This window comes from Capricornis sumatraensis, chromosome 3 (assembly GCF_032405125.1).
Source record: "Capricornis sumatraensis isolate serow.1 chromosome 3, serow.2, whole genome shotgun sequence".
Taxonomy (NCBI): Eukaryota; Metazoa; Chordata; class Mammalia; order Artiodactyla; family Bovidae; genus Capricornis; species Capricornis sumatraensis.
The window spans coordinates 74,396,117-74,540,295 of record NC_091071.1 but is presented as its reverse complement, the minus strand read 5'-3'; the positions used below and the strand labels follow the sequence as shown (position 1 = coordinate 74,540,295).

At 36.8% G+C, this 144,179-nt stretch overlaps 1 protein-coding gene across 3 annotated transcripts; it reads right to left on the bottom strand.

Moving 5' to 3' along the window:
* Positions 1-41,181: 41,181 nt before the first annotated feature.
* On the bottom strand, positions 41,182-131,002 carry SCN9A (sodium voltage-gated channel alpha subunit 9). Of its 3 annotated transcripts, XM_068966861.1 has the most exons (29): positions 130,745-131,002; positions 124,861-124,979; positions 124,158-124,247; positions 123,395-123,523; positions 121,538-121,629; positions 120,546-120,783; positions 118,781-118,797; positions 118,493-118,506; positions 117,319-117,331; positions 114,409-114,472; positions 113,021-113,162; positions 110,574-110,780; positions 108,688-108,975; positions 106,144-106,482; positions 103,140-103,269; positions 101,691-101,929; positions 98,980-99,153; positions 97,859-98,215; positions 94,775-95,251; positions 76,664-76,784; positions 68,364-68,518; positions 65,904-66,077; positions 61,156-61,278; positions 56,600-56,881; positions 55,751-55,804; positions 54,757-54,894; positions 46,813-46,917; positions 45,126-45,396; positions 41,182-42,374 (listed from the first exon to the last, which is right to left on the bottom strand). In XM_068966861.1, the coding sequence occupies exons 1-29, from the start codon at positions 131,000-131,002 to the stop codon at positions 41,182-41,184; spliced, it is 6,003 nt and encodes a 2,000-aa protein (XP_068822962.1). The 3 variants fall into 3 exon arrangements, with proteins under 3 accessions (XP_068822962.1, XP_068822963.1, XP_068822964.1); XM_068966862.1 differs by lacking the exons at positions 117,319-117,331; positions 118,493-118,506; positions 118,781-118,797; positions 121,538-121,629 and adding an exon at positions 121,757-121,848 and having other exon boundaries at positions 106,111-106,482; positions 120,574-120,783; XM_068966863.1 differs by lacking the exons at positions 117,319-117,331; positions 118,493-118,506; positions 118,781-118,797; positions 121,538-121,629 and adding an exon at positions 121,757-121,848 and having other exon boundaries at positions 120,574-120,783.
* Positions 131,003-144,179: the final 13,177 nt, after the last annotated feature.

Below are 144,179 nucleotides of genomic sequence, written 5' to 3'. Positions count from 1 at the left end.
TACCTGGCAGGTATAAGTTTGATAGGTTGTAAACTCAATGGAGAACAAAATTGTAATTTTCTTCATTTCCCTATACATTAATTTAATTTCTATTTTAATGTCCCATTTTTGCCTAATGGCAGAAAATGTAATTATTTCTATGTTAGCTCAATCACTTTAATGCTTTCTCAGTTATCTCAGGCTTAGCTCAGTAAAGTTTGAGATTTCAATTTTTTGCCTTTTATATTAATTAGAGTAACACTAGTTTTGGCAGCAAATACTCCCCAAAGTCTTGGTAGATTAGTACAATGAAACTGTGTTTCTTACTCATGCAAAGATCTCTGTGGTTGTTCCTAGTTGGCAAGTGACCTTCCACATGATCGTTCATGAGTCCTTCTTGTGGCTCCTCTTGCCTCGAGGTACCCAAAGTCAGCTAACAGACCAAAAAAAAAAAAAAAAAAAAAGACATAATGAAGAGTTACACCTACCTCTTCAGCCCAGAAGAGGCACACATGACTAGTTTGTTTTTATATTTATTTATATTTAGATGGTGAGGAAGAGTCATATAGCTCCACCTAGATGCAATGAAAGGCTGAGAAATGTTCCTGGCTCAGCAGCCATTTCTCAGACGGGAGCATAAGTTATTGTGGTCATCACGCTCTCTCGGCCCACTTTTCATCTTTGCAGTTTAAGCGTCTTTTGAACATATATCATCTTTTGCCAGTTATTTTTTATTGAGATTAGAGAATGGAGAGGATTCAATGGCGAGATGGGGGTCTCTCCTGGTGCTGGTGGCATGACTGATGATATTTTGCACCTGGAGATGTGATAGTGTCCTTTGTCTTCTACCTTCAGAGATCGCAGATATTTTGGTATAAATTTTTGAATGTTTGCATTGTAGTACCTAGAATTCAGGCCTATAATTTTACATTTTAAGTAAAAGTTCACCAAGCTGGAACAGTTCCCCATGCTCTAAGAAACATTGCTTGTATATATGAATTTTGAAAGAACAGTTTCTAATCCATTCTGATCATAGCATTTAGTTAAGGATATCATTTTGGCATTTCAGGCAGGATGTAAGAAAATACAAGGAGGAAGGGTTAGAGCCCGTGTCAGGACAGCGAATTTCTCAGAAATCCTCAGCTAACTTTTTCATGGCCTCATTGGCCAAAATTGTTATTTGGTCACTTATGGGTTGCAAGAGAGGAAGCTGGGAAAGATAGCTTTCAAGTTGGATTATTAGATGTTTCAAACTAAATTGGGGTTCTCTTAATAACAAAGAAGGAGGAAAAGAATAACTGTCTAATAGCACACTAATAGCGCAGATAATCAGCCTGAGGTGATTATAAACTTCTTTTAAACTTCCCAGGGAGCTAAGCATTAGTGGTCCTACTGCTAAGTCACTTCAGTCGTGTCCGACTCTGTGCGACCCTATAGACGGCAGCCCACCAGGCTCCCCTGTCCCTGGGATTCTCCAAGCAAGAACACTGGAGTGGGCTGCCATTTCCTTCTCCAATGTATGAAAGTGAAAAGTGAAAGTGAAGTTGCTCAGTCGTGTCCAACTCTTGGCGACCCCATGGACTGCAGCCTACCAGGCTCCTCTGTCCATGGGATTTTTCAGGCAAGAGTACTGGAGTGGGGTGCCATTGCCTTCTCCATCAGTGGTCCTAAGGGGGTGGGTAGGGGGAGGGGGATGGAGGAGAGAAAGAGGGGTGAGGAGAGAAAAAAGAGAAAGGGACACAGAGACAGAGAAACACGTAACTGAATGAAAGCAACCTAGTTTCTATTATAAGAAAATTGGGCTAATGAAGACAAAAATTTAGCTCTAGAAAAAAATTTCTAGAAAGCTCTGAGATGAACCATAAATAGTTAAAATATGAAGGCTATTCTATAAAAATGAAGAAGGAGATTGCATATCAGGAGAAACAGAGAAGAGGCCTGAAAAATATATTACCTACCTGGTGTAGGTATGTTTAAATTTAGTGCCCTTGAGTCTGTGTTGGACTTTACTAGGATGAGGCTCACGCAATTCATGTGATAATGGCCTGAGGAATCTGGTTATTTCAAGTGATCTCTTTCCTTAAGGAGCTGGGGAAAAGCAACTGTACTTAAGTGATGCCACAATCCAAAGTTCATGAACAATAAGTAAAATGATCAAAGCAGATGTTTTATTAGATAGTCCAGTTACTGTGTTGACTAATGTGAATGGTGGCCAGAGCTGACAAGGTTTTCTTAAGCTCATTGTTGGGGTTTTGTATCTATTGCTATTCTGCAGTGCATCTGTTGCTCTGAATCAGACTTCCAGCAGGAGAAAAGGAGAAGAAGGAGACAGAGACAAAGAAAGGTTGGAAGAGAGAGAGAGGAAGTAAATGACTGTTGCTAACGATGAATCCCTAGGCAGTCTAGAGACTTCTTTCACTTAAATCTGTTCTGTAATCCATGGATAATGAACCAGGGTGTTTGTGGATTTGTAATTTTGCCTTTCCATATTTTCCAGTATTGAATTCGCCTCTTAACATGCTAGAATATATTCAAAGCAGGTGCCCTACTTCAACTAGAAAGGGGCATTCTTCAAAAAAAAAGCTTTCTTGTCTCCTTCAGAGCTGCCATTCTTCATTAAACATACACACACACACACCAGAATATCTAAGCTTTTAGACAAAAAGGAGAATCATCCAGATTGGAGTATATGTGGATGGGAGGATGTTAAGATGGGTCCCTGGGAAGAAGAGAGAGATGTGTTCAATTTTTTAAGAAGAACAAACATACACAAATACAGACTTATTAAATATAAAAACTTAGGAATAATGATATATCCTTTAAAAAGATGTTTTACTTTGTAAAAGGACATCAAATTTTCATTGAAAAATGTCATTTAATAGCTGCCGTTATCATTTATTTTTTCCAGAACAGGCAGTGGCTTGATTAGGGCCTCTGGAGAAGGAAATGGAAAAACACTCCAGTATTCTTGCCTAGAGAATCCCATGGACAGAGGAGTCTGGCGAGCTACAGTCCATGGGGTCACAAAGAGTCAGACATGACTGAGAGACCTAACACAGCACACAGGATGGACCTCAGTTCAATAAAAAATTTTAGTGTATCAGCAAATCAGTCAATATACATTTTTTGTGTGCCATCCTTTATTACTTCTGCAAAGTCCTCAAAGGCACTTTTAGACAGAATTCCAAATTAAGCTATTGTATTTGGAACACAGTTTTAGAAGTATTGTCTTCAAATTGCCAGACTTGACTCTCTCATTTTGATGTGAACATCTGCGAGTACATAGAACTCTAAATCGGCAGAGCTCCCTTTGTTTAAGGCCAATGTTCCTCTGGGGGTGGAAAATTAAGACTGTAAATGTTGACCTGGGTAACACAGACCCATTTGTTCCTTTTGCCTCATTTCTTTCCTACTTTGCAACTTTTCCGTTAGAAAAAGATGTGAAAAAAGTAGATAACTTGCCTGAGGCCACATAGATATTTGTCCCTAATGAATGAAAGTTGCTCAGCTATGTCAGACTCTTTGGGATCCCATGGACTATAGATCACCAAGCTTTGCTGTCCATGGAATTCTCCAGGCAAGAATACTGGAATGGGTTGCAATGCCCTCCAGGGGATCTTCTCAATCCAGGGATCAAAGCAGGGTTTCTGGCATTGTGGACAGATTCTTTACTGTCTGAATCACCTAAGGCTTGCCAACATATAGGATTTCTTGACTAGGGTCAAATAAATGAAAAAAATAAATTGTTGAAATGAAAAATAGGCAACCTAGACTTTTTTTGTAGATATAGCTGGATTATGAAATGTTTTAAATGTATTCCGTTCCATTTAGCAAAACCTCTAAACATGTTCTTCACAGTGACCTCATATAGACTGAATCACCCTCCTCTTGCCACCCCCCACCCCCCTCCTTTTTTGGTAACTGAAGAAGCTGATGAGAATGTTGTGCTAATGACAGTTAAATCTTTATCATAATTTATAGTTAGTGTAAACATGACTGATACTTTACAAGGCATGTTCATAACTTTATTCCCTAGAGACCTAGATGCTGACCAGATCCGCATGAGGTCTTTAAGGCAGTCACTTATCTGATTCTTTGCTTCTATTACAATGGAGCCCAGATGCATCAAGACCGTAGAACTCTGCATGCAGCGCTCTTTGCAGCTCATTACACCGCAGGGTACTACTAAGCAAGTACGGGGCCTCCTTGATGTAAGGTGGACAGTGTGAACAAGGAATGTTCAATCCTAACCCCACACCTGCCATGGAGAATCTCTGTTATTCAGGTTTCTACTTGGATTTGGAAAAGAAGCTCAGAATTTCAGAGGCTGGCTCAGAACACTTGTAAAATCCAGTGATTAACAGATGTTCAGAAATGCCAAGCTCTTATTATTCTGAGTAACAAATAGTCTCCAGATGATTTTTATTTTGGGGAAGAAAAACCTCAGAATTGATTAGTCAACTAGCCCAACAGCTGCAAATGTCTTCAGATTAGAAAACATTTCCCTCTTAGCAGGGGATAGGCAAGAGGGCTCCAAATACAGGCAAATTCCACATATACATAGAACTACTCTGTCAGCAAGCTTAATTGGGTGGAAAAAGTTTACTCTAATTCCAGTATTAAAGAACATCATAAATCAACCAGTCATAGGATTTGGAGGTTAGAGGAAACCCCAATTTTGCTATTGTTCCACATGGTTAGCTTGATAAATTCATAATCAGATGAAACTTGACTTTGATTAGTGCTATTTAAAGAAAAGATATTTCTAGAGCACTTTCCAACTCACAATCTTTCTTCACTAATGTAAGATAATTTTTAAATGCAATATGTCAACAGTTTGTTATTTAATTGTTAAGCCCTTATTGTTAACCTTTAATAAGCAATAACATTTTATAAATAATAATGAGTGTTAAAAACACACTATTTCATTTAACATAAATTTATTTTATAAAACAGAGTAGAGGAAATATTACATACATGAAATGCCACATCTTGACCATATTCTTTCTGAATTCCTGGTTCCAGAGCAGCCAGGGCAAATTTTGTAGGGTAGAAAATGGGAATAATAATGCCTCTCTCATAGGACTGTCATAAATTATAGTAGGAAACTTTGTCACTGGGCATGTGATAACTGATCAATAGTTTTCACGTCTACCCCTCTTGCTTCCATTGGGTAAAGACGGGAATTTTAGTCCCTGGTCAGCCAGAGGAAGACTGTTTTTAGTCAACTAAACCTTCAGATTCCATTAAATTGAAAATCTTCTATTTGACCTTTTTTTCTCTTTTTTTAATTCCTTTTTCTTCTCACTTTCCCCTAATAGGAAAGGTGATCAGACTAGAAGTGTCCATGTTTCCTAGGGAAAGTTTACTTTTAGCTTGTGCAGTAACCAATGACCCACTGATTGAATTTTTAAAGTATCTTAGTTTCTGATGTGTTTACTCATTTGTTGTGTATTCACTATATTGGCAAGGAATATCTATTGACTCCTTGCCCACACACCTATCTTCTGGAACATAAAACTCAATCCTTTTGGAATGTTTAAGGTCTGGAGAATACATGCTGATATTATACTGTGTGATCAGTGTTGGGTGCTAGAAGTCTGAATTACATTGGGATTCAACGGAGAACAAGATCATTTCCTCCTTTGGTTATCTGAGATATCTTCTTGGGAGAAGTGGGATTTGGATGGAGGAGTGGAGGTGGGGCTATCACAGAAAGACTATGGAGAGGGTGGAGCACTTAATCATCTTTGAAGAAAAAAGAGAAGACTATTCTGGAAAGAAGCAATAGGCTGTTTATGTGGAGCTGAGCATTTGTGTATTATCATGATTAATCACAGGAACACATGCCAAGCTTTCATCATAAAAATATTATCCAGGAGAATTCATCAAGCGCTATTGCCTATTAATTCCAGTTGATGCATTTTATTTTGCATCTTCGGTGACAGGGGACACTTTTTTTTTTTTTAAGAAATGAAGGCAATAAAATGAAATTCACTAGAGGACTGATTTATGTGTGATATTTTAAAACTGAGCAATGCCATTACCCCAGGCAAATTTTGAGTCTTTAGTTTTGGCACTTTTTTAGTGTCCTTGAAATTTCTAAATGTATGACTTGACATTTTTACCTAGAACATATCAATTGATAGTATTTTATCATCCTACACTTATCAAGAAATTATGAAGCAAAGCACTATAGTGCTGTGACATATATTTTCAACTGGAATAAAACACTTGGTTTTAAGTCTGACTTTTACCATTAAATATTCTTTTCTTGTATGACCTTGAATATATTTCCCATCTGTGAATCTGTATAACCTGTATAACAATGTACAAAATAAATGAGACTAAACATAAGTGCATCTTAATCTCTTCAAGTCTTAAAATTATGTGTTTTTTTAAAAATCGCAATCCTCTTCTATTTTCATCTTTTTAAAAAAAAAAAAAAAGCCACATTCATGATGAATGGGACCTGCACATTTCAAATGTTTTTCTTCTTAGGTAGCAAGATAATTTTTCATGGGCTACATGGCACCTTTTAGCCCAGTTAAATCTTAATGTCAAAACCAGCATCCTAAAGAAATTTAGAAAGATAAAGGATGATTTTAAAACAATGTCTTTCTGCTCCTATTTGGGGCTTGCAGGGAATTCTGAAATATGTGTAACTTAACATTAATTTCAAGACTTTATGAGGTTTTCCAGTTTTAAATGGCATCCACTCATACAATTGCACTTGACCTAAGTGACCTTTCATTAAAGGTAATGTATTCAAGCCTCACCACTGTGGTGGTGATGATAAGTGAATGCTATTTCTATGTGGAGGATGTATCCGCAGGAAGCCTAGAGCTGATGGACGGTGTCACACTTATGACTATAGCACCCAATTCCTACTGGTACCATTACTCTCTCTCCTAGTCCCCCAGCCTGAAGATTAAGCTCCCATTCCCTGTGTTAGAGAAGATGTTTGCACGTTATCAACCAAGACAGAGCATTGATTAAGCATTGCGGATGCATCTCTATCAACAGAAACCATGGGGTGGCTGGCAGTTTTCAGAACCTTTGCCAGAAAGCTTAGAATTGGCCTCTGCATTGTCATAGTTTTCTCCAGCCCTGAGAAACTTTCATTTTTGTAAGCCTGGGTCCTAGATGTGCATGTAATTCTAGCTTACACATAAATAAATAACATCAGTGCTAACAGTACATACACTTTTGTTGTGAGGTAAATTTGTCCTAAATGCTTATTGTTATACATTTTTAATTCCCTTCAGAATAAATAGAAGCTGTTCTTTACAAAGTGGTTAATGAAAGGTAAAGCCCTTTTCTTTTGTTTTTCTATTTGATGAAAATAAATGTCTACATCTTCTTTAAGATTTAAGAATGTAGGAGACCCTATCTTTATTCCCCAAAGCAGACTGAATTTTCTAGCTTTACTTTTTAATGTTTAAATGTTATTATATCAACCAAAATAAGACCATGGCTGTAAAAACTATAATTCACAATAAACCTGCATTATATGATCATTTGAAGTTAGCCTTAGTATAGTGTAAAAATCATAGTAAAACACAGTTAGGCAGACTGAAATTGATATCACTAAGATATCACTTGATATCACATCACTTTACTAATCATATCATTATGACTTCTGGAAGTTGCTTAAGTTTTTTGAGACTTTGCCCTTGTCTGTTTAATGGGGACAATAATCCAAAATCATAGGGTTGTAAAATAAGATACTGAGATATGTTTGCTATAACAAAGATGTCCAAAAAAAAAAATACTATTTTTTCCTCCCCTCTCCTTCTTATGTTGAAAGTACAGAGTAGGAACTTAGTGAATGCTTCATTGAAAAAGAAAATCAAATCTCCATGATTCCTTCCTAGGTATTCTGTTTTCCTTACTTTATACACTATCTTGAGCCATCTTGATCTCTTTTTTGGCCACAATTACCACCTCTATACTGATAGTATTAGTTGCTCATTCATGTCCAACTCTTTGCCACCGCATGGACTATGGCCCGCCAGGCTCCTCTTCCCATAGAATTCTCCAGGCAAGAATGCTGGAGAGGGTAGCCACTCCCTTCACCAGGGGATCTTCCTTGACCCAGGGATTGAACCCAGGTCTCCTGCATTGCAGCCCAGATTTTTATAGTCTGAGCCACCAGGGAAGCCCTAGGTGAAGGCCAACCTATACTGATGGTCCCCATATGTCTGTTTCTGTCCTATATTCCAGACTCTTATCTATATACTTTTTAGTAATCTCACATGCATGCTCCTGTTAAACTTTGTGTTTTCAAAACTGAATTTGTCATCATCCTATCATTAAAAAATGTAATTAACAATTTTAAAAATTACATTCTCTTATTTTGTTTCCTTTCACCGTTACCCAAGCTAAAAATTTGGGTTATAGCCTGATTCCTCTCTCCTCTTCACAACGAATTGCCAGATCTTGCCCTTCTACTTCTAAAGTATCTTTGAGACCTATCAATAACTCTTCATTCTTACTGCCACTACCCTGCTTCAAGCCACCATCTGTTCCCAGGTGGCGCCAGTGGTAAAGAACCCACCTGCCAGTGCAGGTGACTTAAGAGATGTGAGTTCAATCCCTGGGTTGGGAAGATCCCCAGAAGTAGGGCATGGCAACCCACTCCAGTATTCTTGCCTGGAGAATCCCATGGACAGAGGAGCCTGGCAGGTTACAGTCCATAGGGTCACAAAGGGTCAGACATGACTGAAGTGATTTAGCGTGCACACTCCAATTGGTCTCTCTGCTTCCAGTCATGCCTCTCTCCAATTCTTTGCTCATGTTGCAGTCAGAAAAGTCTTTCTAAGTATACATTATATTGTGTCTCTTCTTTTATTGTGCTTAAACCCCCACTTCCCATTTTAACGGTTTATACAGTGCATCCTTAATATACTTTATTACAATGGGATGCACTTCCTAGATCTCCTTGAAAATTCAAGCATTCATTGTAGTGCTGCAGCTAACAGCTCTAAATTCTGTCCTTCCCTGGGACTTTCCCTCAGCTGAAGAGAACCTACATGCACAAGTTCATACCCTCCCCAGGACAGCCGACATCCAATGACACCTTCATTCAGAAGCATAAAATTCTAGTCGTCTGAATACAATCATAGACTACTCTGAAGGTCCATCCCAGTTTCAGAGCTTCTTGTGGGATTGGCTGAATACTTTGTTGTGACCATATTACAGCCCAACTTCCCAGCCCAGGGAGAGAGAGGTTGGGTAGTAGAATGACTTCACTGCCTCACAGATGTTGATATTGAAAGCTGTCCCCAATACACCTCCTATATTAAGACCTCAGCCTCTGAGCCTGTTTTCAAGAATTCGGGGATTGTGTAATTTCCTTGGCTCTGTCTCGTCTCAAGAAAAATTTGAAGCGACGGACCAGCATTACAGCTCTCAGATGGGCCACCGTTACAGCTCTGACAGACCAGTGTCACAGCTCGGTGTTACAGCTCAGTTTTATTTAGAAAATAAAGGAAAATGCATCCTCGAGGCATGAGGGCATGACAACCCAAAAGACTCGAAGAGGAGAGAGCGCGAGCAAGGTAGCAAGAGGGAGCGAGGGAAACTCTGGGTCCTCTGGCTCCTCTTCCTATGTATTTTTCTCCTCTCCCCCGGGCCTGCCCTGTGTAAATTGCGATTAGCCAGGAGTGCTGTTTGTTCTACCTGAGGTCCAAGGACTGGAGTGGACCTTTGTTCTCTTTTCACAGGCATTTCCCTTCTTTGTCTTTTAGCCACTGGCATTCTGGATTCCTTTTTCCTATTCTAACTACCTAACAAAGAGAACCCAATATTTCAGCAAGACTATCTCACGGACTGTTTAGCATTTCACCCTCATACTGTATGACCTCTTCCCTTTGTACTCTTTTTTTTTTTTTTTTTTCAATCCAGCCCAACCTAACTTCAGTTCTTCAAAAAACAGTGCTCTACCTTTGAGCCTTGGCACTTGTCCTTTCCTCTGAGCTCTCTCCTCCCTCATTCTTTTGGTCCTTGCTAAAGCGTCACTCCTTTCAGGAAGGTATTCTGATCCTTATTCTAATCAAGTGCATTTCCCTTGTGTTCTGCGGTTACTTCCTTCCTTGCAGTTCACCACTTTCATGTTGTATTGTTTTAGCCCATGGCCATGTCTAGTCCATATTGTTGACTGGCTGCAGGCTTTGTGCGGAAAGGGAATTATCCGCTGTTGTATCTCAGCTCATTTACTGTGTTTGGTTTACGTTAGTCTCTCAAAAAATACTTGCTAAGTGACTGAAGGAATTAATCGATGCATAAACTGTTATTTAAGACTGGATTTAGAGTGATTCATGGAAGAGGAATTATTTTATTTAAGAATGATCATATGCATTTTGAATGCTTTAGTTTTTCCTGTACATACTCATATGTATGTGTTAATTCTCACACAAATAATCATGACCTCATCTATCACTCAAATGCAGGAATTTTAAAAAATTCTATCAGGCATAGCTCTCCATGGGAGTTATTCAAAAAATGTCAGTTCAGTACCTGCTAAGAATTTGTGTCTAACTATATTATTAAAATCTTTCATGAAAACCCATATTGACAAACTATCAGAACTTACATTAAGTTTCTCCTCCCTACAACCTACTTCTGTTCTTCTATTTCCAACAGTCTGGGAAGTGAACCAAAATCGATCAAATACTTATGGTTTTATTGGGTGACCTAAGACATCAAATGGCCTGACAAAGGTATTTGAATTAGTAAATTCTCAGCCTTATGCCATAAAATGGAAAATTAGGAGGAAATTTGATGTCACTGTCAACCATTCCCCAGATTGACCACCACAAGTTGGGTTCCCTTGAAGCAGGGTGCACTGTCATTCTACTCAGCAGCTAGACTTTGAGGCATCAGATCCTCCCATTGGAAAAAGGGTGGAATTTTCTATGTGTTTCCTAGTGATGAGGTCACTTTTACTGGCCTAGGGCAATTCTTCAGAAAAGAGGGAAGCTCTGGTTATGAAAACTGACAACTGAGGCATCTGCATTCTATCCTAGTAAAGGGAATTTGAGTGAGGACCACGCCTATTACTCAACATTCAAAAAAACTAAGATCATGGCATCAAGTCCCATCACTTCGTGGCAAATAGATGGGGAAAAAATGGAAACAATGACAGACTTTATTTTCTTGGGCTTCAAAATCACTGCAGATGGTGACTGCAGCCATGAAATTCAGACACTTGCTCCTTGGAAGAAAAGTTATGGACCAACCTAGACAGCATATTAAAAAGCAGAGACATTACTTTGCCAACAAAGGTCCATCTAGTCAAAGCTATGGTAGTCATGTATGGATATGAGAGTTGGACCATAAAGAAAGTTGAGTGCTGAAGAATTGATGCTTTTGAACTGTGGTGTTGGAGAAGACTCCTGAGAGTCCCTTGGACAGCAAGGAGATCCAACCAGTCAATCCTAAAGGAAATTAGTCCTGAATATTCATTGGAAGGACTGATGTTGAAGCTGAAATTTCAATACTTTGGCCACCTGATGCAAAGAACTGACTCATTGGAAAAGACGCTGATGCTGAGAAAGATTGAAAGCAGGAGGAGAAAGGGATGACAGAGGATGAGATGGTTGGATGGCATCACTGACTAGATGGACATGAGTTTGAGCAAGCTCCAGGAGTTGGTGATGGACAGGGAAGCCTACAATCCATGGGGTCGAAAAGAATTGGGCACGACTGAGCAACTAAACTGACTGACACCTATTACACTGTTCCCACACTTCTATGGCCGTGTCTTTAGATAGCTACAAGCTCATTCCATGCTGCTTGCTGTCTTCTTTATTTAGACCTCAAGCCCTTCTTTCAGAATGGAGGCAACCTGTGCCAGAATCCTCTCCGCTGTCAGCAGTGATCACTAATTTTTTCTTAGAATTTACAAGTTGTCTATTGCTGACAGTCTCTTATATCTAAATTAAAAATAATTCTAGCTTATAATTTAGCAATAATATCCAATTTACTACAAAGTTTCTCAGATATGAGGAAAGAATATTGAAGTCCAACAATTTCTTACAAAGTGTGTTAGTAAAAACAGAAGTTATTTTCTAAAGCCACAATATTATCCTTGCTTTTTAAATACTTGAGGACATTTTTGGTGTCGGTGGGAAATCTGCCCCTAATTACGTATTCATTTCCCAAAAAACAAGCCAGAGAAGAGAATTAGTAGGAAGACTATTAGGAGGCTCCAGCATGAGGGAAGCCACAGCTTATGTCCCCCTCTCATGTGAGAGCTTTGCTTAAGACATTGTATGCTTGTTCACAAAAAGATGTCAGCCTGCCATCTACACATTTTATATTGAAAGCGTAGGATGACTTGTGGACACAGCAGGGGAAGGTAAGGGTGGGATGAACTGAGAAAGTAGCACTGGCATATATTCACTATCATGGGTAAGATTGATAGTGGGAAGTAGCTAGGTAACACAGGGAGTCCAGCCTGGAGCTCTGAGGACTCAGAGGAGTGGGATGAGGGGAGGAGAGGGAGGCTCAAGAGGAAAAGGAGATAAGTATAGATACACATGTGTGTGCAGCTGTGTGTGTGTGTGTTTGTGTATATACATAGGACTGATTCGCACTGTTGGCATAAACTGACACAACATTATAAAGCAATTTTCCACCAATTAAAAAAGTTTTAATTACAGTTTATAAAAAAAAGAATTTGCCTTTAATCAATATCCCAGGAATACTTGTACTTAAGGCCCTTGTCAGAAACTATAACATCAAACTCTGTTTTGACTCATCAGAAGTCAGAGAAGTAGAGTTGACAAAGGATACTTTGAAGGCATGCAGTTCAGTCTTTTTTGTAGTTTTTACACACTCCATTATTGGATAAGCAGCGAGCCTTATTTGGGATCACATACAAACTCAATAGAAACACACAAAGGTCAAATTCTAGAGAGATCCACTGCAGGTTTGATTTGATCATAATCATGTTGTTTTCAATGATGTTCAATAGAATCATCAGATGCTGCAGCTGAAACAGCTACCAGTTGTTTGTTAACAGGCTGACCAAACAGTTGTAATTTAAAACCAAAGATCATCTAAATATGTATCTTTGGGACAGTAAAGAAGGAAAAATACCTTAAGTGAAAATTGGCTTTAAATCAAATTGAAAAAGCATTTTAAATGCGATCATGTTTTTCAGACTAAAAATACATGGAAATTGCTAAATACTGCCTAGGAAACTTGGCACATATTATAAATTGCTACACTAGAAAGTAGTTGGACAAATACTGTATGCTATCACTTATATGTGTAATCCTAAAAATACAACAAACTAGTGAATATAACACAAAAGAAGTAGGCTTGCAGATACAGAAAACTAGTGGTTACCAGTGGGGAGAGGGAAGAGGAACAATATGGGTGTAGGAGTAAAATGTACAGACTATTATGACAACAACAATATATTGAACAACAAGGAAGATGAAGCCAGTATTTTATAGTAACTATAAATGGAGCATAACCTTTAAAAATTGTGAATCACCTCAACTTATACTGTACACCTATACTGTATACCTGTAACTTATGTAATATTATACAGCATCTATCTGAGTTTAAAAATGATTAAAATAATAGAACAGGATTAATAAGTGGCAGATAATTATACCTAGACTTTGCTTCCAGAGTCCATGGTCAATAAATATTTGTTGAACTGAGGAATAAATAAAAGAATGACAATTTTTTAAAAAAGTTCTTTCATCTTAGAAATGTCACTCTGAAACCTCAGGCAGCTTTAACTTGCATCCAGTGAAGGAAGGACAAGCAAATGAACTCTGTCTTTGATCAAAAGTGCTCCACAATGAACTCAGTATTCAGCTACTAATTTTGAAAAACTGAGTAAAGGGTAGCAAAGTCCTTAGGAAGAACTAACTGTTCCCTGTTTAAAACTCTCAGATTATGTTACCACCTGCTGTCCCTTTTAAAATGTGTATTATAATCTTTCTTGAATTTTTGAATATATTAGTGTTTCCACATTTTTGTAGTAGATGTTTTCTATGTCTAACAGAAGTACCTAAGTCTTCAAGTTGAGGTGATTCTACTTTTGCTTTTATTGCAGGCAAATACTTGAGGCATTTCCCTGTAGAATTTAAGACTGAGATTGCCCAAAGCAACTTCTAGTTAACTGCTCCACTGTGATCTAAAAGATCTTTCTCTCCCACTGCTGTTACCAGAATTTTGACATCATCAGTTAGTGAAGCAAGAGGTACTAACTACTGAGGCTGAGTGACGGCCTCAGTCTCGTCTTGCCACCTTTGTATGAAACAGGCTCTAACCACCAGCTGACAAAGAAATCAGAGAGGCTGCTGCTACCAGAAAGCCCTTCCTGGAGTTAAAAATCTCAGGTCAGTAATTCCCAAGAGCTTTGGAAGCTACGTGGAGATGTCAATTTCTTCTACACTTATTTGCTCATCCCTCAAACACACTTTTATGCACTTTTTTTCAAAATAAGTAATGTGAAAAAGTATATATATATATATAGTGTGTGTCGTTTAGTCATGTCCAACTCGGCAACTCCATGGATTGTAACCTGCCAGGCTCCTCTGTTCATGGAATTCTCCAGGCAAGAATACCAGAGTGGATTGCCATCCTCTTCTCCAGGGTGTCTTCCCAACCCAGGGATTGAACTCAGGTCTCCTGCATTACAGGCAGATTCTTTAATATTTGAGCCTCCAGTCAAGTATGTATGTGTACTGCTGCTGCTAAGTCGCTTCAGTCGTGTCCGACTCTGTGTGACCCCATAGATGGCAGCCCACCAGGCTCTGCCGTCCCTGGGATTCTCCAGGCAAGAACAGTGGAGTGGGTATACACACACACACACACACACACACACACACACACACACACTATGTATGTTATAGAAAATACAACCACATACATCCAGTTCATTGTCCTAGGGATATGGTATAAGAACGTTTTTCTTAGAAAAAAGGACTATATATCGTAAAGGGCATCCCCACAGAACTTTATTTTTATAACATGCTTTATTTTCCTGTGGTAGAAAGGGCTCTATAGAGAACCAATAAAATTGCTAGCTTCCACATTGGTTTAATGTCTGCAGATGGAATTAAAAACACTTTAATGTGCCCTTCAGTGCAATATTACCACTTCCTGGCCATTTTAAAATTGGGTTTAAGTGCTTCGATGTCTGCCAATAGCAATATTCATGTTAAACAGTGATTGTGAGGCACGTAAAATATTTCACCAGTGCTTTTGTCTGAAGTCTCCCACACTGTCTTTACAGATGGGAACTAAACACAAGATACTGGATATTTTCTATGCACACTGGATGAAATATTTAAATATAGTTGTTGGGAAGGTGTAACACTGGGATGTCTTAATTGCTCTGTATTTTTCTCTTTTAGTTGTATACAACTGTGGCGAGCTTCACTTTGCAATAAAACACATCTCTTAGTTTTCTTTTATTCCAGGACTAATTGATAGAAAGGAAAGGGTGGATATGAATCCATCTCCCTACCTAATCCTTACAGAGCCATAAAAATGAAAGCTTTTTACTTTGTAGTTCCTTTGATCCAACAAGTAAAATATTGTATACATTTAATCACATTTCAGTCAGTAATTAAAAGGTATGAGTATCATTTTTTAGAAATCAAGCTCTAAATATTTAATGACAGATTCAGAGGTATCTCATCAGTTTAGTAATGTCTATTCTCTAACTGATGTTCCATGTTTGCTATGAAAATGCAACTTATTTATTGTCTTCTTGCTTCCTGTGCTTTTTGTAAAAAATATCAAGCAACTATTCACTGGTTCATCTCTGCTACAGAAATGAAATGTTGATTTTTTGTCATCTTTACTTGTTTATGTTCTAATTGCCCCTTTTTTATGTCTAAACTCACTAATAAAATATCTTGCTCAGTTTTGATGAGAATGTGCAACTAGAATCATTCTGTAAAGCATTTTCATACTAACATTAGCTCTTTTCATTCTAAATGAATCTTATTTTCTCATGAACATTTTTCTGTTTCCAAGAAGATACAAGAGCTTTGGGACCCTTTGCTTAGAGGAGAATAACTAGAATCTTCTTACATAGAAAGCTTTGTGCTCACTATTCTTTAACTGAAGCAGTTAAAACTAATACAAGTATGAGAAACACATACAATAGAAAAACTGTCCTTTTGAAAAAAATCATAATTAATTTGTGATTAATTCTCAGGTTTAAGGTATTATTTTTTCCAAGATAAAATTACTTGATATATGTTCTGAAAATTTATGAGTATATCCAAACACTAAATGAAAAAGAAAACAGCAGTTTTAATACCTTCGTGTTTGGAGATGCTTGATGAGTAACTGGGCAGCTTATCTCACTGTCTGTGTCCTTAAATACAATTCTGTGCAACCTAGATATCAGTTGGACAATAGGAATCCATCTCAGGTATAGCATTGCTATATTTTTGTTAATTTTTCTCTTTTCCCCTTTACTATAAAACAGTTAACTTTTACACATAAAGTTCCCATTAAATATGAAACAGAATGATTGCCAACATGACCTTAAAGAGTATACAAGCAAACAGTGAGGTCCAGATCCTGAAAGCATCTTCGCATGGCAACTTGCCCACTCTCTGCCCTCTCTGCATTGACCTGATTGTGCTTCCTGTCCAAAAGCCTGGACTCATACTATGGGTCCAAGTCTACCTCAAGGTTAAAGCCTCAGTCCAGTATTCCAATTTTAAATAACCTCTTTGCCCTGTGCTCATTAAGCCTGCTTTATGTCTAAATGGATTATAAAATTCATGCAACAGAAGAACCTTGTTCTATAAAACCTGCCATTATATTCACTGGACTATAATGTACATCAATTCTACCAGCTATTCTTTATTTGGATACCTAGTTTCCATTCTTCTTCTTTTGGTAAGAATGCCAGGATTCACTTTGGGCAAATAACCTCTCCTCATACCTTTGTGCAGTCAAGGTGTTTGCTTTCTGTCAGTCAAGAGGACAGGTTGGGTCAACTGGGTTCTTTCTGTAGACTCGGAAACTTTTTCAAACTGAACACAAGGATAAAAAAGTGGTCAGAGCTTGTTCTTTTTGGAAGGGGTACTCTGATTGGGCCTTAGAGTCTTGGTCACAGTTTTTTCCCTGAGTCCCCTTCTTTAGCCTTATAAATTTTGAACTACAAAATATCTTTATAATACATTATTTTCTCCTTAAGTTACCCAAAGTTGATTTTGTTGCTTGTAACAAAAAAAATTTTAGCTAAAATATGTTGCTCTCTTGAGCGTAGGTCTGAACTGAATCTATATTCCTTACAGAATAATCAACATAATTATTTCTGAATGTATACTTTTGGGAAAATTTTGAGTTTTAGAAATGGTTTCAGTGAGGGTTAGGATATCAGCTTGCATTTTAGGTCAGGTTAAAGAGAAGAGTACTTTAAAATATAAGATTCCTGGTCATGTAATAAGTATTTGTTTAGGCGCCTATAAAGAGCATATTTCTATGTTAGATTAAGAGGAAGATATAAAAGAAAAGATTCACATCTCCATACTGAAGGAAGATTTAACAGTCTAATGAGATTATGTTAGCTATAACACAAAGTTTTTTCTAACAGGTAAAATGTTTTAAATAAAAATTAAATCATAATACAAAAAATGTCATAAGGCAAGCACAGGCTTACTGCCAAGTGAGAGACAGAGATAACAAGTGCTATGATGTCAGAGGAAGGTGAGACAACTATGCTTGAATGATCTAAGAAGGCTTCATAGAGATCTGGAGGAGTTTGGGTTGAACTGGGCCAAAAAGCATGGGGTGTACAGCTGAGTAGCGTTTTTAATTTAAGCATTTCCCTCAACTCTGCAAAGCAGACCAAACCAAAAGAGAGGACAGCAGTAGAAGATACACAGTAATTCCCGAGCTGGCCTCTGGCACACTGATACCTCGCTCCTTTCACATCCTTCAACTCAACTCTCGCTTTCTTTCGGTTTGTTCAGATCATCCGACTTGGTAACTCCTTTGATCAAATCTCAGGACTCTCTCTTCCCCCATTTACTCACAGGTTGAAAACCGCCTCCTTTCCCTAATATTGATTTTGGAGTGTCTTCTTAGTAATGCCCTTCTTCCAACTGGTTCCTCCCCTGATAGAAGACTCGCCTTTTGAGTAGCACCTCTTGGGTACGTGCCAAGCTTCTCTCCTTCACAGTCCTCATAAGTTGTACACAAAAACTGGGAGGTGGAGAGACTGAAGGAAAGAGATTCAAGAGTAATAAAGAACAGGGAAAATAGCATGAAGCCAAGAGCAAAGGTACAAAGTACATGATAGAGTCAGGAAAGCAGCTCTGAGTTGATAAGACTGAAAGGAGGAATTGTAAAAAATTAAAATAATATAACAGGTTGGAGTTGATAAAAGTGTTGGGACCAGAATAATCAGTATAGATAAAATCCAATGGTTTTTAAGTAGCACTATCTATATAAACATTGACTGGATTTTAGAAAGATTAAATTGGGAAGGTTCTGACCAGTAGATTGAAAACAAGAAACTCTTGCAGTAACCTAGATATGAAGGTTGGCTAGACGGTAACAGCAAATAAGTGACTGACATGCCAGGCATAATAATGCTCCTAAGACCCCAGATGGTTTTAGTTGTGCTAAGCTCATGTCGAATAAATTACTAGGGATTATATATTTCAAAGTAAGCCATGATAATAAGAAAAATTATTCTTAATATTTTATCCAGGTTGGTTTTCAAAAATAGACTGATTCTTCAAAATTATTCTGTTTGAGACACACAGACATAGAATCATAAGTACTTTTACCAAAATGGTGACATAGGAGACACCAACCTCCATCCTCCCACGAAGATCAACCACGAAGCAATTATGAACAGAAACAGCTTTGGGAGAGCTCATGAGCCCATTTAAGAAACTTCAGCAAAACAGTGGAAGAAAAAACCTGAGAGCACAAAATTGGAATGAAGAACTGCGTTATTTTGCCTGCATCACCCCAGCATCCAGGCTGGCACTGGTCATCACCAAAAGGGAACTCCCCAGCTGGAAAGATATTCCTTTCCTGGGAAAGGGAGAATGGGTGAGTGACCAGCTTACCCAGAGTTTGGGGGCACTTCAATTGGGCATGAATGAACGAATTCAGTTTCACAGAAGAGAATGATAAAGCTAAGACAGATGGAAAAGGCTGGAAACAAGGAAAGCAGACTCGACCAACATCAGCCCTGAAATGCGAACAACTGTGGATCCCAGTGATCTGCCCTGGACAGAACCCTTAGAACTTTTGCCACTGAAGAAACCAATGGGTACCATGGACTTGAGGACCTCCTGCAGATTTCACTAGTTTTTGTGCCCCAGGTAGTAGGATCTGCAGGCAGCCATCCTGAGTGCTTTCCCGTTTCCTCCTCCCTGCCCCTGCCAGGTCCCAGGATTCTCACACACAGCAGCCATCCCAGCCTTCTATCACTGTGTGAGAGGCCAGCCTAGACCCCCGCAGCTGACCCCCACCCCCATGCCCACACTTGACGCCAGCCTTTCCAGCAGGTCCTGCACACTGCTGGCCTGATGCTTGTCACAGCCCCCACTGCTGTATTTGCCTCCACGGTGAGACCCCATAGCCATGGAAGTGCACCCCAACAGCCAAGGCCACCAGAGCTGTGCATTGGCACAGTTTCCATCTTATCTCCTATTCTTAACGATCTCCTATTCTCCTTATCTCCTGCATCACTGGGCTCAGCTCCAGCTGCCTGTTTACCCATGCACCTGCATGACCCCTGCCCAACTCCTGCTGTTGGTCTCTACGCCTGTGCACGTGCCTGTGGTGAAATCCTGCGGTCACAGGAGTGCACACAGATGGTCAGGACCCCCACAGCTGCCAGTAATTATATAGTTGACCCTGGCTCTTGCAGCTGGTCTTGGCATTAAGTGGGAGTCTTCCAACGGTCCTATTCTAGCCAGGTACTTGCAGCTAGGGCCCACAGCTGAGTGTGTACACACTGCCTACTCCAGCCACCACCACTGTTTATGTCCTAGTCCCCAGCTACTGGGGACCTTTAGTGCTGCTGAGAATCCAAACAGTCCTAGAAAACACTGTGGACTCCCCTCAGGGACTACACAGTTGTCGATGAACCCAGCAGCTCAAGATGAGTCATCACATTGCCCTGTACTTGAAGCAGACACATGCCCCAGCTCTCGATGCCCGGCACCTCTAGTCCTGGGGTCACAGCATGCTCCAGAATGCCTCTACTTGCAGGCAAAGATCTTTTCTTACTGAAGTTAAATCCATAAAATCTGGAAGAACTGTACTTCTTCAAATACATAGGCACCTACACAAAGCTACAGGGATTACAAAGAATCAAGCGAATAAGACACCAACCAAAGAAGTAAGCTTCTAGGATTTGACACAGAAGAAGTGGAGATGTATGAAATGCCTGACAAAAACTTCAAAATAAAAACTTAACCCAAAGTTAGCAGAAGGAGGGATATAGAAAAGATCAGAGTAGAAGTAAATGAAATCTAGAACAGAAAAACAACAGAAAAGATCAACAAAACTAAGTTGTTTTTTTGGAAAGAAACAAAAATGGACAAAGCTTCAGCTGAAAAAAGGAGAGAAGAACTCAATTATGAATTAAAGGATAGGCATTACAACTCATACTACACACGGATATAAAAAGCACAAAGAATATTATATGCCAACAAACTGAACAACTTGTAAGATATGGATAAATACATAGAAACAGACAACCAAGTCTGAATCGTGAAGAAATAGAAAATCTGAACAAACCAATAACAAGTAAGAAATTGAATCAATCAGTGCTCTGTGATGACCTAGGTAGGTGAGATGGAGGGTTGGGAAGGGATATATATGTATACACATAGCTGATTCACTTTGCTATACAGCAAAAACTAACACAACATTGTAAAGCAATTATACGCCAATAAAAAAGAAATTGAAACAGTAATCAAATGAACAAATAGCCATGTTCATGGATCAAAAGAGTTTTTATTGAAATGTCCCTACTTCCCAAAGCCATCTATAGATTCAATGCATTCCCATCAAAATTCCAATGGCATTTTTCAGAGAAATAGAAAAAAATAATCCTAAAATTCATACGGAACCACAAAAGATCCCCAATAGACAAAACAACCACAGAAGATTCCAAACAGACAAAACAATCTTGAGAAATAGCAAAGCTGGAAGCCTCACTATATTATAAAATTATGGTAATGAAAAGAGAATTATATTGGCATAAAAAAGATACATATATCAGTGGGACAGAATCAAAAGCCCAGAAATAAACCCATACACATAAGATCAACTAATATTTGACAGTGGAGCCAAGGATACTGAAAGGAGAAAGGATATTTTCTTCAATGAATGGTGCTGAGAAAACTGGATATTCACTTGCAAAAGAATGAAACTGAGCCCCCAGCTTACATGACTTACATAATTGTCTTGAAATGGATTAAGGACTTAAACATAAAGTCTATAAGCATAAAACTCCTAAAAGAAACTGTAGAAGGTAAGCCCCTTGACATTGGTTTTGGCAATGATTTTGTGGATTTGACACCCAAAGCACAAGCAACAAAAGCATAAATCAGAAAGTAGGAGTGCATCAAACTAAAAAAACTGCACAGCAAAAGAAACAATCAAGAAAACGCAAAGGCAAGCTACAGAATGAGAGAAAATATTTGCAAATCATGTATCTGATACAGTTAGTATCTAAAATATGTAAGGAACTCATAATTCAATTCCAAAAAAACTCCAAAACAGTCCAATTTTAAAATGGGCAGAAATCCTGAATATTTTTCAAAAATAAATACAGGAATGCTAAGCAAGTATGTGAAAAGTTTCTTAACATCACTAGCAATTAGGAAAATGCAAATATAAACCACAATAAGATATCACTCCCTAACAGTTAGAATGGGTATTTTCAAAAAGAAAAGAAAAATAAATTCTGATGAGAACGTGAAGTAAAGGGAATACTGTTACCTTGGTGGTGAGAATACAATTTGGTGCAGTCCCTCCTGAAAATCGTATTGAGGGTTCTCAAAAAATTAAAAATAAAACTCTCATGTGACCCAGCAAATCCACCCATGGATATATCTCCAAAGAAAATAAAGTCCCTGTCTCTCAAAGAGATATTTGTACTCCCATGTTTATTGCAGTACTATCTACAATAGCCAAGACATAGAAACAACCTGAGTGTCCATTGATGGATGAATGCATAAAGAAAATGTGGTAAATATATCTATAATGGACTATAATGCAGTCAGAAAAGGAAAAAATCCTGGCATTTGCAACAACTTGGATGGACTTTGAAAGTGCAAGAGAGAGAAAGACTAATACTGTATGATCTCATATGTGAAAGCTGAAAACACTGAGCACATAGAAATACAAATTGGAATGGTGGTTGCCCATGGCTAAGGGGTGGGGGAAATAAAATGTTGGTCAAATGTTAAAACTTTTACTTAAACGATGAGTAAATTCTGGGGATCTAATGTTCAGTATGGCAACTATAGCTAATGATACTGTATTCTATACTTACAAGTTGCTATAAGAGTAGAATTTTAATGTTCTCACCATAAAAACAACTACAAAATGGTAATTATGTGAGGTATAGGATGTGTTTACTTATCTGGTAAACATTTCTTTCTCTTGCTGTTTGTGTGTGTGTGTGTGTGTGTGTGTGTGTGAAATCATCAAATTGAATGCCTAAATTTTTACATTGTTATATGTCAACTATATTTTAATATACTTTGAAAAAGGAGTAATCAGTACTGTAAGATGAGATCCAACCAGTCCATTCCAAAGGAGATCAGCCCCGGGTTTTCTTTGGAAGGAATGATGCTAAAGCTGAAACTCCAGTACTTTGGCCACCTCATGCGAAGAGTTGACTCATTGGAAAAGACTCTGATGTTGGGAGGGATTAGGGGCAGGAGGAGAAGGGGACGACAGACGATGAGATGGCTGGATGGCATCACTGACTCGATGGACGCGAGTCTGAGTGAACTCCGGGAGTTGGTGATGGACAGGGAGGCCTGGCGTGCTGCGATTCATGGGGTCGCAAAGAGTCGGACACGACTGGGTGACTGAACTGAACTGATCTGTAATACTGGGAATATTAACTACAGTATTAGCTACAGTATTAATTACGGTATTAACTCCCATTCTAAAGCCTACTTGAAGATTTCTTCTACACAGGAATATTTTCTCCAATTTTAATATAGTTTTAAGCATTACCTGTATGCCTTAGCCTCTGTAGAGGGCAGATTAGTATATATTTTTTAATGATTAAGAATAATAGTTTTCAAGTATCTTCAGTAATGTGATATGAATTGCACAGGATGATATTTATCTAGTCTCATTATAGTTTTGATTAAAGGTTTTCAAAATCCATCAATGGAGGCAAGGAAAGCACATAAAATTCTGAAGTAAGACTCAGAAATTAATATTCATGCTGCTGCCATATTCAGAAAGACAAATGCTATATCATTTTTCTAGGAATCATTTCAACTGTTTCTGAGCAGGGGACACAGGGCAAATAAGCCTTACTTCATAAGGGAAGCCTGCATTTGCTCCTTTCTGAGCTGGTTTCGCCATCCTCCATTTCCCCCTTACTGGTACATAAACGCAGATCCAACCAGGGCAGGTACTGAATTAATCACTTAAAACTTTATTTTCTAAACAAACTAGAAAATATCTCATTTCTGTTAATAAAATTCATACTTCATTTTTAAAAAATTCAGGCTAGAGATGAAATTCATAAGACTCCAAAAATTCTTAAAACACATCCAAATATCACCACCAAGATATTTAGTGTTTAATGTATAGGCCTCTACACATTTTCACAAACTTAGACACATATGAACTTATAAGAATTTTAAAGACTTGGAAAATGTTAAGTAGAAATATTTCAAACACACTCCCCTCTTTGGCAAGTATTTTCAAATGCATATATTATACCCATTCCAGTTGTGACTATAGGAGCAATACATGAACAGATATGTGAGGCTGCTTATGATGAAACTTTGAATCTCATGGGAGCCTGCCCCAGAACCAGAGGCTGAGTTAGTAAGACTTTGCAACTGAGGGTTTCTATACACATTTTGTTTAAAAGTGCTCCCCTAGGAGGATTAATACTTGGAAGCAAGGCTGGTTGATGATTTTGTCTTTGCTACCACAAAGAAGCAGCATGCAAAACCCAGCTTCATTTCCCTGTTCACTGGAGTCAATTCAATTAAATAGTATATTCTCCAGATGTGGGAGTTGGAACCTTTAACCAGCAGCAGTGCCTTCACTGCTGAGAGAGGGGGGGCATGCAGAGAGAGAAAGAGAAAACCCAAGAAAGCTCTGTAAGATGAACCAAATAAGCACTCAGCTGCCAGCTGACAGTTTTAAGAAACAAATGACCTTAGGTTACTCTAACCATGACTCTATCTAAAATACATAAAAACATAAAAATCAATTTTACTAACCTAGAAATAATGGGAAGAAATGCATCAAAATTCAATAATTGTTTATCTCAAGACTGTGACCTTATTTATTTCTTCTTCCTGTATTTTTCCAGTTCCTACAAAGAACATGTTACTTTTGCAATCCAAGGAATAAGTACTAGATCTTAAGAAAATAAATATTCTATAGTGCAATGTGTTCCCCCAATACATCAGGCGACACAGACCCCTGTGAATTGTACAGCCTGATGAAATGTGGTTAAGCAGCTTACCTTCATCAGCCGACTGCACAGAGCTGGCCTGTGATTATTGACTAGTGAGTGTGTACTGAGATTTGGTTCATGGTTGCTGTTTCTTTATCCCAAACCAGCAGTGACTGGTGCAAAGATTTAAAAACCAGATACAGACACAAATGAGTAAAGTGAATGCAGCTCCCTAGAGCCCTCCTCCCCTTTGGAGGGACACCAAGGAGAGCTAGGCATACGCAGAGAGAGCAAGCAGTGAGATCACGGGAATCCAGAGCTGTGAGCTGGTTGTCTTTCATATCTTTGGATGCAGTTGTCTGAGGTATTCCTGACCTGTTTTTCCTCACTGTTCTAGCTTGCTTAGTCCGTGCCTTACTTTGCTTAGTTCTCTTGACTCTTAGGCCATTTAATTGAGGCTGTGTTTTAAATATAGATCCCAGTACTGTGTAAGTACTGCATAAAGCAAAGTCCCCAGAAAACCAAGTACTGCTCAGGGCTGTCCAAACAACTTGCCATGAGGAGGAGCATCCAGGCACGTGAAATTTACAACAGAATCACAATAATCCTTAGCACCCCTCCCTACCCCCAAAGTTCCTTTTCTGCCACACTGCACAGAATGAACTCAGCTTGTGATTTTTTTTTTAAACTGCAAATGAAGGAAGTGAAGGATAATGAAGAAAAGAAGGGTGCTAGAAGAAATTTGTCACAAATATGATTGACAGATTGATTAGATGAAGAGATCCTGCAGGATCTGATGTAATCACACCCAACTACAAGTAGCTATTGTTACTATTAGGTGATTAGCTATTGTTAATCATTAGCCAAGGATTAGCTATTGTTACTTCCAAAGACAAATTGTTGTCTGTTTTGTTCCCTCCTTTTCTCCCCTAGTTCCTGGAATACTATCTTACAAAGAAGGCATCAACTGAATTGATTATTCTGTTAAAAAATCATTGGTTATTTTTTTCCTTGTACATTTCATATTAAAGGATATAAGACCTTGTTAGTGAGTTAGTGAAAATATTGTGTCCATTGAAAGTTTGCTAGAGACTTGATTAATTTGATATTAGAACACAACAACAATATTTTATTCTTTAGTTTTTTTACTTTTGAGGTAATTTTCATGTCCCTTCATTTTAATAAAACCATTTAAAATATCTCAACCCTGAAGTATTAGAAGGTAAAAATAACTAATGATATAATTCTTATAGAGCATTTATAGTACAAAAATTATGGTATTTCTCCCTAAAATTTTTTTTTATTATTCAATTATTATTATTGTACTTGCTTTATTCCAAGATACATACTAATAGATCCAATATGCATTGGTATAAACAATATCATATTAGACTCAACCTGTCTTGATATGAATAATATCTTTATTTTGGGCCACTAGGCCCAAATATTCCAATGCATATAATAATAAATAATAATTTCCATAAATATAAAATGTAAATATACAATTTCAATTTAAGTATGTCACTATCCCCCTAGTCTAAGAAAAGACTGTGTTCCTCTTAATAAGAAGTAAATCAACAGCTATAACCTGTGTATATTAATATTCAGCTACATTGAACCAGTAAGTCATATTTTCTAAGCCACAGATAGACATTGATACAGTTTAAAATGGTCTGCCATTTTACTATGTTGTATGAACTAAAAAATATGTGGGTAACTTGTATTATATCTGCTATTGGATATACTAATAGAGAATAAAACATTTCCATGAGATTTTATATCCAGGCAGTACATGGGTTCAAAGCTGTTTTGTTTTTTTTTTCCATTCAACTACACATTTTTTCTTTGCATTGATCTCTGAGGAAGGCTTTCTTATGTTTCCTTGTTATTCTTTAGAACTCTGCATTCAAATAGATATATCTTTTTTAGTGTCTCTTCTTTTCTCAACTATTTGTAAGGCCTCCTCAGACAACTATTTTGCTTTTTTGCATATATTTTTCTTGGGGATAGTTTTGATCACTGCCTCCTGTGCAATGTCACAAACCTCTGTCCATAGTTCTTTAGGCACTCTGTCAGATCTAATCTGATAGATCTAATATAATAGAATTGGAAAGACTAGAGATCTCTTCAAGAAAATTACAGATATCAGGGGAACATTTCTTGTGAAGACGGGCAAAATAAAGGACAGAAATGGTATGGACCTAACAGAAACAGAAGATATTAAGAAGAAGTGGTAAGAACTATGCAAAAAAGATCTTCATGACCCAGATAATCATGATGGTATGATCACTCACCTAGAGTCAGATATCCTAGAATGTGAAGTCAATTGGGCCTTAGGAAGCATCACTATGAACAAAGCTAGTGGAGGTGACGGAATTCCAGTTAAGCTATTTCAAATTCTAAAAGATGATGCTGTTTAAAGTGCTTCACTCAATATGCCAGAAATCTTGGAAAACTCAGCAGTGGCCACAGGACTGGAAAAGGTCAATTTTCAGTCCAATCCTGAAGAAAGGCAACACCAAAGAATGTTCAAACTACCACACAATTGCACTCATCTCATATGCTAGCAAAGTAAAGCTGAAAATTCTCCAAGCGAGGCTTCAACAATACATGACCAGAGAACTTCCAGATGTTCAAGCTGGATTTAGAAAAGGCAGAGGAACCAGAGGTCAAATTGCCGACAAAAAAGCAAGGGAATTCCAGAAAATCATCTACTTCTGCTTTATTAACTACACCAAAGCCTTTGACTGTGTGGATCACAACAAAAACTGTGGAAAATTCCTCAAGAGATGGGAAAACCAGATCACTTACCTGCCTCCTGAGAAATCTGTATGCAGGTCAAGAAGCAACAGTTAGAACAAGGCATGGAACAGCAGACTGGTTTCAAACTGGGAAAGGTGTATGTCAAGGCTATATATTGTCACCTTGCTTATTTAACTTATATGCAAAGTACATCATGAGAAATGCCAGGCTAAATGAAGTACAAGCTGGAATCAAGATTGCCTGGAGAAATATCAATAACCTCAGATATACAGATGACGCCACCAGTATGGCAGAAAGTGAAGAGGAACTAAAGAGCCTCTTGATGCAAGTGAAAGAGGAGAGTGAAAAATCCAGCTTAAAACTCAACATTCAAAAACCTAAGATCATGGCATCCAGTCCCATCACTTCAACTAGATGGGGAAACAATGGAAACAGTGACAGACTTTATTTTCTTAGGCTCTAAAATTACTGCAGATGGTGACTGCAACCATTAAATTAAAAGACGCTTGATCCTTGGAAGAAAAGTTGTGACCAACCTAGACAGCATATTAAAAAGCAGAGACATTACTTTGCAACAAGGGTCTGTCTAGTCAAAGCTACGGTTTTTCCAGTAGTCATGTATGGATGTGAGAGTGGACCATAAAGAAAGCTGAGCACTGAAGAATTGATGCTTTTGAACCTTGATGTTGGAGAAGACTCTTGAGAGTCCCTTGGACTTCAAGGAGATCAAACTAGTCAATCCTAAAGGAAATCAGTCCTGAATATTCATTGGAAGGACTGATGCTGAAGCTGAAGTTCCAATACTTTGGCCACCTGATGCAAAGAACTGACTCATTGGAAAAGACCTTGATGCTGGGAAAGATTGAAGGCAGGAGAAGGGGACGACAGAGGATGAAATGGTTGGATGGCATCACTGACTCAATGGGCATGAATTTGAGCAAGCTACGGGAGTTGGTGATGGGCAGTGAAGCCCAGCATGCGGCAGTCCATGGGGGAGCAAAAAGTCAGACAGACTGATTGACTGAACTAACTGAACACATCTTTTCTACTTATTGATACTTATAATTAACTTCAGTTTTCAATAGGTCTTCATTCCTACTAAGCTAAACCCATTAGCCCCCAAAGATCTCACATACTTATTGGTTTCAGATCTACTATTTAGAGTCTTTGTTCCTGTTAGAGCGTTCTATCTCTAGGAAGCAAAGCTATCCATTAGTTATCCATACTTCCTCATTGCTATTTTAGCATAAATATAAAATTTCTTCCAAATCAGAATGAAAATTTCAACGAAGAGGGTGAAGTAATCAGCCTTCTTGAAGTCTCAGGGTAGCAGCAGAAGGGGAAGAAACAGCAAGAATGAAGTATGGGGAATAATGAAGAAGGAAATCAGAGAGAACAACGCAAATACGGCACCGTTTGCTTTCACATGACAGTGTTACAGAGATTGGGCTTGATTCAAACAATAAAGTAAGATTCTCAAGGAAGAAATTCAGTCAAATTCGTAGAATCTTTCTGAATAAGAAGTCACCTTATTCTTTTCCTGACTCAGACTAGTCAACTTGTGGAAGGACACGTAACTGCATTTTCGAGCTTGAAAACTCTTTTATTTCATTGACCAGAAGATGGAGCCATTATATAAAGAATTTTTTAAATTTGCAGGCCAAAATTGATCTGCAGTTTTTCTCTTTAATATTTCAACCACTTTATGCAATTTGAGTAAACCAAATGCTGTTTTTCTTTAACAATGGAAAGAAGGTAACATGTTTTAACCTCACATATACAGAGAAATAATATATTATTTTTCAAGTTTTTTTAAAAAATACTGCTCAGTAATATGTATACGAAAGAAAAAGACAAAATAGAGAAACTGTCATATTCAACTAAGTAAGGCAAACACTCAGTAAGCAGCAGAGACTGAGACCCGAAGGAGAACTTCCTAACTTTTAGCTGAGGCAGTCTGCTGGGCCCTAAGCCAGTATTGCAGGTATGTCATTCAATACACACTTGAAACAGACCAGGACATTGTGGGCATGAGTGCTCTTCTCATGGGTCAGTTATGGGGGGAACACGGAGAGCTGTGTGCAGAGAATATGGCATCTATGGATTAAAGCCAGAGCAGCTTCTCTTGATTTTCAAACTTAGCCGCACATTAGAATCACCTGTGGAGTTCTTTCTATTTCTACAACATTCAGGCTGCACCTCAGACTAATTAGAGCAGAATCTCTGAGTTTCAATCCAGGCATTGGTTTTAAAGTCCCCTTGTAATTCAATGTGAAGTTTGAGAAACATGGTCTTGACCAGTGCTTTCCAATCTGTAATATGTATGCAAATTATTGGTTTATTGTGTGGTTACTGTATGCAGGTCAGGAAGCAACAGTTAGAACTGGACATGGAACAACAGACTGGCTCCAGATAGGAAAAGGAGTACATCAAGGCTGTATATTGTCACCCTGCTTATTTAATTTATATGCAGAGTACATCATGAGAAACGCTAGGCTGGAGGAAGCAGAAGCTGGAATCAACTGCCGGAAGCAATATCAATAACCTCAGATATGCAGATAACACCACTCTTACGGCAGAAAGTGAGGAAGAACTAAAGAGCCTCTTGAAGAAAGTGAAAAAGGAGAGTGAAAAAGTTGGCTTAAAGCTCAACATTCAGAAAACTAAGATCAGGCATCCCATTCCATCACTTCATGGCAAATAGATGGGGAAAGAGTGGCTGACTTTATTTTTCTGGGCTCCTAAATCACTGCAGATGGCAATTGCAGCCATGAAATTAAAAGAGGCTTGCTCCTTGGAAGGAAAGTTGTGACCAACCTAGACAGCATATTAAAAAGCAGAGACATTACTTTGCCAACAAAGGTCCATCTAAGTCAAGGCTATGGTTTTTCCAGTGGTCATATATGGATGTTAGAGTTGGACTATAAAGAAGGTCGAGTGCTGAAGAATTGATGCTTTTGACTATTGTGTTGAAGACTCTTGAGAGTCCCTTGGACTGCAGGAGATCCAACCAGTCCATCCTAAAGGAGATCAGTCCTGAATATTCATTGGAAGGACTGATGTTGAAGCTGAAACTCCAATACTTTGGCCACCTGATGCGAAGAGCTGACTCATTTGAAAAGACCCTGATGCTGGGAAAGATTTAGGGCAGGAGGAGAAGGGGATGACAGAGGATGAGATGGTTGGATGGCATCACCAACTGGATGGACATGGGTTTGGGCAGACTGCGAGAGTTGGTGATGGACAGGGAGGCCTAGTGTGCTGCGGTTCATGGGGATCTTAAAGAGTCAGACAAGACTGAGCAACTGAACTGAACTGGATGAAAAGCCTCAGCATCACCTGAGAACTAGTTAGAAATGCACCCTGCAAATGCTTCCTCTCCACTCCTCCAGCTCAGCAATAAAGAATCTGCCTAGAATGTAGGAGACAGTCTGATACAAGAGTTAGGAAGAACCCCTGAAGGAGGCATATGGCAACCCACTCCAGTATTCTTGCCTGGAGAATCCCACCGGCAGAAGAGCCTGGGCTACAGTCCATGGAGTCGTGAAGAGTTGGGCAGACTGAGGGCCCAACACTAACTGACTGACAGGATCTTAAGCAGCAGCTCGACATTAAACCAAAATCCTGTTTGTTGTTGAGGTTGGGATTGCCTTCTTCGACTGCCTCTCTGTGAAACAAATGTGAAATGTGGTTTCTGAAGTCAAGCCTGGATTTGAGCTCTGTGAATGACTTCACCTCACCTCACCTTTATCCCTTTCCAGATGTGTATCCATGAGCAAGCTACCTAAGTTTAAGTCCTCGTCTCTGACATATGCCTATCCATTCACAGGCTGCTCTAAGGAGAGACTGAATATGAAATCACCCTGCTCTTGGCCCATGGTAGCCAGCAGTGGTCTGCTGGAGCCAGCTTGGACCGGCTGGAGGGGCCTGTGGCGCCTGTCTCCTCCCAACGCTACATTCCGAGACTTCAGATTGTTTGCTTGAACTTTGTTGTTGTAGGAGTATTTATACTATAGGAATCGACAACAGATAGATACAAGTAAGAGATTTTTAGTCCCCAAAAGAGCCAGTTACTAAACATTTACCAGGGCATGACTGGTAGGTATTCATTTTGTGGTTATTTACTCCTAAGGAGAGGTGATTTGCTTTTCTCCTCTGAAACAGAATAACCAAACATAACCCAAATACAAGAGAGGGGTGGGAGGATTTCAGGAAAACCCTTCCCTGCTAGGCTTTCCCCACCATATATTCCCAGGATTTCTGTGTTAAATTCACAGACTTGTGGAAAAGTTAACACTATAAGTAGACACCGACCTTTGCGTAATAGGAGTCCACTGGAGCTTTTCCTTTTCAAGCCAAACTGATGGAGTTCAGGCCTCAGAAATAACCTGTTGAACTAATCCTCACTGGCCTCTGTTGGAGGTCAGACCTTCTAGGGTTAGAGAAGGCTAAAATAAAGAGTGTGTCTACCTCACATAGGACTGTTTATCAGCTGAGATGAGACAAGTCAACCAATGGATAAAAATCATAAGAATTTTAGGTGGTAACAAATGGTGAGATGAAGATGGAACTCCAACTTGGTGAGGATTGGCTGCGGCAGTGGGGTTACCTTATATAGAGTGTAAGGCAGGGCCGCTCTAAAGAGGAAACACCTGAGCTGAAATCTAAGTGGCTGCAGCTGGGTTCTGAATCAGAGGCACAAGGAGAAGGGAAGCAGAGCAAACACAAAGGAGCTGAGGCGAGAGTGGATTTAATGAGTCAAAGAACAGAAGGGAAGTCAGTGGGGCTAAAGCTCTGTGAGTTTCAGAAGTGGATAGTGTGGCAGGGGGGCGTGCAGTTAAGCAGGGCCCAGGTCATAGCAGGCCCTTTAATGCTAAGAAGTCTGCCGCTCATGGTAAGTGGAAGAGGAAGCTCTGAAGAGCCTTAAGAGGAATTAGGGCAATGGGGGAGAATTTGTGTGTATGTGTTCATAACTCAGTCACGTTTGGCTCTTTGCAACCCCCAGGTACTATACCCAGGCTCCTCTGTCCATGGAATTCTCCAGGCAAGAATACTGGAGTGGGTTGCCATTCCCTTCCCGACCCAGGGTTCAAACCCAGGTCTCTTGCATTGCAGGAAGATTCTTTGCTGTCTGAGGCACCAGGGAAGAATGGCTTGTTTAGATGAGGGTTTCAAAGGATCATTCTGTTTGTTGTGTGGAGAAAAGATTGTAGGGAATCAAAAGTGGAGCCAAAAGACCAGTAAAGTGGCTACCAGAACATATCAAGCCCAAAATAATAGTGGTTTAGACCTATGGGTAAAGGTGATAGAGATAAGGAGAAATAAACAGCTTTGGGGAGTATTTTATAGCTTGGACCAACAGTACTCGTTGATGAGTTGGACGCCTATATAAGGGAAGGATAAAAGTATGCTCAGGTTTGTTTGTTTGATTTTTTAATTTGAGGAACAGGATAGATATTATTATCTATCAGCTAATTTCTATCTAGTCTGAGGTCAATTTAAAAAGAATGACCAGTCTAAATAATGAAGAAAAGAAAAACTTTAAGACACTGCAAGCTGGAGAAAATGCTGTTCATATTGCATTCTTTATTTCAAGCTATTCCTCCAAAGATAAATAATGAATGTGTTTATGGTACATCCAAGTTCTCAGATAGCTTTGTGTTAGTGAAATGCAGTTACGATGCAGTAGGAAAATGATGTTTCAGTGAGATCACCAAATAATTACTCTCCTCTAAAATAATTAAGACATCATTTAAATTTACAAACTTAAGTCTCAGGCTTAATAAGTCTCTTTGAATAAATTATTTTCCCCCGTTTTCCTACTGCTTTATAAAAGCTATTTCTAGGTTTGCTCTAGGAGGCTTATGAAATGGAGAAAAAAATTCTCTTGGGAGCCAAAATTTCATTACGATGATCTTAGCTTTTATGACTTTCAGACAACATTGCAAGAGATTCTTAGATAGGATATCGTTTCATGTCCATTTGAAAGTGAAAGTGAATGTCACTCAGTCGTATCTGACTCATTGGGACCCCATGGACTATAAAGTCCCATGGAATTCTCCAGGCCAGAATACTGGAGTGGGTAGCCTTTCCCTTCTCCAGGGGATCTTCCCAACCCAGGGATCAAACCCTGGTCTCCCTCATTGCAGATGGATTCTTTACCAGCTGAGCCACATGGGAAGCCCAAGAACACTTAATCAGGTAGCCTATCCCTTCTCCAGGGGATCTTCCTGGCCCAGGACTGGAATCCAGGTCTCCTCCATTGCAGGCAGATTCTTTACCAACTGAACTAACAGGGAAGCCCATAGCCTTTACATAAGAGCATAAATATGTATTCAGTATTACTATCAGAAAAGATATCATGGAAGCCCAAATCCATTTAATGCTCAACAATGAGATGAACAGATATCCTGAAAAAATCCTGATATAAGATGCGTGTTGAGTAGAATTTAATAAATATATTTTTGAATGCAAGACGAAGCTTGCAAGAAATTAAAGGAAATTTCTAAGAACCAAAAGAAAAGAAGCAGCAGGACACAGGAGAACACACTGCAGCTGGGCTGCCTTGGAGGTTTGATGGCTGATCTCTAACTCAGAGTGCTCTGTTATTGTTGATTATTACTTTATTGAGCTATAATAAATATACAGCAAGTGAAAAATCATACCGTTCTAATATACATATTTATGCTCTCGTGTAAATGCCACGCACATTAAGATATAAAACATATTCTGTATTCTGCAAGTCTCCCTAATGCCCGTCAGTAAGCCTCCAAAATGTCATTACTCTTTTGACTTCTATTATCAGAAGTGAGTTTTGCCTGTTGTTAAACTTCACGAATTAATGTATACAATGTGTAGTCTTTTGTCTAGCCTCTTTAGCTCATTATTTTGTTGGTGAGGTTCTCTGTGATACTGCCTGTGCCAGCCAGCGGTCCCTTCCTGCAGTGTATATTACTCTACCACAGGACCATTTCCAATAGAAATACTGAATCTGCATTTCTGAATTTTCATAAAAATGTCTTTTGATGATTATAAACACTCATTTTTGTGTATCATAAAATTTCCAGTAATAGAATACATATATGTTTAAACAGATATTGACAAACTATTTTAAAGTAATTGTTCAAATTTATATGTTTACTAGCAGCGTATGATGGAGAAGGAAATGGTACCCCACTCCAGTGTTCTTGCCTGGAGAATCCCAGGGACGGGGGAGCCTGGTGGGCTGCCGTCTATGGGGTCGCACAGAGTCGGACATGACTGAAGTGACTTAGCAGCAGCAGCAGCAATGTATGAGAATTTCTTTTGCTTCACATTTATAAAAATTTATTGGGATACAGTTGATTTACAGTGTTGTTAGCTTCTGCTGTACAGCAAAGCAAATCAGTTATACATATACATATACCCACTCTTTTTTCTCCTTTTTTTTTTCTAAATTTTGCTTTAAATGATTTACCTGCTTCAAATTTTTAACAAGACTTGTTATTGTCTGTCATTTATATGTAGTCATTTTGGTGATAGTCTAATAATATCTCATGGCTGTTTTAATTTTCATTTGTCTGATGAATAACAAAACAAAAATTAAAAAAATAAAAAGTGATATTTCAATGCATTAATAAGGTAGTATTTCTGTTTGACATTTTGAAGTTTATTTTATATACATCTTACATGTTTTTTTCCTCGCTATATCCTTTTCTTAGTGACTTCTTCTGTCTTAAATAGATATTTTCTGGTGTTTTCATCGAACTACAGGACTTTACATGTTCAGTTGCCTTCAGTATGTTTTTTACTTTGACCCATAGTAACTCAAATTCAACACACTCAAAACTAACTCTTATTCACTTTTCAATATTTGACCCTAGTCTACCCTTACTAGATTTAACTCATCTTCCTCGTGTTCCCATGGTTAGCACTGAACAACCATCATTGACTGATTCTTCTGAGATACAGCAGATGCTGAATATTATTCGATAGAATTTACTACTGAATCCTAAGAGTGAGCAGTACTTCAGAAAATGCATAATAAAGTGTTTTGCCTTTAAAAATCCTACCACATATTTATGTATTTTGGATTTAATGAGTGCTGGTCTCTTATAGATGAAGAAACAGGCTCAAAGAATAGAGTACATTGTTTAAGCTTATAGTCACATTGCTAGTGACAGAAAGATTTAAACTCATGATACTATGTGATATGCTGCTGTTGTGTATATATGGGTGGATATTTGTATTTTTTGGCAAATCTTAAAGGCATAAGATGGTATCAGACTCTGAAAAGAAGAGCTTAGATTTCTTTAAGTGCTTTCAATGATCTTGTAAAGAGGGAGAGGTTTGTTTTGTTAGTTTTAGCTCTGAAGATGACAGATATGGGGGGTAAACAAGAGTTCTCTTACTCTTGGAGGAGATAACTGAACAGGAGGAAATGCTGACAGAGAAAAATGCCAACAGCATTTTCAGTCATTTTAAGCTGCCAGAATGATTCATTTTCCTGGATGTTCTTCTCAATCCTGGAAATTAAGAATTAATTTTATAGTAAAATGCTATGAATAAGAATTAGGTATCAAAATTCCACAGAAAACATTTGTTTTCTTTCACATCCTGTGAAACCTACAACTATCAAATTTCTAAATATCTTTTGACTCACTTGAAGAAATTAGTAAAGACAGAAGTTTCTTGTAATCTCCCTAAACAACTCAGCCTGTCTTGATATAGCGGTTCTAGTTGATGAATTTAATAAAATCAACTCTGTTAAAAGAATAATAGAGGAAACAAGTGGGAAACAAATTCCTTCATGCTTCATTTTCCTGCCTATTTTCTTTTATATATTCATCTTACCCTAACCACTCGTTTGGAGTCAGCTAATTTGGTTCTGATACTTGCAAGTAAAGGAAAAGATGTTTCTCTCTGAGGAATCACACATTGTCCATTTATTTGAGAGGTAAATGGGTCTGCCTGCTACAAACCACAGCCAGAGTACCACCTAAGAGCCAGGTTATAGGCAGAAAGGGATCTGGGAGGAAGCCAGGGAGAAGAAAAGAAATGATCTACTTTAGCTTCATGATACTGAACCACAGCCTACATGAGAAATCTGAAGAATAACTGCAGGCAAGAAGTGAATGTGAGCAAGCATAATTTAATCATTTTCATTGAAATAAAGTTAAGACTTCCCTTAACTCTCATGCCAAGACTACAAGGGACAGGATGAGCTTGGTCTAAGGAGGTCAGTGCTTCTATAGGAAAACAAAGCCCTATGACTTGAAGGAAGCTAGAGAAACAGGGACTGGCGCACGTGCAGTGAAAGAATCTGCACAACCTCAAGTCACTATTTTTAAGTTATGACCCAGAATTATGAAGCTTTTGAGAGTGGAGCATCCAGATACTGTCTTTCCAAGTATCATGAAAGAAAATAGTCTATAACATAGGTTATAGAAGAAATAGTAAAATATAATTTAACAAATAGATACATGATTTATAGTGAATGATAAATCAATATAATATTACACTCTGATATTTAGTCATTCAGATGTCATCATCATGTTTGTCTTTCACGAAAGTGAGGTGTTGGCAGTTCTAAAGCTCTGCAGAAAGACCAAAAGTAGATGGGGTTTGGGTGGCTTTTCCAGAAGGTTGGAAAATGTCACTTTTCTGTAGTCTCAATTTATTAACAGTCTTTCTCAGACTTTGAGTTGCATTCTTTCCCTTCAATAACTTATAGCAATTTTCTTCAGTAGTTCTCTTTTCAATTTTCCATGGGGTTTATGCAGTTAAAATCAATTCTATTTAAATTTCTCTAAGGTTATGAAATCTCAGTATGTTCTGCCTGGATTGAAATATTCCCATTGGTGCCACCTACTAGTTTGTACAATACATAGCTTTTTCAGAATGGTTTCTTTCACTTAGCAATATGGTTTGTTTTTGCTTTTCTTATTGTTATAGGCCCATAGAGATATCCCAAGGTGTTGCTAGTTACTGAGTGGAAATTAATGAAATAGAAGTCATACTGTCTTGTACAAAATACAATCGAAACTAGCACATGGTAGCAAATATTACATCTGGAAGAAGAATAATTTTTCCTCAATGCTACTAGGTTTACAAAATTGTTAATAAGCTCTGAATCTTTTCTATATACTTACTAACTATAGTTTCATCCATGGCTTTTTGCATTTCAATTGCTTAAGAAAAATAAATTTGAGGGTCAAGCTAAAGCATGTGATATAAGCTTCCTAAATCTCTTAAAATTGGCTTTTTCTTCTGGGACAGATTGTCAATATGGGTATCCAATTACACAACTTTCAGAATAATACAGAATAAAGTATAGTATGTTTCCCCTATTGCTTGTTTACAGCTCTCAATTATTCATGTTTTTCATCCCATGTGCATCAAATCCTGTTGCAGCAAAGGTTCCCTCCACTCTAATGAGTATGCAACCTTTCCCTCCCTTGAAAGAGATTTTAACCATGTACTCTGCAGCTCCTTTTGCCAGGATTATGGTATAATGTTAGAGGTTATTCTCACAAAAACAGAAAATACATGCAAACATGATTTTATTTTTTGATGACTTTTATTTTTAGATTCTATTACAATGTGCAGGTCTCAAGTATAACTACAATATAATTTATGACAAACTCAAACATTTTGAGCATTCATATATGTATGAAATTTATAAAGAGTTCTATGTAAACAGCATTATTATATTCATGGCTATTCATTTATCTTTACAAAGCAACTCAATTATTTTCCTCAAGAACATAACATAACAAACCACAATTATTAAACGAAATTGGTGGCCTCTAAATCCAAGCCAGTTACTTGGCCATTCTAATTTAGCTGGCCCACTCTCATCACTCCCATTAACATTCCTCTGAAAATGCTATTTAGAACTGCTTTATTTACATATACATTTCCTCTTAACTTTTTAATAAAGCTATCAAAATTCTATAAAATCATGCTGAACATTTAGGGCTGAAGTTTTCATCAGTTAGCATTTAGAAACAGCCAACAAGTTACTTACATCTTTTGCAAACTACGTAACAGTCAAAAAGGTAAAATGAGATTCTCCCATGTTTATCTCCATTGGATGAATGGATTTGTGTTCAAATCTGTTCCCTGCCACTTTACTCCAATTTAAATTGTACAGTGTAACTGTCATTTTATATCACTAGATTACATGTGTTCAATGATACTGTGACTTAAATATTAGCATGACAGTGTTGAGAATGGTATCTTATTATTAGTACTAAACAGTAATCTGTATGAAAAGAGAAGTCTAATTTCCCTTCAAGCTTGTAATATATTAAATGAGCACTTGGTTCCAAAATATTGTTATTAATTGATAAAAAGTTACAACTAGACATTCCTGGGAAAACATATATATATAAAAACTTAACCATGTTACATTAAAAAATTATAGTTCAGCATGAAATGGAAGTGCAACTTTGTAATTCTTTTTCTGAAATGCTTAGAATAAATTATGTTGAAGAACAAGTTGCTAATATTTTTTTTTACATAAAAATCAGGCAATGTAAAAACATGAATAGTAAATCACACATAAACCTTCCCACATCTTTTCCCACTATATTTTATAAATATGCAAAGTACAGTTATATGGATTTAAAATGATGAGGATAAACTGCATTCACATTTAAGGTAATATTAATTTCTTAATTTTTTGTATTAAAAAATCTTACAAAGGTAATATATTTTGCATGGTTCTCTAAATTGGTCAAAACCTATTTTCAACAGACTTAGCAGGGAGGTGATACAATGCTCTATATAGTCTAGGAAAACACTGCATGGTATCTTATATTGTAAATAAAAAGAGGCCCAAATATTGTAAGATGAATGATTGGACTTAGGTGTAAAGAATCTTTGGCCCTAGGTTTAATTTCATTCATGCTTTAGGATAAATGTCTAGATGTGATGATCTCCTTCACAAATGCTGTAAAACACATCATAATTTAGAAACACTCTAGGCAGGAAGTTCTGTGGAAATGTTGCTTACTTTGTCTTTCTCATTTCTGTGTTTTGGTTTTTTTTTTTTGCCCTTTGCCTTTCATCCTCTATCCATATTTCTTCATCTCTATGGGTATGCTTAAATATCCTTTATTTTTAACTAGCCAAAAGAACAACAACAAACACTTAATATAGAAATACAGTTTATGTTCTTTTTTCATTGAGGAAAGCAAATGAATGAAATATTGTTGTATATATTTGTTTTGAAACTTCCCACAAAATCTTCTAAATAAAATTACTTTCCACTTTTGTAACTCAGTTTTTGCTTGTGCATGAATAACTCGATAGAAGAATGATCTCATGTTCCTGGAATAAGCTCATAAAAAATGCATTATGGCTATTCCTTCTCAAGCCAGTATTAACAAGTTTCTTTTTCTAAACTAGATATATAATCCTTGATAGAAGAACAACAGCTAAAGCAAACTGAATGTGTGCTTGGTAAACTTTAAGCTCAGGGTACATTATTGATGGATACATAATATATCTCATAGTCATAGAATTTTAAGGAGAAAGTGACATCCTCCTCATTTTGTAGATGAAAGAACAAAGGTTCAAGTGGATTACTAGAACCAATTAGGCAAGCAAGCTGGCAAGAATCTTGGTTAAATGCTATTTCATTCTTACTACACACAAGTTTGTGTTGAAAGCCTGCCATGTAGTACGGCTTGAAAGCTTGCCATACACATTCAGGATATTTTGCAGGTGATATACTAAATACTGTGCCCAAGTCATTATCTGCTCAAACATGTACCATGATATCAAATATCTTTCTGCATATCTGGAAACACTCCACTGAAGACAGTATCAGCTTTGCTCAGTGCTGAAGAATGATTCAACAATACTGCATGAGAAAGCAGAAAACTGTGATAAAAATGATAAAAGTTGGGTCATTGTTGGTATTTTTGGAGCAGCATAGTCTGGCATTATAGTATATAAATAAAAATGGATAAAGCTTTCTTTAGTTGCTTCTTTTCTCAATTATCTTCCTTTGCTTCTTTCAAGGAATGTGATATGTACTTAAACAATTTTTCATGTTTCATGATTACCGAATGAACAAACAAAGATATAGAAAAAGGCAGTCCATGAAGCACAATATTCTAAAGGTAACTCTTATCCTAATTGGTATATGCATCATGATAAACAAAAAGCATTGGTAGAACTGACCAGCCTACACATCCCATGGCATTTAGTGGGCACATATAACTTGGTTTTCATGTAACATGGATAAATTTAAGCACCTCAAAATATAGAATGACCTCTGTCCATGATAAAAGAGTCTTGCCCCCTAATAACAAGATAACAAGGTGTTTTAACTGACCATTCATTACTGGTGCCTTCTATCAGAGCACTTCATTGAAAAGTCAAGGCAAATACTTTTGTAGATATCCAAATGTTGGGTATTGGGGTGTGTGTGTGCGCACACATGCCTGCATGCATGGGAAACATGAATGTTTACAATCCTGTGAAAAGATGACAAGGCAGATGTGAATATTTTCTACATGGCTTTCTGATTAATTTAAAGTAAATAAAATTAAATCACCTTTGTTGGCTGTAATCAATAATTCCTGTACACTTTCTCTTAACAATTCTTAGAGATATATTTACTGGTGCAAAAATAGCCATCTGCTAATGCTGCCCACCTATGTCAGAGAATCAGAGCTAGCAAATGCACTGACTTTGAGAATAAATTGATAAAAAGAGATTTGGCATAGACCTCCTCAAAAGAGTCATATTAACACAAATATATCACCTTCACAGGCTGTAAACAATATATCAAAAATGGAGCTCTATTTTTTGCCTTCCTTGCCATCTTTCCCTTTGTCTTCCTTTTCTGTTTTGTCTTTTTCATATTTCTCTCTGTCTGGTTTTGTTACACTGTCATATGAAGGTGGAGAGACAGTGGATGGAGTTGCATCTGTTTTTTCTGGACTTGAGTTCTCATTAACATTATCAAAAACCATATGTTCTTTATTGGGCAAATCATCATCTCTGTCACCATCTTTGATGTATATACTTGATATATTTTTGACATGTTGCCGTAAGCGGTAACGTCTGTAAGCACGCTGAATAACTGTAGCAGACACATCCTCTTGCTTTCTTTTTAGTGTAGTTGTGATGGGCTCATAAGACACTTTAGAAGGATTTGCAGACATGAACCTTTCTTCCATCTGTGAACGAAGAGAGTCCATCTCTCCACCTTCCCCCAAAACACGCTTTGTAAAAGCAAATAAGATGTCAAGGCAGTGGATCCTGTCCCCACTGACCATGGGCAGGTCCATGGCAATGAGCTGGACTTTGTTTGGTTTTGCTATGAGAAGAGGAGGATCCAGTGCAGCTGCAAAGTCAGAGAGTTTGCTATATTCTATAAATTGAGTCGCATCTGGATCAAACTTCTCCCAAACCTCATAGAACATCTCAAAATCGTCCTCACTCAGGGGCTCAGTACTTTCTTCAGTAGCAACACTGAAGTTCTCCAGGATGACAGCGATGTACATATTCACCACGACCAGAAATGATATGATGATGTAACTGACAAAATAGAATATCCCGACAGATGGGTTCCCACAGTCTCCTTCAACTGAGCTTCCAGGGTGAACTTTTTTGGGGTCACAGTCCGGTGGTGCACTGTTGAGGATAGGCGCTAGCAATCCATCCCAGCCAGCAGAGGTGGTAATCTGGAACAGGCAGATCATGCTGTTGCCAAAGGTCTCAAAGTTGAACATGTCATTAATTCCAGCTTCCTTTTTAACATAGGCAAAGTTGGACATTCCAAAGATGGCATAGATGAACATGACCAGGAAGAGCAGGAGGCCGATGTTAAACAGCGCAGGAAGGGACATCATCAAAGCAAAGAGCAGCGTGCGGATCCCCTTGGCCCCTTTGATCAGACGCAGGATTCGGCCAATCCTGGCAAGACGGATCACTCGGAATAGGGTAGGGGACACAAAATACCTTTCTATCAAATCTGCCAGAAACATACCTGGTGAAGAGTGAAGGAGTAAATGGTAAATATTTAAATATCTATGCTACAGAAAATCATGACTCTAAATAGTTTTATGCGCCATTTTATCTCTTGTGATTTCAGGATTTTTATTTTATATTGAAGACAATATAACAATCCAAGGATTGAGGAATCCCACAGTAAAATGACTAGACTTAACCACTGTGACAGTTTTTCTCCTTTAGTAGGTTTGTGAACCTTATTTTTTTTTTCATGCACAGTTTTTTAATTTGTAAGGGTAGAAAAATTAAAGTCACATAGTAAAATGCTAAAAAGAAAATATAAATCACCTGAAATATCAACCAACCATTAACTGCTGTTAGTATTTTGTTTAGGATCACTCCATTTTTCTATGCAAGCACACAAACATATACAAATGTAAGCATGATAAGAGAAGGGTTTTTTTTGTCATCTGTGTTAGTTATTTCGTCATATGTTATGGAGGTATTTCCATATAAATGACAACAGAACAATCCCCTATAGCTGTATAATGTTCTGTCAAAGTCACCATATATTGAAGAACTTTATGCTGTTTCCAATTGTTTTGACTGAAATGAATATCTAAGCAGGTGTATTTTTTTCTAGTTGCATGAGCATTTTTTGATAATAATAGAAGGTAGGTGAAACAGTATATTTAAATTTTTGTTATATATATTGCAAATCTACCTCCAAAAAGTTCATAGAAACAAACTTTCCTAATGACAGTCTATGACAGTGCTCCCACTTCACATGCTCACCAGTGCTGTTTTCGTCTTCATAATTTTACCAAAAATATCTCTGTGATGTTTGAAACATCTCAGTATTGTGGCATTTTTTTGGGGAAAAATAATCCACATTTTATTAATTTATTGGACACTTGTATGCTTGTTGACTATTTTCAGCTTTCTCCTTTTGGCCTGGTCTAGTTCTTTGAATATTTTTCTGTTGGGAGATTTACTTCTTATTGATTTGTGAGGAATATTTTTTTATTACAAGTAATCCTTCGTTAGCCATAAATGTTACATTAACAATTTCCTTGTTTTTAACATGTTTTTCAACTTTTTTTCTTTTAATTTGGTGGCGGTAGTGATTTTTTCCTCCATAGAATAAATATTTTGATTTTTATGTGGTCATATCTATTATTTTGTCTCAAGTGAGTTGTTTGTCATGAATAGAAAGGACTATTCAAGCTCATGGTTATAAATCTACTTCTACTAGAATACATTTTTACACATCAATTAATCTTGATCCACGAGATCTTTTAACTGAGTAACTTAGTAATTCTCTATATATTGAAGCTTAAATTAGGATTATTTATTTGAATCTATTACTTCATCAATGTAATAACAATCTTTAATATCCGGCAATGTAAGTCACCCCTCATTACTCTAATTTTTCTTCCAGATGAATTTTAGAATCATTTAGATTTATGTTGCCAATTTATTATCCCACTCATACTCTCATTGGGATAACACTCGATTTATTATTTAAACTTTCTTTTGTTTCTGTTAGTTTTCCTCATAGAAGTCTTATACATTGCTTATTACAGTTATTTCTAGGTATTTTTCTTTATTTTTATTGGAATCATGAATCAGATTTCCTTAGATATATTTTCTAATCTTTTGGTCCACATAAACAATTATTAACATTGGTTCATGGTTCATGCAATTTAAAATCTGCACCTTCTGAACTCTAATTGAATCCATCTTATTGGTTGATTTTCTTGCATTTTTAGAGTACCACAGTAAGACGTGAAACTGATCATTTGCTCCATTGTTTAAAGATATGTACCTCTCTGTTTTCTGATCTAATTGGATCAGCCAACACTGTTCCAAAGAGAAGTGATAGAGGGATATTCCTTTCTTCTTCCTCTCTTCTGCTTGTTGTTAATGTGTGATTCCTACCTAAATTTTAATTTTTCTTTTATTTTTTTCAAAAATTGATTTTGAATGCTTATTCTAAGTTGCAGTACTCAATATGGCAGTTTTAGGTTATAGTACTTTCAACCTTTCTGAGTCTCCGTGTTTCAGCATCTCTAGGTGAGTTTGTATTAAATAATCTCCACAATCTCTTCCTGTCTAAAATTTATAATTATAAAAACGAATGCAAACCTACACTACTGGGCAAGGCATGTACAAATAATGAAAAAGAAGATGACAGGAAAACAGCTATGATAATGAAACAAGAGGAAGTATAAAATCAAATATTGTGATTCACAGATGTGTCTACGGTTGGTTGAAAATGATTACAGACTTGACAAGTATGAAGCTGTAAGAAATGAAGCTGGCATTTCTTCATACTTTAACTTCACTTTGATTTCAGGGAGAATTTTCAATCACCAATATTCTGGCTAGTTATATTATCATTAGTCAAGGGATAGTTCTCATATATGCAAAAACTAGAAATGATTTCAGATTCTACATTTAGATTTATATTGCCAGTTTACATTGGTCTAAAACATACCTATCTACCTACACATTTGCTACGTTTGTGAAAGGTATCCTGGAAGTCAGACATCAAGGGGTATTATGTGCTTCCAACAAATAGAAAATGTATCCTTTAGGCTCATAACTTGAACCTAGGAATTCTGACAGATGTTTTTATTTTGTTTAGTTTTGCTTTAAAGGTTACTTCATTTTTTTTCAGTGTTACTCAAAAGTAGGTTTATGTTCATGAATTCAGAAACTTCTCTGAATATATGTGATGTTTAGTTTGATTCAAAATTAAAATCTGATTAATAAATGGTCTTACCTACAATGGAGAGAATTACAACCACAAAATCAAAGATGTTCCAGCCTACAGTGAAGTAGTAGCATCTGAGAGAGATCAGTTTCAGCACACATTCTCCAGAGAACAGGATAATAAAAACCACATTGATCCAATATAAAACTTCAGTCATGTATTCACTTTGTCCCTCTTTTTCTACCATCATGGTTACCATGTTGAGGCAGATCAGAACCATGATGGCTATATCAAAAGCTTGGTTTGTTACTAGGTCAAAGATACATCCTTGGAATTTGTTCTGCAAAGAAACAAAAATGATAGGAAATTGTTCAGTAAATTTTCCAAGTAGTATCCATAAATGATTACATTAACAAAACAAATTTTAAAGATATCTGTCTTCAAAACTTGCATAAATTATCCTTGGTTATAAGTTCTTGCTTTGTTTAAGGAATATTATCAATGGGCTAAATCTAAGTCAGAGTACATGACAACTTGTTGTTGACTTTCAGTGTACCACAATTCTTCAATTAACCTTGTAAACTAACGTTTGCTTTTAAGCATATCCACCCTAGTATGTCATATAGGAATTGCCAGGATTACAAGGTAGTTTTTTTACTAAGAAACTCTGAGAAAAAAGAAAAGAAAATCTCAGTTCCATTACCTAGAGTGTTTCAAGGTAATAAAATGACATCTCTAAATTTCTACTTTGTCACATTATTTTGAGTAATGTGTTGGCATTGTCTTACACTGGTATTACTGCTATAATATCAGAGATCTATACTTTCCTGTCTCTTCCATGTATAGAATATATACTTCCAAACATATCCATATTTAACATACCACTTTTCTTATCAATCTCACTGAACAGTACTGTGCTTTTCATGAAACTCAATTTCAAAATCACTTTATTGGTTGCATAGGCAAGTTTTAAGACACTCTATCAAGATCAAGTAGGGTACTGAGAAAATTAAATACTAGAGCTTCAAATTCATAGATTATGGTTCTGTAGGTCTGGGTGAAACCTGGCCATGTGTCCATTTAAAAAGTGCTGGATAATCCTCATGTAGGCAGCTGGTACTAAACATATTCCCATTTTTAGGATGCTCTGTCTTCATCCACAACTTTGGTCTACAGTGTTATACAAAACAGAAATTGAGATACATTATAATGCATTTAAATTTATTTTAACTGTTGGAGGAATATAAACTATTTAACTGCTAAGACTCACTATTTATATCTGAGCCTATTCTGGTCTTTGATCTTATGGCAGGATAAAGTTTAGATTCATGACCAGTCTAACTGCTTCCCTGGTGTTTTATCTGTCGTAATATCAAAGTCTACAAGGTTGGTTTCATCTGACTGAAGACAGCTATCACTACATGCTATGACTACATCATAAAGTCATCAAGATAATCAAATTTCAGTCAAAAGTACATTTTATTTTGATTCTCTATAGACCATTTGTACTAACAGTAAGATGTATAGCTAATGTAGAGGTAAAAGCATATATAACTATTTTTTCATTTTTATAGAAAAGGAAAATATATGAAAGAATATTAAGAGCTGTGATAGTGTTCAAAATACATATATACAGTTTTATAAGGACTTTTCTTTAAAATGTTAAAATTATACATTCATGTTTAAGAAATAATTATATATTAAAGATTAATTAAAATAATTTTAAAATTTACATGCTAAATATAATATTTTTTACCCCTGGCCGAGGTATTGGCTTTTGTGGTTTCTTGGATCCCAGTTTTTTCATCGCATTATAATATTTCTTCTGTTCTTCTGTCATAAAGATATCTTGACCTCCAAGGTAAAGAAATAAAAATAAATCTAGTTAAAACCAGAATCATTTTCCAGATATTCCTTCAGGTGATTATTCAGGTTAAAAATGTATTCATACAGAAATGAAATGTGTTTTCACTTCAGTAGCACACATATTAAAATTGGAACCAAATAGAGATTAGTATGGCTCTTGAAAAGTATTCCTGTATGCTTTGTCACTTTAGTTGTGTCTGACTCTGTGCGACCCTATGGACTGCAGCCTGCCAGGCTTCTCTGTCTATGGGATTTTCCATGCAAGAAAACTGGAGTGGGTTGCCATTTCCTCTTTCAGGGAATCTTCCCAACCCAGGATCTAACCAGCATCTGCTATGTCTCCTGCATTAACAGGCAGGTCCTTTACCACTAGTACCACCTGGGAAGCTAATATATTGTTATATGTTAATTACACTTCAATTTAATAAAATGAAATGTATCTTATTATGTGCAAGGTAGCTATAAATCAAATCTATCTTAAAGGATTACCTACACATAGGGACATTTCTATGTGTATGTAATGTAAAACGCATAATATATAAAATATATGGATTACATGAAATAATAATTGGCTCGCTTATTTTTTAGTAGCCTAACTTGTTTTGTTTTAAATGATATGCTGGTATCTCATTTTATCTGCTACTTGTCTCATCAGGCATTTCATTGCTAAATAACAAATATATCAGGAAGAGTGATAAGAAACAAAAGTAGTGAATAATAAGTTGGCTAATGTTTACGTATTAGCCATAGTGGCTCATAAATAGTAGGGGCAAAAAGTAATAATATTTTTGTATTCACTTGTATTCATTTTATTATACCATATTCCTTAAGCAGAAAAATGAATATACTACATATGTTATTATAACACATTGATAGTGTACACACACAAATATATTTGGTATACACATAATACATTTATTTACTTATTTACTTAAAAAACTTTCATTACCTCTTTAATTCCAAAGAAAGGAATTTCAACATAAACACTTTATGGGGTATAAACAATATACGTAATAGAGTTTTAGATGTTGAGAAAATTATCAATACTCTAGGGTTTCTGACTTGAAGGACTTTCTAATAGAATATACAACATTTAAGATTCAACAGTAAATAAACTAACATCTAAATAAAGTTTTTGACCCTTTCTTCACTGTAGAAGTCTAAATCTCACACAGGAGACCTAGAAGCTTTGCCTATTCTTTTAAACTCTGTTGATTTCTTAAAATTATCTACAATTTATATGGATTCACGCACATTCCTTATTGACCTGAAATATAAACTTTTAGTTATGGCGTAAATTAGCACAATCCATGTAATTAGGAATTTGGGGGGAAATTTATAGTTCTGAAATCTTTACTTTACTTGTAGGGTCCTGGAGTCAAAGGTGATCTGGATATGGTTTCTCTTTGGTTTTCCTGGATTGCATTTTCTTATCTATCAAATACCTAATGAAAACCAGTCTTCCCTTTCTGTCTTATGTGTTTTAATTTACGTCTCCTCTAATTGATATGCAGTCTTTGTGTAACTTTGGTATTCATCTGATCTACTGATGTACAAGAGAGAATTTTCATGATAATGTCAAGAGAAACCTAAACCCTTCACCGTCTAGTGATGAGGGTTGAAAGTGAGTACATGCTAAGTTGCTTCAGTCATGTCCAACTCTTTGTGACCACGTGTACTGTAGCCTGCCAGGCTCCTCTCTTCATGGGATTCTCCAGGCAAGAACATTGGAGTGGACTGCCATGCCCTCTTCCAGGGGATCTTCCCGACCACAGGATCGAACCCGTGTATCTTATGTCTCCTACACTGGCAGGCGAGCTCTTTACCTCTAGCGCCACCTGGGAAGCCCGAGGGTAGAATATGATAGCCTATTAATAACTTATAATTACATATCTTGTCTTCTGTTGATGATACCCTGGTCATCAGTATAATGAAGAGTGGGATGAAGCTAAGAGGAGATTACAAAACACTCCAGTAGAGAAACTTATGTTGTCTTTTTAATTAACCATGCTTATAAACACTTTGTGAAATACATCCCTTTAAAACCTATGTGGCAGACATTCTGTAAGTCAGGCTGGTCTTTACATGTTATCTCAAAGATGTATTACATAGCAGTTAAAATCAAACCCCTTATGATTATACAGTGGAAGTGACAAATAGATTTAAGGGACTAGATCTGACGGAGTGCCTAATGAACTATGGACAGAGGTTTGTGACATTGTACAGGAGACAGGGATCAAGACCATCCCCAGGAAAAAGAAATGCAAAAAAGCAAAATGGCTGTCTGAGGAGGCCTTACAAATAGCTGTGAAAAGAAGAGAAGTGAAAAGCAAAGGAGGAAAGGAAAGATATACCCATTTGAATGAAGAGTTCCAAAAAATAGCAAGGAGAGATAAGAAAGCCTTTCTCAGTGATCAATGCAAAGAAAGAGGAAAACAATAGAATGGGAGATACTAAAGATCTCTTCAAGAAAATTAGAGATACCAAGGGAACATTTCATGCAAAGATGGGCTCAATAAAGGACAGAAACTGTATGGACCTGACAGAAGCAGAAGATATTAAGAAGAGGTGGAAAGAATACACAGAACTGTACAAAAAAGATCTTCATGACCCAGTTAATTACGATGGTGTGATCACTCACCTAGAGCCAGACATCCTGGAATGTGAAGTCAAGTGGGCCTTACGAAGCATCACTATAAACAAAGCTAGTGGAGGTGACGGAATTTCAGTGGAGCTATTTCAAATCCTGAAAATGATGCTGTGTAAGTGCTGCACTCAACACGTCTTCAAATTTGGAAAACTCAGCAGTGGCCACAGGACTGGAAAAGGTCAGTTTTCATTCCAATCCCAAAGAAAGGCAATACCAAAGAATGCTCAAACTACCATACAATTGCACTCATGTCACATGCTAGTAAAGTAATGCTCAAAATTCTCCAAATCAGGCTTCAGCAATATGTGAACCATGAAATTCCAGATGTTCAAGCTGGTTTTAGAAAAGGTAGAGGAATCAGAGATCAAATTGCCAACATCCACTGGACCATTGAAAAAGCAAGAGAGTTCCAGAAAAACATTTATTTTTGCTAATATTATTGACTATGCCAAAGCCTTTGACTGTGTGGATCACAATAAACTGTGGAAAATTCTGAAAGAGATGGGAATACCAGACCACTTGACCTGCCTCTTGAGAAATCTGTATGCAGGTCAGGAAACAACAGTTAGAACTGGACATGGAACAACAGACTGGTTCCAAATAGGGAAAGGAGTGTGTCAAGGCTGTATATTGTCACCCTGCTTATTTAACTTATATGCAGAGTACATCATGAGAAACGCTGGGCTGGAAGAAGCACAAGCTGGAATCAAGATTGCCAGGAGAAATATCGATAACCATGGATATGCAGATGACACCACCCTTATGGCAGAAAGTGAAGAAGAATGAAAGAGCCTTCTGATGAAAGTGAAAGAGGAGGGTAGAAAAGTTGGCTTATAGCTTAACATTCAGAAAATGAAGATCATGGCACCTGGTCCCATCACTTCATGGAAAATAGATGGGGAAACAGTGGAAACAGTGAGAGACTTTACTTTTGGGGGCTCCAAAATCAATGCAGATGGTGATTGCAGCCGTGAAATTAAGACGCTTACTCCTTGGAAGGAAAGTTGTGACCAACCAAGACAGCGTATTAAAAAGCAGAGACATTACTTTGCCAACAAAGGTCCATCTAGTCAAGGCTATGGTTTTTCCAGTAGTCAGGTATGGATGTGAGAGTTGGACTATAAAGAAAGCTGAGTGCAGAATTGATGCCTTTGAACTGTAGTACTGGAAAAGACTCTTGAGAGTCCCTTGGACTGCAAGGAGATCCAACCAGTCCATCCTGAAGGACTGATGTTGAAGCTGAACCTCCAATACTTTGGCCACCTGATGTGAAGAGCTGACTCATTTGAAAAGACCCTGATGCTGGGAAAGATTTAGGGCAGGAGGAGAAGGGGACGCCAGAGGATGAGATGGTGAATGGCATCACCGACTCAATGGGCATGAGTTTGGGTGGGCTCCATGGGTTGGTTTTGGACAGGGAGGCCTGGCGTGCTGTGGTTCCTGTGGTCGCAGAGTCGGACATGACTGAGTGACCGAACTGATCTGAAGGCTGAATAATCTCACTCTACAAGAGTAATTACTTCATTGGTTTGTTGTGAGGATCAATTAAGGTACTGCATTTCAAACACTGAATAATTATTTATAATTCCTGTTGTTGTTATTAACCTTCCAAATAAGGTTACTGTTACTGAAAAGGGTTGATGTTACTTAGAATTTACTTACATGTACCAAAGTCTGTACTAGTCATTTGTGTAAATACATTGCATACATTTCCCTTTTATAACCTGAACTCATTAATAACTTAAGTTCCAATTTTTAGAAGTGTATTTTCTGATGAACTATTAAAACCCAATTATCACATAGATTTGTTAAAGATAAAAACAGTATTTATAAGACTTAAGGACTAGTTTCAAAGACTAGTTTGAAAAACTAGTAAAGTGGGGTTGGCTATTAGAAAGAGGTATGGGTATTTGGTGGGTGTCCCAGGTGGCTCAGCAGTAAAGAATCTGGCTGCCAAGTGGGAGATGTAGGTTTGATCCCTGAGTTGGGAAGATCCCCTGGAGAAGGGAATAGCAACCCACTCCAGTATTCTTGCCTGGAAAATTCCATAGACAGAAGAACCTGGTGGGCTATAGTCCATGGGGTTCCAAAGAGTTGGACATGACTGATCAACTAACACTTTGACTTTCACACCAAACCGAGATCAAAGTGTTAAAGTTAAAAAGCACTAAGAGGCCACATTTCATTTTGGATGGGCTTTGCACTCAAACAGAACTTTGGATCCTAACTGCCGATGACCTAGTTCTTGATTTGAAACAAGCTGTTTACTCTTTATAGGCCTCGGTTTATACACACATACAAAGGTACCACTTTCATTTGTTTGTTCTATGGATTAGATGAATTCTGACACATTTTGTATAGCACAGGAGGCCTCCTACGTAGTAGGTTATTAACTGAAGACAGCTTGTTCCTGTCTTCTTTCATTCTCCAAGTAGGTTGGAAAGAAACTGTAAACTTATTCAGAAAGGGGCAGAAGATGAAACGCATGTTTCAAATGCAAATGAAACCCTGGAAGAATGGTACGGGATAACAGGAGCTGTCAGTGTTTTGAAATTAGTAATTGTGCCTGATGTTACTGGTGATGGTGTCTATTCATCCCATCTTCCTGCAGTGGCAATTCTTGTAAGAATAATATTTAAAAGCAAGGGGAGTTAAGCAGTGAGGGCTGTGGCGGTCCTGTCATGATCATACTGCTCTTTCTAGACACACGTACAATTCATCCTCTATAGGAAATGTTACAGAACTATATACGTGTGCTTATATATTACAGGTACACATATATAATGACGAAAGTAGGAAAAATAACTACACCGGAAATGAAGGTATAATTTATATATTTTTTCAAGATTATTATTTATTTAAGATTCTCTGCCTCAAGACATGAATATATGATAATACTAATTTTGACTGTCAGATATAAAATGTTAGAATGGAACAAGGAATTTTAAAAATTCTTTGAAAAATAAACACCTGTGTTCAGAATGTAAGCATAAACAACACAATATTTACTACATTTTCCTTCACCCATGAACAGTCAATCATATCATGAATGACATTTCATTGCAAGTACATGTCTTTTCTTAGGTACTAAGCGAGTACCTGAAATCACTTCCTTTTTGTTATTCTATACCTTATCCTTCTAAAGTCTCTTTTCCTGTGGGTGGTGCTACAGCCACGGTAACTCAGTTTACGTTGAGAAAACTGAGACTTCACAGACAATTTTTTCTCATGCAAACCACAAACAATACTGTAGATCCCACCCCCTAAAATCTCTTAATTGAATGTATCCCCTATTCTCTAGTGGGCTTCCCAGGTGGTGCTAGTGGTAAAGAACATGACATGGGATTCCACCCCTGGGCTGGGAAGATCCCCTGGAGAAGGGTATGGCGACTCACTCCAGTATTCTTGCCTGGATAATTACACGGACACTGGAGCCTGGTGGCTATGGTCCACAGGGATGCAAAAGGTCGGACATGACTGAAGCGACTTAGCACTCACACACACACATTCTCTAGTGCTGCAAATGACTAATTTGGAGAATGAAGTATGGTCTGCTGCTGCTGCTGCTAAATCACTTCAGTCGTGTCCAACTCCGTGCAACCCCACAGACAGCAGCCCACCAGGCTCCCCCGTCCCTGGGATTCTCCAGGCAAGAACACTGGAGTGGGTTGCCATTTCCTTCTCCAATGCATGAAAGTGAAAAGTGAAAGTGAAGTCACTCAGTCGTGTCTGACTCTTAGCGACCTTATGGACTGCAGCCTACCAGGCTCCTCCATCCATGGGATTTTCCAGGCAAGAGTACTGAAGTGGGGTGCCATTGCCTTCTCTGAAGTGTGGTCTAGGTCGCAGGTAAAGCAGAGTCTAACCTAGTCTTTGGGCTCTTACAGTCATCCTCTGCATCGCTGATAGATTAATTTTTTTAAATTAAAGCTGGGTTTTCATAAATTCTGGGAAAAGAGACCTCAGAGTTGGATCTAAGATGCAGCTACTTCTGAGCTATCCGATCATGTGCAAGGCACATAACCCCTCTGAGAGGTGACATGGGGATACTATGCCCTCTATACTTACAGAATGTGATGAAGATTACTGTGCAAAGTACTTTACACAGGATCAGACATGTCATCAAATCTTAATAAATGTGTATGTCCTGCTTGTACGTTCTTCCTTGTTCAAAATACTCCAATGACATCAGCTCCTACTGAAAATATCTAATATGGCTTTTCAGATCTGTGCTCAAGCAAATCAAGACCTCTTACTATTTCTTTTCTCAAAACTACATCCCAACTGGATGGTCTGGTATTTTGCCTGGATCGCTGCCTCCTTTATCATCACTGTGCACGTGCTCAGACATAACTCTGACCTGCTGTGGACTATTTATCCTTTTGCCTCCCCGTTGCTATGTGTCTCTTCATCCATCTTCCAAGGCCTGCTCAGTTGTCACATACATCATAAAAATGTTTTAGCTGTATCTAGCTTTCCTCTAACTGCCTATTTATATTCCTTGTTAACTTCTTATTGCATTTATAACTATATCATATTACAGTATTTGGGGGGTAGAAAGGGGCCTAAATAATATACAAAGTATATAAGATCAATTACTGACTATTAAAACCGTATCATTTACCAGGTGCATAATTTTGGTAAATCACTCAAAATCTCTGTGCCTTTCCTCATTTACAAGACAAAGTCTATAGTAATAATCCCTCTTATGGTTCAGAACAGAATATAGGAACTATTTATGAAAAGCATTTTGAATAAATAAGTAGTGTACTGAGTTTTCTTAATCAAGTCTCCACAGGGAACACTGGGGAAAAAAAATCTGAACAGTTTTGTGGTCATTTAGTCGCTAAGTTGTGTCTAGCTTTTGTGACCCCATGGAGGGTAGCCCGTCAGGCTCCTCTGTCCATGGGATTCTCCAGGCAAGAATACTGGAGTCAGTTGCCATTTCCATCTCCAGGGGATCTTCTCAACTTAGGAATCGAACCCAGGTCTCAGGCATTGCAGGATGATTATTTTCTGTGCAGAGAGGAATGAGATTAAGCATATCCATCACTGGACACTAAAAACTACTTGGAAAATTAATGGAATTCTAATGAAGTAATTGACATTAAATTTCACATTATATTTTTTGGAAAAATAATGTTCACGTCTTTCAGGGCAATGACAGAAACTTGAAATACTTATCTTCTTTTTCTGTTGGTTGAAATTATCTATGATGACACCAATGAACAAGTTCAAAGTGAAGAATGACCCGAAGATGATGAAGATGACAAAATAAATATACATGTAGAGGCTGTATTCATAAATGGGCTGCTTGTCTACCTATGGAATTAACAAAAGTTAACAGTATGTTGACAACAGATTCATCATTTTCTTTCTCACATGCTCTGACAAGGAAATTCAAATAGTGCAATCCTAGGTAAGTGTGGTTTTACAGAAGCCATAGTGTTGTTAAAGTTCAACATAATCATTCTTAAACATTTATTCAATACTAAATATAATTTTCAAATAACTACAAAGGGCTTATCCACTTTCTTGGATTATAGGACAATGTAGTAAGTAAATTACAATCCGTGTTATTTCCAGAAAAAACGGTAAAAGAGATGATATCATTTATATAAATTTTGCCTTTTTAAATTTGATTATAGAAATATCTTCACTAGCTTTTGTGATAATATAAACCAGTCAGTAGTTTTCAAAATTCCTTAGTGTGAGACTTATTTCACATTAACTCTTCCAAGGCACTTTAAAATATAAAAGCAGTAAGATGGATAAATAAAACATGTTATTTCATTTTTATTTTGATAAATATTTACTGAACACATTACTGCCAGGCTGAACTAAGTTCTCTCTTTACATTTTCTAGCTGGATCCAGAGAACAGCCCCATGAGGTAGTGGTGAGTTATTTTCTTTTTATAGATCAATAAACAGGCTCAGAGAGATAAAGTGGTTTGCTGCAAGTCAGATGCAAGCTTGTCTGATACAGCAGAGTCACAGAATTTAAGTCAAGCTCTGTTTCCAAATGCCACACAGGTAACCGAGGCAACTACCAGGCGGATTTTCTTCAGTGTGTGCGCACGTAGCAAGAGCTTCTTGGAGCTGCTGTTTGAAAACAGCCTAACTAAACAAAGAAGCTTTTCAAAATTGTAGAGTTTGGTGTTGTTTACCAATACTTACGTTAACAGAATCAACTGCTGCATACATAATATCCATCCATCCCTTAAATGTTGCCTGTAAATATAACATTGATAGAATCTGAATGTGAAGCTCATAGTCTAAAATAGCCATAAATGAGTAAGTGTATTTAATATTTCAACATTTATTAAGTAATATTAAGTTAGTGAACTATACAGTCATCCCTTGGCACATGCAGGGGGGACTGGTTCCAGGGCATTCCCTGAAGATACCCAAATCTGCCCATGTTCAAGCCCTTGCATCACGCAGATGCAAAGCCATGGGTAAAGAGAGCCCATTATATTTCAAGATACCAACTTAACATAAAGATGCTGTGTCAAGAAGAAACAGAGGGGGGCACATTGCCAAGTCACATTCTCAATCTCAGTCCCAGTGAATTTCCAGGTTGTTATAATTGCCTGTGAGTTTTGTACCTGAACTTTTATTTTTCCAAAGGGGGTGGAGAGTTTTACAACTAAGTAGAGAAGTAATTTTTCTCCATATCTTAAGGATTTTCTGTACCCGTGGCAAGTCCTTCTGATTTCCTTGTAGTGTGAAAGTAGTAGTCCAAAAAATGACTATTCATTTTTGGAGCAATTCAGAAGGCACAATGGCAGAGGGGTCAGGTGACTCTGAAAAGGTGATTATGGATTAATCACCTGTAGAGCAGTGCAATAGAGCCCATGCTTCTTAACTCATATTTATAGGCACATGTTTTAAGAAAGACCACTTATGTTTTTTAAGTCACACAGTACTTTATCTTTAATTTTTAGTTAACAGCTATATGATAATGACAGTGCCTCCATCCAGTGTGCACTAAATTATCAAGCATTCATCAAATGAGTCACTTACCACTTGAAGTAGAGACAGGTAACCAAGTCCAACATTATCAAAGTTCACTTTTAGGTTTTTCCATCGCACGTTCTGACTAACATTCATAAGCGCAAGACAGGCAGAACGGTTTTCAACTTCATTCGTAGGAAACCGTAGTCCATTTGTGGTGTTAATACACTCATAAAACTTCCCAGCAAACAAATTTACTCCCATGATGCTGAATATCAGCCAGAATATGAGACACACAAGCAGCACATTCATGATAGAAGGAATTGCACCGATGAGTGCATTCACAACCACCTAGCATTCAAAACGAAGAAAAGAATGATTAGGACCAGTAAGAATGTTAAACAGGCAACATTAATGAAACATTATGCAGAATTAAAAAAGTTAGAAAAGCTACCCTTACATGTTCAAGACATAAGACTTATTGAATGCCTACTATATGCTCAGCAGTGTGCTAAGCAGGACAAAATGAGACAGGAGCCCTGTGCTCAATGAGTTTACAAAAACACATGAGGATCACACAGTGAAACTATTAGCAATAACACAAAACAATTTACTAAGATTAAATGACAGTTCAAATAAATTAAATAAATAAAAGAATAAACCAAAAACCTGATTATGTAAGGTGAAGTCATAAAATCTGCATGCTCTAGAAAAGAAAGAAATGTATAAATATAAATGATTAAATAAGCAAAATGTACATTTAAAGGTTCATAGTCCTAGAATTACCAGTGCTAAAATTCTTCCATGTAAACCATTACTATATATAAACTGGAATTAAGACTGGGAATCTTTTTGTGGTTTGAACTCCTTAGATTTAATTGGTTCTGCTAGTTATGTGATGGGGCTTCCCAGGTGGTACTAGTGGTAAAGAACCTGTCTGCCAATGCAGGAGACATAAGAAACTCAGGTTCGATCCCTGAGTCGGGAAGATCTTCTGGAAGAGGGCATGGCACCCCACTCCTGTATTCTTGCCTGGAGAATTCCATGGACAGAGGAACCTGGTGGGCTACATCCATAGGGTCTCAAAAAGTTGGACACAACTGAAATGACTTAGCATGCATGGACACTAGTTATGTGATACATAAATATATTTGAGATCTTAGGATCCCTGTTTCCTCATCTGCAGAATGAGAGCAATCTTTTCAAATTTATTATTCTAACTTTAAAAAGGACTTTACATATAAGCCTTGGCTAAATATAGACAGAGCTAGTCTCAGCTAACACAAAAATGCAATACAGTTTATCTTTCATGCTCCCTTTATTTCTGCTTTTCAGCCATTTCTACTACTACCTGTCACCAATGCCTCTTTATACTGCATGGCAACTACTCTAATATTTACCACTCTCTCAGTTCAGTTCAGTTGCTCAGTCATGTCCGACTCTTTGCGACCCCATGAACCGCAGCACGCTAGGCCTCCCTGTCCATCACCACCTCCTGGAGTTCACTCAGACGCACGTCCATCGAGTCAGTGATGCCATCCACGCATATCACTCCCTAGATTTTCTTAATTACCTCATCTTTCCAAACTTACTATCTTCTTAAACTCTACCCTGAATTTGGGGACAAATGCATTAAAGACTAACTTGATAAGTAAAAAGCATATGTTCCCTCTTTTTTTGCAATATGTTGAGCAGGTTCTCAGGACGTTTCCAAAAGGGAAGACATTAAGGATCCCTGATTACTTTAGAGATTGTCTGGAGCAGGAGTTGGCAAACGCTGTCTTAAATATTTTTAGGCTTTGCAGGTCATATGATCTCTGTTGCCACTATTCCATTCTGCCATTGCAGCAACAGACCAGACATAAACCAGTGGGTGGGGCTATGATCCAGAGGGCCTTCCAGGTGGCTCAGAGGTAAAGAATCTGCCTGCCAGTGCAGGAGTCACAGTTTTGGTCCCTGGGTTCAGAAGATCCCTCGGGGAAGGAAATGGCAACCCACTCCAATATTGTTGCCTGGAAAAACCCCATGGACAGAGGAGCCCGGTGGGCTACAGTCCATGGTGTTATACAAAGAGCCAGACACAACTTAGTGACTGAAGAATGCAATGTGATCCAAAAAAACTTCCTTTATAAAACAGGCATCCAGCCTGTGGGCTTTGGTTGTTGACTCTTGATCCAGAACTACAGTTACTACCCTGCGATTCATGGACCTGTAGAGGTTCCATGGGGGCATGAGATTATACGAAAATATTCTGGGCATGCTTTGCTTATGGAGATGATTTATACTTTCACAAGAGTTTTATAGTGCACATCACCGCCAAAAGGGTTAGAAAGAACAGGATTAGAGAGTTCAAAGTGGTCAGCTATGATTCAAACCTCCATTTTCACCCTCATTTCCTTTACCTTCCCACTATGCTTATCACCTAGGTGTGCTGATCCTTCCAGTCGCTGCTCAAACACCCCTTGCCTATTCAACTCTGTCCTTCTCTACCAAGTTGCACCTCTGCCTGGAATGCCCACCTGCCTGTGAGCTAGGGCCCATTCTTTCAGTCATGGCTCCAAGGTCACCTCCTTATGAAGCCCCTCCCAGGTCTCCCCAGGGAGCCACTTTCATCTTGACTCCCCTAGCACTGGGTGCTTACTGTTTACAGCAGATGCCACAGAATAACTGATATTCCCCTGTCTATCTCTCCATGGACATTGTCCTGACTCACTCCCGGGGGGCTGGGGTCTATTTACCGTTGTACTTCTTTTATAGAACAAAATTTGACTCATAGTTGGTGTTGAAAATGTTTGCTGAAAGAATGCACGTTATGATGGATCTCTGAGGGAGATGGATATATGTTGTTCTGATGAGAAGCCATTTGGAGAAGTCAGTAAGTTCCAGAACCTCAAGTCTTTTCAAAGGAAGCTAACTATAAAATGTCTCCAATCATATTCTTTAAAATGACCCTGCATTGTGAAGAAATGTCCCTTCTTTTGCCTGGCTAATAAACATAACTAAATAGATACATTTGTCACTCTAAATATATTAAAACATTCTCCTTCATCCTATTCATCTGTATTACAGATGAAGAACAAAGAACAGGGTAAAATAATGGAGTGACTTAATCACTGAGGGAAGTAGTTTTGTTGGTCAAAGTATATTCTTTGATCATGAAAATGTCACAAGTGCTCCGCTTGAGTCCACGGATCAGTGAGAAGTTCTGATGGCAACATTCTATATACTAATGCTCAAAGGGCAAAATTAATGTTAATTCCAATATTACCTTTGTGTATAAAATAAAATGTAATTTTTCAGTTCTTACATGACAAACAGGAATTGACTTTTACTTATGAAAAATTTTTTTTTTGTATAATGATCTCTCATATACATTGGAACAATATGCACTGGATACACTAACTAGTTGAGGGTATAGTCTTAATTAGGTTAGCAAAAATGACAATGAAGATCTGCTAGGCTAAAAGATGTCTACCATTTCCCTGAGGCTTCAGATTTCTGAGCCCCACTCCAGAGTTTATCATTCAGCAGATCTAGGGTGCAATCAGGAATTTGAATTTCTAGTAAGTCTTCAAATGATGCTGACTACATTTAGAGGAGCAGTGAGCTAGATTAATCGGCATGTTAAATTGTTCAGAGACTACAGAGAGGCAGTCAGATAAATATGTATGATGCAATATAATAAGGATTTTATATGTTTGAACACATAGGAAGGATGCCCAGTTATACCTGGACAGACAAGGCACATTTAAATTTAGGTCTAAAGGATAAGTAGGAATTTGCTATACTGATGAGTTAGAGTTGAGACAGGGGAGGGAGAAGCATTCCCAGCCAAGAGAATGGAGGCATGAGAAAGCAGGAACGTATCTGGAGAAGAAGAAACTTGAGGGGAATAGCAACAAATGAGGGCATGGACTCATTAGAGAAAATAAACTCACTGTCCTCTTATCCTCTATGTATTTTATGAAGAAGTTGCTTGTTTAATACAGCCCTAAGGCTAGGTTTCTGGTACTCATTATTTATCTCACCTGCTTTGTTTCTGAAAAATGAATCAGTTTTCAGGCACTATACAGTCTAGTGCAAATTAAATTAACTCAGAGCTTCCATTTTCTCAAATATAATTTGGAGATATTTCCATTTTCATTGAACCATACATTTCAAGAATGAAATTTAAAGTGATGCCTGATGCTACTTCTCTGTCTTTTCTTATTCTTCCTACCCAGAGTGACTCCTTAAAAAAATATTATTTAAGCACCTGACACAGGCAAGTTCTTCATGACTTGTATATGAGAGATGCTGTCAGGACTAATAGTGTCCCCTTCATTTGCATTTCTTACCATAGGAAAGATTTTCATTTAGGAAGGGAAAAGTAACTTACTTGAATCACTGCCTAACAATATAATATGAAGGAGGCATTACTATATTTCATTTACTCTTTGTTAAACAATATGCACTGAAATGTATATATATGCCCATGTATACACACTTATTTATATAGGCAGATTGTACATATGTATATATATGCACATGTGTATAAACAGTCCATAATTCCTAATTACCCATTTTTCATATTTCATACTCTATTAAGAAATATGAATATATTATAAAGTTTAGTATTTTCTTACCCTCATTCCTTCAAATCTAGATAAAGCTCGCAGAGGTCTTAAAGCTCTAAGTGTCCGGAGGGATTTAATGGGACCAAGATCTGAGTAGCCAAGAGTGTTTGCAACTAATGTAACCAAAGAAACCTGCAAAAAAGAAAATTTTCATTAATCAAAAATGTCATTTAATCATTTCAATTAAATAATAATGCATGATGAGAACAAGTCAATTTTAATTATTTTTTTATTAATTAATAAAAATTTATTGGTGTTCCCAATCCTGAACACCCTTCCCACCTCCCTCTTGAGCAACCAACAAAGGTCCATCTAGTCAAGGCTATAGTTTTTCTAGTAGTCATGTATGGATGTGAGAGTTGGACTATAAAGAAAGCTGAGTGCCAAAGAATTGATGCTTTTGAACTGTGGTGTTAGAGAAGACTCTTGAAAGAGTCCTTTGGACTGCAAGGAGATGCAACCAGTCCATTCTAAATGAGATCAGTCTTGAATGTTCATTGGAAGGACGGATGTTGAAGCTGAAACTCCAATACTTTGGCCACCTGATGTGAAGCACTGACTCATTTGAAAAGACCCTGATGCTGGGAAAGATTGAAGGCATGAGGAGAAGGGGACGACAGAGGATGAGATGGTTGGATGGCATCACCAACTCAATGGACATGAGTTTGAGTAAACTCCGGGAGTTTGTGACGGACAGGGAGGCCTGGCATGCTGCACTCTGTGGGGTTGCAAAGAATCGGACATGGCTGAGTGACTGAACTGAACTGAAGAGCAACTCAACAAGAGCAACATGATTTGTATATAAAGTTATCTACAAATTGTCTAAAAATTGGTTAAAATAGATGCCTTTTTAAGGAAATAGATTTAAAGGAAAGTTAACCAGAAAAAAAGAAAATAGAAGGAAAGAAATTTATTTCTTATATCTGAAAAATAAAATCACATATGCTTTTCATACTTTTGTAGGTTTTTCACTTGCTTGTTAATTCTGAACATTTAATTAAAGCAACTATAAAAATTTCAATTGGAATAAAGTCCAGGGTATCTTCTTGGGCTCTAAAATCATTGCAGACGGTGACTGCAACCATGAAATTAAAAGATGCTTGCTCCTTGGAAGAAAAGCTATGACCAACCTAGAAAGCATATTACAAAGCAGAGACATCACTTTGCAGACAAAGGTCTGTATAGTCAAAGCTATGGTTTTTCCAGTAGTTACGTACGGATGTGAGAGTTGGACCATAAAGATAACTAAGTGCAGAAGAACTAATGCTTTTGAATTGTGGTGCTAAAGAATACTTTTGAGAGTCACTTGGACAGCAAGGATATCAAACTAGTCAATCCTAAGGAAAATCAACCCTGAATATTCATTGAAGGTACGGTTGCTGAAACTGAAGCTCCAATACTTTGGTCACCTGATGCAAAGAGCCAACTCACTGGAAAAGACCCTAATGCTGGGAAAGACTGAAGGCAAAAGGAGAAGGGGGTGGCAGAGGATGAGATGCTTAGATAGCATCACCAACTCAAGGGACATGAGTTTGAGCAAACTCTGGGAAATAATGGAGGACAGAGGAGCTTGACAAGCTATATGCAAAGAGACACGACTTAGTGACTGAACAACAATAATGAACTGTGTGATTCTACCCAGCAATCCCACTGCTGGGCATACACACGGAGGAAACCAGAATTGAAAGAGACACATGTACCCCAATGTTCATCGCAGCACTGTTTATAATAGCCAGGACATGGAAACAACCTAGATGTCCATCAGCAGATGAATGGATAAGAAAGCTGTGGTACATATACACAATGGAGTATTACTCGGCCATTAAAAAGAATACATTTGAATCAGTTCTGATGAGATGGATGAAACTGGAGCCGATTATACAGAGTGAAGTAAGCCAGAAAGAAAAACACCAATACAGTATACTAACACATATATATGGAATTTAGAAAGATGGCAAAGACGACCCTATATGCAAGACAGGAAAAAAGACACAGCTGTGTATAACGGACTTTTGGACTCAGAGGGAGAGGGAGAGGGTGGGATGATTTGGGAGAATGGCATTCTATCATGTATACTATCATGTAAGAATTGAATCGCCAGTCTATGTCTGACGCAGGATACAGCATGCTTGGGGCTGGTGCATGGGGATGACCCACTGAGATGTTATGGGGAGGGAGGTGGGAGGGGGGTTCATGTTTGGGAACACATGTAAGAATTAAAGATTTTAAAATTTAAAAAAAAATAAAAGAAAAAAAATAAAGCTAAGTCCAACGAGTGTGGCATTCACTCAGCCAAATTTATGTCCTAGTATAGACCTTATTCAAAAGTATTCTGAAGACTTATGATTTGGAAACGAGGCAAATTTTCTACAAGATTTTTCTGCCCTACAGTTTCTCAGAATCAGCAGCAAAGATTTTCCCAGCAATAATTTGTGGGACAAAATCTCAATTGTACTGAAGACAGCTCACTAGTAGGTGATCTCACTGGCTTCACAATCAGTACAGGCATACAAGAACTTCATCATGTTAGATGACCCTCCACAATTACCACAACCAGTGTCCAACAGAAATCTGTGTTCTTATCGTAAGTTATCTCAGAAGAAAAAACATGGAGGAAAAAGCAATACACATTTTGGTAAGGAACAATGAACTCCTCAATGACCTGAAATCTGGAACTGTAGTCTTTGAATAAGATCCATTTAAAGTATCCATTGTTTCACACTGTGTGCAATAAGAGGCAATGACTAAGAACAATATCTGCAATGCAGTTCATTGGGATTAAGTAATGACTGAAAGATTCAATTTTCCAGGGAAGATTAGGAGCTAATCAAGAGTCAACTTCCTTATGTTTAACTATTAAAGGAGTAGAAAAAGTTATCAGCTCACTACTGCTGCTGTCAGAAACACAGTGAACTGATTTTTGAATCAGGATGTGTGGTGAAGTGTTTTAATTTCACATAGTTATTATATTTCTAAATGTCTCACTAAATGTAGTATAACTATTTCTTTTTAGGTCCTCATGCTATATATCCCTCTTGCCTGGAAAATCCCATGGACAGAGGAGCCTGGTAGGCTGCAGTCCATGGGGTCGCGAAGAGTCAGACATGACTAAGTGACTTCACTTTCACTTTTCACTTTCATGCATTGGAGAAGGAAATGGCAACCCACTCCAGTGTTCTTGCCTGGAGAATCCGAGGGACGGGGGAGCCTGGTGGGCTGCCATCCATGGGGTCACACAGAGTCGGACACGACTGAAACGACTTAGCAGCAGCAGCAGCTATATATCCTGCATTCCTAACTAATCCTCATATCACTTTTAAATTCACCTAATCTTTCAGGTCCATTAGTTTCCACTTAAGTATGTTTAAAAAATAGGTGTACTTTTAAGTTAGAATAATAAATGTTCTTTTTTTTTTAATAAGCAAAAAGAAAGTTTTAAAATGTCTATTATAATCTGAATAACCCCTAAGGAAATGGTTAACCTGATCCCCAAACCACTGTTAAGTGAGTGCTATTATATTGAATAAATGCACATTATTGAGAAAATTAAATGCAGTCTGTAATTGAGAAGAACAGCTACATATATGCACATATTTATCTTTCTACTTATGTATACATGTATATAAGCATGATATATGCCCCTCCTGAAGAATAATGGTCAGTCAAGCAAGTTTCAAATAATCAGGAACCTTGTAGATATCAAACAAGCCCATCCTCTGAATATCAAATCATGAGTGGTTCTAAAAGCTGAATATGCACCAGAATCATCTGGAGGGTTTGTTACCATAGTTTTGCTGGGTCCCAACACCATTGTTTCTGATTTAGTAGGACTTAAGTGGGTCCTGAGAATTCACATCTTTGACAAGTTCCCACCCACATGTGCCAGAGATGTTGGTTCAGGGATTACACTTTGAGATAGATAAATTTCTGTTTTTGAGATATTAAAAAAAAAATCTCAACTCTTCCTCTAAATCCATATGCCTAGATGTGTATGAATATTGTGAATATTGAGTGGAGTTCTGCTCTGTTGCATTATTAAAATATTTTATATACATATACATATATATCATACATATTATATGTATATATAATTTATTTAGCTTTTTGAAAAATATTTTAAAAATTCAAATTGAAGCTATATAACTTTCCTGAATTCTGAATATTACATACTCCAAAATATTGAGAATCACACTTCAGATTTTCAAAATACAAACAAATTCCATTATTAAATAGCCATATCCCTTTATTAACTAAAAATAAATTCAACTTTGCTTGTAAACTTTTCTTCTTAAGCTGAGAGATGAAAAGAGCAAAGTTTGGGATAATATTTTAAGAAGTTTGTGAAGATCTTAAATATTTTATAATAATTTTTAGAAGACTCAATCATAATTACAGGTTAAAAGATCTACATTCTTTCTGTTACTTCTTATTTTGGCTAGCCTTTCTTTAAAACTATTATATTGCAAAAGTATTCATCTTACTATTCATTTTTCTAGGCAGTAACTATGTAACATATATATTAAAAAGGTGAATCAAAAATTCAAATATGAAATTATTAGTATAAGTATCAAAAATCAAATTTCTCATAGAGGAAGTCTGAGAGAACACAGGAGATTATAAGGTATAGCTATGCCTTGGAAAAAACTTTTTTGCATATCACCTATCTAAATATGATTAATACACAACATTAGTGAGATTTTTCAGACCTCTTATTATTAAGAATAAAGCGTCTTTAAAATTTACTCAAAAGTACCTACATCGACAATTAAGAAATCCAGCCAACACCAGGCATTGGTGAAATAGGTTTTGTAACCATATGCGACCCATTTTAGAAGCATTTCCAGAATGAAGATATAAGTGAATATCTTGTCAGCATACTCCAGGATAATCTTAATGGTCTTTTTCTTTTCAATATATATATCTTCAAAAGCCTGTGAAAATAACATTCAAATTTAAATTCGGTACAACTTAAAGCTTATGATTCAAGACCAAAACAGGAAGTGAAATTCTGATAAAGAGATCACTGACATATTATACTATTATGGGCCTGCTGACTTTCTTCTGGTTTAGTTACAGTGGAACACATGTGCTTCCAAGTGGCACTAGTGGTAAAGGGAAAAAAAGAAAGAAAGTCTGTTGCTAAGTTGTGTCCTACTCGGCAATCCCATGGTCTGCAGCCCTCTGTCCATGGGATTCTCCAGTCAAGAATACTGGAGTGGGTTGCCACTTTCTCCTCCAGGAGATCTTCCAATCCAGGGAATCAAACCTGGGTTCCTGCATCTCCCGTATTGCAGGCGGATTTTTTTTTTTTAACCACTGAGTCACCAATCTGCCTGGTAGACGGAAGAGACACCAGTTTGAGCCTTGGGTTGGGAAGATCCTGAATCCTGCAGGATTGAGAGACGTATCCCATTCTCATCCACTCCAGTATTTTTGCCTGGAGAATCTCATGGACAGACGAGCCTGGCCATAGTCCACAGGGTTGTAAAGAGTCAGTCACAACTGAAGCAACTTAACACTCAAGCACACACACAGGCGTAACACTTAGTTCTCATCAGTACAGGTGGCTGGTCACCAGAGGTCAAGAGAAATAGGGTGCAAAAGAATGAAATTACTTATAGTCCTATGAAAGAACCATGATCTCTGACTCTTTCAGTGATTTCCACTATCTGACACCCCTACAATCTAGTAAGTCCTAATAATTTAAGACATGATTCCATGGTCAGCCCCTCCTATAAATCTCTCTCACCCTGCACTCTTCTTCAAGCCAGCAGTAGGATTTAGAGCCTCTCCTTCAGCTCTTATGTGTTTATGAATTCTCAGTACCTAGCTCTACGTCAAGAACACAACAGGAAAGTTTTGTGAAATGAATCAGTGCTGTAGCTTAATAAGGCTATAGCACACAGAAGATGGTTTCTTTCTGTAAATTTTTCATCAACCCTTTATCATTCATTAAAATCTTCAGCTCCACTAATATCTGTTATATTCATTCCATCAATGTGACACCTTTTGATACTTCCCAAGAACTTTCACTGAGTGGTAGATGATGATACTATGGCTACAGCCACAAAGTCCTTGAGAAATAGTTTGAATGGACTTAAAGAACTGAGTTAACTGAAGCAATTGAAAATGGCTGCTGACCTAGACAGGTCTAAAGGATTAGGATTTTCTCTTCCAAGTTTAAACAATATTCACCCTGTTGGAGAAAATTAAAGCAAAGACCTTCATATATAGTGGCTACCAGTGGTCTACTTGTCCACAGTTATGGACTTGTGCCATTCTTATTCTTCTTATTCCAAGTTTTTCTATCAATACTTTAAATATAATCCTTAGCACTTTTTTACAAAAGGTTATTGTCAATATTGAAGAAACACAGAAGTTGGGATACAGAGAATGGACAGACCTACTAAGATGCTGAGAGAAGGTTCTAGCAGTTGGCAGAGTTTCTGAATGACAATGGAACTGAAATGCAAGAATTAAAGTCAATCCCTCAGGACTTACTTGCTTCCCTTCTCTAAGTCAAGAAAAAGCTCAGGGAGCCTCTAACTCTCCCAGATCCTTTTCAAACCTCATAGAAAGTGCTTAGCACTGTATAAGAATGAAAGACCTATCCCATTTGCATCCTAAAACTACAGTATTTTCTCTTATGCAAGATGCTTCATAAGTTGACACTGTCTGTCTTTTTCACACTATCTCTGGTCACCATCCACCTCCCTGGATTTGCTCTTCCTTCCACGACACTTTCTACAGTTTGACAACTTTCAATTTCCTAAATGTCTCATGCCATTTCATGCTTCATTCCGCTCAGGCCATCTTCCTGGCTGGAAAATTCCTATTCATCTTTCTAGCTTTTGCAAAACATCATCTATCTTTCTGAATTCCCAAGCAGATGACTCTTCTTGCTCCAGAGCTTAAACGTGCATGTACTTCACTTACAAACATATCCCAGTTCTGTATCACCCGTGCCTCTTACTTCCCTAAAGCTCTCTGATCTCCTTGAGAAAAGTTTGTGGGTCTTAAACATCATTGCATTCCAGGAGGAAGAATAATGGCTGGCATGTAGTAAATATTTACTAAGGTAACTAACGTTGTCCTTTACTGATCAGAGGGATTAATTTTTAAGTAAAAAAAAAAAAAAGCCACAATATTTTTAACTTCCAACACATTTATTAAAGATAATGACCATCCATTTAAGCATTAGGTGTCAGATCACTTACCAGAGCACCACTGCTGAGCAAGATCATGAGAACAATGAAGCTTTCAAACCAACTGTGCTCAACTATCCTGAAGCAGGTTTTCCTGATGTTCCACCAGATTTTTCCTTTCCCTGATTCTATGTTGACTTGACAGCATGGGAACCTCTGTACGCAACCTAGCAAGAAAGACATGCATGTAAAATCTGGATATTCAGAATAAATAAAATACTTAAGAAATATTATTTAATGCAAAGTGCTCCCTATGATAATTCCTCAACCAAATAATTTCAAGCACATCTGAAGCTTCAAATAATTTTAACTTGGGTGTTGCTTTTTCTTATCTCCTAAATCTCCATGGCGTTTTCTTAATATTTGTCAGTAATTTCTAACTTGGATATATTTGTGTTTTCTATATTTCCCTAGTTCCTCATCAACCTCTTCTACAGTATTTAAACCACATACTGTTAATTATTATTGCAGCCCTAATACAATCCTAATCCTGATACACAGTGAGCAGTAAATAATGATTGGTGAATCAATATCAATCTCAAGATAATATTGTATTTCATGACCTTCTTGATGTGAATTTAGTCTACAATCTGGTGCTGCTTCAACTCCTCTATAAAAAAACACTTTTGAGAAACAGCATTCTAAGTAATATTTTAAAAATTAGTGGAAGGACCTATAAATTCAGTTCAAAAGAAATAGATCTTGATTATAAGATGCAGATAAAACTTTCAAATAATGTAAGTTAAAAACCAATTTGACTTTGGAATCACAGATGTAAAACATACTTCTATAAAAAAAAACTGAGGAATTTTCAATTTAAAGTTATTTAGGTTTATTCATTCACATCCTTATCAAACATTTATTGAGCAAGCATTTTACTCAGCTGTGTACACAGTTTCTTCTTATGGAATCTATTTTTGGCTTTTAGTTAGGCAGCTAGATATAGAAATAAGTGGCTACAATAGGATAAAGCAACTAAAAGGACAGATATGCCAGGGTTATTTTTGGTAGCATGGAAGACATTCACCTAAGCTGGCTTACTTTGTTGAAGAAGTAAGGTCAGAGGAGGTTTTCTGGAAGAGGTGTATTAAATCAAAGTGTTAGTCAAGAAGAGTTTGAATGGAATTCCAGCCAAGAGGCAGCAAAATGTGTACAGGGATTATTTCAGAACTGAGATGAAAGCAAAGTGTACACAAGAGGCACGGATGAGAGAAGAGGCAGAGAAATTGGTCAGATTATAGAAGATATTTTCCCCCACCTTAAGTAGTTTGGTCTATGTCCTATATTCTAATGAAGGGTAAGTAAAAGGGTTGTGGGTAGAGAATTATATAGGAAGATCATAATTTAAATAGACATCTCCAACAACTGTGGAGGATAAGTTGGAAGAGAAGAAAAAAGAGAGATGGGGAGGTACAAAGAAAAACCCAGACTAGAAAACAATTTGGGTGCTGGTTCAGTATTCCCAACAAGAAAAATAGATTAGGGTAGCTTTTGTTAGGAACTAGAGCAGTAACAGAGTCAAGACATATTTGGTATAATCAGTGGATTTACTGACTGACTGGATATGGATGTAAGAAGAAGGGAGAAGCCCAGACAATTGTGAGGATGTCAGCAATGAAGACCACAGCAGCAGGAGCTGCTTGGGGTGGTAATGAGTTTGAGATGCCTGTGAAATCTCTAAGCACAGAGGTCCTGTAGATATTTGAAGGTGTGAATCTGTGAAGTTTAAAGGAAAAGTCTGGGCTGGAAAAGAATGTGAAGGAATTGTTAGCATGTATGTGTCAGCTGAGATCAGGACAGTTGTTAAGGCCACACAAAAAAAGTATTTAGGGTAAGAGAAAAAAGGGGCAAATCTGGAACATTCTGGAACAGCTATATTAAAAGAATTCAAAGGTATGCTGGAACTAACTCACATTGGTCTTGACAACTTATTGTGAAATTGTCAGGAAAATTTTGCTAGCCTGTTGTTAAATGCAGCTGTTATCAAAAATTAAAGTGTATAAACCTAAAAGTCTAACTTTAGAAAAGGTAATAAATACTAAAAACATATTACTCTAATAATTTTACTACAATTTACTATTATTTATGCTCTTGAGGGGACGACAGAGGATGAGATGGCTGGATGGCATCACTGACTCGATGGACGTGAGTCTGAGTGAACTCCGGGAGTTGGTGATGGACAGGGAGGCCTGGCGTGCTGCAATTCATGGGGTCGCAAAGCGTTGGACATGACTGAGCGACTGAACTGAACTGAACTGAATGCTCTTGAGTACCTTTATATATTCTACCTGGTTGGTAGAAGTATGTTATACTGTTGGGCTACTGTGTGTCTCTTTTCAACTCCACATGCAGCAAAGTGACACCACTAGTTTGAGATGAGTCATGGTGGGAATCTTTACAAAAGTTATCAAGTGCTATAAGTCAAGGCTTGCTGATTTTCTAGAGCAGACTAAGAAAGTGATGGATAAGATGTTAATAAAACAGTAAAAGTTATGTGTGTTTGCAGCCATTACACTGTGAATAGCATGAAAAATTTGAGGAAATATTCCTTCATTGCTTAAATCCTATTATCTGATTCAGCAAAAATTTGTTCACATCACTGATGAATGAGTCAAGTTCTGACAGGAAGTCTGTTTCATGATACCGATTAATGCAAATGAAAATACCACGCAACCTTCAGGTTAAAACTATTCTTGTTTATCAATTGTGATCATTGTTATAAATTTTAAAAATTGGCAAAATTCACACTCTGTGAGAACTAATTAGCTATATGGAATAGTCAATGAAGGATGTTGATTATATTATTATTTGTAAATTGTGTACCACATATCCTTTACATCAACAAAATATGGTAAACTGATGGCAGTACATATACCATTTTTTTTTTTTTTCTTGGAGAACTGGTTGTTAAACATTTAGCTGTACATCACTGGGATAGGTGGAAGAAAAGAAAACCCTGAAGGAAATGACAAGAGTCAGCGGTGGGGGAAATGTACAAGAGGCTGAAGTAAAAGAAAAGTTAGCGAGGAAAAAGTTTCATGAAGGACTGTGAACACAGCTATGACCAAGAGAGGCTTAGAGAAATAACAACTGAAAAATTTTAAAATTAAAATTGATTGAAGAATAAACAATCAAAATTAATTTAAAGAAAAGAAAGAATTTAAAGAGAGGTACTACAGTTAATTCTTCTCTTAAAAATCTTAGGCGTAAAACCTCATTTGGAGAGAAAGTAGAACTGGGAAAGCAAAAATGAGCAGTGCTTTCAGATACTTGTTTCAGAAGTTTCAGTTCAGTTCAGTTGCTCAGTCGTGTCCGACTCTTTGCGACCCCATGAATCGCAGCACACCAGGCCTCCCTGTCCATCACCAACTCCCGGAGTTCACCCAAACTCATGTCCATCGAGTCGGTGATGCCATACAGCCATCTCATCCTCTGTCATCCCCTTCTCCTCCTGCCCCCAATCCCTCCCAGCATCAGGGTCTTTTCCAGTGAGTCAACACTTTGCATGAGGTGGCCAAAGTATTGGAGTTTCAGCTTCCAAAGAAATCCCAGGGCTGATCTTCTTCAGAATGGACTGGTTGGATCTCCTTGCAGTCCAAGGGACTCTCAAGAGTCTTCTCCAACACCACAGTTCAAAAGCATCAATTCTTTGGCAGTCAGCTTTCTTCATAGTCCAACTCTCACATCCATACATAAAAGCCTTGACTAGACGGACCTTTGTTGGCAAAGTAATGTCTCTGCTTTTTAATATGCTATCTAGGTTGGTCATAACTTTCCTTCCAAGGAGGAAATTTCATGGCTGCTTTAAAAATAATTTCTGTGTCTATCAACCAATATGTTTCATTAAAATGTTGAGCCTATCAAGTAATAACTTCATATAATCATAACCTGTATGTTCTGAAACAACATAGCTAGAATTTTAATGAAATACATTTTTTGGAAAATGTACTGTACTTCTTCTGTGATTCTGTAGTGAAATTAGTTCATTGATTCTTAATAGGAGGTAAGTCTTAGTAAATAATTTTCAGCTTTATAGAAATGTAGCAAGCTACGTTTTCCCCCAAGTCTCTGACATTTTTCCTGGCATGTATATTTTATGTGTTCTTGCCCTTTCTGGGAACTTCTAAGTTCCGGCATCTCCTGCATTTGACAGGCAGATTCTTTACCACTGAGCCATCAAGGAAGCCCCAAGAAGATTTTACCATTTGGGATTTATTTTTGTCAGTATTTAGATTGAAGAAAATATTATTCTTATGATTCAGGCAGGAAAAGACACTATATATTCTAATTAGAAAAGTAGATAAACCTTTTATCTGAGATGGAGGTGCATAAATATTTTCCTCAGGGTTTATCATACCTCACAGTTTCTCTCTTATTTTGAGACAGGAGTACAAGACCACTGCCTGTTTGACCATCATAGAAAGGTATATCCCAAGAGGTTTCCAACCTAGCTGGTTAGCAATGGTATCACACTTTCTTTTTTTAAAGGACTATTAATTAAATGTAAACATAACAGAACCTCTCAAACATTTTAACGGGTCCCCATGGGTAAATGCTATTCCTTTTGGGTGGTTTCATTTATTTGCTCTTATGAGTCAGTACATAAAATCTCCACTGGTTTTCATCATGTTAAACTAATGCTTTCAAATAAAAAAGAAACCACAGACTTCTTCTAAGACAGTTTATCCATTAATAAAAATGTAACAGCATGATCAGTATAATTAATGTAAAAACTGATTAGAAAATGTCTTTTTAAAAACATTTAAAAATTCTAAATTCTTTAAAACAAATGTTTTGTCCATATTTTCCTTCAAAAAAAAAAGACAAAATAGGCACAAAAGAGTTAGTTATTGTGTTATCAAAGTTAGGATTAGTTATTAGCTATTTTTTAGGAAGTTGAACTCAGAACACTTGAAGGCAGAGCTGAGTTAGTGCCTCCTATCAAATTAATAGAAAACATATAAGGAAGAGTGTATCCTTCTCACACTCTAATCCTGATTTTTTGATTTGCTAATTGTTTAATCCAACAGGAGTACTATTAAAACCAAGCAGAATGAAAGAGTCATGTCATGCTCATAATTATACAGACTGCAAAGACATTTAGAATTAAGGATAGTGAAGAATGGTACTAGAACTGGGGAAGAAACCTGAAGTCTTGAATTATAACACTATGACACAGAACTAAAGAAAGACACAGAAGAAGAGGGAGGAGAAAAAGGTGAAGAGGAATAAGGTGCAAACTGATAAAGTGGTAGCTATGAAGCTGAAAAGGCTCAATGGATGCGAGACTATAAACAACAAATTCTGTTACTGTTCGTTTTCACCAAAACACAATTATTCTGACTTAACTCACACATTTGCCTTGATTTTTCTGCTGCCTTTCAGGTAACAAAAACCTCTGAAGGCCAAATACTGCTCTAGATTGGCACTGATTCTAGCTCAACGCTTGTCAGCCAATCACAACTTGGTCAGGGTCATTTCTACTATACATAAACAAACTGTGGATTTCCCATGGAGACCAAGCCCGCTTATTTTTAACCCTTCATGTGGAGACTATATATTTCTCGGAGGCCCCAAGCTTGGAGTCATCTTTGACTCTTCTAAAGAAAAGAAAGCTTTAACACCCAACATCTAATCCATCAGCAAATCCCTTCAGCTTTAACTTCAAAATATATTCAGATGCTCATACTCCCCAGTAGTTTTAATTTCCCATCACTTCTCACCTGGATTACTGCAGGAACATTCAGAGGTTTTCCAACTTCTGCCCTGGCTACCCACCCACCTGCTTATAAGATGACATGTTGTGAGACTTCTAAATAAGATTCTTATGTTTCTCAGTACTCTTATGATCTGGCCTCTGTTGCGTCTCTAACCTCACCTTTTACCAATCTTCCCACCTCTCCATCTGTTCGACTCATACTGGCCCCTTGGTTTCGTTTTCAAATGTGCATATCCCCACTTCAGGGCATATGCCTTCCTTACTCTGCTTGAAACAGTCTTCCTTCATAGGTCTGCTTCAATTTCCTTTAGGTCTCTGATCAAGTGTTACCTTTATAGAAAGTCCTTCTCTGATCACTCTATTTATATGGTAGTAGGCTGCTACCCTGAAGAAGGCAATGGCACCCCACTCCAGTACTCTTGCCTGGAAAATCCCATGGACGGAGGAGCCTGGTGGGCTGCAGTCCATGGGGTCGCTAAGAGTCAGACATGACTGAGCGACTTCACTTTCACTTTTCACTTTCATGCATTGGAAAAGGAAATGGCAACCCACTCCAGTGTTCTTGCCTGGAGAATCCCAGAGACGGGGGAGCCTGATGGGCTGCCGTCTATGGGGTTCCACAGAGTCAGACACGACTGAAGCGACGTAACAGCAGCAGCAGCAGCAGCAGGCTTCTATCCCTCGACCTTGGTACTCCCATTTTCATTTTACTTCTCCGGAGCACATATCGTTTATCTGCCCTACTATACACTTTACATATTTCATTTGGGTAAGAAGCCTATTTTTTTTTTCAACTGCTCTGTCCAGTGCTCAGGCCTGTGCCTGGCAGAAAGAAAGTACTTAATGATTATTTGGTGATTGGATAAAAGAAGTAGATAAGCGGCTGAAGTTTGCCATTGCTCATTGGTTGCCCTGTTTAATTCATCAGGCTGAACCTCTTACCCCAGCAGGTCCAATGAGTATAAAGTCTTTAGTGGAACACAGGTGCTTAAAATGACATAGCTAAGAGATGTGTGTTTGCTCATAGATTTTCTTTGGTGTTCTTGTCATTAAAAAATATATTTATCTATTTATTTAAATTTTTATTGAGGCGAACGTACATATAGTATAGTATATATATTTTAACTATATAGATTAATATTCTCATGTAATAGCCATGTCGGTCATGATATAACATTTTCAAGCACCCAGAAATCACCGTCATGCCCTTTCCCAATCTGTACCTCCTAAAGGTAAGTATTAGTCTGACTTCTACCTTTGTAGACTGATTTTGCCTATTCTTTTTTTGGCCTTCCCAGGTGGTGCTAGTGGTAAACAACTTGCCTGCCAATGCAGGAAACACCAGAGACATGGGTTTGATTCTTGGGTCGGAAAGATCCCCTAGAGGAGGGCATGGCAACCCACTTTAGTATTCTTGCCTGGAGAATCCCATGGACAGAGGAGCCTGGTGGGCTACGGTTCATAGGGTTGCAAAGAGTCAGACATGATTAAAGCGACTTTGTGTGCAAACATTCTTCTCTTATTCTGTCCATTTTTTTCCAGTTTTATTGAGATAATTGACAATTAAAAATTTAAGTTATACAACTTGTAAATATGTTATATTTACACTGTGAAATAATCACCACAATCAAGCTAATTAAATTGCCATCTCTTCATATAGTTACCAATTTCTTCTTTTTTTTTGGGTAATTAAAAACATATAAGATCTACCCTTTCAGCGAATTTAACTCTACCATATAGTATTGCTAACTATAATCATATTGTTGCCTGTTATATTTTCAGAATGCATTCATCTTACACAACTGAAACTTTGGTTTGCAGCAAATTTTCAGTGCTGAAGGCTACAATTCATTGAAAATATGTTTCTGTAATATCTCTTGTATACTAGACAAATTAGAGTTATGAGTTTGAAAAGTTATGACTATCTCAAAGTTATTATATAAGTATTCTCATTGGTATTTTATAGGATTAAAATAGCCTTTGTAAAGTTTGATCTCAGTAAGATAGCAGCTACAGTCTGAAATAGTTTAGCATTAATACTTTCCGCAGAGAGTTTACGTTGTTCTAAAGTCCTTTTCTGATATAAAGCTATAATTTGTTTGATAAACCCAACTTCTTTCTGGTTATCTTAGAATTTTAAGTCAGGGTCATTCATAAAATGTGTAGAAGAAATCTTGGTGCATCTGTACAAATTTAAGTTTACATGGTTCTAGTCAATTTAACTTTATTGTGATGCTGAAATACATGATGATACCCTTAAATGCCTTTCATAGGGATACTTCTAAAGGAAACTCCTTGTGTTTTGCTTATAGTACTAATTTGAGCAAACACAAATTTCTATTAATCGGGTATCACACTTATTTGCTTCTTTCAAAAACTGGCAGTGCTTTACAGCATAACACACTGCCACTGTAAATTACTATTAGTAGCATAAGTGTGGAAACAGAAGCCTAGTCACAGAGCTATGACTAAATCAGCATGGAATGAGTCTTCTGACAGTTTATCCATCAATCCCAAGTAAGCATTAGGTTTTAAGACCAAGGCCAAAACATTAACAAATGGATGTTAAGTGAGGTCTCAATTTTTCTCTTACCATCTGTGAAACAGGCCTCTGGCTCATCTGAATTTACAGGCTCAGCCTCTGCCTCTTCTCCTTCTCCAGGCACAGGGTTATCAACTGTGCTGCACTCTGAGGAACTTGATCGGTTCAGCCTCTAAAAAGAAATCACCACCCCACCAGAGAGTTCATTTAGGGTTCAATTCAAGTCTCTAGTTAAAAACCATATTTGATCATCAGAGTCATGCAAAGTGTTATGAAGAAAAGATTAACAATACGATGGCCATAAAAACATATAAACGTACACTGAGGTCAGGTCACCTTACAATGCATCTATGCTTGATCTTTCTATCTACACATCCTGTGGAAAATACATTTCATTATTTTTAGTATGTCAACAATTATTAGGACAGAATTAGCCTGAAGGTACAATTTTTATGTAAACTATAACATTTGCAAAGTATTGACCACACTTTTACTTTATGTTTAATATAAGTTTATATACACCAGTAATTACTATTTTAGAACAACTAGACCCTAACAGCAATAATATACATATGCCAAATTGCCAACACCTGATAACGGAAAGGTCTGATCTGACAATTGGCAGAAAAAGCTTGTTGATACTTAAAAATTTAAAAAATAATAAAATTAGTGTAAAATGAACTCCAAACATATTTTTTCTATCATTGCTTGGATTTAAGAATATGTATCAGGATGATATAGATAGAAGGCCTTTCATCAAAACAAAAAGTCAAATACTGTATCGGAATCAGAATGTCAAAGCAATTATTCATCATCACCTATCTTAGTGATGGAATTTCAGGATATAGTAGAAGAGATCATAACTATTATTTATAATGTCAAGAGATAGTGGCTACTAAAGCGCGCACCACATGCAAACTCTGAAACAAAGATTCCATGAAACTGAACACGGCAGACCAACACATGAGAGGAATGAACTCACTGTCATTATGATCATGAAACTGATCATAACACAAACAGGCTTTTTCCCACCCAGAACTTGGTGATCAAACAGGATGTTTACACACACACAGATACACAGAAAGTTTTCAAAAAAATACATACAGCAACTGTAGCAAAACTCTGTCAAACCTTCCTAAAATTATTTTATAATGGAGCAGCACATCAATGGAAGAGTTCAATTTTCATTCTCATTTGCTAAATGATGTGGTTATTGGAAACTACTAGTTACTACAGCATGTAGTCTCTTATTAAGATTACAGCTTTACTTGTTTTTTTAAGAATACCAAAAAAATGCAAGTTTTAAAAAGGAGAAAATTCTTATTTCATTTAGATTTATTCTTCAGTCTCCTGAATTGCATTAAGATCACAGGCCCAGCCTAGACTATGAACTTTTAGTGAATGACTTGGAAGCTAAAAGTGTGCTTTATGGGTACCACATTATATTCTCAGTGCTATTATTACCACACAGTATTCAACATTAGTAAAAAAAAGGCATTGATAAAGTAATGAGCATAAGCAATGAAGTAAGGAAAGCTATTTGTATAACTGAAGTAAAGAACTATGAATACTGTATTAAAATTACTATTAATACTATTAATACTTCTAATCTATATTAGCATAGAAGTATTTTTCCCACAATGTCAAAGATTTTTAAAATATTATGAATTAACAATATCAATATAAAATTTCATTTAAGAAGTAGGTTATTTAAGCTGATTGTATTCATCTAAAATTACTTTAAAGCAAATACTAATTAATTATGAGACTGGATATTCCGTAAGACTTAAGGTTTTAAAATATATATTACTCCGGGAAACAATGGGGAAATTTGTGATTACTAATATGTCCTCTTGCGCCAACTATCACAAAAACCAATTTTAAGTACCATATCCAAAGACTACAATTATTTGATACCCTCAATTCTTGACCTTTCAACTGCAAGTGAACCATCACAAGGGACATGAAAGACAAGACACTTTGATTCTGTGGAGCTGAAATCAAATACTGCCATCCTGAAAAAAAGTTACTGGCTTGGATTTGAGGCAAAGCAGTGGGTAAAACAGTTGATAGAATAAAAAACTCCTTACTGTCCTTAGCCAAAACATTGACAATTTGGATATAATTATAATGATTTTCTCTCACCTGGTAATAACTTCGAAATAAAATGATTAAAATTTGCAGATTTGTAACATAGGTTAAATTAATGAAATCATCTCACTCTTCAAAAGAACATTAACACAGCAGATTAATGACAAGTTAATTTATAAGTAAAAATTAAGATGATTTTATGAAGCATATCTTGCCATCGAAATGTCCTCCCCCCATAAGTTTTATGGCAATTTGTCAATGAAATTCAGAGTTTGACTCAGATTTTATATCATAAATGACAGTTATTCAAAATTATTCCTCACTGGAACATAAATTATCAAAATATTCAATATGTCCTATAATTTGTATTACAAGTCAAATTCTTCTAGCTTTCAAATTCAATGTTTAGAATGTTTTTAGGAACTCAATGCTTTCCCGGGAATGTACTAAGTATTCACACAGTAGTAATTTCAGTACTGTATATAATTTCAAATATTTATGTGCATGTCCTAGCAATATAGATAGTTTAAATCTACTCAGCTTTTAAATTTAATACTTACTAAAGCAGAAGTTTCTTTAACAGGGTCAGAAAAGGATACCTTTAAATAGAAAGCCTTACATCTGTAACAAAGATTTTCTCTTGAAGATAAATTTTTCAAATCTCATAGTAGGTGTTCTGATTTTAACAACTGACTGTTTTTTTATTCTTATTTAGTATATAGAGAAGATCAAGTCAATTATTTGTGTTATTTTAAATAATTATATGGTTATTTTCATTTCTATAAACTCAGTCATTTGCTATTTAGCTTTCTTTCTTGTGATTTTGGAAATGGAAGAATATACTATATTAAGAACAGTAAAATAAATACTTCAGAATAAAAAATTTCTCCTTTGGTTTTATAAATAGGTCATTTTATAATTTCATATTGATTTTATTTTTAGTAAAATATGAAATAAACTTTTTGCCCATTCTTTGCTTGTCAACAGAGAATCTTTCATCTTTGGTGTTCTACACAGAATTGGAAATAAGTGTAAAAATAGGATAATTTTTAGTAGAATCGCTAGTATAGTATAGGATAGAATATGCTATATGCTAAGTTAGCATTCCTGCCTTTTTATTAAATAATAGGGCATTGACTGTAGGTACGTTCTAATTTTTTCCTTCTTTCCTTTAAATAAAGTCTACATACTTGCCTCAAAAATTTCAAATGTACAATAGTATATGATGAAAAATACAAGTCTCCTTCACTGTCTCCCTGATTCTGTCTCCTTTAGGTAATTATTATACTATACATGTGTTTTTGACATAGTTTTCTATATTCAGTATAAAATACTATGTATTTATGTATCCATAAAATACTAAAGTAGTTTTGTAACATTCTAATCTTGACTACAAACTTCTGTAGCTATTTCACTATTGAAAATATGATCAAATTAAAGCTCAATTATTCTTCACGCATTTCCTTTTGATTGCCTTGAAGGTGTGCTTTTTACAAAACTGCATTTAAGAAGAGATTCTGTTAAATATAGGTGTCATATGAAAAAACTGCCCTAGGCTGGTCATTTACAAATTTCTTACTGACACTTCCTGACATAGACATTGACATTGTAAGCCTATTTCATGCTAGTATGGATGCTCATTAATGTTAGTTGGTCATATTTTATTCTGAGAAGTTTGAAGTAGGATTGTCTAATAACTTGATAATCTAGCACTCAAAATCAAAAACACTATCAACATAAAGCAATGAGGAAACACAGAAGTCAACAAAAGCCTTATTCAAAGAGGATGGCTGGTGTTGAAAACATCCCAAAGATGTCACATTTAAAGTACATATTATAAGGCTTCACACAACAAAAGAAAAATGTTCTTTGAATAGCACAGTCTAGAATAGTTATCTCACCTGAGCATCAAATCAGAGAAACACAAGGGACAGGAAGAAAGTTGAAAGAAGCAAATCAAAAGGAAAGGCTGGCCATAAAAGGACAGAAAACTATGGGAAGCATTAGTGATAAAAAATCTCCACTGTATGTCAATAAGCAAGAAAGACTTTATTAGATTCAAAGACTTGATTAGATCCAGTATCACCCATCTTTTAACTTTACAGCCTCATATTAGAAGTTTTTGAATCTGCAGTGAGTAAAATGGTAAAGTTTATAACAAAGGATCAAAGCACTTTTATAGAAGAATTCTATAGATAGAATTCTATACTACGCTTTGTGTGACTAGAAGTCCAGTTTTCCAAGTTTACCATTCTAGTACCGGATAACTTGAATTTAAAGCCAAAATATGGTCTCCTCTCTCTTGCAATTCCTCCCACCTTCTACAGAAATACAAACACTACTCTCTTCAGCACTTTTAAAATTAGAGATTATCTATGATATTACCATTTGTATGTTTGTTTGTTTTTATCTTGAGAGTAATGATATTTATTTTCTTTACATGATTTAGCTTCTGGGCCCCTTAAAGTCACCCAAATTCTGTTCTGGTCTCTCTGGAATTCTGTTTTCTCTCAAGATTATTTTTAAAAGATAATGCCCCAAGTTAAAAAATATACCAGATCAGTTCAGTTCAGTTTCCTAGCTCATTTGTGTCTGACTCTTTGCAACCAGACATCATTCATCAGTGATACCAGATAACATTCATTGGTGGAAAATTAAATATTTTTTCCTCTCTGTGGTTTAAATTTTCATTTTGCTTCCATTTAGGTTAGCAGAAAATAGTTTATTTACTAGTTAAGTTCTTTTCTCACATAGTTAAGTGTGGAGCCCTATACCAAGGTCACAGGTGTGGAGCCCTGTACCAAGGCCACGGGATACAAATCTCTGGAGCTGACCAAGCCCCATAGCAATATTGGTCGGCCTATTCCTCATTGGGAAAGGAGTCAGAGAGACTATCACCCATTTGGGCGGAAGCTACTGGGGCACAGTGAGCAGTGGCGCCTTTGGAGAGTTACACTAGAGAGTAACCCTGGCCAGAATTCCTCAGGTGCTTCCACAGCCATTTGCCTGTTTGCAGAGGGTCCTTATGAGAAAGAAGTGAGGAGGTGGGGGAAGAGACCCCAAGTCCAAGTATGGACCACCAAAAATGTCATGGTCTGTGTGCGGGTTGGAAAAGAATTTCTAGACATGAGGCAGAATGAGAGGAGAATAAAGTTTATTAGAGTGGGAGACACCATTAGCACAGCAGGTTGGGTCAAGGGAGAGCTGAACCCTTTTGCAGGCTAGCAGCCACTTTTTAGTCTCAAGACAGAGAAAATTCCTACTGGAATGGTGGCATTGGGTGATTGGTTAGGATACTATGGGGTGGATAATAGGGTGGGCATTTTACTTAATATGGGGTCAGGAAACTGGCCAGTTTAGATCCAGAGGCTCATGGAAACAGTTGCTATGGGGCTTGGTAGTTACAGAGATTTTTATCCTGTGACCTTGGTACAGGGCTCCATACCTGTGACCTTGCATAGGGCTCCACATTAAGGGCAACTAAAACACCAGCACTTTCTAAAATAAAGGACAAGATAACAGAGTCTTTCCTTTCCTAGTGTTTTGTTTATTGCTATTAGAGAAGCTGTGTAGACTTTTGGGGAACAGCTGTTGTTCATTCAGCAGGAAACCCACTTAACAGTTCCATCTCATAATCAAATGGTTTATAGTTTTAGACAACGGAGAAATAATGAGGTAAAATCTCAGTCACCACCAGGAAACTCAAAATAAAGCAAACACTTTACTAAAAGTTCTTTGTTTTCTTAAAATCTTGTACCTAGGGTAATTTCTGTCCAATACATGACAATTTATGTGACTGAAAGATATAATCTTGCATATAAAAACAAATAAAAAATGCAAAAAAGTTTGGTCGAAGATTGGACTGGTTTTAGACTTTCCAGCCAGATCCTACAGTTTCATCCACTTCTTTCCAATGGAAAATGGCATTCACCCTGGCATTCAAGGTCTTGAAAGGTAAAGCAGCAATTGGTATTCAGGGCCTTTGTGCTATTTGCAGAGAACAGTATATAAATAGTTGGAATGCAGTGGGTCAAATCAGAAAGAATACCTTAAAAATTTTGGGAATAAATATTTAAACAGTTCTATTTTTGAGGCCTGCTAGAATACTGCAAGTTGGTAAATAAGGATTGAAACATAGGCAAACATGATCACAAAATGTGAGGTAAAAGCATGTACTCTGTGACTTAAGATCACTACATATTATCAATAATAAAAAAGAAATGATGAAGAACAAACTGCCGGTATCTCTGAATGATGAATACTATTTCCTGAAACTATTCACTTGTAAGGAGGAAGGACAAGGAATGATAAATTCTAAAAATATAACAAGTACCATTTTTAAAAAATATTCACGATTCTAATATTGCAAACACAATGTAAAAATAGAATTTGGCACAGATAAAAACATATTTTTTCCTGCCAAAGAAAATGTTTCAAGTCATTCTTTGCAACTGAGCCTTTGTTTATCTGGAGAATGACCATTCCTTAATATGCACCTCATGTTTTCTAATGTAGTTTGATAACAAGAAAAAAAGTAGTAATAATTTAGGAATTAAGCACACATACACACATACATGCATATATATGTGTATATCTATACGTATTTCTAAAAATAGTTTTCTCAAAAAGAGTGTTTTACCTATACAGATATAGATGCTATTGCATATGTGTGTATCTTTACTTAGGTTCTAGGAGGAGGACTGACTACACTTTGCAGCAAAATAGTTTTCTGAGACAATATTGCCTCTAAATCATCATCAATCTGAAATAGAAAAATATGTCTTTTACTCAGGAATTCCTTTAAAATTCACTGCAAGTAAACTAGAACAAACTATATGCTTCTTTTTACATTTGAAACTGAGCATCACTATTCTTAGAGCGTATCAACTTTAGGATAAAGTTTTGCTTTCATCATTGGAAACAGAAAACAATAATAGAAACATTCTAACAATGACAAATAAATTAAAAATATGAACTCTATTAAGTATATAAAAAAGCATGATTCCTATTAACATGGGTTTTTCCTTCCAGTTCAGTCATTCAACAAGCTATACTAAAATTAAAACAAGATATTATATCTGAATAGCATATTTATATATGTGTTAGACATTAGTTATAGCAATTGATATTAATCTGTTTCTAATTTTAAGAAAGTGTTTTATGCCTTATTGACAGATTTAGTGTCCACTTCATAATATGTTCCACTTAAACTTTTTATCTTCTTGAGGCTACTCTGTATATCTATCTCCTTATGAGATAATCACAGCTATACACAGAAGATATCAAAATCTGCATAAGTTCAAGTCCCTTATATAAAAAGGTATAGTATTTACATATAGCTTATATACATCCTTTATACTTTCTATATCCCTTATAGTTTAAATCATATCTAAATTACTTATGATAGCTAATACAATGTGAATGCTATGTAAACAGTTGTAAGTGCATGTAAATACTTGCTGGCATGCAGGTAATTCATGTTTTGCTATTTGGACTTTTCTGGAATATTTTCGATCCCTAGTTGATTGAATCTGCACATGCAGAATCCATAGGTACAGAGGGCCAAATGTACATAATCAGAAACTTATTCTCATCAGTGTATAAAATTGATTCTGGAATCAAATTAATCATTTCAGGCATTTATAACTCATTCATTCATAGGCCCAGAAAATTATTAATGATACATTTTACATATGATCAAATAAAAATCAAATGTTAATTACTGAATCAATAAGGGAATAAAGCCCTAGTTATCATTTTGCTTAAAACTATTTCGAAATATATGCAAAGTTTGGCCTAGAAGCTGGGTACTCTGTCTCTGTCTTCAGGTTTCTACATGCATACTCAGAAACTGCATGAGCCTCAATTTCCTTAAACTGTGAATAAAAGACTAGCACCAGAATGGTCCTTTCTTGTTACAAGATTTTTATGTTTATGCCTGAAATAATACTCTCACAAAATTTTTCTTAATAAAATTTTAATTTACTGAATTTAATGTGACAATTTTAATATTTCCCCCAGCTTTACTGAGATGTAATTGACATATAGAACTGTGTAAATTTAAGGTAAACAAGGTGATTAGATTACATGTATATACTGTGAAACGTTTACCACAATAAGGTTAGTTAACACATCCTTCACCTCACATAATCACCGTTTTTGTTGTTGTTATGGTGAGAATATTAAAACTCTACGCTTATCGCAATAAGCCTGACAAGTTAATATGATATATATCTATACATATACAGTTGACCCTTGAACATCATGGGGGTCAGGGCATGATCCTCCATGCAGTCTAATATCTGATTAAAACTTACAGTCAGCCCTCTACACTCACGGTTCCTCAGTATCCTCTGTTCCACAACTGTGGATTCAACCAACCGTGGATCATGTAATACCGTATTATTTACTACTGAAAAAAATCACTTTATAAGTCGAACTATGCAGTTCAAACCCCTGTTGTTCAAGGGTCGACCGTATAGCTTAAATTAGGAGGGGAAGTTGATAGAGGTTTTTAAATTAAATGCTGCTTCGGTGGTTTCTGTTACATGCTATACCTTATTTTTATAATCTACCCAATAAAAATCTATAGCTCATGCACTTGAAATCACCTAAGGACATGAGAGATATATCAAGTGAGTCATCGAGAGAATAACAAAAATAGATAGAACTGCCCATGACATGCTGTGATGCCAGTTTATCTATGGCACAATTGTATATGTTTCTACTTTCTTGCAATGGGTCAGGCAGAGAGATTTTGTAGCTGAACAGCATGCATGACACTGAAAAAAAATATCATATACATATGTATGAATTTTTTTTTAGGTAACCTGTGTAAAAGTGGTCACATATGTCTCTGTCTGGTTAAAAGCACAGAGCTGCATCCTTGATGGATCCAGTTTGTTTTTACCCCTGTGAGAAGTAAGAAAGTTAGGTACTGAGGTATGGAAGTGGAGCATGATGGAACAGCTTAATCAACTGATTTAAATGTTTAAAGTCACATACCTGTAAGTAGAAATTAGTTATATTTGACAATGCATGCTATATGCTAAACACAAAGAAATATATTTGCAACACAGTAATAAAATTATGGATCATTCAACATAGATTGTAAACAATGAACTAGACAGTTATATCATTCTGTTGTTTACGAGATGAATTAAATACTGTAATTTCTGAAGGCAACCTTTTGCATTCTGTTTGCTCTTCATAACAGACATTTTAAAGGAAGTGATCCTCAAGTGGGGAGAGAGTGACAGTATGTGGTTTTTGAAGCATACTCTAAAATTAGCATTGATGATTTAATTTTGACATTTCAAATGATATTACATGAAAGGAATGTTTTCAAATTTATCAAAATATAACAATTAAGAACCATTGATTTAAACATCAGACCAAAATTTCATTGTTTTTAGACACATGAACAAATTCAATAAAGAGGAAAAAATTTTAAACAGCTTAGAACCAATCTGCAGAAAAATGATCTAAGTGAAATTCTATAGGGGTATTCTGTTTTGTCTTTGTAAGAATCTATGCATAAAAAATAAGATCAAATGTCAGCTCCCCTCCAGAAGTATAATTGAATATTGCCAAATCAAATGCATTTCTGGAAAAATTAATATATTTTCTAAAATGGAATAATGAGAAGAAATCTAAACTGCCTGCAACTGCCTCTTAGTGGAAAAAAAAACTTTACAAAAATCTTAGGAGAGACAGGCCTGACAACAGTGTAATAAAACCACCATATGGTAGAAACACATAAAATATTCAACATAAACCACCATATAGTAAAAAACATAAAATATTCAACCTTGATGACTGCAAATGTTTAAAATTTGTATCAAATCAATAAAAGGAAGCAATTTAATAACAAGTAAGCACACAAAGTTTCTCAAAACATGATGGCTTGCAGAAATTGAATACTGAATAGATGAATGGGTGAATGGATAAGTGAATAAGTGAATCAGATGAAAAGTACGACTGTTTATTCCTCTGTCTGGGGTTTCCATCCCTACCACATTCATGCAAAAATATGGTCTCCATTCTTTAATATCTAGCTTAGGTGCCACTTCCTTTCATGTGCCTTCAACCTAATTAATCCATTACTCAACACATCCTCATTGGACTGGCTTCTCATTCTCTCATGGAATATGCTTTGTTCTTCTTTGTGTTATATTTTGAAGGCAGACTGTAAGCTAATAAATTAGCACTAAGGAGGATTAGAAACTGAACATGAATCAGCAAATGCACAATACCATTATAACAGAAAATCTGACTGTGAATTGCAGCATTACAGGGATATAACAGAGAATATATTCCTACTCATGCTTTTGCCTTTCCATGATATGTATTAGAGGTGGTTAAAGCCTGGAGTTCAAATTTAAAATGACTCCCAGAAACATCAGCAACTAACCTGCACTATTTCTTAATCCTTTAGCATTTTAGTTATCTGTAAATATAGATTAATATCAGCCTCTTTCCCAGGCTGCTGAAAGGAGGAAAGCTATATAGCATATATGAAAGTGGCTAATGTATACATTCTCTCCTTGGTCTCTTTATTGCTTGTTTTCATGTCCACTTCTCAAGTGCTTAGTCAGTCACCTGTCCTCTTCCTCCCGTGGTCCCTGTATTGTGGTGGATACTGTGGTGCACTGCCCAGATCTGCCTTTCAAACAAGCTACTCATTCCTCCACCTCCTAGGAGTGTTGGCAGCTGAAGACTCATAGCTGAGTCCCTCTCTAGGAATTGAAATACAGAAGGGAGCTGCCTTACCCAAGGTCATACTCCCTTGCCTGGAAGAGTGGAGGGAGAACCTGCATCCAATGACTGATGGGTTCAGGGCACACAGGTCCTGAGCCTTGCTTTGATTTGGGATTACTCCAAAGGCTCATACATACCAGCAATGTCTATAGAACCAGCTGAACCCTCTGCTACAACTGCAGAGCATGTCAACTCCTCCCTCTGCCCAATCAACTCGCTTCCATCATTTCATACAGGTGTTAGGTGTTTAACCTGAAAACACTACTCACAGTTGGTTTTCCAGGGAATCTGATCTAAAATTAACATACAAATTTCCAAGCTGTCTACAACTCTGAATTATCTTCTTAAAACCTCCAAATATCTACTGTTCACTATCACTTAGCTATCCTGTGAGTAGGGTACAATTAAGATGTCCCCAAATTAAACTGTCTCTCCCATATCCCCTTAATATTTCCCCCCTGCATATTTTTAAAGCATCAATATCCATCCAGTCATCTAAGCCAAAACTCTTTATTTTGAATTACTTTGTATCTCCCAAAATATATGTTGAAGTCCTAACACCTGTTACCTTTGAATGTGAACTTATGTGGAAATAGGGTCTCTGCAGATGTAGCAAGTTAAGATGAGGTCACTGGGGTGGGCCCTAATCCAATATAATTAGTGTCCTTATAAAAAGAAAAGACAGGAAGAATCCCATGTGACAAAAGAAGCAGAGATAAAGAGTGATGCAGCTGCTAGTCATGAAGGCTAAGGATGAAAGACCACCACCGGAAGCTAGGAAAAAGCAAGGGAGAATCCTTTTCAGAGCCCACTGAGAGAGCATGGCCCTGCTGACACATCAATTTCAGACTTACAGCCTCTAGAACAAAGCCCCAGGTCTGTGATACGCTGTTATGGCAGCCACAGAAAATGACTCTCCCCTTTGAAACAGCTCACAATTCACATATCCAGATCCTGAGCCCTTATGCTTTAGCTTGCAAGTGTGTTTGACTAATCCCATATGTCACCATCACTCCCTGACCTTGAGCCTTCATCAGGTGTCCTTGGGATGGTTGCAACAACTTTCCATCCTCTCTGCTTCCTCACCTTTATTACACTCCCAAACAAACTTCCTTTAAAAGTAGAAGTCTACTAACAACAAAGAATAACAAAACAAGACAAAGTTTCCTCTTTCTATTAAATAAACAGAAACCAACTTCAATCTCCAAATCACGGTAAGCCAAGTCACTCACTATTGGACTGGCTCCAGTAGACCTCTGTTACCCACTGCTTCCTATGTGGCCATCCTCTCATGTATTTAATGGGTGTTTTTTGTATCTGGATGCTTCCACACAGGCTGGGCCCTTTACATCTACCAGAAAAGTGTTTCTCTGTTCTTCTTTGTCTTTGTTTCCCTCCCTTCCTCCCCTTCTCTCCCTACTCTTTCTCTCACCCGATGAATTCTTTTTATCATAAAAAATACTTCAACTGGCATCCCTATTGTGAAGTATTCCAATTTCTTTTCTAGGTTAGTCACCCTATCTTTATCCTGCCTCAGCCTCTTTTAATTATTTTTATATGTTTATTTATAATTTCTGATTTCTGTGTGTGTTTTAACTCAAAGGCAGGAACCTAGCTTTACTCTTTACCACTTACAACAACACCATAGACCAAGAAGACTCTGAACCACATCTCCTGAGGAAATGAGTACACTGCTGACATCTTTCTAGAATCCAGCAGGCATGCAGCAACAAGCAGGTGCCTAGGAAATGGAAGTTGAAAAAATGAATAGCCACAGTTAACAGAATATATACTCATGGATTCCTTTGTAATTTTTTTCTCCCACAATAATCAAAGTGAATGAGGGCTTTAGGTGGCCTTAACTTCCTTTAAGAACATAAATTCTGCATAACTGTTTTTGCAATGTTTTCAATGACACTCCCTTGAAGGTGAGAAGTTTATGTAAAATCTGAACGTTTCATTGTTCTCCTTTCTCTAAGGACCTCAGCTAGCTCCATCACAACTTGGAGAGGAGACAATGTTTCAAAACACTGAAGAACCACTGAGTAAAGCTAAGCATTTGCCTTTGGCGCTGCCGTCCATGGGGTCGCACAGAGTCGGACGTGACTGAAGCGACTTAGCAGCAGCAGCAGCAGAGGAAGAATGAATGGGGAGGTCTTTCTGTGAGGATGTTTTCCTCTCTGCTGAGTACACAAGATGAACAAATTCACTTTAAGCAAGCATTGATAATACATTTGTCAAAAGAGCATTAAAGATTTAGGGTTTTAGATTCATAAAACCCAGTGTCTCTGAAAGCTGTCAGAATTTATTCCAAAAACCACATAAGACTATTATGTTTTAAAATCTTTGGAGAAATAAAATGGATAAATTTAGTGTTTTCCCCTGAAATTTACACACACATTCAAAATTAACGTCACAAGTCTATAATTAACATCACAAGTTTATAAACTGGCTATTTTTCTTTCATCTTTAAAGCAAAAAAGGAAGTAATCTGTAATAACTGAAAACAAAAGGATGTCTCTTTAACCCTCTAAGAAAGAGCTCTGCATTTAAAAAAAACTTACTAATTTAGTTTTTTACAACTTTCAATTTTGAGATGGCACGATTTAAAAACAGAAAAAAATAACTACATGTCTTAAGAACTTAATTAAGCCAGATGCCAATCACATTGAATTACTGCACCTGGTGAAAAAAATTTTTTTTTCTCTAAGCAACTATTAGCACAATGCTTGGAGCATAGTAGATCTCAATAAATATTTATTGAATGAATGGATGCATTTCATGCTTCATTTGAGACTCATATAAGGAAGCACTTCAATGCTAATGGTGAAAATCTGCAGTGTGTTAATGTTTGCCAAGGGCTTGGAGGGCTGCACTGCACCCCAGGAGGAGATTGATTCTGAGGGTGGCCATCAGTTCACCGTGTATTCCAAGAAGCAGTGACAGGAGCCTTATTCTCATGGGTCCCTAGAGATGACAGCATGTCTTTCTTGATTCTGAGACAGACTCATCCTCAGAGAAATGCTGGTGTTCTAATGCCAATTATTGCCTCAAAACTCAAGATATTTTACTCAACACCTTACTTGAACTCATCTCTGGTCACTTCCTAGTAAAGTATTTGATGACAAAATATTTTGCCTTCATTCTGGAGTGTATATATCTAACTGTCTATCAGAAGAAGAAAACTTGCCTGAGAGCTGATGCTAGAAGAGGGCAGGAAAAAAAAAAAAAAGGATGCGAGGTCATAACAGAGAGGGTGGATTTGTTTTCTGGATGGGGAAGGGGAAAGTAGGAAAGGTCAGAGATTTTATTTCCCCCTGTTCAAAATGCAGATTCTTAATGTAGACTATATTCCCAGCCCTTGAATAAAGAAAACGAATTTTCAGAAACCTGGATCAAGAGAAGCCAGAGATGAATTTAGGTTCATTTACGCCCACCAATCCATCAGAGTGGTCACTGGGAACACTGCTGGCAAGGATTCTGAGAATGCATCCAGACTTAGGCAGAGAGAATTTACAGGATACAGCCCAGAACAGGTATTTGTAACAAGCTCCTACATTTGTCTTTACACATAAAAATTTAACCTGTAGCAAATTGCTACTTACAGTGCGTACATGACTACTCAATTTCATACCCATGGTAATTGTTAATTGGGCACTTATTTTTCAGCAAGCACTTGTTTGTTTACCCAAATAATGTAATCTTTATTATAATTCTATTTTGCATATAAGTAAACTAGAAAAAAATAACCAGAGGTTTTTTTGTAAATTGCTCAAATCATGGAGACAGTAAATATTAAGGCTAGGATCTAAGGCAAGAATTCTCTCTCCAGAGGTTGCCTTCTTCACCATACTCCAGGTAATGCTTAAGACTTAAATAACTGACATATATTCAGTTGGGCAATATTTTCTATTGGATAATCATGATTTGCCTTTTTGGGAAAAGTGCATCAAGAATTATTTCAAAGATGAAAATATAGGAAAGATACAAAGGAGAGAATAAGCAGTTAAAAAGCTGAGAACTCAATGAGAGCTGAAGATTAGGGGAATTAGAGCAGAGAGCTTAGCCTGAAATCATGTAGAAACACTTCAGGTAAATAAGGAAATGTGAATATCTTTTAGTGTTCCGAATTGAAAGATAAAACCAACAAGTCATAACTAGAAACATTTAAATCACAAGGCACTGAAGAGGAGGACTCTAGATGCAGGTTGTTAACAGTTGGCAACTGCTTAATACTACATAACGAATTTCTTATAGATCTTGAAATTTCATTACTTCTCAAGTCCAGTATATAGTCAAGCAGGTTTGAATACACTCAGGGTGACACACTTTTGAGATATGTTATGGAAAATGTCTTATGAAGAAGGACAAAATTTCAAAGCCCATAATTTAAAATTTGAATTTTTAGAGACTAAGATGATGATGAATACAATAATAAACACGATACCTAACATTTGTTTAGGGCTTACCAACTCAAATACTGCGTAAATGACTTAAAGAAACTAGTTTGTGTAGTTTTAATTATGACCTACAAGGTAGCCTCAAGCTCCTGAATATTATGCCACATATTTCCATTTCTATGAAATAGAAAAATATATTTTTTCTCAAGTAGTTATGACTACAGTGTCATACAAAACTCAATGATAATTAAGAATATTAAGTTACCATCAAATGGTCTTTGGATAACACAGTTTAAGTGCACTAAATTTCATGCTTTTTAGGTTTAGGAAAGGTTTATGGGACAGGTGTCAGAGTAACTTTATGAACGTCTAAAATAGTCTATTTCAGTACCAAATAACTTATAGATGAAATCATTAATTATAGAAGACAGTTGGATACTATGCCTTCACAAACCTCTGGATACCACAGGATATGTAAATTCTTCAGAAGTGTGGCTCAGTATCCCAGGGGAGACAAACTGGGTATGAACCCCATTAAGAATGTGAGTTTTATCCCTGAAAGGGACAAAGACAGGAGAATAAAGGCAGACTTATGCACATCAAGACTGGGACTTGATTTTGCTCTGCCTTGAATGAGCTTCATAACTGTAGATAAAGTTGCTTTCTCTTACTGGCTTTCTGAATTAGAAAATGAGGTGCTATATGGGACAGGTCTATTAGATTCCCTTTAAAATGTTATAATTCAACATACTAAGAATATGATATTTGCCAGCGACTTAAGGAGATCCATGTAAGGATAACCACAGGCTTTCAGCAAAGAAAAAAAGGACCAGGTAAGAAATTATTCCTCTCAAATGTGAAAGTTGCTCAGTTGTGTCTGACTCTTTGCGACTCCAAGGACTGTATAGTCCATGGAATTCTCTAGGCCAGAATACCGGAGTGGGTAGCCTTTCCCTTCTCCAGGGGACCTTCCCAACCCAGGGATCGAACCCAGGTCCCACACTGCAGGCAGATTCTTTACCAGCTGAGCCACTGGGAAGCCCAAGATACCAGAGTGCTTTAACACCCAGAATCTCAAGCTTATTCAGAAAGTCTGCTAGGCAGTTAGGGTTTTACAACTCTAATCTTTGTAGGCAGAAAAATGGGTAATTGAGTTAGTTTTTCTTTTCACATGAGTCTAGACCCAGATTACTGCTTCTGAACAGGGTATGAGGAATCTAATTTTCTACTTTCAAACCAAAACAACTACACCTTCTGAATTTTTGGAGCTATTAACCTCTTCCATGTAAAGATTTTTAATATAAAAAATAAAATATTTAATTTCTCACTTTGTGATCTTGGAGATAATTTCTTTGGCTACTTAAAATATATATTCATAATTTTTAAATCACGTATTTATTCAATAAATAAGTATCGAGCATTTACTATGTACCTAGTATTGGTTACATGGCCAATGCACATGTGTACACATACACACAGAGCTGTGTATCTTTTTCCAAAATCCACTATAAATTTAAGAAGGATGGGTCTTAATATGTGTGTGTGTGTGTGTGCTCCTCTCAGTCATGTCCGGCTCTTTGTGACCCCAAGGACTGTAGCCTGCCAGGCTCCTCTGTCCATGGAATACTCCAGGCAAGAATACTGGAGTGGGTTGCCATTTCCTACTCCAGCAGTTCTTCCCAATGCAGGGATTGAACCCACATCTCTTGGGTCTCCTGCATTGGCAGGTGGATTCTTTACTTTCCCACTGTGCCACCTGGGAAATCAGGTCTTAACAATATAGGCTCAAGCAGATAGAAGATGCTTGGGAAATATGTGTCAAATATTTTCAAATGTGACCTAAAGAGAGGAAAAATATTATAAAATGGTATCTTAGAACTTTAGAGAGATACCATAGAAATCCTGTCATAAAACTCACTTATGATTATTATATTCCATATTAATAAAAATGCAGCTCAATAATACTTTGAATGTATGCCCCTGGAGGTGGGGAAGGAGGATACAAAAAAGTTGTAATGAAGTTTCCTGTTCTCAAAGAGTTTACAGTACCATTTGATGCATATAATAATTTTTTAAGAATATAAAATATAATGCTAAATAATAAGTACAACTTCTGAGCACTGTGAATACTGTTCTAAGCATGTTACATGTGCAGTTCATTTAACTGTCACCTAGCTCTTAGTAAGGGCTAATATTTTACATACAAGGAAACTGAGGGCTGTGTCTTAAAGGGCATACTCAGGATTTTGACTGAAGAAGGAGACCCCAAGCAAAATCACGCAGGTTGTGAGCGTAAGTGGCCCGGAAGAAAACTGGCTTGGTTCAGATGTAGGGGCCCCAGGGTGAGGACTAGGTGACACAGCCAGTCAGCTGGTTGAGGCCATGATATGAAGGCTTTTACCTGCAATGTACAACTCAGATCTACCTTGGGGATCAAGGATACTTCAAAGGACTGATGTCATTAGGATGGGACCTGAGTAAAATTAATCAAACAAATGGATTAGAGTAGATGGAAAATGAAGGCAGAGATATCAGTGGGGACACCATGTGGAAATGCTTAGGCAAGCAGAGGGCAAAGGCAAAGGTGATGGAGAAGAGCTGTGGATTCAACAGACGCTATTAACGGAGACTGCATATGACTTCACAGGTGATGACAAATGGAATAAAGGAAAGGAAGACTTAAATACTCCCATACTTTCAAATCTAGCTAAATAAGATTATATCAGTTATTATGAACCAGTAGGTAAAACCTTACCACGTGAATCTTCAGGAAGTTATTGTACAAATTCACATACACACAAAGTACCTATTAGTATGCATATTAGAAAAGAATTCATGACAGCAAAAATCTGAAATTTTAACTCACAATAATTAATAACATTAAACAATCTATGTAAAAAAACAATCTTACCCCTTTGCTGTATTCGCTATCTGAATCACTGCTAAGTTCCTCAGTGTTCATAATTTCCAAATCAGATTCCCCAGGTGCAATGGGCACTGTCACTGTGAGGGTGGGATTATGAATAAATGATTGACCATCACTTTCTTCCATTAAGTATTTGTCCGTGTTGTTTCCAAAACCACTGGTTTTATCTTTTTCTTTGTGGAAATTGTGATCCTTGCTCATTTCAGCAAGCGTGCGGTTAGAGATGTAGTTTTCCTTTTTACAATTTAGGTCTTCTGTTTGTCTTATCTCTTTGGAAATCTTTGGCTTTTTGGAAAATGCTTTTAGAACAAATTCACGTAAGGTTTGTTTCACATAATTTATTCCCGTCTTAATTCTGGCCACTGCAATCTGCAGGTTGTTTGCATCAGTGTCTTCTTCAATTGCTGTAAGATTGTCTGAACTAAATGAGCTCAGTAATAAAGCAAGAAATAGGTTGAGGACCTATGTCAGGAGGAGAATAGGGTTGGAGAAACAGGGAGATGGGAAATAAAAAAGAACATAAGTACAGTTTTCTGAAATATAGGCCAAAATCCAAATCAGCAATGAAGAGCTCTGTACTTCCTCATCCATAGGTAAGAACACGGGATGGGGCAGCAGAGGAGAAGCTAGAGTTCTCATCAGTCTCCCAGTGTGTGAGCTTCTGTGAACGCTGGAGCAGAGGTCAGCCCGACCCTTAAAGGGCCAGCATGAGGAGCAAAGAGAAGGCTCCCTCACCATTACCATGATGTCATTCCTACACTCATTTCTACAGCAGAAAACTTGTGTCCAAATTCCCTTTTATGCGTCTAAAATGCCCTCTTAACATTTGCCTTTACTTAGTATTTGTTACCTGTGAGAAACAAGTAGAACAAGAAAATTGTGACTAGTGTCTGTTGTGCTGAAGGTAACTTAAGCCAAGATCTGCGTTTACTTTTCCCAGAAGATAAACTTCACTTATTGCAGTAAGTGGAACATATAATGCTCTCAGAGTTCCTGTAATAAAATATTCTGTCCAAGAATTGTGCCAACTTGCAACTTAATGAGACTTTTAAAGCAAAGAAAAAGATCTGCCCATTGAACCCAATTCAAATGAGATAATGGCATTATGATTGGGTGGCTTTACTGTCAATCATTTTGGTTTTTCTGGAAAAGATTATAAAACAGGTCAGGAAAACTCCTATCCTTGAAGAAAAATTTTGTGTGCAAAACCATTTCTGTTTTCCTCCTAGAGGTAAGGGTACAAGTAAACTGAATATTATTTTTAAAAAAATTCTCATAGAGGGTGCAAAATATGTAAATTATATTAAAAAATATTTTATATAAAAAATGATAATTGAAAAACCCTTTCATGTAAGTCTCTTCATGGCCAGAAACATCTACTTCACATTTAAACAATCAAAATTATACCAGACTGAGGAAAAAGAACTCACCACTAATTTTGGTCACACCTAGAACAATTTCTCAGAAATGTAAGTAGAAAAGCACAAGCGAAAAAAATGCCTGTGTTAATGTATCAGGCTTAAGAGAAGAATCTGAGATGAAGGGGAAAGAGAAAATCACAGAAATCAATTTGATGAATCATTAAGAAAATTTGAGACTATTTTCCTGTTGGTCTTCATTGTCAATAAAAAAATATATTTCACTATAAATATATGTTTGCTGATGTGTGTGTGTTCTAATAGGAATGGTGATGACAAACCAAGGGCTCGTTTTCCCTTTAGTTTCCGTAATCATTGCAAATGTTAAAATAGATTTTTTTTCCTTCACATTTGTAATTAGATTTAGCTTTTCCAGCTTTACTGAGATATAATTATCATATTACATTGTATAAGTTTAAAGTGTACAACATAGTTTGATGAGCATACAGATGGCAAAATGATTACCATCATAGTGTCAAGGAACATCTCCATCATGTCTCATAATTACCATTATGTTTTTGCAGTGAGAACATTTATGTCTGCTCTCTTACCAACTATCAAGTTGGCTTGGGGGCTACAAGGATTAAAAAAAATCTAGCAACTTGTTTTCAAGTCAATGGGAAGTGAAGGTACTAACCATATAGCTGTTACCATATACAACCATATTTGATGAGCAGTCTGACGAATGGCTGACCAACTACATCAAACAAACATGATGGCTTTGAACACTGAAGCCAGTCACTGAAAAGCATTTTATCCCAATTTTCTCCTGCCTCTAAGCTTGAAAATTCCCACCAACAGGTAGGTATAAGATAGAAAGAAGCAGAAGGCATACAAGCTAAGAAAACAGTAATGGAGAAGCAGATCACCTGTAAAAGAGGTGCTATAGAGTAGTGGTGGGCAAACTTTTTCTGTAAAAGGGCCAGGTGGTAAATTATTTAGGCTTTGTAGGACAGAGGATCTCTATCTATGTAGAGTAACATAGCCACAGACAACATGAAAATGAATAAGCATATCTGTTTTCAATAAATTTTGCTTATAGAAACTATAATTTGAATTTCATTCAATTTCCCTGTGCCAAAAAATATTTTTCTTTATATTTTTAAACTATTTTAAAATGTAGAAAACATTTTAGCTTTGTAGGAATCATACAAAAACAGGCAGTGTGCAGGATTTGGCCCTTGGGCCATATATAGTTTGCTGATATTTGTTATAGATGCTAGACTTATATATGACTATAACACAGCAGGACTAGGCCTTCCATTTGCCTTGTTCCCATTATAAATTCATTTTGTTATTATTAATTTAATCATTTTCTGTTTACTAGCATAGCTTCATGTTTGAATCAACATTTAAAAGATATGAAAACCATGGATTAATTCATATGACATTACTATCAAAATGAAAAAGTAGAAAAATGAAAACTTTCCATTAAAATAAATATTGTGAAAGCTATAAATAAGCATTATCTGGCAGAGAAATTAAGACAGTAATTCATTATCTTTTCTGTTCTTCACTGGATTAAAATAGTCAATATTCTAATTAATGGCTTTAGACCTAATTAATCCTATAATTATAACATAAATGATCATATCATCATATAGTAATTTTCTATGGAAAGTTTTAAATGTATGAGCAGGTGATTACATACCACCAGGTTTCCAATGACCATGACCATCATGTAAACAATAAGGCACATGGCTTGCCCGGCGACCTCCATGCAGTCCCACATGGTCTCTATCCACTCTCCACACAGCACCCGGAACACAATCAGGAAGGAGTGGAAGAAGTCGTTCATGTGCCAGCGAGGGAGTTTGCAGTCTTCATTGATCTTGCAAACACATTCTTTGTAGCTCTTACCAAAGAGCTGCATGCCAACCACAGCAAATATGAAGACGATGATGGCCAACACCAGGGTGAGGTTTCCCAGAGCCCCCACTGAATTGCCGATGATCTTGATCAGCATGTTCAGTGTTGGCCAAGATTTTGCCAACTTGAAAACTCGGAGCTAAGAGTAAACACAAAACTTATTATCAGTTTTTATGAAAAAGTTCTCAATGTTTCCAGTCTTGAACTTTGTTCCAAAATTTAATTCTAAAATATTATCATTATCTAGTTAAAATCAATTATTTTTATTATTAATTTTTAATATACTGTCAATATTCCTATTATTTTATTATATTTGCCACTATACAATTACTACACATATTTTGAAGGAACTGTAATTTTAGTTCAGGATAGTTATGGAAATCTCTTATCACAGTTTCAGATATTATATCCTTTAGAATTGATCATTTATCCTTAATTCTATTTTCTGATACTTTCACAATTTTTTGTCATGCTGACGTAAGGAGAAAGTTCAATATATTAGAGGGAAAAGGAATAAAAAGTCATTATTTTTTAAATACTTTTGACATCAGACAACAATTTTTAGGGGATAAGCTTTATGAAATCCACAAAATTAAGAACATATTATAATGGCTGAAATTCTACAAACCATAAGCTTCTTATTGTGATATAAATTACTGCCCTATCATTATACTAGCATATACAACTGAATACGTCTTCAAGATCCCAAAATTAAAACAATCAAATATTGTTGAGCTCTTTAAGTGCATTTGCTACTGAAGGAACTTCATTTTACTAGCTACTGAGATCTAATCTTATATTTTGAATCACATCTCCAAAAGTTAAAAAAAAAAAAAGTAATGTAAAACCAAAGAAACACCCCTTTATACACAGAATATAAATGCAAGGTTGGTCTATATTTACCAGTCTGAATGATCGTAGAACTGACAATCCTTCCACATCTGACAGAAAAAGTTCCACTAAGCTTAAGGTTACGATAAGACTATCAAAAATATTCCATCCTATTTGGAAATACTCATATGGATCCATGGCAATTAGTTTTAAAACCATTTCAGCTGCAAAGATGCCAGTAAAGACCTACATGAGAAATAAAATATATTTGTAGTATTATTAAAAGGTATGAAAGCAACCTAATGATGATAATGACTATTTGTGTAGCATTTACTATGTTTCAGACAATGTGCCTTATAAAGTTACTTTATAAACATATATTATTATTTAATTTAATCCTATAAACCAACTATCACTATTCCTATAGCTATAAGCATTGAAGAGTTAAGAAGCTCTGACTCTATCAGTTTTCATCACCTTTAGAGAGCATTTTAGAAGAGCACACTAAAATCTCTGATACATAAAACCTTTGAAAATTAAGATAGGCACTCTTCGTAACACACTTATTAAATAACTTATGTCAACAATTTATTCTGCAAGATAGTAAAAAGGAAACATATTGATACTAAAATTTTGAGCCAGTCTTTTTTTTGGTCTGACTGCTCTCATAGAGTAATAAGGAATAAGTTGACTCACTCCAAAGATGTATCAGTAGAAGAGGAAAAAGTATTTAATTGATACAGTGGCAGCTAAAGTAAGATTTCCAAAGTGAAAATGTTAGTCGCTTAGTCATGTCTGATTCTTTATGACCTGATGGACTGTAGCCTGCCAGGCTCTTCTGTCCATGGAATTCTCCAGGCAAGAATACTGGGGTGGGTAGCCATTCCCTTTACTAGGGGATCTTCCCAACCCAGGGGTTGAACTCAGGGCTCCTGCATTGCAGGCAAATTCTTTATCCTCTGAGCCACCAGTGAAGCCCCAAAGATTTCCAAAGCTTTGACACAAAAGTACATCACAAAACATCATTAATTTATGACATGGCATCAAAAGGACTCAATTAAAAAGGCAACAGCAAAAGTCTTATAAATCACTTGGGTACAATTTGATTCAAAGAAACTGAGCAAAAAAGGTTCAAAGGGAAATGGTCAGCTCTATAACTGTGAGTCATGTGTAACATAATACATCATCAAGAAGACTAGCAGGGAGCACCCAGACTTGGGACTGTGGTTATAGACAAGAAGCATGATGAATCATTTTTTGGATTCACAGTGATACAGACAACTCAGTGAGAAGGTACTGGTTTTCATGATCTGACCTCTACCAACAATTAGAAACTAGACAGTCCTGTCCTTTTGCAAAGAAGAGTGCTAACTCAGGGCACATGAGTTTAAACATCCTGCCTTGGAATACGTGTAAGAAATTTTGGAGAGAAGACCAACTCAGAAACACTCTTTGACTTCACATAGCAATTGATTGGGGACCATGGCAAAAGCAAAACTATCTTATACAGACTTTTTGCAAAGACATCCAGAGTTATTCATGATTGATAAAGAGTCACACATTGGGACCTTTCGGCTGTGAAACAGAACTTCTGCTTGGTTATGCAGATGGCTGGAAACTAGCACTTTCTGTTTGCCATAAGGCATTAACTGAGTGTGATCACCACTGCCCATTTAAGAGATCACTCTGGCATCGACTTTCCTAACAGAATCCCATATCTTCCCGAAGCTTACAGATCCCTGCTAGGCTGCCGTTATTTCTTCTGTGTCCAGTTTAATCATTTTGACTTCTAAATATTCTTGTTCTTAAGGCTTGTTTCTGCTGATTCATTGAAAGCATGATGATTATAAAAAACAGATAATTAATAAGGAGCTACTGTGTAGCACAGGGAGCTCCGCCTAATACTCTATTACAACCCACATGGGAGAAGAATCTAACAAACAGTAGATATAAGTTATGTGTATAACTGATTCCCTTTGCTGTAAAGCAGAAACTAACACAATATTGTAAATCAACTATACTCCAACAAAAATTTTTTAAAAAAGAAAGAATGATGATTACGATGATGATGCTGATGACTGATAAAAACAGGTTTAAGTACTTACTATCTGCCTGGCTAATAAGTAGAAAGTCTTCATTCTTCTCAATAAATGTTAATAAATAAGCATTAATGTTATTTATATACTTAATATAAACAAGACATTATTGTTACATTAAAATAAAAATATTATTTTATAAAGAAAACATTATTATTACATAAATTAGAAAATGAAAGATTATAGATATTAAAATTTTTTCCCAAGATCATATAACCAGTAGGAGGCAAGAGCAGGACTCAAATTAAGGACTTTGGGACTTCAAAGGCCTGAATCCTTTACCTATATGTCAAAACAAAGTATCCATAGTTTTTCTGAAAATTTGTAGGGTATATACTCACAAGTAAGCTGCAATATAATTATAAATTGGGTAAGATAGTATCAAGTTTTCAAAGTGTTGCTGCTAACAGACATGCCTGTCAGAAAACAAACACACATTTACTCCCAAGATGGTGATCCATTATGGAGATAATGCTGTTATTCATAGACCTCAATATGCCCGCAGAATTACTTTAACATAGTGTTTATCACCAGAAACTTGTCTCTGTACAATGATTCACATAGTGAATTCTGAGCATGCATAACAACATAGCTAAATATCCATCTGACTTAAAAAAAAACAGGAATGATAATCATGACAACCAAAGAGAGACGTTCTGTGTACATAATACACATTAACAGACTTACCAAATTTCCCACAACGAGCACATTTTTGAATTCCTCAGTCATTGGGTGATGTTCCATAGCCATGAACAATGTGTTTAAAACTATGCAAATGGTAATAGCAAGATCTACAAAAGGATCCATTACAATAAAATAGATAAATTTTTTGAATTTTATCCAATATGGAGAGCAATTCCAGATCAAGAATGTGTGTGCAAATCTGTACCACCAAGGTGGACATTTCTGTCTGGACTCCTCAAGTTCTGGAAGAAAAAACCACAGAGAACACCAAGTTAATCATTAGCATATCATATATTTTATTGCTAACCAGATACACATCAGCAGTACACTTTAACACTGAAACAAGTCTTCTGCTTTATACTTTGTAAGTGTAACAATATCCTTTCTATGAAAGCATAGCATATAACATAAAAATCTTATATCATGAATTCACTTATTAGATCAATCATAAGAAGGCAGTAAAATTAATGAATGAGAGCATTTATGGATATCTCTGAGAGAAACAAGCACTTAACATATGTTAAAAGAATTGATGTTTTCTTAATTGAGATAATATATATATTTAAGATAAATGTATATAAACCAATATATATACATACATACACACACACACCCCGATATATATATTTCCTTATGCCTTGAATCCCATTACAATAATAATACATTTCTAGTCTCTCCAGGAAAAGCTTTTGCCGGCTCACAGGTGAAAACAATCCCAGGACCAAGAGACTAGAAATAATTTATAGAGCTATTCATGCAATAGGTAGCACACACCATTAGCCCATTTTGTTCTCATCATAAATTTAGGAGGTGGGTGAAAACTTTGTCTGGGCCTGTCATGGGTGTGTTGGGGGATGAGGTGGTAGCCCATGGACAAGGTGGAACCAGAGGCATGTTGTGGGGAGAGAGGGTGGGCGCCAATATATTGTTGACATTGGCACCCTTTGGCTGATCACTGCTGTTCACATCATAGTCTCTAAACTGCTTTCTCTAGCGCTTTTGCGTCACTGTCTTGACATGTTGTGTCACATATTACCATTTTACAATTTTATAGAATGTTCTCAGAAGCAGAAACTTACAGAATCTGGAAGTTGGTATTGTTTTCTTGATCATAATTTTGAGAGACTAGGTAAGATTTCTAAGTGTATATACAGTAAGAGAGTCACATAGCCCTGGGCCACCCTCACTGTCTTCATTTAGTACCATAAAGCTATTTATCTTTGAAAGGTCATTATCACCCAAAGCCTGTCTTTAATCACAAAGAACTTTATCCACTTTTTAAGCACTAAAGGCAATTCCATTAGTACCTATTGGTTAGTCTTACCATTGCTTATAACCATTTTATATTCTTTGAATTCTTCCTAAGTACTTGCTATATCTATTTAAGGCTGACCAGGACTTACCTGAATTTTGTTTAAAAATCTGTATGGTTAAGAGAATGTTATTCCATACCTTCTACAGTGTTTGTTAATATGCTTGCCCTACTCATTGCCCTTTGTCTGAGATTGGGGTCATTCAACATATCCTCAGAAAGGAGGTAAGAACTGTGACGTCTTTTCTTGTATATTTGATTGGTTGTACCCTAAAAAAAAAAAAAAAGATGATTAATTACAGTTTTAAGAATGGAATTTCAATAAATTGTAGGTAGAAAATAAAATCTTGCCCACGAAATTGTAGTGAGTAATTAGAGTCTAGACTGTTTATTTGAGTCATGGCTCTGCCATTTACTGTCTGTGTATCATAGGAGAGTTACTTAACCTGTCTCCATTTCATCATTGGCGAAATGGAAATAATCATAGTACTTGCCTCACAATCTCATTATGAGGATTAAATGGCTTAACACTAAGGAAAGAAAAACTAAAATGAGCTGCTTTCATTGTTATAATCACTATCATTATCTATCTTCCTGGGTCTCCAATTTATTCAGATAGCTCTACTATGTAAGAGTCCTAACATGAAAACAGCTAAATAAGTGTTGCAATGGGGTGTGTGTGTGTGTGTGTGTGTGTGTGTGTGTGTGTGTGTGCGTGTGTGAAGGAAGGACTTCAATGTTCTCTGATAAACTTCTGTAATTATTCTTTGTTTGGGTATAGCAATAACAGGGAAAGGGTCATGACTGTTTCTCATGCCAAAGCAGATCTCATGAGCTGCTCTGAGTCTATCAAGATGAATGACTCAGTAGGAAAACGATGATTAAGACTGATGGGACACTGTATCAAAATGGAGAATGTAAGCTCCATCTGAAAGAGGCTCCAAAGGATTGCTGCCATGCAGGAATATGAGCTCAGTCTAACCAGGTATACCCATATTTATGTAAAGATGTCTTATTTCTAAATCTTGGCACCTAATTCAAAGTTAAAACACTGTGTCAGTTCAGTGCAGGCCAACAATACACGCACACATACACATATATGCATATAGACAACCATACAACTATTGGAGAAGGAAATGGCACCCCACTCCAGTATTTTTGCCTGGAAAATCCCACGGATGGAGGAGCCTGGTAGGCTACAGTTCATGGGGTCGCGATATGTGGTATGTATATATATGTGTATACACACACACATACCATTCTACAAACATGTATATAGATATACAGATTTAGAGTTGTAAAGTATAATTGATTAGATACAGCTATCTATGCTTGTATATTAAAATGTAGACAAACAGGCATAAATACATGTATGTATATATATGTATGCATGTCCGTATATGTGCGAGGATACACACACATATATTTGCAGGTGGCTTCTTACAGAGATCTCTCTATAACCATGTTTTAGCTGATATACTCTCTAATTTACTGACTTTCTGGAAGCAGAGATTACTTTTTCCCCCAAGTCAAACAAATGGCTGTGTTGATTAAAGCATTTTTTCTTCCATGTAGACATGTCTCAGGTGTCAAGGTTATATTATTTCTCATGCAATATTTTCATCTAAACTGTACATTATTTCACGCTATTATGTTTTGCATTTATTTCTATTGAATTATAAAGTATCCACTAATTACTCCAGTTCTGTAGTTTTAGTCTTAGAATTTAGAGTGATAATGACTTTACTGTGGTAAAACTAAGTATTAAGTGAAACATTTCATTTAAAAATAGGAAATAATCTCTAAATCTGATACACATTATATAATCTTTTATAGGTAATACACATCATTGAAAAGCAAAACACAACAAAGATATGATTCCATGGAAATTTAACATGCTTGTTTGATAAGAAAAACACCTTGACAGAGGGCTGAAGCTATATCATGCAAGCACAGAGGTCACATATGACCCAAAAGCACATGCACGCATTCAAACGAAAATACATGTGTGGCCATGGCTTCGATGGAACTTCATTCTCACTTAAAATACTTCATTGTCTGCAAATATGATTTATGAATAGGTGGCATGAGTTCAGAGCTTGTTAGGTTAGTCAAAGCCTTTCCGATATCAAGCAACACAATGGAACATGGTGAGTGACCTTAACAGATAACCAAGAAACTCCAAAACCAGAAAGATCTCACTTTCAGGCTTCATCACACCCTTTTCTCATACCACTCAATGACTCTCAAACTCTTCAAACTGTTGTTTTGGAAAGGTGTTTTATTTTTGTCTTATATGTATATGTTTGCATTTACATATGTATTTTGGATATTATGTTTTTATTCACAGATTTCAGATGGAAGAGTTTTGGTATTTCTTTTAATGATACCAGTGTGTTTCATTTATGTGTGGGGGAAAATCAGTAACTCTAAACTATTCCTAAGAAGTTTACCACATCCTAGAGAGAAGTGTGGTGGTTAAAAGCACAAGCTCAGAAACAGGAGGCCTCTTTTTTAATCTCAGGACTACCATTTATTGGCTGAGTGACTTTCCACAAATTGTTTCATTAACCCGTGACTTAGTTTCCCCAGGTGTATAAAAGGGATAGTAATATATTACCTCCTAGGGCTGCTATAAATACTAATGTGTCTGCTATTATTATTACTATTATTAATTATTAAGAACTCAAATAAGATCCCTTGGAGCAAGTTCTATATAAAGTAGTGACTTGAAAAAATAGCAGTAGGTGGCAAATAACCCAAATCTCCTTACAGACATGTAACCTTATTATCAACTAATAATGTTAGCATTATCAATGCATTTTATGCTGATATATAAATTATTTTCTAAGGGGATGATTCATAATCAAGTATAATATCAGAAGATAAGTACCATTTTTCAAAAATGGGATTTTAAATATCTTGGAATTGGATACCTACAACAATAGTATAAGGATTACATTAATCAGTTAAAGGTGTGTTTCTAGCATAGAAAGTATTGCAAGATGCAGAGCCATTCAGAGGACCAGAGAGAAGGCCCCTCCAGCAGAGAGAGTGATGGATGCAAGAACAAGGGCCGAACCATGCCTGAGCTATTTAAAACATCCTTACGCTGTCATCAGAAGTTGCCTTATCTATTATCACCTCTGGCAGGAGCTGTCCATTGGGTAGCATGAGGGCGGAGGGTCCATCCACCAAGGAGACCACGCCGTTGCAGTCGACAGCGCTGTGCATCTTCCCATTCACTGGCAGCACTGGGGGAGACCTACTAGCTTGGCTGATGTTACTGCTGCGCCGCTCCCGAGGTCTGTGGGGCACAAACAGGGAGCCCCTTCTGCTCTCGTTGTCGCCAAAGATGCTGTGCTCGTCATCGGCAAATTCAGTCTCAGATCCAATATCTCTTCCTCGACCTTTGAAGCTGAAAAGACTTGTTCTGCTGCTCCGCCTTGCAGAAAACAAGGAGCCTCGGATGCTGAGTGGTGACTGCGGGAAAAATAAAAGGCGATGCGTATCTGCTGAAGCAGACGTGCGTTTCCTAGAACTCCTATGAAGACCACTGACCTGAGGGCAGAGGGCTGTGTACTGGGTTAAAGGAAACATATTTAAAAACAAAGAAATGCAGCAAAACGACAAATTCTTTCAAATAAGGAATGAGGAGACTGGAAAAGTTCATCTTTTCAGGACCAAGTGCGTTATCCGCTACTGTATCACTCTCTATACTTCTGGCCTCAAGTTATCTCTCCACTCATTCTGTACCATTCATGTTGCTATAAATAAATTATTACTTAAAAAAGAATTTGATACTAATAGCTATTACCGAGCTGTTCATACATCAACCCCTACATTCCTTAAGTACTGAAAGTTTATGGAGGCTAAGACCACACTGAACGCATCTCTGCATTCCATTGCTTGCAACTCTACTCTGCATACTGAGGGCTCAGTTAAGGTCTGTTAAGAAAGACTTTCTAATACCAACGGATTTACAAAGTCTTAAAAATATTTGTTGTTGTTGTTGTTTAGTCACTCAGTCATGTTTGACTCTTTTGTGAAACCATGGGCTATAGCCCGTCAGGCTCCTCTGTCTGTGGGATTTCCCAGGCAAGAACAGTGGAGTGGGTTGTCATTTCCTTCTCCAAGGGATCTTCCCCACCCAGAGACTGAACCTGTGTCTCCTGCATTGGCAGGTGGATTCTTTACCGCTGAACCACCAGGAAAGCCCCCATAATAATATTAGAACATGAAAAAGAAGCTGCCCAATACCAAAGAGGTGAAAACAAGTCATATTTACATGACTTGTGTCCAAGATAAACTATGTGTATAAATCAAACTGCATATTCCTTGGATGTATCTAATTCAATAAACATTAGTGCTTACTATGTTAAGGACAAGGTGATAGGCATTGAGAGTAATGGAAAATGCATATAATAAGGTCTCTACCTTAAAACTAGCTTGACTTGCTCTAGTCATAATTTTGTTTTGCCTTTTTTTTTTTAACCGATATTACATTCAAGTTATATCTCCCCAACTAGATTATGAAGTCTTTGAAGGAAGGGATTCTTTTACTTTTGTGTGTATCTGGTAGGGTCCTACAGACTTAAGCAGCAGAAGCTAGAAATTTTAATGACATAGATGAAAACGAGAGTAATTCTAAGTGGGTACCTGAAGAGCAGATTGGGAGGAGTAGAGAGAACAGAGGACTCTGTGGATGGGTGGCACCTGAGCTAAGGGGCAAAGAATGGGTGGCTCCATGCCAGGAGGAAAACAAGGAAAAAGAGGAAACCATGTGCACCAAGTCAAAAGGCATGAAAACATAGGGCATGGGGGGGAGAGTCACAATTGTGGCAGACTGAGGCTACGTGGAGGCTGACAAGAGTGGGACTGAGATCAAAGCCATGGCGTTGACAAGATGTGGGGCTTGTTCTGTAGTCAGTGGCTATTCAACATAGTTTCTGTCTGTTTTTTATGTTTTAAATTGAGCAGAAAAACTACTTTGTTTTAGAAAAATTATTTGAAGGGACTGTGCAGTGGAAACCAGGGAAGTGTAAAGAAGAATAGGAATAATAGTTCCTTGCTCCTGGAGGTTTGTAAGCAGGAAGATCTGAAATACAGAGGTGTAGGTGGAAAAAAAAAAAAAAAAAGGAAAGAGAAATTTCACGCAAGGAGAAATAAGAGACTATGGGACTAGATATTAGAGACTGGTACCTTTTGAGGTAGAGGCAGTTAAGGTTTGGGTGACTGATATTCTGGTGATCCCTAAAGTGGTGACTGCTTGCAGTCATGTGGTGACTACCTACGGTAATCTGGTGATATCTACAGTAGTCTGGTGTACCTACATTGGTGAAAAAGAAAAAAATTAATCTAAGGTTTGTTTTTAACAATGAGGCACTGCAAAAATGAAGACTGTAAATTATTTCTTCATTTCTACACTGGTTCTCATGAACATGTGTTTTGGATATTTATATTGGAGAAGATATGACAATTCTAAACCTGTAAGCTCCTTCAAAACGGTCAAACTTAAATGGAAGACTATATATCTCTGTGTTCTTTCCATAAATGCTCAGTCATCAATAGGTTTTTACCTAAAAACATACTAATGAAGTCACTCACTCTTCTCCTGAGCGCCCTTCCCTCCGTTGGAACTCTATGATCCCACCTCTGGCAATACACATGTGATGGTGTCAGTGGTACCTGGTTAGGGGTAGACAATCTTTTCTCACGTGCTCGCCTATGACCTTCAACACCAAGGTGGAAACTTTTTCTCCTGATGCTCTCCTCGGATTCCGATTTGGACAGTTTCTCATCATCTCCCTTTTCTTCCCCACTGGAGAGTTTCTTTTGGTTCTTTTTCCTTCTCCTGTTTCTTCTTTCTTTAGCACTTTTAGAGCTCAGTTTGGATGTTTCAGAAGAACTCTCAGAGAGACCCATTATTCTGCTTCTCCCAATGCTGGTATATTCAGCTGCTGCTAATGCTATTGCCTGTTGAACCAAGAGAATACACACACAGTGAGTCAATTCCAAGAACTGCAAAATGCACCTCTTTACCACAAATTTAATTATACTGTGCATATAATCATGTCCCTCATACGGGAAGTAATGTTTCCTTTGCATCATGACTAGAGAGCTTATAAAATATATGTTTATCACTTCTCCTGCATTGTTAATAAAGCCATATTGTGCTTCACAATTAAACAATTATATACTATTACTATACTTATAATAAAGCAAATTTAAATAGTATATGTAAAAGTTTTAACTTTAGATAATTCTGGGACATAAAACTCATATCAACCATGTGATAAGGTAATTCATTTGTAGAAGTTGTTCAGGTATACAATATAATTCAATATTATCAATAGATTCACGCACTTCTATAGTTAAATGAAGAAAGAATTATTTTAAAATAAAATTAATTATTACAGAATAATATATCAAGAAAATAAAAGACACTTTTAGGGATTACCTAGGAAATTCCTGCAATAGCCTAGTGCTAACCCTTTTACAAAAATTAAGGTTTTATTATTAAAAACCCTTACAAAACCTTCCAACTCTTACAAAATTTGGAATTAAAGATATTGTGAATAAAAAGCAAGAATTACTCACAATCCTACATCCCAGGAATAACTGGCATTAACACGTCTTTCAGTCTTCATATATTTTTAATGTATATCTTACATTCAATTTTGTATTCTATGACTTAATATATTATTATATTAACACCTTTTCCTGTCATAATATTCTTAAAACATATCATCTTATGCCTGAGTAATATTTCAAGACACCAAAATATTATAATCCTCTTAGCCATTTTCTAATTTTTAGAAATTTAAATGCTTTCTGATGTTTAATATTAAAATATTACACTGAACATCTTTCTACCTAAAAGCTTCTCTGTATCACAGATTACCTTCCTCCCAATAGGTTAGATTTCTTGAAGAGATTTTACTAGGTCAAACTATCAACTTATGTAAAATATTTGAAATTTTGGTTTTCTTAGTACAAACTTCCTCAAACTTTTCCTCTGACATACCCCTTTGGAGGGAGGAATAAGGAAAAATCCACAAAAATTTGTGACTTAACCTAAAGTGGCCATAATAAATAAGTATGATTTTTTCAACATCTCACATTACCTTAAAATTTTTGCAACTTTAACCAAAACTGATGCCCATTTGCTTTCTACTCCACAGTATATTTGTTAACTCTAATATCAAAATAATTTTCCCTAAGGACATGTGTACAATTGTTACTGTGGGGAAATAACATCATAAATGTTTTGGGACTTTGCTTAATATCATACACACTGAGGAATCATGGGGAACAGGTTTAGGAAAAAGAGCTTAGAACATTCTCCATGCTGAAGTGAGCTGATTAAGGGGGAAGGTAGAATGAAGCAGATGTCAACTCTAACTCAATACAGAATCGCTTCCTTTGACCACACCAGAATGAAAATTCAGTTTATATGAAAGAATCCAGGAAAGAAAATCTCCCTGGGAAAGGTCAGACAGAGACCACAGGGGTTCTGTTGTTCCCCTTTGCCTTTTCACTTCTAGGAAGGATTTTAAACCAAATAAAAATACCTCAGCTTCCTCTTGCTCTTTTTTAAGTCGATCTAGCATCTGCTGAAATTCCAACTCTTTCTGCCTCGCTTCTTCAATGTTGGCCTGGTTCTGTTCTTCATAGGCCATGGCAACAACAGCCAAGATCAAGTTTATTAGATAAAAGGATCCCAGGAAAATCACCACGACAAAGAAGATCATGTAGGTTTTCCCAGCAGCACGCAGGGTCTAGGCAAAAAAGGAAATCATTATTTCAATAACACAAAGGGTTTTTTTTGGTAAATCATTTCAACTTGAATGGCATATTAAGGCATGGTAAATCGAGCAGTTCTGTATAGTCTCATATTATCAAAAACATAAAGGAATAAAATTGTATCTTCATGGAAAACAATCAGTATTAAAACACACACTTTTCCAGGACAAAAGATATAGCAATGTATTAAGCCTGTACCAAAATTAAATATGATTCTAGACTATGATAACTTAATAATAACTCTGAATTTTTTTCTCCCCTAGTCTGAAAATTACTCAAAAACTAGCTGTTTTTACTCATTTTCAAATTATAGGACTAGACAATTTCTATAGTATCACATTCTGATATATATTAAGTATTAATGTTTATGTTACCACAAGGTAGATAGCCTTATTAAATCAACTTATATATTCAACTTTTACATATTTTTAATTAACACTAAACATTTTTAAATGTAATACATGTTAAAAAATTAAATTGTACAAACAGATATTAACTGAAAAATAAGTCTCTTTATCCTATCTCTAATAACTCAGTTCCTTTTTCTATCAGTATCAGTTGTTACTGAATTCTTCTTTTGGATAAATTCTTAGTAGCGGAATTCTTAAGTCAACAGGCATATTCATTTTAATTTTCATAGAAACTCCCATGTTAGCCTCTCCAGTGGTTCACAGAAATGTGTGAGGAAATCTGCCTCCCCATAGTTTAATCAGACAGTATCTTCCTTTTGACCAACTTTTTGATCTTTGTCATTCCAAGAGATGAAAAGTTATATGTCACTCTAGTTTTAATTTGCAGTAAAGGTGAGTATCTTTTTGCCTCCTTAAACAGTCATTTGTATATTTCATATTTTTTCCTGTGAAGTTAGATTTCCATATAATTTCTATATTCATTTATAATATTCTCAGAAATGAAACAGACAAAACAGGCCAAAAGAAGAACCTGTGGCGATCTGAGAAAAGTGACTCATTATTTTTTTTAATACAAAATAATCATTTTTGGTCTCCTTTCTCTTGAGGTTGGGTGCTGATAACATATAGGTGAAAAGATAGAGCCCACAGTCCCCAGAAGATCACATGTAAGTTGGAGGAGATGGCCACGTGAATGAAGAATTCCACTACAGGAGATGGATGATGAAACCTGCAGCTGAGTTAGGAGAGGAAAACTTAGAGTCATGGATTGAGTCTTCCATTCTTATTCTAGTTTGCTCAGGCTGCCATAACAAAATCCTAAAAACTGGGTACTTTACACAACAGACGTGTGTTTTCTCATAGTCCTAGATGATGGAAATTCCAGATCAAAGTGTTGGCAGGTTTGGTTTTTCCTGAGGCCTCTCCCCTTGGCTTGTAGATGGCCACCTTCTAAGTCCTCACTTGGCATTTTCTGTATGTGCATGTGCGTGTGTGTGTGGTGTCTCTCACTCATGTCCTAATGTTTCCTTCTTATAAGAACATTAGATTGGTTTAGAACCTACCCAAATGGCCTCATTTTAACTTGTGCTCAGTCGCTTAGTCGTGTCTGACTGCATCCCCATGGACTGCAGCCTGCCAGGCTCCTCTATCCATGGGATTTTCCAGACAAGCATACTAGAGTGAGTTACCATTTCCTTCTCCAGGGGTTCTTCCTGACCCAGGGATTGAACCCACATCTCCTACATTGGCAGGTGGATTCTTTACCAATGAGCTAACTGGAAAGCCCTTCATTTTAACTTAGTTACCTCTTTAAGGGCCATAACTCTAAACATAGCCATTCTAAGGTACTGAGAGTTAGGACTTCAACGTATGAATTTGGGGGAGACACTACTGAGTCCAGAACAAGTGTCCAAGGTAGTTAAAATACAAAGCATGGTGAGCACAGAGGAGCCTGGTATTTAGAGCACTGTAAGCTGGGAGGCATGTGTGGAAAGCACAGAGTGTATAGCAGGGCTATGAGAAAATGTTATAGGATATTTCTTGCTATTTACCTAGGACCCCATGGGATGCTGCATTCACAAAGGGGGAAAGAGATCTGGAGACCAAAAGGCCCAGAAAAGAAAAGAATTTATGATTTAAGAACGATCCATTCTAATAGTCCTCAAAATAGAACACGCAGGACTATACAATAGAGTTTTCTCCATTCTAAATTGAATAAAATATCTCATACATAAAGCTGGTTCAGACATACACATCAGTTTTTTTGTGCAATGAATACAATGAATGCTTCTCTTGGCACTCACCTGTTGGTACAGGTTTTCCCAGTAATCCTGGGTCATTAGCCGAAACAAGGCTAAGAAGGCCCAACTGAAAGTATCGAAGCTCGTGTAGCCATAGTCAGGATTTCTGCCAATCTTCTTACAGGTGTACCCTTCTGGACACTGACTACATGTGAAAAAGAATATCACAAGTCAGAGGACCTTCAGGATGCAAGCTAAAGGGTATTACAGAGAAGTCAAAAACTCAAGATTTCCTTTTCAGGGGGACAGTATAATAATGATTAAGAACACACTTTTTGAAGTCAGGAAAAAGTGGGTTTCAACCCTGTCCCTACTTTTTACTAGTTGCTGACTTTGTCAAATTACTTAAATTCTGCAAGGCCCAATTTCTTCTTTCCACAAGACAAGGTAATAATATGTATTTCCATAGGTTAAGATTGTTTGTAAGTTTAAAAAAGATAATGTATGCAAATTACCTAACCTACTTCCTGTACATAAAAAAATCTGATAAATGGTAGCTGCTGTTAGTATCATCAACAATCATCAAAACTTAAAAACTTTCATTAGATATCATATAAAAATTCTTATATTCACAAAGATTGATATTAATATACAGGTCTCTAATAAAACTGTTTCCCCAAATTACTCTTGAGGTGAACTAGAATCAACAACAGTCAACAGATAGCAACTGTATAAGTTCATGGAGATTTATGTTTAGACTTTTTGTCTTTTTAAAGTTGGTAGATTGGTATTCACAATGACAGATAAAAGGTGTTTTGATGTGTCTTTGGGAGCAGCAACTTTATCTTGCTTATTTTTATGTTCCCTGTGTACACAGAGTCTGGTCAAGGGATCTCTGGGCAGGGAGAGTGCAAGAACAAAGGCCCTACGGCAGAAATAAAGTTGGTGTATGGGAGAAACAGCAAGTACTTACATAAATATGATACCTTAAAATAGCTTTACCGAAGTCCATGGGACTCTTTTGTTAAGAGTAGCCAAACTGTCACTGCATTCTGTCACCTATGAACTGTACTCAATGGGAGAATGAGTAGAATTTAGGGATGGAAAGAAAAGTTGATTTTATCACTCTTCTTTCTGGAAACAACAATGGCTAGGAACTATCCAAACAACTTTTGGTTGGGTTTTTTGAAAGTAATTTTTTTTCTACTTCCTTAAGATATATATGACTGGTATCTTGTTTTAATTCAAGCATACCTACATCTTGCTTTCAAAAGTATACATTATCCATGATCGTTTTAAAGTCTGGACTCACTGTGGGACAGAATGAGTCAAATAATGTCATGAAATATAAGAAAATAACATAGAATCAAAGGTGGTTCTTAGCAAACTGATTGAGCTTGCTTTTTCTTTTTTTCAGTCTTTAGACTAAAAGTGAAACAAATATTACATACCCTGAATCGGTGCTGAAACCACAAAGGAGAGCATCTTTGGATCCCTCCAAGTAATAAAAATATTCTGTTTCGGAAGAAATTAGACAACATCACATTATGGAGTGTAAGCTTTCAGAGTGGCTGAGCAGGTAAGTTAACTAAAACAGATACATTTACAAATACATTCAGGCCCGACGATAGGCATTCATTTATTTATTGCATTCTTATAAACTCTCACTCAAAAAATCTTGATAACTTATTATGGGCCAGGCAGTGAATACAATGACAAACAAGATAAATAAGATCATCAGTTTTATGAAGCTTTATGCTCAGGTAAGGGTGGAGGCAAGGGATGGAGAAGAACACTTAACAAGTATATAAATAAATATACAAGGGGAGACGCTCTAAAAAAATAAATTAAGAAAGTGTGACAAAATGTGGCCAGGGAAGTCTTTTCTAAAGAGATGACATTTAAACTGGGACCTAAATGCTACAGAGAAGCCAGCTACTCAAAGATCTGGATGAAGAGACATCTTGACAGGGTAAAGAGCAGAAAAAACCCTAAGGTAGAAATGAAATTGGTATATGGGACAAAACAGCAAAATGGCCAGCCCAGTTACAGTGTAGTGAGTGGTGGGTATTGTGGTGGCAGAGACAGGCAGGGGCCATGTGGCAAGGCTTTGCATGACATGGAAAGGAGTTTGGATTTTAAGTATGATAGGAAGTAATAGAAGTAGGAAGTAGAGATACAAGACAATGTTGCCGTGGCTGCTTTGTGGACTCTGGACAATAGGGGGACAAGTGTGGAGGCAGGGATACAAGCTGAGAGACTATAGTGAGAGGTGACAGGGCTCCAGAGAGTAGCCATGGATACGGAGAGAAGGGGGTAGAGTAACGGCGACAGGATGTGCTGATGGCATGTGTGTGGGATGTGTGGAAGAGAGGGGACACGGGGATGTGTCAACTGGTCAGACTGGTGCCCGTTACCTGGGATAAGGAAGACTGAGGCAAAGAAATGGCCTGAAGGAAAACCAGGATCTCCGTTTTAGCTATACTTTGTTTGAAATGATTACTAGGTATTTAATTATATTTGTCAAGTAAGTAAGTGGATGGATACGTCTTAAGGTCAGTGAAAGTATCAACTACAGTCAGGCCAAGGGGATCTGATGAGTGAACCCGGAGAGGAAGTGGAGTAGGGGAGGGGAGGGGAGGGGAGGGGAGGGGAGGGGAGGGGAGGGAGGGGAGGGAGGGAGGGAGAAGAGAAGGAAAAGAGCCCCAAGGATTCCAGAAGAGGAAGAGCCAGCAAGGCAAAACCACAAGCGAAGGAAATATATTTTCTGAAATTCTCTCATTGTTTACTCACTAATCAATATCTACTTATGACTTCCTAAGCTCTGGAATGTTGAGGACATGGAACTGAAATAAATGCACATTTTCCCCTCTCATGGTACCCTTGGTGCCCATTTTCAGGGGTAAAGGAGCTCATAGCTCTTCCTTTATTCACTGTAACAACTTATTCTTAATACAGAGGGCCGATCCAAAAGTACATAGGAAAGGTATAAAGGACAAAAAGAAAAACAAACCATTTTAATAGGAGCTCAACTTCCTATTTGGCTCAAGTCAAAAAAATATTAAGATCATTTTTAGCAGTCTCTGGAGTAACAGTAGAACAAAGACTCTGAAGTCAGATGTACTTACATTTGAATATTGCTTCTACCCTTTCATATGTAAGTGAATTGTTTTATCACTTTATGATTTAGCTACAGCATTTGTAGAATGTGGATAGGAACACCTACTTCATAGAGCTGTTGACTAGCACTAATATGATATTGCATGTAAAACATTTAACACAGTGCCCCCACACTTCCTATATAAACACTCAAAGAGCAGCAGCTCTTATAAAATAACTTCAGGTAAGACTGACCGACTTACACATCACCGTTCAGCATTATGCAGAAGACACAAATCTTAGATGACACAAAGCAATAAAGCCTCTCAGTTTGGGGAGAAAATTCTCACACTGCGCTTTAAAAAAAAAAAGATCCTGTGCCTCAGGGAGGGTGGGCATGGCAGAATGAGGATGGAGGAGGTTATCGTGTAACTTTTTATCCATAAATCTCTGAGATTTTTTTATTATGGAAAGATTACTTTAGAGTCATCCTTCAAGGTAATACTGATTCATATTGGCCAATCACGGAGGAGTTCCTGTATAAAAGTGGACTATACAGCTGCCTGTATAGGAATGCTGCAGGGTTAATTATTCAATTCAGCACATGAATGATGAAAGGGAAAGCAATGGGAAAGCTCACACTGGCCTGGTGGAACACTTGAAAATAATTCCGAAACAAGTAAACAGTAGAGTATTGAGGTAATTAGCCTCGAGAGAATTTAAGGTTAACATGTAATGGGAGAATGCAATATGAAGAGAAGAACTCCTCTTCTGTTACTCCCAGCCAATGATACATCTCACACTTTTCTGTGGAAATAAAAACTCCTGGGCTTGACTTAATCCTGTCCTGATGAACACTGCAGCCTGCTCCTCATCTTTCCTCCTGCTTCAATGGTGGAGATGTCTCTCCCCTTCGCTCTTCCACTTTCTCAAGGACTTGCCTCTCGCTACTCTCCTGAATTATTAATCCATAATTTACTACTTATTCCTTTTTAGCACTAGAAAAATATCTCTATCAAAATCCACCTTTAAAAAATGCCAGCCACTGTCCCTGTTATTCTGATTCCCTTATAGACAAATGTCTTGGAAGAACTGTCTACACATACTGTCTTCTCTTCTTTCTGATATCTTATTCACCCCTGTCACCACCTTAGTCCAACCCTGTACTCCTACCACTCCACTAAAATTTCTGCATTAAAGTGACTAATGATTTCCATGTTGTGTAAGCTAATGTACATTTCTCCATCCTCATCATCCTTGACCGTAATCCTTGATCTTGCAGCATCATTCAACACAAGCATTCCCTTTTTCTCAATCTACTTTCTTCTCTTGGCATCCTTACTTATATCTTTGCTTCTTGCTTTACTGGCCACTCTTTCTCTATGTCTTCTTTGGGGTACTCCTCTCTACTTGCCATCCAGACACTGGAGTTGTGGAGATGAGCAGCTTCTAACCACCAAATTTGTTTTAAAAACCAGGTTGCCCATTCTCTACTACTCATAAACATCAGGGTTTTTCAGAAGGATGTGGGTAGATGTGTACATATCTTTTCCTTTTGATGAATACTTCAAAGTATATCTATCTCCAAACTAGGCAGTTCTTCTGGTCTCTATGCTTAAATCTCCATGTCTACTTTCTATCTCCATTTGGATGTCCCAGTGACTTCTCAATTTTAACTGCGTAATAGTGACTTTCTCCTATAAACCTGCCCACTCTTCCCTCATTTCCCATTGCCACCTATCCAGTTATTGTGGCCAGAAACCTAGATGAGATCCCCAAGCCCTCCTCTCCTCTTTAATCCATCCATGAGTTATATAGGTCATCTTGAACACATCTTTTTCATTTTCTGACATCTCTCAAGATGAAGTCACAATCTTTTCCTGTTTGGATGACAGAAACAACATCCTAATGGTCTTCAAATTTTCAGTCTACCATCCATTCTTGCCCAGTGAGCTCTCCATATGGCAAAAGTGATTAAAACCACTGCATTTAAAATAAAATCAAAACTCCTTTGCTTGGGCTAAAATATCCTGCATGAAATGACCCCTGCCTTTTTCCTTTGCTTTCTCTGTTGCCATTCTGCCTCTCTTTTGCTAAAATCTAACCATTCTTTGGAAGGGATGATGCTAAAGCTGAAACTCCAGTACTTTGGCCACCTCATGCAATGAGTTGACTCATTGGAAAAGACTCTGATGCTGGGAGGGATTGGGGGCAGGAGGAGAAGGGGACGACAGAGGATGAGATGGCTGGATGGCATCACTGACTCGATGGACGTGAGTCTGAGTGAACTCCTGGAGTTGGTGATGGACAGGGAGGCCTGGCGTGCTGCAATTCATGGGGTCGCAAAGAGTCGGACATGATTGAGCGACTGAACTGAACTGAACTGAACCGTTCTGCTGTTTTCCCATTCTTTTTCCTTTCCCATTCTTTAAATACATACTCTTTCCAGTCTTAGGGCTTTCCCACAAGCTCTTCCTTCTAACTCAAGGAACAGCCTTCATATACACTTACACTGTGTTATGACTTCTTATCCTTCATATCTCTGCTTAAATGCCACCTCCTCAGAGAAGGCTTCTCATTTAGTTAGTATCTCAGCCCCTGAGATTTCCTTTCTTTGCATAGCATTTATTATAACTTATAATATTGCTATTTGTCTGTTCCCCTCCTTTTATTCTTTTATTCCCTCAAGAGGATAAGCTCTGTGGATGCTAGGTCTGAGGCTACCATACTCATTGCTGTAGCTCCAGAAACTTGCACAATGCTTAGCTCAAGGAAGCATTCAATAAACAGACACAATAAATGAATGCTTGAATAAATATTGAAGTGAGACCAGGCTTCTATGACACAAAAAACAGATTTAACACAGTAATCTCTGCTGTGAAAGTGTATTTCAGAGGAAAATCAAGAATAATGTACAGAATTGAGGGAGAAGAAGGTGGTATAAAATTCCACTCTTAGCTAAGCTGTCATTCACTCACATGTAAAGGCAACATGAGGGCACACTGCAAAATCTAAGAGCTTTTACTACTCCTTTCAAAAAAAATTGCTTATAGCAATTCTAAAATGTTTTAAAAATCACTCAAGTCATGAACTCAGGAATGAGACCAAGATTCTGAAAAAAGGACATAGTGATCCCAGTACAAAAAGTCAAGTTTAAGTAAGTGCTGTAAACCAACTCATAAAACAGAATATAAATGTCAGCAATTATCTGTAAGATAAATAAATTTTTATGGCATATAAATTAGAAATAAAGTCTTTGGGAAATATATAAAATTTAGGATATATTAATAAAATCAGAAGCTAAAAAAATAAATTTAAAAAGGAAGGGAAAATTTGCTAAATACCTTATCAAATACTGTTAGTAAAACAAATACATTAAAATTCTACATTGAAAATCTTCAGTTTTCTTGTTTTAGGTTCCTTTTTTTTAGTTTTCTTTACTTACAGGTTTTTCCTATATTAGCTAGATTTTATTTGCCTTTATATTTCTCAGTGAGTAGGAAAAACACACTGAATTAAAAAAAAAGATGCATATGACTCTTTATTATTTAAGGAGAATTAACTCCTGACCTTTACTCCCTGATCCCCTTCTATCTAAGGCACTTATATATCCATTTTACCTCTGGATTCAATTATCTATTAACTTTCATGGGTTCTTTGGGTAACATCATACAGACAGGTGTTAGACAGAAAGTACAATCTTGTCAGACCTCATTATCACTCACACTAATCAGCTTTGGTGAAAGAAACTGTGGTAGGAGATAACTGTTAGGAAACATGCAATTTATGCTTTCTGTAAGATACTCAAAAATATATTTGTGAGTTAAGTAGACTTCTGAGACTGTGTATACCTATCGTCTGAAATGATACCTACAGAACAAGTTCTGAGGAATTAAACTTCAATGGTCTATCAGCTAGATTGAGGGGAGCCATTAGAAAGCTCTGTGAAACATATCATTGGTTATAATAGGAGGATAGAGCTTAATATAATAGGATAAAGCTGAATAAATTTCTCTGCATATACAAATCTTTAGAAATATATTGAGACAAATATTTTAATATGTGATAATTGACATTGTACCATGATTAATAATGTTATAAGAATAATACAAGTATAAAAATATAATTGTATTATTATATAATAAATCATACTATAAAAATGTAAGCATAAACTATACAATAAAACTATAGTATATATAGTTCATGATGAAATCTAATGGTCAATATCATTAATTTATAGCTAAATTTATTTCTCTACAGCCAAATTTATTCTTTTTTATCTTATAGAAATTGAGAATTATGGAACTATCCCAAGTTCTCAATATTAGAACTGCTAGAAAGCTTAGACCCAGGGAAATTTATGAAAATACAACATGATAAAAATTCACACTGTTGCAACTTTCTGTATATTTGAGTGGTTTTGAAATAATTAAAATGAAAGCAACATTTCATTGCCAAAAGAGAACAATGCTCTTAGCCTTATTTCAACCTATTAGCAACTACAGAGGTATTCTTACTTGCATATTCTTCTTCATCGAGGGTATTCAATATGTCTTCTATTGTTTCATTATTTGCAAGTGAAGTCTGCACACATTTATGCTTCAGGTTGCCCATAAAGAGCTGCAGCCCAATCAGGGCAAACACGCTCAGACAGAACACAGTCAGGATCATGACATCTGACAGCTTTTTCACAGACTGGATCAGGGCCCCCACGATGGTCTTCAGGCCTGAATACAGAGCAGAAAAGGTGTTCAAATGAAATAAAGTTTCTACATGAAAACCAAAAGCAAAATACAAGCTTTCCTAGAAATGCATGCAGTTTATCAAATCAATGACCTTAAATAACCTAGTTCAAAAAAAGTCTACTAGCTCAAAAGGGGGGATCTGCTATTTTATATATTTTGTTTCTGTACATTGCAGCAAGTGACTAAAAACTTTAAAGTATTTCCAGAGAATAGCCAATCAAAATGAATAATTTGGTTGCTCGAATCATAGCCACACTCACTTGAAAAAATAACTTGTGTCAGTTCAGTAAATGTCTGTCAGACAAACCATCTCTTTATAATGACCAAAACAGAGGCTGAATTACAGGATACATTGGCAACAGTTTTCAGTAAAGAAATGGTTTGTTGAGGAAAGAAAAAAGCATTGTGTCATGCAATCCTCCGCATGCTAATATTTTTATATCTGTTTTCTTCACTCTAAGAAAAGCAGTAAAAGAAATTGAAATTTTTATTCCTGGATAAGCAAAATGGAAAATAAACTGTTAAACAGGAGGAAAAATTTCAAGTTGAGATGTGAACCAAATGGCCATCTTCATCCTCTAAGACTCATGCAATTGATTAAACTCAAAGGCTGACTTTTCATAACAATTATGAAAAACATGAGATCAAATTTAATTAAAATTATGTAAGATTCAGTTTTTATTGTTTTTTCCTTCAAAAGATCAAAGTCAGCCCTGGTGTTTAACCCCACTCTCACCTGGAATGACTGAAATTGTTTTCAAAGCTCGGAGAACTCTGAATGTTCTCAACGCTGAGACATTGCCCAGGTCCACAAACTCTGTCACATATCTGAAATAGGGGGGTTTATACACAAACACGGTGACAACACACACACACACACACACACAAGCAAAGAACAACTCCCAAATAGTTGGAGTTATGAGTGACCTAATGCTTCACACCAGTTACTTCTTACCTGGAATTACAGAAATAGTTTTCAAAGCTCTCAACACTCTGAAAGTTCGAAGTGCTGAAACATTGCCTAGGTTTACAAATTCTGTTAAATACCTGCAGAATTAAATCAGAGTTATTCAGAATTTAGATAGAGTCTATGATACTTACCTGTGCCTTTAGTCAAGGTGTTTCCTATGCTTGGAACTTCTTATTTTAATTTATAGTTCTACAAATCTTTTGCTTCTATCATTACTAATTTAATTTGATTTGAGTCATTTGATGTGAGCAAAATGCAAATATTAAAATGGCCTCATACACTTAAATGCCTAAATAAATGATGAAATGCTTCAATGACTAGACTTCAATATTATGGTAATATCAATAATGTTCTATAAAACACCATCAGCAAATCTTGACAACTGTATGCTAATTAAAAGAAACCAGCCACAAAAGGCCACATATTTTAAAATTCCACTCATGTGAAATGTCTACATTAGGCAAATCCAATGACAGAAGATAGATGCATGTTTTCCAGGGACTTGGGGGAAGAAGGGAAGGAAAGTGACTGCTCTCTGGGATAATGAAAATATTCTGGAGTCAGAGGGTGCCGATTGTTGCATAACTTTATGAACATACCATAAAACACCGAATTTTATACTTTAAAAAGGTGAAGTTTATGGCATGTAATTTATACTTAAGAAAAAAGGAGACCCCTGAGAAGATGCAGCCTTCTTTGACACAGTGTTATCTTAGCAGGTGGTGGGTGGACCTACAGTAGTCATGGATGAAGGACAAAGAGGTGGGGCAGGTGTACAGAATTGGAGACTAGAAATCTCAAGACGCCTTCATGTTGTCTGCTGCTGCTGCTGCTAAGTTGCTTCAGTCGTGTCCGACTCTGTGCGACCCCATAGACGGCAGCCCACCAGGCTCCCCTGTCCCTGGGATTCTCAAGGCAAGGACACTGGAGTGGGTTGCCATTTCCTTCTCCAACGTATTGTCCACATCCCTCCATTGAACATGTATTACTTTTACAATTCAAAATGACAGAGAGAAAATATTGCATTTAGGTTTGAGATTTTAAAACTAAAGAAATCTTCTGACAAATATATATAGGAAAAGAGCAGCAATATAAATAAGCTAAAATTATATCTTAATGTGACATTTTCCCCATGAAAATAAACTGTGGATGCCTATGTAACATATACACAATGCATTAATGTTAGGTTTAGTATGCACTGACAGTCCTTGTGAAAAGATTTGCTTCTATATTGTATTAGTTCTAGATGACATACATTAATAGAAAGAGCACCATGCTAATAATAAATGCCTGAGTTTTCTCTGTTTCTCTTATCAGTTTGACCAGATATTAAATAGGAACTTGGGAAAAGTGTGACTCTACCTGGCACCACATATGCTATCCATCCACATGCTGAGCACAGAGGAAGATCCTCTATTATAATGATATCATAAATACATGTTTGAGTGGGAAATGCTCTTTCTGAAAAATTATTACCATTTTTTGATGACTAGTTTCCATGTAGTATCTTTTAAATCAAACTATTATATGCAGGAAAAGTCTGATCCCAAAGTTCCTTCTCACTGGGATACTGTGCTGTCTGAGATTTTCATGAGTTTGGAGTTTCAAGAAATAACTACTTACGCAAAGACAATGACTATGAAATCAAGCCAGTTCCATGGGTCACGAAGAAAAGTGAATTCTCCTACACAGAATCCTCTTGCAAGGATTTTCACAAGTGACTCAAAAGTATATATTCCAGTAAAAGTGTACCTAGGTAAAAGAGTCCATTGTGATATTAATCCATTGTGAAAAGAATAAGGTACCAGGTAAGCCTTTATAATTATTTTTCTCAGATCAACCAAAGGAAGACACTGATTAGAGTATGGCTGATGATTAAGGGGCCCACTCTAACTATTAGAATAAATTACAACTAATATCTTTCCAGAAAATCTTGAAATATATGTCAGAAACGCTCCCAGAAAGTAGAGGTATTTTAAGTTTACTAAGAACACAGGTATGAGATCTGCCTAGAAAATTCCTGTATTGTTCCTATCTGAAATACATCCAAGGACAAGAGATACATGACATGTCTAAGAACAGGCAGGGTATCTGGTAAGATCTTTTTTTCTAGAAAAGACTGTAACATGTATTATTCTTTTCTAATGTTAGCAGGTTAATAGTGTAAAGGGGAAAAACCTAATTGAAAGTAAAGTAAACTAACTATAGACCATGGGAAGATAATCACCACAATTTTTATACATTGGGAAGATAATCACCACAATTTTTATACATTGGGAAGATAATCACCACAATTTTTATACATGCAATAACTTCCTGGTATGAAAAAGGAAGGATGACAACAACCATACTAAGACTACATTAAAATGTACTTATACCCACTTACTCTACATTCTTGGTCCAGTCTGGAGGATTACTCATGGTCATAAATATGCAGTTCGTCAAAATAGTGCACATGATAAGCATGCTGAATGCGGTAGCTTAGAATCAAGGAATATGATCAAACAACACATGGTAACTTTGAATATCTGATAACGACATTTGTTGAAATGCTGACAATTTTTCCTTAGAAAATAATTCTAAAAGAGTCTATAGACTTAAAAAAAAAAAAACCCTCTCTGAACAAAAGAGTAATGGATAAAAGCAATTTATCCTAAAATACTAAAATTGCCATGATGATGATGATATAATGAATGCATGCATGCATGCTAAGTCACTTCAGTCATGTCCAACTCTTTGCAAACCTATGGACTGTAGCTCACCAGGCTCCTCTGTCCATGGGGTTCTCCAGGCAAGAATATTGGAGTGGATTGCCATGCCCTCCTCCAGGGGATCTTCCTGACCCAGGGATCAAACCTGCATCTCTTATGTCTCTTGCATTAGCTGGTGAGTTCTTTACCACTAGCACCACCTGGGAAGCCCAAAATTGTCATACTCCCAATCTATTCAGATATCTACACCAAATTATATTGAGATTGATAAACCTGAGTCTTTTCAGGTAGAAAAGAAATAAAACTCTGTATTTAAATAAAATAGCCAAAAACTACATTTTAAAGAACCACTGTAAGTAAGCATTTTAAAAAGGATATGCATGTACTAAAATCTTAATAGATATTCTTCTGAGAGGACTGAAAGGAGAGAGCATGTACAAAGCAGGTGTGGCATTGAAACGGAAGATTGCTTTCCCTTTGTTCAACACTATGAACGTCTGCAGGAGCAAAAAGAAAACAGTATGAATTGAAATTCCAAAATTTCAATCTAGCACATTAATATCTGCAGTTTACCTCTGCATGTGGTAGAGTCATATTAAAGAAACTCTGCCATCAGACTCAGGCAGTGTGGTTCCAAAGCCACTGATGGAGATAGTCACGTCATGTTAGCCAATGAACTCCAAGTCCATTGTCCATTACTTCAATAAAGTAAGAAGTGAGCCATTTATGGGTATGTATTATCTACAGCTTTCAAAATGCAGTGTTCTCTTTTTCATATCCCTTAACATTCAAATCAGTAACAATAACTTGTGGCCACTGGAATTATTTTAAATACAACTTCCTTATATCATTACATTGCATTTTATACAAACCAAATAGCAACCAGCTATCCCTGATTTTTATCATGTTGCTTTGAGAATTGTAATACTTCCTGGCTATTGTCAGGGTCAGTAGCAAATGTTCTAAAATATGAGTTTTCAAAATATTTTCATGAATTTAAGGAACATTAGAGTTGAAGGAAACCCATTACTTAATTTGATTTTCCTATTTTACATATAATACTAATAACAGCTAAAATAACACAAATTAAAGAACTTGCTTGCTACTATCGATGGTAATTTTTTGAAATGTAAATAGAAACATTTAAAAAATACGTAACCACTGAATAATGAGTTACATTTTCCATGGCTTTGGTATTTAGTTGAAAAAGTTAAAAGCCAAACAAATAAACAGCAATAACAAGAAAACATTAAAACAACGTAAGGAATTGGCTTGGAAACCAGAAAGACTTAAGTTCAAAGCCTGCTCTTACTTATCTGTGGCTGGCAAGCAAATTCCTTGTGCTATCTATGAACAGAAGACACTGATTTTTGGTCTTTTTGATGTTGATTATGAGTTTTATGTATGTTTATGAGTGGTAAACATACGTAATAAATATTTTCCACCAAATTTTAGAGATATAACTTTGGGTAATCTTGCTTTTGTATGTGGCAGTGTTCCTGAGAAAACAAACGAGAACTATCTCAGGTTAATTTTTTATACTCCTGGTCTCTTTTACTATACCAGTTATGTTAAAACATAATTGAGCATAAAGTTCACTTTTATATTGAAAATTAGTTTTAAAATTAATACCTCATGTTTGAGTACAATTATTGTTTTCTTAAATCTCAATACACTGTGCTTCTTAAAATTCATTCATCTAATATTTTCTACAATTGTCTAGTGAACGTGAGTGTGTGCTAAGTCGCTTCACTTTTGTCAACTCTTTGCAGCCCTTTAGATTGTAGCCTGCCAGGTTTCTCTGTCCATGGGATTTTCCAAGCAAGAATACTCAAGTGGGTTGCCATGCCCTCCTCCAGAGGATCTTCCTGACCCAGGGATCAAACCAGTGTCTCTTTAGTCTCTCCTGCACTGATAGACAAGCTTTTTTTTTTTTTTACCACTAGTGCCACCTGGGAGCAACTATGGCATAAAAGATACTGAAATGAATTTGAACATAAGTGAGGCATGAATTTTGCATTCAAGAGATTTCAGAGAAAAGTGATTAAGAGCACAGTAATTCTAATACAGGGCTTCCTTGGTGGCTCAGAAAGTAAAGAATCCACTTGCAACACAGGAGACCTGGGTTCGATCCCTAAGTTGGGAAGATTCCCTGGAGCAGGGCATGGCAGCCCCTCTAGTATTCCTGCCTAGAGAATCCCCAGGGACAGAGAAGCCTGGCAGGCTACAGTCCATGGGGTCATAAAGAGTCAGACACGACTGTGTGATTAAGCAGACAGCACAACTCTAATACAAGGCATGACATGACAGGTATCATACAGAGAAATCCAAATGGCAGAGCATGAGAGTAAAGAGGGAGCAGGGTCTTATGTCTATTGGAATAATTAGGGAGGCTTCATGAAACAGAAATCATCTGAGCTAACATGAAAATATTACTGCCTCAACTTGGCAAGATCAAGTTAACTTGTACTTGAAATTAAAAAAAAAAAAAAGACTTGGCTTACTATTTTTAAATTCCAATTCCCAATTTTCATTTACACTAAAAACTTCTTTAGGACTGTCTGGATTTATACACAGCCACTAGTTAATTACAGATGGGAAAACAGATATGAAATTTTGAGTAGCAGAATAAGTATCTCTAGAAAACTCTAAATTCCTGCTAGCAAATGCACAGATGTCAATGTCTGAATGAATTATTTTAATATGGCTCGCTTATTTAATAATTTATTGAACATAAAATTAGAGAATTATGAACTTACTAGTATAAGCTTTGGAGTTGGACAGATAGTATTCTAAATACTTGATCTACCATTTCACAACTTGAGGGCTAGCACTCAGTACCTGTGAAGCTTTTAAGTTACACTGTAAATTCTTGGTAAATGTTGGGAACATGTATGCGTGCTAAGTCACTTCAGTTGTGTCTGACTCTATGTGACCCTATATACTGCAGCTCACCAGGCTCCTCTGTCCGTGGGATTCTCCAGGCAAGAATACGGGAGTGGGTTGCCATGCCCTCCTCCAGGGAATCTTCCCACTCCAGGAATCAAACCTGCATCTCTTATGTCTCCTGTATTGGCAGGTGAGTTCTTTACCACTAGGGCCACCTGGGAAGCCACTTAATATCTTCATCATATATGAAAATGAAGCCCTAACCTCTGCATACCTCTACATTAATTTATTAAATGTTCTCTTTTTTTTTTTAAACAAAGCATTGATCATTACACTCAAGTATAAGTTAAAATCTGAACCTAAGTCAAATCAGGAGTCCTTAAGATTTTTAATCCAAGCAATGATTATACTGTAGCAGAAATAAAGCTCTCATCTATTAGTGTGAATAACCTGAAACATTAAAGACTCAATCCACGTGAAAGTCAACCCTGAAGTTGCAAGGGGAAGTCCAAACTATTTTAACCAAGAATGACTGAGGAGCCAGGACACAGCACAGACAGTTGATCATTTAAAGCTCCAAACCAGAAGATAAAAATAAGAAGACTCAATAATCCCTTTGGGTATTTATTTATCTGTTAAGAAAGGGCCATGAAAAATAGATTACCTATTCTGACTTAGCTCTACCTAAGTATTATATTCTGATGCAGATGTGTGTTGGGCTTTTAATATGGTTGGTGTCACATCTGAAAGGAGCTGGGGCCAAAGCGAGGGATTGGAGTCCTACCCCAAATATTCTCTATTATATTAGTCTATCCCAGAGCTAAAATAATTCCATTTTTCATCCTCCAAATGCAAACATTTTCTTCTTACCTTCCAAGTCACTTTAAGCCAATATTAGTTTATGTCTCTGAACTGGGATTTACTCCAAAAAGACTTTTTCCTCCTTAAGGGAGGCTGGTTAAATTACATCCAGGCCCCCTCTGGAAATGGGACTTGCAGGAGCCAGACATTTTTCAGGATGAAGTAATATCAATAAGCAAAATGAGAAAGTATTTTTAATTTTGCCTATTTCATTATTTATCCACTCATTGTTTCATTCATTTTTGTAAAGTTGTGAGCACAGTAGTTGCTATACAACAAAAACAAAACTGAATTAAGAGATGCCGGACAACATCTCAGGAGGGAGTCAAATCAACTTGAACTAAAAAAATCTAGGACGGAGTTTACAAGCGTTTATGTAACATTTTGTGAGTTAATTAATTTCCTCAAATCCTTTATTAATTCCTATCTCTCCAGGTTGTGGTGAATATGTTGCTAATTTGTATGAAAAATCCAGTGCCTGTCACAGAGACCCTGAAAACATGTTAGCTTTCTTTTCTTCTGTGTCAGAGTACTGATGGGTGAATAAGCATGCTGGGTATTATCTCAAAGGCTTCTCAGGTATTCTGCTTATTTGACATGCTGTCAGTTTGTTGACATGCTGATTTTAATATGAGGCAAAAAATTATGCATTGTTACTCATAGCAACTCTTCCTGGAGTAGATGCATTTATACTATCAAAATTAAGTTCATCACATTTTCTATTTCCCAAGACATTGCACTGTTCCTTATTTTGTCTGCTAGCTATCTTATCAAGAAATGTGCCCTTTTATTTATATCTTAAATCAAAATAACTTTTAAATGGACTTTATCCTGCCTTTCTTGACATCTTGATGGTAATTCTGCAGGTGCTGTGTAGCAAAGCATTGTTGGGAGAAAGTTAGGGAACCTGCTGATTTTATCCTGTACTGTCTCTTCTTTGTCAAGTTCAGTTTGGTTGTATCTGCTACTGTCTCAAAAAGGACGGTAACCTCCTTCTCATTTTCTTGGTAGAATTATCTTTATAGCCGTTGTTTCAAACTCTCCCATTTCCTTGTTCCCAAGACTGACTCTCAAAGGACAACTTCCACTCCTGTAGTATGGAAAATATTGACAGTATTTAACATGCATTTCCTCAGATGTGCCTACATTTACTTCAACATATCTTAAATTCATCTTATTTGCCCTACAAGGCTCACACAGTAAGGCTTCTCTCCACTTTTCTAATGCAAATTTAAGCCAACTTGTGGTTTATCCCTTGTCTTTACTCAACCCTCTGTATTTTCCTCTCTGGGAATAATTTTTCTCCACTTTTAAACATGCTATTTATACCCTATGTAAAAAAGGTTTTCAAGGGACCTCTCTGGTGGTCGAGTGGTTGAGAATATGCCTACCAATGCAAGGCAACATGAGTCTGATACCTGGTCTGGAAGATTCCACATGCCATGGGACAACTAAGCCTGTGTGCCACAACTACTGAAGCCCATGCTCTCCAACAAGAGAAGCCACTGCAATGAGAAGCCCACACACCGCAACTATAGACTAGCCCTTGCTCGCCTCAACGAGAGAAAGCTTGCACACAGCAAGGAAGCCCTAGGACAGCCAAAAATAAATACTAAAAAACCGTAACTGCAATGTTTCATTATTTTTTTTTTAAGTTTTCAATTTTCCTGTTGCCTTCAGTGACCATCTTTCTGATGGAAATTTCTTAAATTTCTCAAACTTCCTCTTTTCCTTGCTGTCCATCACTATCTTGCTTTTTTAAAAAAAATGAACGGAGTTAATTATAATGTTGGGTTAGTTTCAGGCATACAGCAAAGTGAATCAGTTATACATATATCCTCTCTCTTTTTTTCAAGATTCTTTTCCCATATAGGCCATTACAGAGTTTTGAGTAGAGTTACCACTCCCTTGCTTTGACTTCCATCAACATAAACTGCTTGCAAAAAAGTTACCAACTCATCCTCCTTGTTCATTCCAATAGTCTTTATCTAGCCTCAGCTTCCTGAGTAATTTTATGAGATATTCTCTTTCCTTTTTTTTGAATAGTGGAAAATTTTCTGATTTATGTCTTACCTCTCTGACCATCTCAGATTCTCCTTTCTCTCCAACCCCCTAAATGAGTGGCTCTCGAAACCCTATAATTAGATAAGTGATTTTATATATTCCCATGGATTCAACTGACACCTCCAAGCAAATGCATTCTGGACGTATACCCAGGTCTTACTTCTCACATTGACAGTTATTTTGTTTCTATGAGGATGCACTTACGTCACGTCTAAAGGGCAGAACATGATACTGAACACTATTTAAAAAAATCAAGAGTATCCCAGTGACAGAATCAGTTTTGATGAAATATTAGAAAAAGTACATATTCTGAAATATCCTACATATCCATTTTTAACTAAACATATTTTCATGATGTAGTTTTTCACTAAATCCCTCTTAATCTCAGTATCTGTTTGTACAAAAGAGGTAAAGAGAGACTGCACCATTGTAGGTACAATAAACTCACTTTTTTGTCTGCATAGTAAGGGTCCAAGTCCTCCAGGGGCTCTGACACCATGCCCGGAGGAATGTCCCCATAGATGAAGGGCAGCTGTTTGCCGGCTTCCAAGTCACTGCTTGGCTTTGGCCCTTCTTCGTCATCGTCTTTCTTTTCTTCTTTGGGTTCCTTTGCTTTTCCTTCAGCAATACGTTGTTCAATGAGGGCAAGAGACTGTTTTGTGAAGAAGACAAAGCTCTGAGGTCCCGGGGGAGGCAACATTGCCATCTTTTCATCCTGTATGTTTTATTTCCCCTTCAACTCCTTACATAAGAGGCCTAAGGAGAAATAAAGAAAGCCTTAACTGTTTGCCAGTCAAGAATGACACTTAGCAAATAATAATAATTATTACAGTAATAATAAAAAACAGATTCTAGTTTCAATTGCAATAAGTAATGTGTTCACATAATTACCATCATGTTGAATGGGCACTTACTAAGTGACTATGCCGAGTACATCATGAGAAACGCTGGGCTGGAAGAAGCACAAGCTGGAATCAAGATTGCCGGGAGAAATATCAATACCCTCAGATATGCAGATGACACCACCCTTATGGCAGAAAGTGAAGAGGAGCTAAAAAGCCTCTTGATGAAAGTGAAAGAGGAGAGTGAAAAAGTTGGCTTCAGAAAACGAAGATCATGGCATCCGGTCCCATCACTTCATGGCAAATAGATGGGGAAACAGTGGAAACAGTGTCAGACTTTATTTTTTTGGGCTCCAAGATCACTGCAGATGGTAACTGCAGCCACGAAATTAAAAGATGCTTACTCCATGGAAGAAAAGTTATCACTAACCTAGATAGCATATTCAAAAGCAGAGACATTATTTTGCCGACTAAGGTCCGTCTAGTCAAGACTATGGTTTTTCGTGTGGTCATGTATGGATGTGAGAGTTGGACTGTGAAGAAGGCTGAGCACCGAAGAATTGATGCTTTTGAACTGTGGTGTTGGAGAAGACTCTTGAGAGTCCCTTGGACTGCAAGGAGATCCAACCAGTCCATTCTGAAGGAGATCAGCCCTGGGATTTCTTTGGAAGGAATGATGCTAAAGCTGAAACTCCAGTACTTTGGCCACCTCATGCAAAGAGTTGACTCATTGGAAAAGACTCTGATGCTGGGAGGGTTTGGGGGCAGGAGGAGAAGGGGATGACCGAGGATGAGATGGCTGGATGGCATCACTGACTCAATGGACGCAAGTCTGAGTGAACTCCGGGAGTTGGTGATGGACAGGGAGGCCTGGCGTGCTGCGATTCATGGGGTCGCAAAGAGTCGGACACGACTGAGCGACTGAACTGAACTGAACCATGTACCTGACTTATTTTCCATGCCCTCTAATGAACTTTATTTAAGAACTTGAACTTAGTACTTCACGGATCTTAGTGACAACTTAATTAAAAATGCTTAATTCACTTTTCTTTTAATCTGTGCTTACTCTTGGTGCAACTCAACTTCCCTTGTTTAAAAATCTTTGTGATAGGACTTCTGATAGCACCATTTTCCAGTTCTCCTCTTTCTGCATCACCTGATCCTATTCTGTCTGACATACTCACAGTCTCTGCTTCTCTCTCTTAAAGAAACTCATTTCTATAAAGTGAAGCGGTGGAAGATTGTTTTACTCTGTTTTACACATTTAGATTTTCTTATAATAAATACATGGGCTTCCCTGGTAGCTCAGATGGTAAAGAATCTGCCTACAATGTAGGAGACTGAGTTCAGTCCCTAGGTCAGGAAGATTCCCTGGAGAAGGGAATGGCAACCCACTCCACTATTCTTGCCTGAAGAATTTCATGGGCAAAGGAGCCTGGCAGGCTACAGTCCATGAAGAGTTAGGCATGACTGAGCAACTAATACACACACACACACACACACACACACAATAAATACATGCCCTTTTACAAATCAGAAAACATTTTTTTCATTTTGAATTAAAAATTATTTAGGGAAATGTTTTAGAAGAACAAAGAAGGTAAAAGGAATTTTGGAAATGTTTTGGGAAAGATTCAATTTTTAAAGTTAAAAAAAACAAAACTATGATAGGCACTCAAATTATGACTTCCTTAACTGACTTACATGTATATACAAAACATTACATAAAGTGCAGGAAAGAAAAATTTAAAAATTTTATATTATTATTTTGGAATGTTCTAAATAAAAGAGCATAAAATTAACAGTTCTTATTTTTAAAATGATAGGCACATTATTTCATTGAGTCAAGGTAACTTCATAACTCCTCCACTGGGAAATAAAAAGGAGTCCTTCTGCATTAGGATTGCCTGAGTGTTGGGATACACCAACTTCTAGTATGTCAACCCACTGTGAACAGCTTGAAAGACTGTGCATTAAATGATATCTTGATATACAAAGGGAGGATGAGATAAGAGAAGCCATGGTCTGCTCTTTTATTTTCCATTGTGAAATGTAAAAATTAAGCAAATCACAATAGTGACAACACAGGTTATGTAGATTCAGAAAAAGAAGTGAAAGGAAGCTGAAACTAATTTATTCTTTCTTTTCCAGATTTCTCCGCTTCCCATGTTAAACAAAATCAACTCTATTTATGTTTAGAGCAAAATGGATGACTCTTCCCCTTGAGCACAGTATAACAACCCTTATCAGTAAGTAGTATTGTTAGTCACTCAGTCGTGTCCAATTGTTTGCAACACCACGGACTATAGCCCACCAGTGTCCGCAGTCCATGGAATTCTCCAGGCAAGAATACCAGAGTGGACTGCCATTCCCTTCTACAGGGATCTTCCTGATCCAGAGATCAAGCCTGGGTCTCCTGCATTGCAGGCAGATTCTTTATTCTCTGAGCCACCAAGGAAGCCCTTATCAGAAATCTATGCATTTTTTTAAAGGTGGAAAACCAGTTTAAAAACAACATAAAAACAATCATTTTGCAATGTAAATTTATGTAAAAACTTATAAAGCAAATTTAGCTTTTCTGAAAAACAACCTTTTTATGGCTTATCACACAGCTCAGTCAGTAAAGAATATGCCTGCAATGCAGGAGACCCAGGCTCGATCCCTGAGTCAGGAAGATTCCCTGGCAGGCTACAGTCCATTAGGTCGCAAGAGTTGGACACAACTTAGCAACTAAACCACCACACACTTGAATCTGGGTTTTGCCATGGCAATGTCTTATCACATTTCTTTTTAACTCTGCTAACTCATATTCATTTAAAATAATTTTACCAAATAGTTAATCTGGGCATGTTTCTATATCAGATATATAGAGCTGTGAAAGTAAGGAGAAAACACAGCTTCTGTGTTTATGAAACTTCTAAAAAGGAATACCAATTGAACCGAATCATACAGGCAAACTTGGTTTGACCATAGTAAAGGAGAATACAATTAGTTTAACTCATATTCTTTTTTTATATCTTGAATGTAGAAACAAAGATATCAGGAGAGAGGGTACCATATGTAAGAGGAAGTAGTGAATTCTCTGATTTAATAACAAAATTTCAAACATTTCTGACAAATTCCAGGACTCTTTTAGTATCCTCTCCAAATATGCAGAGCTAAAACCCTCTTATAAATAGTAGATATATAGCAATCATTCACGGGAAAGAACATGTTGAAAGCCATGCGATGGCATAATTAGAAATAAGAACATATCTCTACCTGGATTCAGAATTATGGAATTTTATAATTATGGAAAAGAACAAAGTCAGCCTATTCTGCTGGCCACAAGCAGCTAATAATATTGCTTTTGAACAAAATCCAAACAGTTAATGACTACATGTTTGCTGGCTTTCCTGGGTTTTAAAGTATTTGACTAAGATTGTTTACTTCATTGGACTTCTCAGGGGTGCTGGTGGTAAAGAATCCACCTGCCAATGCAGGAGTTGTAAGAGGTGTGGATTCAGTCCCTGGGTTGGAAATATCCCCTGGAGGAGGGCATGGCAACCCACTCCAGTTGCCTGGAGAATTCCATGGACAGAGGAGCCTGGTGGGCTACAGCCCAAAGGATTACAAAGAGTTGGACATGACTGAAGCGACTTGGCATGCATGCATTCATTTACTCCATTGTTTCTATAAATTCAAACCAGTAAGAAGAAACATTTATTTTGATGGAAACTAAAGCTGAGATGACTTTTCTTTTTAAGAAAGTAGTGAAAGATAAGGAATATCTCAATGCGCACATTCAAAAGCAGGCCAGGGTGACTCATGAGAGAATGAATCATGACTCATCATTTCACTACTAGGTAAGTACTCAAAAGAATTTAAAACATGTCGCCATAAAACTTGTACATGAATGTGCCTAGCAGCATTATTCTTAATAGCCAAATAGTGGAAACAATCCAAATGTCTGTCAACTGACAAAATGCAGCGTATCCACATAATGGAATATTACATGAAAATAAAAATTAGTAAAATATGGACACATGTTACAACACAGATGAACCCTGAAAACCCCATGAATGTAGCCAGATCCAAAAGACAAAAGGCTGGATGGTTCCAGCCGTGTGAAATATCCAGAATAGTTACATCCTCAGAGACAAAAAGAACATTACTGTTGCCAGAGGCTAGCAGGAGGAAATAGTGAAAAATGACCATTAATGGTGATGGGGTTAATGGTTAATAGGAATGAAGTTTCTCAGAGAGATGAAAAAAAGTTCTAAAATTAGATAATGCAATGATTGTGCAACTCTGTAACTATGCTATAAATCACTGAATTTACACTTTAAAGGATGATTTTTATGATAGGGAAGCTACACTTCCATAAAACTATTATAAACAATTTCTAAGAAAACTGAATCATGAAATCCATGAAAACTGTCCTAAGTCAAGAAAAGAGGTTTAGAAAATGGAAACAAATGCACACGTTCAACACCAATCTCTGCATAAGTCTCTATGGTCTCAGTATAAACACAGAATATCTTTTGGTGTAAGATTAATTTAGGAGAAGCTATGATTTAGTTTTAGCACTTGAAGGCCAAGCCTGGTACAATTTATAAACCTGTGGTCACAAATCACTTGATTTTAGAAGTTAGTAGCCTTTTGGAAACTGCACTACCTCTCTCTGAGAAACAAGGTGGTAAGTGTAATTGCCATTTGGGTTTAGGAGATTCCTCAACACTTCTAGAAATCATTAAGGTAAGGAGGGGTTACTTGTCCTGATTGACGTTAAGTGTACACATACTTGGTCTCCTGGGGGAAGAGATGGCTGAAGAGCTGGTATTTTTGTACATCTTACATTCAAATGGAGGTGTCACATCTTTCAAGAATTATTTGACAGAAGTTCCGGTAAGTAGATGTCATGAACCTCAGATATCCAATATTCTTCCAATATTGTTATTTTCTTTTTCCCTGTTTTTTCTTGTCCTCACTCTCTATTCATGCACATTCTCAACATACAGTTTACAAGTCACTAAAGTATATGCAAACAGTGAGGGTGGTGGGTGATTCATGTCAGTGGTACCACAATTTTAGATACTTTCCTCAAGCTAAATTGAAGGAAGACGCTAAGCCCTTGCTTAACATGAGGGGCTTGAAAAAAGTAAGTTAAAGAGCTTTGGGTCAGATTCCATAATCATCCTCTAGGTTGGTGGGTAGAGGGGAAATCACAGCCCCTTATCTGGATGATGGGAAAAAATAATGTGTACAAATTTTTGAGGGTAATCCTGCAATATCTATCAAAAGACTTAAATACGTTGATTCATTTTTATTGCCAAATAACTTCCCTTCTAAGAAAGTAGCCAAAAGCAATAATCTCAGATGTCTTTAAACATTTATGAAGATATTTACTGCAATGTTTTTATAATATTGAAAAAGTGTAATCAATCCAAAAGTCTAACTGTCAGGGTTTCATTAAATGAAAAAATGAACATATAATAGGAAACTGAGCGGCGTCTAAAGAGTGCTTTTAAAGACTATTTAACATATTTTACAAATCTTATAAAAATAACAGAATATAGGGTAACAAACAAAAACATATACTTATCTTCATCTCAATTTTTTAAAATGTATTGGAAGTATGAAATTAAATGTACTGTATATTTAATGAATGCTATTCCTACCTGAAGAATTAGGAGTTATTTACTAATTTATTTATATTTTTTCAAATTTTAACATTAAAAATGTCATACTTTTTATCAAAAAAAATGTATTTCAAAAGGAAGCACTGAAATTTCTTTGACCTCTGGTGGCTCAGCAGTACAGATTCCACCTGCCAATGCAAAAGACATGGGTTCAATCCTTGGGTCAGGAAGATCCTCTGGAGAAGGAAATGGCAACCCAAGTCTAGTACTCTTGCCTGGGAAATCCCAAAGACAGAACAGCCTTGCAGGTTACAGTCCATAAGGTCGCAAAAGAGCAGAACATGACTTAGTGACTAAACAGCAACAAGATAGTTAATAAAATTAGCCAATATTTATTCTTTCCTTTTTAGTTTATAATTTGAAAATACCATATTTCCATGTATTAATATCTATGGAAGTATTTATTCTGAGCTCTCTTATTTTCTAGCTGTTACCTATGCACATACGCATCTACCAACTACCTATTTTTATCGTATACATCTTTCCAGTCAAAGCAATGTCCGCTTCCAGTTCATGACAATGGTCTTATTCCACGTGTTTCTCACTGTTTGGCTTCTAAATCCCCACTCCATTGAAAACAAAGATGCACAGTAGGGAACCAATGGTTTTATGACATCACTGAAAACCAAAAAAAAAGGACAAAGAGTTTTCACATAACTAAAGAGATAGCGACAGAGATAGAGATATAGACAGACTTCCCTGGTAGCTCAGACAGTAAAGCGTCTACCTACAGTGCGGGAGAACTGGGTTCAATCCCTGGGTTGGAAAGACCCCCTGGAGAAGGAAATGGCAACCCACTCCAGTATGCTTGCCTGGAAAATCCCATGGACAGAGGAGCCTGGCTGGCTACAGTCCATGGGGTTGCAAAGAGTCAGACACTGAGGGACTTCACTTTTACTTTCAAAGAGATGGCAGATGGGATTACCCAAGAGAGGAGATAAGAGGAGAAGGCAAGGCCTAAAACACTCATCTGAGAATGTTCAAGAAACAAATACTTCTTTCTAGAACAGAAGCATAGAGTTGGCACACAAGCAAGTATGTCAGAAACCAACTTGACTAACCAAGGATTATCAATTTAACAACTTGCAGGTCGCTATCCCACAATTTGCTCTATACTTCTGTATAAGGCAGCAGAATTCATCCTGAGACTAAAACCAAAAAGTTAATCTCTGAATTGACTGAGATAAGACCTCTAGGATGTCCATACTCATTTTAGGTGAAAGCAGAGTGGAGTCTGGGGAAAGATGGATTCTTCTTGCCCAACTATCCTAAAATGAAGCCAGTCTATCAACTCATCAGATACATATGGAGAGCTTGCACTCATCCTGCCCTTTCAAGGGAGTACTTATTTGGAAAACGGGCCTACATAAAGGCAGAAGAAACCCTGACCAACAACATCACAACCTTTTATTTATAACTACTAATAGATAACTAAGGGCAAATTGGTAATCAAAACTACCAAACATGAAACTGAAGGACTAAGATGTACAGATCAAACTCTTAACTCCAGAAGAAAGGAAAAAGTAAACATAGGGGAATATTAAGGGTTTAAAATTAGCATTCCCAGAGAAATTTGAGAGGATAGAGAACAATATCAAGAATCCATAATATCAAATTAATGAGTCTTATTCCCTATCATTTTCTTAAATACTAATATTTCAAAATAGTAAGTACTTTCCCTATAGCTACCAAAAAAGTATTTATGTCAGAATGAAGGTATACTCCATTCTCAACGTAGGTATATAAAAGAATCATGTGTATAACTTAAAAAAATGCAATTGTCAGGGTTTATCAAAGTAATGCTGAAATAAAATTTTTCAGGGAGGGTTTAAGCTTATCTACTTCAAAAAAAAATCATAAAATATTCACGTGACTTCTTTTAAGAACCATTTTTTTAAAGCAACAAAGGTACTAAATCAAAACATCAGACTGGGGCTTCCCTGGTGGCTCAGTGGTAAAGAATCCACCTGCCAACACAGGAAACACTGGTTCAATCCCTGGTCCAGGAAGATCCCACATGTTGCAGAGCAACTAAGCCTGTGCGCTGCTAGTACTGAGCCTGCGCTCGAGCGCCCAGGAGCCACAACTACTGAGCCCACCTGCTGCAACTAGTGAAGCCCGTGCACCTTAGAGCCTCTGCTCTGCACCAAGAAGCCACCACAATGAGAAGCCTGCACACTGCAACTGCAGAGCAGCCCCTGCGCATCGCAACTAGAGAAAACCCACCCAGCAACAAATATCCAGCACAGCCAAATCACATACATTGTTATAAAGATTCAGACGAACACTGGAAATTAACGACCAGGTTTCATTATTTAATAAAGAAAACAAATGCAATTAAAACCACACAAAATTTTTTGGGTTCTGCTTTATTTGAACAGTAGGTAGTAGGAAGTAAAATATGAAAATGTAAAGTCTCCATGTTAAAACTGAAAGGATAAACATAAATTCCATTCAATAAAAATGACACTTTTTTGAACTCTGAATCTCTATCATGCTCAGTTAAAGGAAGAAGACTTTGGAACGAGGTGGGGAAAGGAGGAAATGAAAGAGGTTGAGCAAGAGAAGGAAGACAATAAACAAACCAAACAGGAAAGGAGAGTGTAACAGAGGGAAAAGGGGAAAGACTAACAAAAATACCCTAAGTCCCTTAGCTCCCTTCTAGCTACAAACTCCAAGATAATAAAAAGCAAAGCAAGTTCTTTGCCATATTAATTTTTATTTTTCATTCTCAACATTTTAAGCATCACTCATGCTGTATTCCCTGTAGCTCAGTTGGTAAAGAATTTGCCAGCAATTCAGGAGACGTGGGTTCAATCCCTGGGTCAGGAAGAGCCCCTGGAGAAGGAAATGGCACCCCACTCTAGTATTCTTGCCTGGGAAATTCCATAGCCAGAGAAGCCTGGCAGGTTGCAGCCCAAGGGATCACAAAGAGTCAGACATGACTTGGCAATTAATCCACACATTGTATTACTCATATCGCTTCATCACTATTAAGCCTGGAAATTTCAGTTTTGTATCCTTTATTCTCTCCATTTTCATTTGAGGTAAGCAATGCTCCTCCTAGGAGTGTCCCCCACACTCATTCATCCTTCAAATCTGTGGTCTCTCACGTGAGCTCAGAAAATGTTTGCTAAGCAATAAGCATGGAGAGGAATAGCTAATACTGTTAAAAAAAAAATACCAAAAGTTACCTTTAGCCTTTCCAAGTATGTCTTTTAAAAAGCTGTTCTTCATGGTGACTATAGGTAATAATACTGTATTACAGGTTTGAAAGTTACTGAGAAAATAAACTTTAAAAGTCTTCATCAGAAGAAAAAAAAATTTAACTATGTATGACAGATGGTATCTAGACTTACTGTGGCGATCATTTCACAATGTATACAAATATCAAATTATTATGCTGTATATCTGAAACTAATTACAATCTTATATGCCAATTATTCTTCAGTTTAAAAAAAGCTGATCTTCAACTTTCAGGAATAAATGACAACACTGCAGAAAAAAAAAGATATTAAAAGAAGCATGTTTATCAGCTTAAGAACTAAAGTGCTAGTTGTTCAGTCATGTCCGACTCTTCGTGACTCCATGGAACTTTAGTCTGCCAGGCTCCTCTGTCCATGGAATTCTCCAGGCAAGAACACTGGAGTGGGTAGTCACTCCCTTTTCCAAGGGATTTTCCTGACCCGGGGATCAAATCCAGGTCTCCTACACTGCAGGAAGATTGTCTACCATCTGAGCCACCAGGGAAGTCCTTAAAACTAAAGGTACACGGTAATTTATGAATGCTATTTAGGAACGTGCACACTTTTAAAAAAATAGTTGTTCACTTTATATAAGTTTCTCCAGTTTCTTTTCATATTTGAGTTTCTATAAGACATTGAAAGTATGGCTCAGCTTCCAAAATGTAAAGTATAAAATGGACAAAAGCTTTCATGAGGTGTACCTGCACTCAATACAGGAAAATGTGAACTGCTTTCAGTAGCTCACAGATCATTTCATCATCTTGACCTTTCCTATCACAATCCACGTTCTATGTTTTATAGCTATTAACTCCGTACATATGACTTCTCTGAGCCTCAGGTTCCTAGTTTGAAAATGGGGTTAATAATCACTGCCTCAAAGAGTGGTTAGGACTGGGATGATTAAGTGTACATAAAGAGCATAGGAGAGAATTTTCCATATAGTAACCATAAATGGTGCCATTAATATTATTAACTTGTCTCATTCTTTCATTTAAATTTCTTGCTGGGGTCAATTTCATCATACATTTGTAACTAAGATCTATTAATTATGATCAACTTGAGGATATTTCAGTTTATAGAAATATATTATTAGCCTGTAATACTTTGCCCACCTGATGTGAAGAACTGACTCATTAGAAAAGACCCTGATGCTGGGAAAGATTGAAGGTGGGAGGAGAAGGGGACGACAGAGGATGAGATGGTTGGATGGCATCACCGCCTCGACAGACATGAGTTTGAGTAAGCTCCAGGAGTTGGTGATGGACAGGGAAGCCTGGTGTGCTGCAGGCTATGGGGTCGCGAAGAGTCAGACACGACTGCACTGAAATGATTAGCCTTTTAAGCATGAAACATAGCTCATATATGTGTATAACATAAGTAGAGATTTGATTTAGAGAAGTGATTCAAGTGCAAGTTCAGGAGCTAAAAGTCCTAGAGTTTGAATCTTAGGTTTTCCAGAAACTAGGTATGTGATCTTATATATTAAGTTATGCAACCTCTCTGAGCCCAAAGATGGCAAAGCATTTATAAAAGAACCAGTTATTTCATAAAACATAATGTTAAACAGTACAAATATCCCTAAGAGGCATTTTGATTACTCAGAGATTTAGATTGCTACTGAGTTTCGTTTAAGTAAATCTCCATTATTTTGCCCTGAACTTTATATGAAGATTTGCAAGATATTTTTTATTTAGACAAAGTTAGGTGGTTCAAGAACTATCATTAAGATTTTTTCTTTTTTTTTTTTTAACTTAAATTTGTATTTGTGAATAGACTCGAAAGGAAATGAATTCTACCACTTGGTTCACCTTCTAAGAAGCACTTAAGTATATAGAGTCTCTGAACAGAGAATAAGAACGACCCCTTCCTTCAAGCAAGGAAATATGACTGTCTCTAGAGAGTTTTAGGGACTATAGGTACTTTCTATGGCTCTGAACATACTGTTTCAAAAACTGGATTTTTGTTGTCATATATTAGCCACAGCCATCAGGAAGCTGTTTGGGGGGATTCCTTTAATCTTCAGAGTCCTCTGAAGCCCTTGCCACAGAAATAACCTCTGAGAGTAAGAAGGGCATGGGGTCCCATAGACATTTACAATCCAAATTGGGACTCTCACAGAAATCACTCAAGTAAACCCCAAACCAGTTCTTAGTTAAATGACTGAAAGGGGAAAATGTCTGTGCCCATTAATTTATGCTGACAAAGGCCTCAGCAGCCTGTTTCCTTAGTGCCTTGGCAGGTGCCTAATACTGGGACTCTCAACTGCAGTTCCCAATTGTTTTATTAATGACAGTATCTAGTCTATTGTGGTTCAGGTAGCATATGTATATATTTTGTCCATATAACTTTCTAATGAGAGTCAGGCTTTTGTAATGGTAATAGCATATTTTGTCTTACACATGTAATATAGGTTTAAAAATACAGTTATTCTCTTAAAATATTTCCTATGGAAATCCTTTAGCAGTTAGTTTCATTTGACAGCTTTCAATATTTCTTGTAGAAAGAAACCACCATTTGAACTTCCTGTTTCTTTCGTTGTGATTAGACAATTAAAGATATACTTACTCATTTCAAGGAGCAGGAGAATAATTATATGCTCAAAATTCTTTCATAATCTCAGATTCTGTTTTATATTTCCTCACTGAGTTCTCACCTGTAGCTAACTTAAATTTATATAGAAGTTAAATAGGTTCAATAAACCATTTCGAAGATCTGTCAAAATCTGAATCAACTTCAGTCAAATCTAAACTATTTAAGACAGTGGACAAATGTAAAAGTAAGTAAAATAGAATGTTGTATTATGCATACTGTTGTCAAGTGAAAACCTTCTTTGAAACTGCCACTTGTCCTGAAACAAATGGTAATATTTTCCCACAGGTAAGATTTTAGCTGGAGTACCAATTATTTTTAAAGCTTTCTGAAGGCACCATACACAAGCACTTTAAAGAGCAGTTTAAGACAAATCACTCCTCACATCAACAGTGATAACATGTTGATAATATGCTCACTTGATATATGATGATCATGGTACTTTACTTGTATAGTCTTCCTCCCCAAAACTTTGATCTAAATCATGAGAAAAACATCAGAAACTCTCAAGTCAGGGACATTTTACAAAACGCCTGACCAGTACTCCTTCAAATCATCAAAGTCATCAAAAACAAAGCAAGTCTGAAGAACTGCCATGGCTTGTAGACGCTTAAGGAGACATGATGGTTAAATGCAATACTGGTAATGTGGGCAGGATCCTGGATGAAAAAAAGACAGTGGGGAAAAGCTAGGGAAATCTAAGTACAGTAATGGCATTCTTTAATAATAATAATGTATCATTATGGTTTCATTAATGCAACAAATATACCATAACAATGTAAATTGTCATTAATATAGTAAACTGAGTATGGTTTACATGGGGACTCTGTACTACTTGTAAAATTGTTCCATAAATCTAAAGCAATTCCAAGATCAGTAGTTCATTTAAAACAAGAAGAAATCACAGGTGTAAAATATACTAATAACATTAACAATGTCTCAGTAATTTGATTTTATCAAGTAAATACACTGCTATTATTTAGAATGTACCTGTGATAATAGATCTACAAAACTGAACTACTTGAATTAAAATGGGCTATAATTAATACATAAAAATAATGTTTTACACAGTAAAGATAGCATAAATATGGGATCCATTAGAAATGCTGATCAATTTTTAAGTTATTATACTTGGGAGGTAATTTTTATAAATGTGCCCTCTTGGGTAAGGAATAAGCTTACAATTTATAAATACAGTACTTGACTGGAGTCACAATGTCTGAGCCCTAATTATACTTGAGATCATTATGACTAAATAGGCTAAAAAATTCATCTATAAGGGATTCATGTGTGTTTTCTTTTAGAATAAGGTCTGGGTCGGGAAGATCCACTGGAGAAGGAAATGGCAAGCCCACTACCGTATTTTTGCCTGGAAAGCCCCATGAAGAGAGGAGCCCGGCAGACTACAGTCCATAGGGTAGCAAAGAGTCAGACACAACTGAAGCGACTTTGCACAAACCTGCAAGGGCAATTTCACTCACTCAGTAGTGCTAAGTATGTAAAATAACTTCTAAGTTGTTAAATTA

Coding starts and splice junctions, on each gene's coding strand:
- SCN9A (XM_068966861.1), bottom strand. CDS start 131,002: ATGGCAATGTTGCCTCCCCCGGGACCTCAGAGCTTTGTCTTCTTCACA. Junction 124,980..130,744: donor CTTACTATGCAGACAAAAAA/GTGAGTTTATTG, acceptor TTGCTCCTGCAG/ACGTTCATAGTGTTGAACAA. Junction 99,154..101,690: donor TGCTCGTTGTGGGAAATTTG/GTAAGTCTGTTA, acceptor TTTCTCATGTAG/GTCTTTACTGGCATCTTTGC.